Genomic DNA, 116,443 nt, shown 5'->3' with positions numbered 1-116,443 from the left:
GAAAATTTATTATCAAGAGAATTAGAGAATTATGGAAATTCAGGTTCTTTGCCCCAACCTCCCTAATAAGAGGGTATTTCAGCCTGGAGGCCTTATTGTTCCTGATGTTGAAGATAATATTTGGTATCAATTTAACATCTAAACAATTAATGGAGTATAGTGTTTAGGGGTGGGCACAGGATTTGAACTCAGACCTGCCAGCTCCTATAGTTGCATTCCTAGTAAGAGCAATGGAAGGCTTTTGGTTCCTAGCCCTGGAACTCTCACTGGTCTGGATGATGACTTGGTTTGTATATTGTCAATAGAGAGTTTGCTGGCTATTGCCTGCCAGTTTTATTGTGGAAATTGTCATGATGGGTGAACATGCTATGCTGTTCCTATGGTCTCATAGTAATAGCTAGTGTTCTTGTGCTACCTGCCATTTTTACTTTGTAACTGAGTTGGTATGGTGCTGCTGGCTTACGGGGCAATCCTAACCCCTTATGCCAGTGCTTTCCAGCACTGGCATAGCGGTGCCAATGGGACATGTGCTGCATCCTGCAGTTAGATGTCACTCACAGAGGCCTCCTCAAAGTAAGGGAATGTTTGTTTCCTTACTTCAGAGCGGCATTGCCCTTATGTCAGTGGTGGAAAGTACTGAATAAGGGGTTAGGATTGCGCCCTTAGTATAGTTGGTGTAGCACACACACGTGTAGGCCTTCCCTATGTATAGAGCAAAATGTGCTCCATTAATCACCTTAGGGCACAATACTAACCCCTTATGTCACTGCTTTCCAGCACGGACATAAGGGCAATGCAGCTCTGAGGGAAGGGAACAAACATTCCCTTACTTTGAGGAAGACTCCGTGAGTGACGCCCAACTGCAGGACGCAGCACATGTCCCAGTGGCACTGCTATGCCAGTGCTGGAAAGCACAGATATAAGGGGTCAGGATTGCGCCCTGAGTGTTTTATCTGCCCAGAAGCCTCTGCACACCTGCCTTGGAAACTCTGTATATTACAGAGGATTGTGGAGTATTTTTTATAGTGCATTGTCAGTTCATGCAGCTGGATGTATCGTGGTAAATTTAAAGTGCAGTAGCTGATACCACCCTCCCATAGCCAAACCTCATTAGGAGAATAACAAAACAATAATCAACTTTAAATATCTTAATTAGTGTTTTGTTCTCCTGCCACTTATTTTCTTCCCAAACTCTTGGGGCGAGTTGCAGTAGTTTAAAGCAAATGTCTAAAAATTGAAAAATGGGATCAGAAAATATCCCAAATATTAGAGTGCTCACCTATGCATGTTCGCTCAGAAGTAAGTCCTCTTGTGTTCAGCAGGCCTAGCTTCCAGGGACATCTGCATAGGATTACAGCCTGTAACATGAACTATGTACAACTCTTGGGAAAGACAATAACCTAGGCCAGTGGTTCCCAAACTGGTGGGTTGTGACCCACAAGCCAGGGAAGCACTTGTCCCTTCCCCTTTAAGGGGTGGGGAGGGGCTGTGGCAGCAACACAATCCCAAGGATTGCACTGTTACTGGGGATGGGAGGATACTTTTTTTATTTACCAGTAGCCAAGGCGGGAGTCCTGGGAATCTGGGGAGCCATCCAAATATCTCAAACTGTTTCTCAAACTGTGGGTCGGGACCCACTAGGTGGGTCATGAGTCAATTTCAAGTGGGTCCCCATTCATTTCAATATTTTATTTTTAAGACTTGATGCTATCATGGTATGTGACTGCATTTGGGAAAATCTTACAGACCTGTACTTCTAACAAGCTACTATGTATATGCTTTTAACAATGATAATAAATGGGACTTATGCCTGGGTAAGTGTGGGCAGGATTGCAGCCTAGGATTGTTTTTAAAAAAATATTTCCTGCTTGATGATGTCACTTCCAGTCATGACATCACTTCCGGTGGGTCCCGACAGATTCTCATTCTAAAAAGTGGGTCTTGGTGCTAAATGTTTGAGAATCACTGCTATGGGCTATTTGCACTTACAGAGCTAGTGTTCCAACAGCACTGGCTGCTGAAAAGCAGCTATAAAGCATGTTCCAGCAGTGCATCAAGTAGTGCACTGTCAGAGCATCGGCAGAAAGGCCTGAGCCTTCCTGAGCATGCTGCTGGACTGCTGGTCTCCTGCTGCAGCAGATAAGCCACCAGGGGAGGCGGGAGGGGTGGGGCATGATGGAATGGGAGAGGGGGCGAAACAGGGCAGGGAGGGGGAGGAACAGGGGGCAGAGAGGCTGTGGGAAGGGGTGGATCCAGCTGCAATGGTGGTCACCAGATCCTATCCCCTCTGGCAGCTGCCTACCCACCCCTTTTTCTCAGATATGCATTAGCAAAATCACTGGCATAGGTCAGAGGAGACTCCATTCCCCGCCCCCCTCTGCTGGATACAGGAGGTGCCTTTTCAGTGTGGCTGCACCAATGGGGGGGGCAATAGGATTGGGCTGTCAGTTTGCCTCATGCTGTGACTGGTTCTTCTTAGCTAAGGTTCTTATGAAAAATGTTTCAAAGTGCAGTGTTTCAAAGTACTTGAGCCCTCATGCTCATGACATCCCTGCTCCTGCAGTAGAAGGAGTCCCAGAGCACCACTCCCCCTTGACTGTGCCCCTGCATTTAGCCCACAAAGCCTGTTTGGTCTTGCTCTTCTCCTGTGTATATTTACAACACAGCACATCCTAGAAAGCCCACAGCAATCTCTTGAGCCTGCATATTGCAGGAGAAGACCAGTAATGATGAGTAAGCCATATTCCTGATAAGTTTCTGAGAACCTCTGGAGTTCCTGACAACAGAGTTTGAACATCACTGCATTTATAGTGATCCCATACAGTATATATTTACGGAGGTCACGCTGATTTTTTTAAAGGCATTATTCCCAATTATATGTGCATCACTTTACAACCTTAGACAGTCAGATATAACCAGATGCCTGTTTTACGTGATTTGTATTTGTATTTATGTATTTATTGCAATAATGTAAAAGACCTTAAAATACATGCAATCTATTTAAATCCTCCACACTTTTAAGAACAGAAGATAAACAAAGAAGATACTGGTGCTTAGAACGAAGACTTATTTATTTTTCCCCCCATCTGGAGAAAAGCACATATTCCCGAAGGTTGGTTAAAAACCACAGCTGCAGAAACTGTGCCAGCCCTGAATTAATAAGGTTTCAAGCCTCACTGACAAGCAGCAAAATGTGTGATGGGTAAGAAGCAGCCCCTGTCACTCCAGAAAGCTGATTTGCAAGCGTATCATGCAGAGTGTGTGAGCTGCCTTTGAAACGGGAACTAGACATAAATCAGAGACTTTCTTTGGAAAGATGGCAAAAGAGAACGCAAAGCCACTCTTCACACAGAGCAGTGCATTGCATGGAAGCTGTAATTATGAGGATATGTGAAGGAAAGGAAAGCTTGCCATATGCAAGCTTTGATGGTGTCAGGGGGGGAAAAAAACAGTCCCAAGAACTCAGTTTTTCCTTTCATCCATTGAGGAGAATGATTATTTTATTTTATTTTTGGTAATTAACTCTAAACTGAAATCCCATGTCAGAGATGAAATAGAAATCAATGATCAGTTGCAGGTAGGTGACCATGATAGGCTAATACCTCATTATCATTTTCCTACATGTGTGAAGGAATGAGATTGACTACTCCAGCGGCTGGGTGCACTTGTCCTGATTCTGGCATTCCCTGAACAACCATGCATAGACAGAACATTCAAACAAGGGCACACCCACACACAAAGGCCTGAACAGCACAATGAAAAACTTACATAAATTGGGGAATTCACAATGTGATTTGGACCTATGTGCATTGGATTTTGAGTGCATACATTCTATTCAAATATTACATCCATGTTTTATGTCTGGGGTTGTTGAAAACAGAACCTCACACCCAATGGACAGAGTAGGAACATCCAACCTTTTCTCCACCATAACCTGAAGACAAATAGGAGGTAAGTAAAAAAAAATTTTTCTTTCTTTCCAATTATTTTCCTTCTGTACATGTGTTTGTGTCTGTATATGGTGGGCAATGTTCTTTTTTTATCTTTTTCATAAAGTCAAAAATAAAGTTTTAAAAAAAATTACTTACCTGCACACCTATGGATCTCCTCAGAAATATGCCACCTATTTTGCTTGAGGAGAGAAAGGGGGTGGAGAGGTTTCCAAAAGAGAAGTGATGTGTGTCATTGTCACCAGATCCAACCCTTCGCACCTCCTCCCTGCTCCCAGTTCCTTCCTCAAACACCTGGTTCCACCTCCTCCCTGCCCACAATCTATCCCCCTGGCTTACCTGCTGTGGAGCAGGTTGCCAGCTGGTGGCAGTGGGCAGCCACCAGTGTGTCACAAACTTAGGGGGGTTTGTGGTGCTCAGCGTTCTTGGTTCTCGAACCCTAAAGCCCTCAAGGCCCCTTGTTCAGTACTACTGCCTCCAGCCTGTATGTGCCAGTGTCTCAGTCCAGGGATACTGAGACCCTCTTGGCTTAAATCTGTAGGCACTGAATGCTTTCTCCAATTAAAGCTTCAGTCCTCAAGTTACTAGACCTCAATGAGCACTTGGTAGCTTGCTGAACAGCTAGGCAGGATTCTGAACCTTTGTCCCCAACAGACAATGAAACAACTTGGTAAAATAGATTTTAGTTTATTAAGTACATAAGGTTACATAAAGTTATATAAGGCAGCAAATACTAGAGACATAAACATCTAGGAAACATATCAGCATTAAAATAACAAAGCTAGCTGGCTATCTCTATTATTCCTTAACTCTCACCTGGGTCAGCTTCTTCGTAGATCTTTTAGCTCCAGGCTACCTGTGAGGCTAGTTGCCCACGGTGGACAAACTCACAGCGTGCAGGATGTTGCACCCAAAACTTCTGTCCCACAGGCCCCCTTGGGTCTCCTTTTTTATACTTCTTATGCTAATAGTACTGAGGTGACTTTGGGCTGTCCAATCAGGGACTTTTGGGGACAGAACTTTCCCAAAGCAGGTCTGGTTGCTAGCCCTCCTAGTTCTTACTCCCCTTACGGGGATCCACATTTGCCCTTTGTCAGCTTGATAAGCCCTGCTCTGTCTGCAAAGGTGTTACATTCTTACCTTCCATTGATTTGTAAATCTGGTTGGCTGTTGTTTACTCACATCCTTGCAGCTAGGAACTGCAAGCAACTTTTCTGAAGGAAATAATCAGGGGACCTTACCCAGACCTTACCCTTTGTGCTTACGTGACAAAAGCCAGTGAGCACACTCACCCCCTCGGGGCACACTCCGGGGTGACGCCTGGGTCACAGGGCAGACTGGGTGAGGTCTGGGTCAGGAAGCAGACTAGGTGATGCCCGAGCTCCGGGCTGGGTGATGCCTGAGTTCAGAAGCAGACTGAGAAACAGGCTGAATCCACAAAGTGCCAAATCCCTTGAGGAACTTGCATTGTTCCCCAACTGACTAGGCTAGAATGTAGCTGAGGAACAGTGTGTACCTAATGAACTTTGTACTGGGCTGAGAGGGAGGTGAATAAAAGAAGGTGAGGAGGCTGGCTGTGTGTGTGAGTGCAACTCCCTTGTGTGAGCGCTCTCTCCCTGAAGCCTGCCAGTCTGTCTTGCTCCCTTCATGAACCCTAAACATGTGAGTGTGTCTTGATTGCTTCATTGCTTCATTTTCTGTTACTGTTTGTGACACCAGCTCCAAAGTGGCTGCCAGCTGTACTCTTGTGTGTGCAGCCATATGCCCTGTTACAACAGCAGAATTCAGTTCCGCTATTGTAACCCCCTCCTGGTGTGGGAGGCCTGCGCATCACCCCATGCAGTGGGCGGGGCAACGCCCCAGGTGGTGGGCGTGGTGATGTACCATCGCCCTGCCCCCACTGGTTTTTTGGATGTACCTTTTGTTAGAACACAGATATTTCAATGTGGTTTGTTTCATTGCATTCTGCATGAAATTACACATTGATTGACTTATAACATATTATTCCTCCAAATTCTGATTTTAGTTATTTTGAAAACTTGTAGAGTCAGTCTCTCTCTCTCTCTCTCTCTCTCACACACACACACACACACACACACACACACACCCCCACCCCCACCCCCGTGTCAACTTACTAACAACTTATTGCAGCAGTTCTCAAACTTTTAGCACTGGGACCCACTTTTTAGAATGACAATCTGTCCAGGACCCATTGGAAGTGATGTCATGGCCAGAAGTGACATCATCAAGCAAATTAAAATAAATAATTATAAATAATTAAATTAAAATGAAAGAAATAATTAAATATGGGGAGCCAGTCCTATTCCACCAAGTGAATCTACTCTGAAGTAAGTCCTATTGTGGTCAATGGGGCTTACTCTCAGGAAAGTGTGGGTAGGATTGCAGCCTTTGGACCCAATCCTATGCATGTCTACTCCCATAGTGGTCAATGGGGAGTAAGCCATTGAAGAGAAGTGATGTGTGTCATTGTCACCAGATCCAACCCTTCGCACCTCCTCCCTGCTCCCATTTCCTTCCTCAAACACCTGGTTCCACCTCCTCCCTGCCCACAATCTATCCCCCTGACTTACCTGCTGTGGAGCAGGTTGCCAGCTGGTGGCAGACTCTGTAGTCTGCCTGCAACAGCAACCCCCCCAAAAAAGAATCAGTGAGATCTTCAGCCCTCCCACTGCCCAGTTTAAAGTTCTTCTATTTCAGGCATATCAAGATAAAGACCCACCTGGCTTCACAAGTGCAAAATAGAAAACTTTCCCCTTACCAGCTGAAGCCTCTTTTTTGTCCTTTTTAGTGGGAGGGGGGGAGAGAGAGGCTGCCTTCTGGAGCATCTCCAGCTCCATCTGATGGGGCCATTTTGGTGTCCTCACATTCCCCTTTCCCCAGCCTGACCACCAGCCAAGTCTCGTCTGCCTACTCACAAGTAAACGCGACATGAGGCTGCTTGCTTTCCATAGGGTTCAATAGATTGCAGCTGGGAGGGAGGGAGGGACCTCCTTCTCCCTTTTGTGTTTTTGGGGACTGAATTCATTGGATCAGGACCATTCTGACGTCCTTGGAGTCTTCTCAGCTGCCCATTCTGAAGGACTACTTGCGAGTAAACGTGGCCATGTGGCTTCCTTTCCACTCAGACTCGCAGCTGGGAAGGATGGGACCTTCTCCGGTGTTTTTGGGAGGCTGCATTAATTGGATTGGGACCATTCTGGTGTCGTTGGATTCCTCTCAGCCTGCCATTTCTGACGGACTATGGCAAGTACACATCACCTGGTGTGGCCCGCACCCCCTGCACCCCCCCTAGTGATGCCAGTGGCTGTATTGCAGCTGCATTGATGCTGGAAAGTTGATAGGATTGGGCCCTTAGCCTGTTACCTTCTGACGCTAGCTTGTCTGCTAAGATCCCACAATTCTTTCTCAATCTGAACATCATTAAAGAAACACATCTTCAAAGATGCCAGAACTTTCCAGCGCTAGCTCTACCTTGCAAAAGCTGCCCAGAACTTATCTTGGATCAGCGGAGGAGGGGGAAGGAAAAAGACACTATGCTGAAATTTTCTGAAGAGGTCCATGTTTCAGGCAAGCTGCTCAGTATTCAGACTTCATATTCCACACACAATGTTTCCCCCATGCTCAGGAAGAAAAAGAATGGAATTGTCTGGCCCTGCACAATCCCAATATATTAACTGATTGGTTCAATGTACTCATTGTTCTTGTCTTGCTCAATAGTCCTTATACAGATGCAACAAAATCCCCAAAATCTTATTATTCAGTAATGGAGCTGAGTCTCCCTTAAGGTCAATGTAATAACTGTAAACACTGCAATAAGATAATCAACTAAAGGTTTTTAAAGGAATTGGATAGCCAAGTTCTTTTGGCAATCCAACCTTAATGCAGGTCCTTGCTCATTGCTTATTCTTTCCCCTCTTCCATTTTGTGAACATTTACAAATTAGGAACCATTTTGCCAATAGCTGTAGCAACAATGCGAGTTCAGTTCTAAGCAAGTTTTACCAAAGCCCCCACCCCAAATCCCTGGAACCTAGAAATTCAAATGTAGGTGCTCTCTTAATCTGACCTCTCTTCTTAGAAGACAATACTTCTATTAGCATCTCCTTCCAATACTAATGAACTTCCCACAGATCATTTTCAATTCCTTGCATAACATGGAAAATCAGGTTTGGCTGTGCAAACACTCACAGCCCAATCCTAAACTGCGCTGGCACAGCCAGGTCATACGGCCTGCCTGCATCCAATGCAGCTTAGGAGCAGGCTGGAGGTCTCCTTGAGGTAGGGGGGATATATTTTCATTTATCCCAAGTAAAGCCCCAGCCACCCCTATGGGGCTTCTTGAATCCACCACAGCTATTTAGCTAGTGCAGATCAGGGAAGCCTGGGTAATGCCAGGCAGGCTGGGAGGGAAGTTAAGATACAGTGTGCACCACCATTTCGGATCCTACCCTCCTCCCGGGCCTGATCTTCCCTGTGTTCTGCCTTCCCCCACCAAAAAACGCCCCCTCCCCGCCTCCACACTGCCCTCCCACCACCCTTCCCATGCCCAGCACAATCATCAGGATCCAGTCCTTCTGGCTCACAAGTAACTGCAAACGCGGCTTACATTATGATATTGATGGATTTTTTTTTTTTAGTTCAGGGCAACTGGCTGGCCACTGTGGGAACCGGTTGCTGGATTGAATATGTCTTTTGCCTGCTCCAGTAGGCTCCTCTTTCCTTATACGCATTTCTTAATTTTTTTTATCTTAGCGGTATTCAGCCCTTTAATAAATGTTACATTTATCACCTGCAGATTAATAAGAAAGGAGGTTGTTGCACCACAATAGGCTTCTCTAGCCTCTACCTTCTCTAGGCATTTGAGGGATGGGATGGGATTTCTATGGGATTATCTGCATCTTGATGCATTTTGATGGACTATTCCTGTTCTTTGTCGAAGGTGTTATGGAATCTTCCAGCTATGGCTTGATATATCTGTTTTCTTTGAGTTCCTTATCTGAGGAGACGAACTGATGCTCTTATCTGTAAAGACTGACTTTTGTATGCTGTGTGTGTAATGTTGCTTATTAAAACCTGAGGGAGCTTTGAGAGATGGCGGGGAGAAAATGTGTTGCAGACTTGAGAAACACTGAACAACATGAAATGCAGCCAGAGCGTATAGCTGCCAACAGCCTTTATTAATGAATGAAGCAAAGCAAGCCAAACAAATCTTCTGAGCACTGTGTAAAAGAAATTCCTAAGTGATCAGACTAGGTAAAAATAAAAAAATAAAAACCCCAAGTTCTGAGGGCTAAGTAGCTGCAGAGACTGACCGTATACTCAGCCTTGCTTTTTTATTTACAGAAACTTGCCAAGGGCAAAAGTACATCTAAATTTCATATTGCACTGGCAAGACAGGTCCTAGAAGCATTGTCTTCTGGATGGCAGAAAGATCAGGAATGGATAAGGCCTCTGTTAGAAAAGCAGTAAGGCCAAACTACATGCTATGTTGTCTGTCATTAAAACTGGGCTTAAAATCAGAAGGGTCTCTTCAATGAAAGCAGCCATGAAGGGATCTGATGTGGGTTGGGACTCGGCCAAGGTGTATATGTGTTTAACCTCACTCACTCACTCACTCACTCACACACACACACACACACACACACACACACACACACACACACACACACAAAGTATTTTCTTTCCTACTGAAAATCCCCCCAAGTACCTTTTTGCTTCCAAAGCACTTAATTGCTGCAAATAGCTGTTTGGGGGGGAGAGGTGGTTGTCAGGAAAGCATAGCAAGAGAAAGTGTTCCAAGCACTCTGTAGAATACATAGTGTGTCAAACAGCCAAGGAGTAAAGAAGCAGATCAGAGCTCAACTATTCTTTCTCTCTCTGCTGACTTTTCTGTATAACATACAGGTCAAATAATTTTTACTTTTATCACCGCCAGGCAAAAATGCTTGAATAAAGGAATCTGGTAACAGCAATGTGTTGTTATTGCCACCTACTGTTGAATGTTGGACAGCAACAGCATTGCAATAAATATTATAAGAAATCTGGCCTATATTTTTAGCAGGTGTCTAAAATTAAGTTGGATAGGGTCATTTCACACATGATAATTTTATGTGTACACCTAGAATTTGTAAGGGTACAGCTAAAAATATAGTGTGTGACTGCACACTATACTGCTGTATAGGGAGTTGTGATTTCTTATAGCTTCTTGTGATTTGCCTTTGCCTGAACTGTTAATGAAATGGCCCAGACAGAAACGGTGGATGAGGAGAGGGAAGGGACATTAAAAACAAGTTTCTGCAACTTATCCTTCTTCCCTGTTTTTACTTTGCATAATATCCTGATGGAGAGTTCTGGAGAACTCAAACGTTTGCTGCTCATGACTTTCAGCCCAATCCTAACCAGTGCAGCACCGATTGACTGATCAATTCATCAGTGGAGCTGGGGGGGGTGTGGCATGGTAAGTAGGGCATGCTCCGCAACACGCTGTACAAGTGGTGCCTCCCCCTCGGCATCAGAGTCATTCAGGGCAGCGACGGTATGTTTCCATTGCTGTATCAAATGGCTCTGATGCCAAGGGGGGGCCGCTTACATGGCGCATTGCAGAGTGTACTGTACTTACCGTGCCACCCCCTCTACTCTGCTTCAGAGTTAGAGCACGTTATGTTTCATTATACATATTATACATATACATAAATATGTAATATATTTATACAATAAGTAACGCCATTAAATATCATTATATTTAATAACCTTACCTCCTCCCTGCACCTTTATTAACAGTTGATCATGCCCGTTGGTATCACTAGGGTTTGTGTCACCTGCTTTTGGAGGCCAGCATGCCATCCCTAAGATGGACTTCCTCCCATGCAGTGCTTGGGGCAACACCCCAGGTGGTGGGCATGGAGATGTACCATTGCCCCACCCCTGCTGGTTTTTTTGGCTATAGCATTTGATAGAATGGAGATGCTTCAACGCAGTTTGTTTTAATGCATTCTGCATGGAATTACACATCAATCGATATATAACATGATGGTATTATTTGAAAATACCTGTGAGGCCTCCCTGTGGGGGAGGGGAGGGCCCACCCAGCCTTTCCAAAGGGGACCCCCTTGTGGAGGCCTCAGACTTGTTCCCCACAAGAAGGGGGGGTTGCATCACCCAGTTCCCCTTCTTTGGGTTAGCAGTATTCATTAGTCAGGAGCAGGGGCTGCTAGCAGCAGATCCTCCTGCCTGCTCTTCTAACTCCCAACTGACTTGTCATCCCTGGCCTCCAGGTTTATGTAGGGCAGACCCCTCCCCTTTGGCCCCTCCCCTTCCCTCACAGGGATGGTACAAAAAGGGCCTGTCTCTGGGCCTGTCCTTTCCTGGGCTTACCACAACTCCTCCCCTTCCTCTCTCTGTTTCCCTCCCACCTCCTCTCACCTGGAGTTGCCAGGGTTGTTCCTGAGAGGGCTGGGAAGGCTGCTGCCTCTGCTCTGGTTCAGAAGCCTCCTCCCTGGGTAAGCTGGGGACTCGGGGGAGGAGGGGAACCCTGACAATACCAATTAAAATTTTTTGGCCAGTAGTAGTGTCACCTACCCCAGTGCATGTTGCCCGGTACAGCCCGCACCCCCCTAGCAACACCATGCCACTGGGAGCTAGATAAGAAATTCTGGCTGGAATAGATCAAAGGTCTCTCATTCTGTTTTGCTCAGTGGCCTGCCATTTATCTCTGGGAAGTCCACAAGCAGAAGAAAAAGGCAAACTTTCCCTCTACCAGTGCTCCCTGCAGCTGGCACTCAGAGAGTTATGGTGTGGGTTCTGAAGCTGGGTTTTTCTCACTGTGTCTGTTTCAAATTATGTTAGGATTCTGGATATTCTTCCCGTTGTGCAGGCATACAAACACAAACCTTTGTTACATTTTCCTGCAATGCATCTGGCAGGTGCTAATTATAGGGCCACCTACAGGAGCAGCCTTCTGAACAAAAGATCTGAGCATTACTCATCTCTACCTTAGGATGCTCGAGGTTTTATATAACACATTCAGCCACTACATTAAAAGGTGCAGAGTTGTCATGTTTTTGACATGGGGGGAGCATCTCATCACATTATTGCAGGTATTCAGCAAAGATTATAGTCCCAAAAGACTTTACAAGGAGAAGTGACTAACTAGCGCCTAAAAGACTCTTCACACATTAACTTTAGGGTCACCAGAGGGTGTTTCTTTAAAATCACCAGCAAAACAGATAGCTAAATAGCCACAGCTTCTCTCTCCTGGGCCATCCTTGCTACTTTCACCTGCTGGTTTACCTGTCTGCTTTGGGAAGCAGGATAGGCCAGTTGTGTTGCACATCAGGTAAATGAGGGAGTAGAAGATAGGACTGGTGAAGAGACAAGAGAGAAAAGTCACACACGCTTTATCTCCTGCTTCATAATTTTAAAGTGAAGGTATAAATCTGTGGGGTTACAACATGTCAATCCTCCCTTTTTCATGAACATCTAAAAGCATGATGTGTGCATGACAATTACTTGTTTTGAATCCTGTGTGCAATATTTTTGTTGAAAATAATTTTTTGAAAAGCACATACTGTAATAGTCTTAATAATGATATTACTTTTTGTTTATTTTAAAATATTTCACTCCCACCTTTCCTCCCAAACAAGCAGGATGCCCAAGGCAGCACACAACAAGAACAGAAAGAACATAATCACACATTAAAATAAAAGATATAATCAATGTGTGCCAAAAGGCACTGGCTGTGCATAGTGTTAAGGTCAGCCCTTTCAGGGACCAGTGCAGGCATCAGATAAAACCCAGAACAAAAGGGCACCTGTGAATTGGGTAAAGTTTTAATATTGTTTGTAATGTAATCATTTAATTATCTTTCAATTAATGTGTAGGTGTGGGTACATGTTCCTGGTGCCTCCTTCTCCAAATCTGAGTCTGACTGAAATATGTGCAAGGGGCATGGAACTCCCACAGCCTGACATTCCATCATGGATCTGGCTTGTTTTACTCTGTGCTGGAGTACTGACTTCTATTCAGGGCTGGCTTATCCATGAGGTCACCTGAAGCTGTTGCTAAAATGTGAGGGGGAAAGAATGGTGTGCCTAGAGCACCGGAGAGTGGGAGAAGCAGAGGCTGGCACATCATTGGGTAAAGAGAGGCAGCATTTGGCATGTCCCCTCAGGTGTCAGGAGGTCTGTTTCTATAATGAGGTAAATGTTGCACCCTATGTTTTGAGAGGTAGATGTTAAAAAACACCCTATACAGGTACTTTCCTACTCTTTTTACTGCCCTTAAACACTGTGGTGTGTTTCCACAGGAATAAAACATTCAGCTCAGACCCATCCAGCAATTGAGTCTGTTAGCAAGGACAGTTTGTCAACAGCTGTCACCATGCTGACTTACGTCTTAAACAAGCTTGAGCTAGGGGAGTTTAACAAATTCTGGGCTGATCACGGCACAGAGCTTTCTTAAAAGGAAGCGGGTGACTAAGCAATGCAGGCAATTTTTTTATGTGAAATAGGGAGGCAGTTTGGATACCAGTGTGGATCACACCCGTTACATAAAGTGTTGTAGAGAAGAAATGGAAAAACATAGCATAAAATGAAGCAAAACAAAAGATTACTTAGGCTGATGCATTTCTTTGTTTGGGTGTAATTCAGAGGCATTGTTTACAACTTAGGGTCCACAGCCTTTCTTCGAGTCATGCAAAGGAGTTCAAAATAACACTGGCCGCATGATTCCACCCCTGACCTGGAGCAACTCTGGTCAAGGTCTTGCTCTCTTATAGCACAGCAAAGAGAGAAGGAGAGGATTTTTTTAAAATAACCTGTTCCATCTCCATATATACCTCAGTATTAAATACAAATCCTCTGATCAGGGTCATCCGTGAAGGAGACAACATGGCTTGCATTGAGCGTGGGTGGTAGAAGGATCACCTTCTGTCTGGGTGCCCCTTATCCCAAGTCTGCTGCTGCTTCCCATCAGCCAGTACAGACCATTGAACCATTTCTTTACCTTGCTCCTTCCTCGTGGAGTTCTTTTCCAGAAACAGGACAAGTCTCTTTTATTGAAGGAGTGAGATGTTTTCTTCTTTTATTGATTTTGTTCTTAGCGGATTTGAGTTATTTATTCATATTTATATGAATAAGGTATCCAAGACAGAAATTTTAATTTATTGTTATTTCTGCATGACTTGACAGCTTTTGCCATTGCCTCCCTGTTCATTGGGCCACCCTTGCTGACCTACCCTAATGCCTTCTACTAGCAGAAAGCTCCACCCCATCTCACCAGGTTCCACCTTATAGGCTGTGAAGCCTATTGCAGAGTCTTTGCAACTAAGGCTGTGTGTGTGTGAAAATTAGAAAGATCCTTATACCCCCTCCCAAAAAAACTTTTAGCTATTTTCTCTCTCCCATCTTGTTCACTCCTTCCCCAGATGAAGCCAATCAACAGAGCATCTCACCTGCTGTGAACAACCTTTTGGACAGCCCATACCACCTGCAGTTGCTTGTTAATGACCTAATCAAATCACATTACACCCCCCCCCCCATTTTAAACTCCCTTGATTGTTACCTGGCATTGTTGAAAACTATAATAATTCCCTCAAGGGTTACTATGGCAATATACCAAGTGAAGGTTCTCATGGAAGATGCACTACCTGAAGTTGAGGATCACAAAGGACAAGTACCTCCTTAAAAAAAATGGCTAAATAAATTCTTGCTTTTCAGTTCTCACTATTACACAGGGAGAGTTGCCCGTTCTTGGGGCCTCACCTGGAGTTTCATTGTTTCTCAGGGCCTTCAAGGGAATTAGTAAAATGATCTCAGGATGGGGGGCCAGGAGCAAGCAGTATACCATTTTCTATGTGGCTTGAGAGCTTCTGCTATTCACTCCAGCCACCAAATTCTTCAGGTTCTGTCCTTGAAGCATCAGGCACAGCCAGTCTAGGCCACCTGACCCAACAGGGTGCCATCTGCCTCCACTAGGCTATGTTCCATCTCACAGATTCTTCTCCCTAACCTATGAGTTGCCCCTTTGCTCTGTCCCTTAGTCTCAGGAGACCTGGCAACCCTCAGAGGTCATTCCCATGAATTGTGTCCTGCGTTTTGTCTAGTGTGGCCCCAAAAGTGCATACTCAAGATTGCTTACCATAGATTAGTTATATGTCTTTTTTTACTGACTTTATGTATTAAATGTATGTGCTGCTTATTATGTGATATGAGCACACACTACTGAAGTGTAAATTTTAAAAACATCTGACCACAGAGATTCACTGAAAAATGTAGACCATGCCAGACTGAAGTCAGACCACTGCTGTCTTATATTAGTGCACCCAAACATATTCTGGTGGCAAACTGTGAGTCTGCTAGAAATGTTTCTGGCTCTACACCCTCCATTTCTGGCAGCTGACCAAAAGGATTACATTCTGGCCTGGGTTGTAAAATTCTATACAGTCAGCAAGTTTCCAACAAAATAGATGCAGTTTTACTTATTTTAAAAAATTGAGAAGATGAGAACCATAACAGTGAATAATTTCTGAATGATAGCCCATAATATGTTTCTTGCTTTAGTATGTGTTACCTCAAGGGGCAGGATATCTAGAAAACATGCCCTCTGGCTGGGTGGATGCCTTGTTGGCAGTGCTGCAAGCCATAAGTTCCGGCCCTGAGCAGGGCTGCGTTCCAGAACAGAGGGCAAATTTTGGAAAACCTGCCAAGCTGTAGAAGCATGGAGTGTGCCTTTGCATTGCAGATGGACAGAGCAGCAAGGCGCCTGGCTTCTGAGTCACATAGAAGGACTTCAGTAGACAAGCCAAATTGTCTTGTCTCTGCCTCTCCCTACCTACTCACCAAAATTCAAGGTACGGTGTAGGCCATGTTCCGATTACCTTTTATTTCTACACACAACAACAACAGTATTTATATACCGCTTTTCAACAGAAAGTTCACAAAGCAGTTTACAGAGACGATCAAACAAAACTAATGGCTCCCTGTCCCAAAAGGGCTCCCAATCTAAAAGATGCAAAACACCAGCAGACAGCCACTAGAAAAGACACTGCTGGGGTGAGGGCCAGTTACTCTCCCCCTGCTAAATAAAAGAAGCACACCCACTTCAGGGGAGGATCTCTAGTGCCAGCTGGTGGTTAACAGGTTTACACTCATAAAATCCTTGGGTTGGTATGCACTTCAGTGGAGGGTGGCAAATATTCAGGTATGAGCTGATTTTTAAAAAACCTGCAGTAAAGAGCTTGAGAGCATTGTGCAAATTCTGTGTTAACACCACTTGTCAAAAATATTCACTGATGAGGATTCTTCATAGTCCAAATATTAATTGTAACAAATAACCTGAAGAATTACTAGCAGCTAATTGAATAACAAGCTTACAATCTCCCCGAAGTTCACTCTCTACAGAAAAATCAAAAGTGATGTTCCTTCAAAACCCTCTTTCAAAGTGCAGTTTTCTTGATTCATGAAGTAACTGAGGTCCCTACTGTGTTCACAGGCTGGCACTGAACTCTTGTTCAAAGTCATCTGGGGAAAGTAACATTAATTTAAACAGAGAATCAAAGTGATATTTTAATGGTATGTATCACAGGGTCACCACTGGTTTTCTTCTGGTCTTGTTCCTGTAAATGTAAGAGCAGCACAACACATAGAAACATAGCAGGTGATTTCCTTGGATGGAAATCAGGGTAAAAGATGGCAGGGACATGTAAGCCTCTCTTGAAACACTTTCTTAAAATTAGCATAGTGACTAAGTGTCTGGAAAGCACAGACATAAGGGGTTAGGATTGCACCCTAAGGACCTAGTCCTATCCAACTTTCCAGCACTGATACAGCCTTGATGCAGTCCCAAGGTGAGGGAACAAACACCCCCTTACATTGAGGAGGCCTCTGTGACTGCCCCCCCCCACTGTAGAATGCAGCACATGCTTTGTTGGCATAGCTGCATCAGTGCTGGAAAGTTGGATAGGTTTGGGTCCTAAGAGTCTGGGCTGTGAATCAGGATTTTCCCAGTTCAGATCTTACCTATGCTGTGAATTCTCACTAGGTGGCCTTAGGCAAGTCACTCCTCAGCCTCAAGTTTCTTATCCCATTTGCAATATAGGGATAATAATACATACTCAGGAGGGTGTAGTGGTCCCAGAGCACTACTCCCTGGGTTTTTAGGTGGGAGAGTGTTTTGCCAGATTCCAAGGCCAAGCTCTGCCTGAAGCTCTGCCCACTTTAAGCAAATTAGCTCCCCTTCTTTTCCCCAACAAATGACCCTGGTTCTGCCCTGCAGTCCTGCTGGACCCCACCTCCAGGGTAGCTCACCTGTTCAACCTGCAGAGGTCCTCTCTCCTGTCAGCAGCCACCCACCACTACAGCAGCTCCTTGGTCCTCAGCAGGTCTTGGGCACAGCAGCCACACACCAAACTCCAGTGACTCCAGCAGTCTGTTCGAGTAGTCCATTAGTCACAAAGTCAGTCAGAGTATCCAGGGCAAAGTCAATAAGCCAAGTCACAGTCCGAGGTCAGATTCCCAAGTCAGTAAGCCCAGTCAGTCTTGTCTCGTGTCTCCAACCTGCACTCCTTCTACAACCCACACCCCCTTCTCGCCTCAGGTGCTCCTTATATCCCTGAGGGCCCTATTGTCTTCAAGTGGCTGCAGCTGTGCAGCACACTCTGCTGGATGCCCAGGTCTTACCCTTAAAGGGGCCACTGCTGACACCACATCTACCTCCTCGCCAGATCTTCCACGATTCCAATACAGAGTGTTGGCATCATCAAAGTATTCCCCCTCCAACCCAGACACCTTCCAACTTTTTGAATATACAAAGGATGGAAGAAGACAGAGCAGTAGAAGGAGATGGAAGAAGGAGAGCAGTAGAGACCAGAGTGGTGGGTGGTCTTGACCCTCACTCTAGTCCCTCCTACTCTTCCCCAGTGCTTCCTACCCCTGCTTCCTTCCCCTGCCTGCCTCCTCCTTTTCAAAAGGCATGGAGTCAGGGAGAAGATAGAGCAGCCATCACTCACTGAGGCAATGTTCCCACTATGGAAGTGGAAGAAAGAGCCAGTCCTGGAGTGGAGAGAGTAAAAGAGAGCCAGCCGCAGGGGAAGGGAGACAAAGAAGGAAACCGAGAAACAAAACACCCTTTGGAATGGATACAAAAACAGTAACAAGAAAAAAAGAATAGAGACCACACATGCACAACCCCTCTCTACCCCCTCAAACAAACACCAGCAGCATTTTAAAAGCCTTGGAGAAAAATACTCAGTCGCAATGGAGCCAAAGGGAGAAATGATTGAGCTATGAATCATCAAGAAATTCCAGGATTGAATCTTGCCTCCAACATGAACTCACTAGATGACCTCAGACAAATCACAGCCTCTCTCAACCCCCAGCACAATATGTTGAATACAGTAATAATATAATAATAATAATAATATAATATTGACCTACCCTACATGGTGATTGTTGGAATTATGACAAAAGAATGAATACAGTACATGTGTGCGTTGTTTAACAACCTGCTTAACGACAGACTGCATATAAGATGGTGGCCAAAGTGCAATAAAGAGGCTCTTAATGAGGCAGTCAGGTCTCCTATAGTCTGCAGCATCATGTCTACTTACACAACAAAGAGGCTGCTATTGTAGAAGAGGCCATCTATCTCCAGTAGCCTATGCAGCCAGCTAGTGTCTGGCAGGGCGTGTCTGTTTACACAACAAAGGCCCTAGATCGGGCTGAATGTTCGCTTAACAACCTAATCGCATAACAATGGGAATAGGAGAATGTATTGCTAAGTGGCACACACTTGTATATATATTGTCATGATCATATACATAGCCATCTGTGCATCATACTTGCTGTAACCACCATTTAACTATGGTGGACAGAGGGATCAGTTCCCAACTTTCTGTATTATGCCGATCACGCAATATAAGCAGCAGATCGGGACTTTGTTTGGCACAACCAGGAACACATGAGTCTCCTCCCCTGAAAGGGGATTGGGGGGGGGGCTGGGAGCTGAGCGGGCCCAGAGGGTTCTTAGGGTATCAGCACCCAGCCCTCTTCCTCCTTTGCATTTGGACACTGTGCTGATACCCACCCGCCCGTCCCTAAAGCAGTCTGAGTTTTACTGTTCGCCATTTGGGGCCCGATAGGAATTTTTTGCTGTCTGCCAGGATTACCTGGTGGCAGGCAGTTTTTTCGCCTACCCCATACTGCCGGGGTTGAGGGGTTCCTTTTTCCTGCTATCCTAGGTCACTTTATGGCAGGTGGTGCGGGGTAGAAGGCGTGAACTGGACTTTGGGGTGCACCTTCAGACAGCATAGGCAGGGTGGAACCCACTTCATGTCCTCAGTGGCCCAGCAGCATGAGGGCAGGGACGGGGCCCTGGCCAGGATTGCAGGGCCACCTCAGAGGCTTTGTGGTTCGAGGTGGCATTGCCCGCAATTTGGCTGCCTCACCCCTTCACGGGGTGAAGACCTGGATAAGCTGCGCCGCCTGTAATGGGGCCAGGCGTGGAGTCGGGTGCACACCCAGCACAGGGGACAGGTACGATTCTGGTGCCTTCCAAGGGTCCAGCCTCCACACCACTGGTGCTTCGCTGCCACAGCATCTGCAGGTCTCTCTGCCTCTCCTTCTATACTATCTTACTTGTTAATAAAGTGGCCCTTTCTCCCAGCTCAGTTGTCTCGAGTGTTCATTGGGGGGGGGGGTGCACGAACAATGATGTTATCCTTAATTCTTCATTTGAATTGGGTTTAGTGTATTTACTTTATGCAATTTTGAGATTGCTTTGTCGTCGTCATGAGAGCTTGCTTTCATTTTTATTTGGAATTGGTTTAGTGTAACGACTTTATGTGGTTTTAATTTTGTTAGCTGTCTTGAGCATACTAATGAAAAGGTAGACTATAAATGGAACAAATAAATAAATAAGAGACAGCAGATTCATGGGGCAGGTGACCTTCTACAACCCCAGCCACTTTGCCAGCCCACTGAACTTGTCAAGCGTACTCCCTTTTTCACATGGATGCTGTCAGTTGTTTGCTGATTTGTTTGTTTACCACTCCCCCAAAAAATGGAGAGGAGGAATTTTATATGCACAAGAAATACAGGAAGATCAGTATTCTGGCCATAAAACATGTGTAAGTAACAGTCCAATTCTGGCACTGTAAGCCCACGTAGCTTCTGCTGCATCCAGGGCAGCTCAGGAGAGATATCCATGTTGGCAACCTTCAGTCTCAAAAGACTATGGTATCGCGCTCTGAATGGTGGTTCTGGAACAGCGTCTAGTGTGGCTGAAAAGGCGGATTTGGGAGTGACAATCCCTTCCATACTGGGAGCAAGTGCAGTCTGTCCCTGGTCTGTCTCCCTGGCTGTGGGCCTTCCTTCTTTGCCTCTTTGCCTCAGACTGTTGGCCAAGTGTCTCTTCAAACTGGGAGAGGCCATGCTGCACAGCCTGCCTCCAAGTGGGCCGCTCAGAGGCCACGGTTTCCGACCTGTTGAGGTCCACTCCTAGGGCCTTCAGATCCCCCTTGCAGATGTCCTTTTATCGCAGCTGTGCTGTGGTCTACCTGTAGGGCGCTTTCCTTGCACGAGTTCTCCATAGAGGAGATCCTTTGGGATCCGGCCATCATCCATTCTCACGACATGACCGAGCCAACGCAGGCATCTCTGTTTCAGCAGTGCATACATGCTAGGGATTCCAGCTCGTTCCAGGACTGTGTGGTATAGCCCTTGTGGTAAGGAGATATATTTCCCCTTATCCTGAGTAAAGTCCCAGTAACTCCTATGGGGCTTCATGGATCTGTGCCAGCTATATAGGGCTTCTGTGCCTTAGGTTAGTGTGTAGAAGAAAGAATTTGGCCAGGTGCTAATTGAGAGTTAGTATAGCATAGTGACTGGCTATGAGTTGTGAACAATATCACCCCAAAGCAGAAAGAGAAGTGGTCCGTGCTTGGGCACAAACCCCTAATAGGGAATATAAATTGTGAGTCTGGAAATGTTTGCTTCAGGCTGTGCCTGTTTCACAGGTAAGGGGTAAATTTTCCTCAATTATATTTCAAAAATGGTGAGGCTCATGTGGAGTATTGCCAAAAAAAAAAAAAAATGCTTTCGGAGTAGCTACCATGTACTTTGCTTCACTATCTATTTTGAATTACACTTTTTTCAGATGAAGTCTTTCATGTCAATAGGTCGAGGAAACATGATGGGATGGAATGCCAATGAAAATTCCAGTTGCTCAGCTTTCTGCAACAACATAGTCCAGATTTTGTGAAAAGTATGACTGGGATTAAATTTTTACATGTGTTTTGCATACAGGGAAACTATGTGGGGTAGGATAAGGACCGTAAAGCTGAATGGGAGGAGGTCCAGAGGTAGGGAACCTAAGGGGTAAAGAAATCAGAAGTGGGGAACCTGAAGGAAAGAAGGAGTACCAGTGGCAGAACTAATAACCTCTTGTGTAACCTGGTGCCGAGCGCAAAAATGATGCCCCAGAAGTGATGTCACAACTTGTAGTCGCGCCCGGGCTTTTAAAAAAGTGAAAATCAAAGAAAAACCTGCCTCCTCCCCCCAGCAGCACACCACCCACTTGCTTTGCCTCCTCACCCTAGCCAGTGGCATAGCTAAGGTATTTATCTGCTACCTGGGGTCAAAGAAGATTTTGTAGCCCTCCTCCACAACAAAATCAAATTTAATTACATAAGTAAATAAATAAAAAGCGTGCCCCTTATTTGTTAGAGACACTGTGCTGGGGTGAAGAGAGACAGTTATTCTCCCTGTGCAACAAATAAGAAAAGCACCACTTGAAAAAGTGCCTCTTTACCCAGTTAGCAGGGGTAACTGTATTTGGAAATGAGAGCTGACTTATATTAACACCTTCTTGGTTTTCCTGCTGTATTATAACAACATCTCATTGGCTCGCAGAACAATCAGTCTTATAGGTCAGTTCTGAGTTTAAAAAATCTACTTTTTGTTCCATAAGGCAGTTGCATTTTCATTTTCTCGTTAATTGGCCATAGCTTTTGTTAGAATACGGATATTCCAATGTGGGTTGTTTCATTGCATTCTGCATTAGATTACCTTTGCAATGATATATAACAAGATTTGTACATACCAAAGTTTTCAGAATTTTGGCCACTAGTATCAATCTCATCTTGATGCCTGGTGCAATTGCTACCCCTGCACCTTCTTAGCTATGCCACTGAGTAGTACAAGCAGTGGCATTATATACATAAACTGAAAGAAAGGCAAGTTGGAAAGACAGAGATCTGAGGATAAAGCTTGGAAGGCAAGAGGGGGTGTAGGGCTATGTCTGCTCCCACTGAGTGCCTCAGTAGCATCAGGGGTTGGCCAAGCCAAGAACTGGCCACAAGCCCTGGCTTATCAGAGGGCCCACCCAGCCAGAACCTCCCAGTATCAATCAGCCACCACAAATTCACCATCCATTCATGGATGAGGAGGATGGAAGCAGTCACTACTTACTGCCACTTCCACTTATTACCCATTGCTGGTAAGCTGGAAGGGTGTCCAGTATAGAGCTTTGCCCCCAGGACATCAAATAATATGGCACAACATTGCCAATGGCCTTCCACCAACAATATCTGTTCTGCCAGCAGCAAGAGATTGCAGTAAAAATCGTTTTCTTATCATCTAAACTGAAATAAGCTAAAGGAAAACATAAGTCAGTCATTTTCAACAACTGTGCTATGGCACACTGGTGTGCCATGGATGGTGTGCAGGTGTGCCGCAAGAGTTTGGGGAAGAGGGATTTGTTAGGTGTGAGCCCCTGCTGTCAATGAGGTGCGCCTTGTCAATTGTCAAAAAACTGGTGGTGTGCCTTGGCAATTTTAGTACCTTGTCAGTGTGCCATTAGATGGAAAAGGTTGAAAATCACTGGCATAAGTGAATGGCTGGGAAAGGGCAGCTTTCTGCCTGCTGTGCTGCTAGATTTATTTTAGTAAATGACCTTCCTTTCTTACATAAAACTACACAACTGATCAAACAGGATCCAATTTCAAGCATGCACACCTCTTGTGGTGTTAAAATTGGAAGAGGAACAGGCTGCGGCAGGTCTGCTTGAAAACATTTGCTTGTTGAAGGAAGAGATGAAAAGCACTTGCTTATCTTCTGCCTGGGATTCTGAATATCTGACAGCTGCCTGTGTATCACGAGTTTTACATTAATCATCACTTCTGCTTCAAAAGCATGAACAGAGAAACCAGGCAATTATCTCTTACTGGAGGTTTTTGGGGACAAGTCTCTAAGCCGATGTATGTCTATATTGATACACAGTACTCAGTTCACTCAACAGATAAATTATTCTTTTCTGCCAGCTCCATGACCATAGAGTATGGATGTATTCAGACAACTAGAAACTTTGGGGAAGTTATTTACAAGCAGAACATAAAGCTCCATGGAACTGTCATCCCTTATAGCAGTGGTTCCCAAACTGTGAGCCATGGCTCCCTGGGGAGCCATGGAAACCAGGAAGGGGAGCCACGGAATCCTTGCAAAAAACCTGCTGCCCTATTCAATGTATAGTACTGTAGCCCTAATGTGGAGCTGTAGCCAATGGCCAGTAGGTCAAGGGAACCACCAGCTGAACAAGTTTGGAAACAATTGCTCTATGGCCTCTAAGCACAATTAGGCATTGCTACTTCATCAGCACATTGATGAGACCAAACCCCAAATGCTCAGATGACCTCTCCCAACAGCTTCATGTGGGCAACAAGATAGAACCCTTTGGAACTTCACACACCAAAGACAGGGTACTGAACAAGTGTCCCCAATAACACTTCCTGGGATGTGTTGTCTTCACATGATCTCAGGGGACAGGTTAGAAGCAGAGTCTCTCAGGTACCCTTGTCCCAGGCTATATAGCTTTCTAGCATCACAAAAGATGCGTGCGCTGGTGGACCTGCGAGCACCTGTCAACAACAGTGAATCAAGGGCAGAGAGGGCAGAATGGGGTGGAACAGGGGAGAGTTGGAGGCATGTCAGGAGGCTGGAGGGAGTGGCACCCAGCATTGCTTACTTGCACCAGGATGCTATTCCCTTCCTTGCCTTACAACATACCTCCTTTCTTGCTTCAAGCTTGTGCTAGCTAAAGAGCAGGTGCAGGTCCAAGGAGACCCATTGGTAAGCAGGAGGCTTGCAGGAAGGTAAGGGAACATAATATATTCCCTTCCCCCTCTCAAGCATCCCAGTCTACCCCTCCCCACCATAGCACGCAGGACAGCCCATTTTTGTGTGGCTGCATGCTATGACAGGCTATTAATATGCTTTCATCTGTTTTTAAATTATGTTTTTAATCTGTTTTAACCTTGTTGTAAGCCGCCTTGAGTCCCTCCGGGGAGAAAGGCGGGGTAGAAATAAAGTTAATAATAATAATAATAATAACAACGATGACAGGGGAAAGGTAGGTTTGGACTGTTTCTAGTTTCCCATAAAATTTAAATTATTTTGATACTGTCCTGATAGCACTAATTCTGGTAATAAGTCATGAATATGCCATTTTAATCCACTTTCTACACCCATTCTCAGTTCCAAATCAACCTGGGCAAGAAGGAGACAAGAGAGGCCAACCAATTCTGTTTCAATCAGTCCTGGATTACCGTGGTACCCTGCTGCTTCTCTCTCTCAACGCTCTCTTCAGGACCACTGCTGAGATTCCTTGCAGCAGCAGCTCTGGAAGAAGAAGTGGCTTGCTTACTGTCCTCCTTACACTCCTTCTCACTGACAAAGAAGAGAATTGGAACACACAGTGAAGCAGCTGGGCGAGCAGCAGGCCAGAGGAGCCACCCGGCAGGAGCAGGGAGTGGGGCACCCCTCACCAATTCACTGTTTGCTTCAGTCTGCCACTCAAAACTGCCACTTCAGTCTGCTTCATGGCTGGGCTGACCCTGGGCCTTTATTACTTTTTAGACTCATAGGGCACAATCCTAACCAGGTCTACTCAGAAGTAAGTCCTATTTTGGGCAGGAGGTCTGGTCTAGAGGGTAGAGCCTCCGTCTGCCTGAAGATAACATCCACAAGGTCGCCAGTTTGAGGCCACCGGCACCGTGCGACCTTGGAGCAGCTGACAAGCTGAAGCCGAGCAATTCCGTCTGCTCTGAGCTTGGGAGGATGGAGGCCAGAATGTGAAGCCAGATCAGAATGAAACACCTTGAATGTAGTCGTTCTTGAAAGAAAGAACCTTCTTTGAAATTGTAAAAATCCCTATTTAAATAGGGATTTAGATGAAGCCTGCCTATGTAAACCGCCTTGAATAAAGTCTTGAATAAAGACCAAGAAAGGCGGTATATAAATACCTGTTATTGTTGTTGTTGTTGTTGTTGTTGTTGTTCAATGGGGCTTACTCTCAGGAAAGTGTGGTTAGGATTGCACCCATCATCACTTATTTTACTTCTTCCACAGTAACCTGAGCGGGTCAATAAATTACATCTCCCCCTTTCAAATTGTTATACATTTTGTTTTCTCAAAAATTTTCCAATCTGGTTTCCAGGTGTGTTATCTGAAATATAAACTGTTTTGCAGAATTTTACAAATTCCTCCACTGTATCTTTTTGGTATTACTGCTGCTTAATCATTTCCTGTTTTCCATGGTGGAATAAGGTTTGAGCTATAGCCCTGTTCAGTTGTTATGTTTCTGGATACACCATACCTGGGTAGAAGTCACATTTGAGTGCCCCCAGCTAGGCATGCCCCTCCGTGCTGATGTGGTGTTTCCAGCAGAGAGTCTCCTATCTCCCAGGCTATGCAATGCAGTGATGCAGAACATCAACCCCCAAGTCATTGCATCGCCCCGCCCTGCACTGGATATGCCTCCTGCTTCTGGAATGGCTCAATTTCAGAGCTGTTTGGACCCAAGGGAGGGTTGGTGAGCCCAAATCAAGGCACTCACCACTTCCAGTGACAAGCTCTGTGCACCCCCCTGTGACGAGCCTGGGAAAGAGCCAGAGCAGGGGGGAGTGCACAGTGGGGAGTGCATCAGCCCCTGACATCCCCCATGGCCTGGCAACCTAGGGCCCAGACCCGCCTGGCCACTCCTTTCATCCACTACTTCACATCTCTTGCCCTCCCTTCACTCAATGTTTGTCTGCTGTGGCAAATGCTGAACCTGGGAAATATTCTGCTTGTAACTTGAAGGGCTCAGTGGCAAGAGTTACAGAAACCAGGGAATAAGTCTTCCCTTGTTCAATACTTGCCTCTGAATGCAAGAAGAGCAAGGGTGTTACAGAGCATGCTGGTACTTGGCTGTGCTCCCATTCGTCCTCTACCCAGGTGCACTGAAACCGACTGAAGAGAGCTCATGCCTCTTCTAAAATGTATTTAGTAGGATTATATCTGACTAATTACCTTTGTCAAACATTTTCTGTCCCAGGTATCTCAACAATTTCTCCATCCAGATATCATTCAATAAATTTAACTATTTTGTAATTGCTTCTAGATTCCTATGTACCCCTTGCGAGCAGGTCTTTCTGTACTTTCTCCAGAATCTGAATCTGCAGAGTTGCCACTTTTCACTTCTTCACTTCCTCATATTCCCTACCTTTTTAAAAATAAAAAGTCCTTTTGTATTAATATACCCTTCATAACTGCTTTTGAAGCCTCACATTGATGTTCAAAATCTAATCAGGATTAGATTTTAAATTAAAATATCCTTTCAACACATCATCAACACTCAAATTATTGCTAATTACAGGTCGTCCCTCGCTGGGGTTCCATTCCAGAACCCTTAGTAGATTAAAAAAAAAAATCAGTGGATAAAAAAACAGTGGAAAAACAAAGACCCACTTTCAGGTTTCTTGCTCCTCCATTGCTCTTAATGGAATAAGGTCGTGCCTTGACATCCGCAGGGGTTTGATTCTGGGATTCCCTGCTGATACCATAAAATGTGTTAAATGAAAGCAGTTTAAAAAAATTAAAAAGTGCGTCCCTTTACAATTGTGGTTTAAAAACAACTTTTCTTACTGTTGTAGAGAGGCAGTCAGCAATCGGAAATGCAGTGGACCCCCTGTCTTTGCCTGGCTCAGCTGAAGAATGGAATGATCGCTTGCATGACTGTCTCTCTACAACAGTAAGAAAAGCAGTTTTTTTAAACTGTGATTTAAAAAAGATGCATTTTTTCCCTTCTCCAGGGACCAGTACAATCCTTCTCATTTGCAGTGGCCATTCCTGTTGAGTCAAATCTGTGTATTAAAAATTCCTGTATATAAAGGTTCGAACTGTATTCCCACAGTACGTTTGTTTTGTTTGCCACTTTCAGCGTAGCCTCTCTTGTCCTTCTCTGCTGAAACACACAGCTGTGCCATTGGCCACTACACAGAATTTCAACACACAAATTAATTTTCCACCATATGTGTATGTTAGGTGTATTTAAAAGCACACCTGGTAACAGATGGTGCACAGGCTAACCCATACAGATGCTTCTCAAGTCACAAGCTCAAGAAGTATTGCAAGCTCAAGAACTGACACAGTGATTCAAAAATGTTGTCTGTACATTGTGGGCAGCAATGCTTCTGTTATAGGTCTTTCAACTACTCTTAAAAGTTACGGTTTTCCCCAGCTTGCTTCCTCTTTCATCTCCCCTTACACATATGGGGGGGGGGGCGGAGAGAGAGAGAGAGAGAGAGAGAGAGATGTGGGTACTACTCATGAAACCCAGCTTGGATAAGAGCATGACCCACTTTGGGGTCAGTTGATGACCATGATCTGTATGATGGAATAAAACTCTTACCAGGAAACCACCTGAAAGTAATTCACCTGTAGTTTTTTGCATACTAACAAGAAATGCTTGTTAGCACTCTGACACACAGATCTCTGTTTCTGGCATCTCATTATGTTCAATTTTCTGCTATTACCATAAATTTCCCTTCACAGTATCAATGTGCTCTTTCTTAGTATCTGCCAACTGCACTTAACAGGTCTGAGGAACATCAGGAAAGATACCATTGCTTGTAATCTCAAAGTCTATTTCATGCTTGGTCTGTTTGCCCTTTTACAGTAACTTAATGGAGAAAGAGAAAGGTAGTAGGTGCTGAAGTGGAGCTGGAAAATGATATGTTATAATAAGTAGTAAGGATAACTAGAAGAAGCCTGTAGCCAAAGACTTGGTTGACCAGTTAAAATCTATGTGTAATTCAGTACTGCAACCCACTACTTTATCCCCAATGCCCCTTTAAAGGTTGCTATGGCACATGCTGCAGTGGTATTAGCAGTAACAGAATTCTTCCTTTGATCCAGATCTTAAGAGCACAGGATCCCTGTCTTGGATCCACACCCTTTTTGATACCCTAGTACCTAGTCCATGAACCCAACCCAAGTCCTTTCCTCAGTCTATCTCTCCCATCTTCCCTTCTCTCAAGTTCACAAGACCCACTCCACTGCTTGCTCTGTTCCTCTTTCATATGCTGAGTCTCAGCCCCTTGAGTTGCTTACCTTCTGGGACTTTGCTCAGTCAGCTTCCCAAACTTTAGCCTTTCCCACATAGCATCTCTTTCCATAGGACCTAAATGAGGTCCCAGCTGAACTTGTGTGTTAATCCCAGACAAATTAACTCTTTTCGTAGAATCTGAGAATACAGTTCTGCAGAGAGCTTTGATCCTAGAAAGTTGGACTGTTCATGAACATTCTATGCCATCACACTATGTCAGCCAATCTGTGTCAGAGATTTTTCTGCCACAAGCAGAGTACTTTAATACTGCATTCATTTTTTCAGCTAGAAAACAGCCAGAAGTAATGGCGCTAGCATGCCTCTAGTATGCTTCTAGTGTGCTTCAAAAACAAATGACGAATGACAATGTCATCTAATTTGAAAGTATATAGGATTTTTACTGTAGAGATGCAGTGGCAGCACCATCCTGACCCCAGAACCATTACAGTGGAGGCAGCCATGTATTCTAGCCTTGAACTTGAAGAAAAGATTGCTAGCTTGGCAAGTGTGCTAGAACCTCAAAAATGAATGTGACCCGAGTGTGCTAGATGGAGATAAACAACAGATCTCTAGCACGTCTAGCGTTGGAAACTGAAAAACAAATGTAGACTAAGTGGGGACCTGCAATAAAATGTTACAATGCATCTCCATTCTGGAAATGTTACTGTTAAGGGCTTCAGTCTTCTTGAACTATTAGCTGGTGGGGGTGTGATCTGGAGAGTGGGAGAGGAAAAGCATTTCCATTTTCTTTCCTCCCCCTCCTGAAACCTCGCCATATTGAATGGGGCCAGTCTGGGTAAAGAAAAAGTATTGAACTAGCCTCTGATGATTACAAGAAGCTCTTTCTCTATGACTTCAATATCAAATAGACATTTAAAAACCATTTCGAGTGCTAGTTCTTTAAAGTGATTTCAAATTCTTTTTTCCCCTTTTCTTTGAACAGGTACTTGTTCTAAAAAGATCGAAGACCCCGTTTGGTCTCATTGTGTGATTCATGTTGGCAATGGTCTCATTAGAGGCTGTCCCTAGAGAAATGGTGGCTGGCAGAGAAAAATGTGTGTTGGTGCGCTTATGAAATGCTTCTTTCTACACATTCTCTCTATTTCTTCTCCACGATCATTAAAAGAACAGGCAGTTCCCCAAAGGACTCTGAGAGGAGAGCAGAGGAGCCCTATGAATACACTCATCCCCAATAAATTGTCAGTGAGGGGTTCTCAATAAATAAGCTTTTGTGAAAGCAGGACTCTGTCCAAGCTGGCACTGTTCACTTTGAAACAATAGCCTCCTCTCCACTACATTGATCTTGTGATTTTGCAGTTTTAAAGTCCTTCCTGTCACTGTGCCATTGTCACTGTGGACTCAGTCCCCCAGGAGGATAGGCTTTGTTTCACTGCCTATTCTGTCCCTGTATGATCAAGCAGTTCTTACGAAGCTCTCATTCTCATTCTTTTTGCTTCTCATACACCTATACACATAGGCAATGGTAAGACAATGGCACCAGCTTGATAGGGTCCTTCATTGGAACTGGGGCAGGTGCGGGCAGGATTGGAGGAGCTCTGCTCTGGCATATCCTGAACTCCGTGTCAGGCCGGAAGGCCCAACATGGAGTATCTCAAGTCTGCACCAGCAAATAGCTGGTGCAAACTTGAGAAGCCCTATTGCTGGGCATGGGGCTTTCCCTGGGGGAAGGGACGAAAGTCCTTTCTGCCAAGGAAACCTTCGGCTGCTTCCTGGTGCCTGCTGGATACAGTGGTAGCTACTTTGCTACCACTCAGGATTGGGCTGCCTGTCTGGTTTTCCTGGGCAAAGATCAGGAGAAAAGGAAAAGGAGGGAGGAGGGAAAAGCTATGTGGTCTCAGTCTTAGGAGGCTGATTTCAGTCTGCATAAAAACTGCCTAAATTTAATATTTTGATGGGGATAGTTGAGGAATCTACAAAATGTCTCCTCTGTTTTTTTGCTTCCTATCTAGCTATGAAGAATCCTATAGGACAGGAGTTCTTAACCTATCATTCATGGGCTTCAAGTAGTCCATGAACAGGGTCCAAAAAAGATTTTGTGTTTACGTGCTTATGTACACTTTCCTGGGGATGGAATCTATAGCTTCCCTCAAAGGGGACTGTGACCCAACAAAGGTTAAAATCACTGCAGTAGGAATTGAGAACTTGCTGTTCCGTACCCTGTTACTTTTTTGGTTAGCCGTAACATCACCCTGTCAGATTGTGGATATTTATTTATTTCATGACAGCCTGCTTTCAAGGATTTCAAAACAGTGCGCATAGCTTCCCCCTCTCCCCTTGCAACATTCCTGTGGGGTGGGTTCGGCTGAGAGATGGTGATTCGCACAAGCCTATTAGGGTCCAATCCTATCCAACTTTCCAGCACCGGTGCAGCCGCAATGTAGCCCCAAGGTATGGGAACAAATGTTCCCATACCTTGGGAAGGCCTCTGTGACTGCCTCCACACCACAGGATGCAGCACACACCCCATTGGTACAGTTACACCAGCACTGGAAAATTGGATAGGATTGGGCCCTGAGTCCCTCACAACACGCCTGCAATGAAAATTTTTTTATTTTAAAAGACTATTCACTATATGTATTTGCATTCCACTAAAAAAAGCAAAAAAAAAAAAATTAAAAAATTTTTTTTACACAAAAAAGGATCCAAGTGAGGAAGAGTCTATCTCAGCGATTTCCAACCAGTGCACCATGGCACACAGGTGTGCCGCGAAGGGTCTGCAGGTGTGCCACGGGAGTTGGGGAGGGCCTTTGGGGGGTGCGAGCCCCCCATCAGCAGCATGGTGTGCAGTCACTTGCCAAAGAACTGATGGTGTGCCTGGACATAAGAACAGCCCCACTGGATCAGGCCATAGGCCCATCTAGTCCAGCTTCCTGTATCTCACAGCGGCTCACCAAATGCCCCAGGGAGCACAACAAATAACAAGAGACCTCATCCTGGTGCCCTCCCTTGCATCTGGCATTCTGACATAACCCATTTCTAAAATCAGGAGGTTGCGCATACACATCATGGCTTGTACCCCATAATGGATTTTCCCTCCAGAAACTTGTCCAATCCCCTTTTAAAGGCGTCTAGGCTAGACACCAGCACCACATCCTGTGGCAAGGAGTTCCACAGACCGACCACACGCTGAGTAAAGAAATATTTTCTTTTGTCTGTCCTAACCCTCCCAACACTCAATTTTAGTGGATGTCCCCTGGTTCTGGTGTTATGTGAGAGTGTAAAGAGCATCTCCCTATCCACTCTGTCCATCCCCTGCATAATTTTGTGTGTCTCAATCATGTCCCCCCTCAGGCGTCTCTTTTCTAGGCTGAAGAGGCCCAAACGCCGTAGCCTTTCCTCATAAGGAAGGTGCCCCAGCCCCGTAATCATCTTAGTCGCTCTCTTTTGCACCTTTTCCATTTCCACTATGTCTTTTTTGAGATGCGACCAGAACTGGACACAATACTCCAGGTGTGGCCTTACCATAGATTTGTACAACGGCATTATAATACTAGCCGTTTTGTTCTCAATACCCTTCCTAATGATCCCAAGCATAGAATTGGCCTTCTTCACTGCTGCCGCACATTGGGTCGACACTTTCATCAACTTGTCCACCACCACCCCAAGATCTCTCTCCTGATCTGTCACAGACAGCTCAGAACCCATCAGCCTATATCTAAAGTTTTGATTTTTTGCCCCAATGTGCATGACTTTACACTTACTGACATTGAAGCGCATCTGCCATTTTGCTGCCCGTTCTGCCAGTCTGGAGAGATCCTTCTGGAGCTCCTCACAATCACTTCTGGTCTTCACCACTTGAAAAAGTTTGGTGTCGTCCGCAAACTTTGCAAACTCACTGCTCAGCCCTGTCTCCAGGTCATTTATGAAGAGGTTGAAAAGCACCAGTCCCAGGACAGATCCTTGGGGCACACTGCTTTTCACCTCTCTCCATTGTGAAAATTGCCCATTGACACCCACTCTCTGCTTCCTGGCCTCCAACCAGTTCTCAATCCATGAGAGGATCTGTCCTCTAATTCCCTGACTGTGGAGTTTTTTCAGTAGCCTTTGGTGAGGGACTGTGTTGAACGCCTTCTGAAAGTCCAGATATATAATGTCCACGGGTTCTCCCACATCCACATGCCTGTTGACCTTTTCAAAGAATTCTATAAGGTTTGTGAGGCAAGACTTACCCTTACAGAAGCCATGCTGACTCTCCCTCAGCAAGGCCTGTTCATCTATGTGTTTTGAGATCCTATCTTTGATGAGGCATTCCACCATCTTACCCGGTATGGATGTTAGGCTGACCGGCCTATAGTTTCCTGGGTCCCCCCTCTTTCCCTTTTTAAAAATAGGCGTGACATTTGCTATCCTCCAATCTTCTGGCACCGTGGTCGTTTTGAGGGACAAGTTGCATACCTTAGTCAAGAGATCTGCAACTTCATTCTTCAATTCCTTAATAACTCTTGGGTGGATACCATCAGGGCCTGGTGACTTATTGATCTTTAATTTATCAATGAGGTCTGAAACATCTTCTCTTTTAACCTCTATCTGACTTAACTCCTCGGTCAGGAGGGGCCGTTCGGGCAGCGGTATCTGCCCGAGGTCTTCTGCCGTGAAGACAGATGCAAAGAACTCATTTAATTTCTCTGCTATCTCTAAGTCTCCTTTTATCTCCCCTTTCCCTCCCTCACCATCCAGAGGGCCAACTGCTTCTCTGGTGGGTTTCCTGCTTCTAACATATTTGAAGAAGCTTTTATTATTCCCCTTAATGCTGCTGGCCATGCGTTCCTCATAGTCTTGCTTGGCCTCCCGTATCACCTTCTTACATTTCTTTTGCCACAGTTTATGTTCCTTTTTATTCTCCTCATTAGGGAACGACTTCCATTTACGGAAGGAAGCTTCCTTGCCCTTCACAGCCTCTCTAACTTGGCTGGTTAGCCATGCGGGGACCCTCCTGGATTTAGTGGAACCCTTCTTTCTTTGCGGTATACACCTCTGCTGAGCCTCTATTACTGTTGTTTTAAGCAGCCTCCATGCACTCTGGAGAGATTGGACTCTTTTTACCCTCCCTTTCAACCTCCTTCTAACCAGCCTCCTCATTTGGGGGAAGTCTGCCCGTCGGAAGTCAAGGGTTTTTGTTAGAGATTTGCCCGGTATTCTTCCCCCAATGTGCACGTCAAAACGGATCGCAGCATGATCACTGTTCCCCAATGGCTCAGTAACGTTTACATCTCTAACCAGGTCCTGCATACCGCACAATATTAAACCCAGAGTCACCTGTCCTCTGGTGGGCTCCGGGACTAGCTGCTCTAAGCCACAGTCATTTAGCACGTCAAGAAATCCAATTTCCTTATCGTGACCAGAACACAAATTGACCCAGTCAATATGAGGATAATTGAAGTCCCCCATGATTACAACCCTGTCCCTCCTTGTCACCTCCCTGATCTGTTTCCTCATTTCAAGGTCCCCATCCGATTTCTGGTCTGGAGGATGATAGCACGCCCCCAGTATTAGATTCTAGGGTGGAGTCGGACCCATCTTCAATCTCTACTTTGCTGAATTCTATCCCTTCCTTAACATAAATGGCCACCCCACCTCCAACACGCCCCTGCCTGTCCCTCCTGTAGAGTTTATAGCTCAGGATTGCAGAATCTCACTGATTCTCCGCATTCCACCAGGTTTCCGTTATGCCCACTATGTCAATGTTTTCCCTTGTCACCAGACATTCCAGTTCTCCCACCTTTGCTCGAAGACTTCGGGCATTCGCATAAAAGCATTTGTACAGGGAATGCCCCAAGATGGGCTGCTTATTCGCTCCTTTGTCCCCGCATCCTCTCATTGTGCCAAACCGTCTATCACATCCCATCACGCTACCTTTCCCAATTTCATCTCCTACTCTGCCTTTGTCTTGTTGTTCTCTAACCTCCCCATCATCATCCCATAGGGACTATTCAAGCACCTTGCCAGTGTGCCCTGAGATGAAAAAGATGGACTGGCACCGCAGCAGGTAACATGCTGAGACTTAGTGAGAGCAACACTGACGTCTCTGCTTTGTACAGGGACTAGCCACTTCGCACCGCCTCAGCCAATCAGAATCGTCGCTCAACGTTCTATGGCTCCGTTCTAAGGCCACTCAGCGTTCTGTATGGCTCCACCCCGCGCCCGCCATCTTGGAAGAGGGCAAGCCACCACAGCGGAGGTCTGTCGCGGAAGGCCGCGCGTAGGACGCGCTTCACTAACAAGGCTCGACTCCTCCTTCCCTCTGAGTCGTGGCGGCGCTGCTAGCGCCATCTTGGTTAAGGGCAGGCTGCCGCTGAGGTGTCCTTCTCGGCGCGGGTGTGGCTTTGGAGACGGGCCGGAGACGGTGCAGTGTTGAGCCTGCGAGGTAAGAAATGGGGAACGGGGGAAGCCGGAGTTGTGGAGTGTTGAGGAGCCGGGGAGTCGGCGGCAGAGGAGGGGGATTTGGTGTGTGTGATCTGGCACCGCTGTGGGGGGAGCGCGGGGCGGCGTTGAGCACCGCCCGCACCTGGGGCCTAGTCCTGACCGCTGTAGGCAGTCTGCGTTGGGTTGGATGCCCCTCCGTGCTCACCCTCGCATCAGGTCCCTACACGTAGAAAGCGAGCCCTCCTCCAGCCCTCTCCCTGACAACTAGCTTTCTACGCCTGGGGATGTCTTGTGTGGAGGACTCTTCAGACATGTATGTGAATGCCTCACCTGCTCTGTGCCACCTCCATTGCATTGGCACAGGGCAGGAACACAGGTTGGTCACCTCAAAGAGGACTGGCACATAGAAAGCTAGCCTTCTGAGAGAAGCAAGTAGCCTTCTCCCTGTCAACTAGCTTTCTACCCCTGGGGATGTCTTGTGTGGAGGACTCTCAGAAATGTGAATGCTCCACCTGCTCTGTACCACCTCTACTGCATTGGCACAGGTTGGGCACCACAAGGAGGACTAAGCTTTTGTGCTGATACTGAGAGAAGAGGTGGATTTTTTTTTCTTTCCCTTGTTCCTCCTATAATGCTGATACTCAGAGTTTTGCAATGAATGAGTTGCGGCAGGTTCAAGACAGGCAAATGCAAGCTCTTCATGACCACATGATATGTAATTAGCTTATAGAATTTGCTTCCTTGAGCTGTGGTGAATGGCCAGTTGTCTGCATCTTTTAGTTTGGCATCCTGGAGATAATGTCTATCAGTGGCTAAATGGAGCCTTGGTGTTCAGTGTGCCTTTGTTTCCAAATGCTGGGGAAGGCAGCTGCTGAAGGCTGCTTGGCTTCGTTCTGTGCCTGTGAGCTTCTTAGAGGCATCTGACTAGTTGCTGATACTCAGGATTAGGAGTCAGTTACCGGTAATTTTGGTCTGATCTAGCCTGATACAGTTTCCTGGTTTGTTGTCCAACTTAATCTCAGTAGGAGTATGTGATCCCTTGTAGAGATGAGCATCAGAAGCCACCAACCAGCTTACTTTAGTAGATCAGCATCAGGTGCTATTTTGAACTATTTCACATCAAAGCCACTGAATTCTTTAAATAGATATGGCTTAATTAGTGCCAATGCAACAAATGAGAAGTAAGCTACAATGATTGTTGGAATCTTTGTCTCAAATTGTTGAAAATGCTCAAGTGTATACATTCCAGACTCGAATGCTCTGTGCTTGTGACTGACAATACTCTCTCAATGTATGTAACCGTGTTTTGGGATCTCGTGTTCTCTACCCAGTCATTTTTCTGCTTGTAAAATTGAAACATTCTCTAATAAAAAGTTAATTTGTCTTTGCAGAAACATTCCAATTCTATGGCGACTTACCTGGAATTCATTCAGCAAAATGAAGAGCGTGATGGCGTGCGTTTCAGCTGGAATGTCTGGCCCTCTAGTAGACTGGAGGCCACAAGAATGGTTGTGCCACTGGCCTGTCTCCTGACTCCCATTAAAGAAAGATTAGACTTGCCACCTGTCCAGTATGAACCAGTCCTGTGCAGTAGACCAACTTGCAAAACTGTACTCAATCCACTTTGGTATGAATCTGTTTAGTATCTCTTAATTTATAGAGGAGAACTGTGGACACTGGGCCAGTTTTTAAAGCTTTATGGAATTATTCCCCAACTAAAGAGAGACCTAATTTGGACCGTGTTAGTTAAAACAGATGGTAGAATTTTCCATTCCCATATATTTCTGACAGACAAACCTGTGCGATATACAAATAGGTTCAAATCCCCAGTCAGTCATAAAGTTTTGTGGATGACCTTGGGCCAGTCACTATCTCTCAGTCTACCTCACAGGGCTGTTGTGAGGACAAAAGGAGGCAAGGAACCATGTACGCCACCTTGAGCTCCTTTGAAGAAGGGCAGTATTAAAGTGTGACAAATAAAATAATAAAAATATGCCCTTATTGTCATTTATACTGAAATATACCTTACTCATAATGCTGGAATGACTAAAGTGCATCAAAGGAATATATTTCAGAATGACACCCAAAGTATTCAAATAAAGTATGACAGAAAGATCAAAAATTGAAACTTGACAACCAATCTCGAGACAAAATAATTGTACCTATTATTATAGGTGTTTGTTTCCAGTGAGTGAGATAGGATTGTAGCCCAAGTCTTATTGAACACAATGGGTTTACTTCTGAGTAAGGTAAATAACACTATTTTCAAACACTTCTATATATTTGGACAATTGTGTTGCAGTTGGAGCTCCAGATTAAATATATGCTGTGCCATGAAACTGAGGGCATTCACCAGTTGTAGACCTGGCTGCTGTGCCACCCTGGGGCACAGGACACACTGCCTCCCCTCCTCAGGGGCTACTTTCCTATCCTACAGAGCCTCGCACAATGTTCCTGGACATTCCAAAAACCTTCTGAGGCCTCCAGAGTGCAATTAAACAATACTTCCAGTTTTCCAACAAAAACCAGAAGTACTGTTTCAGGGTGTTCCAGAGGCCTCTCAGAAGGCTTTCAGAGTACCTGCGGATGCAGCATGGGGCTTTGTTTGCCCCTGGAATGGACAGAGAGTGGGTGGGTGACAGCAGCAGGCACAGCGGTGTCGCCCCCACAGGGCCCACAGACCTGGGGCTTTTGCCTCCCCCAAGCCCCCCACCAGGACTGCCGCTGGCATTGGCCAACTTGCAGAGTATCTCACAAGCATATTGTATGCTGAAAAATACTGTAAAATGATTCTTGTTTGGCTCAGTTATGGGGAACTTTGTTCTTACGGCTTGCAGGCTCTTATTAAAATCCTGATAACACAGTGTCCAAAGACTGGCTTGGGATCACCAGATGCTGTAGCATTACCAAAGCTAGGCGGGGTGGAACTGCTCCCCAATGTGGATATAAGATCACTGGGGGTCCCATGTAAGAGCAGGGGACACAGATGGATGGATTAAAAAAAAAACAAAAAACTGAGAGCCCCAGCCTTCTCATTGTCAGGGAAGGATGTGGGACTGAGAAATCTGCTAGACACAAATTTTGGGAAGTGACTCTCAAAATCTGTTGGATCACAAAAAACTTGTGAACCTATGTAGAAATAGGTAGGGATAGAATAAACATATGAGAGGAGAGTGGATGCACAATCTGTGACCCCCCCCCTCGTCCTCTATCTATACTCTTATCAATTGTATGTCTAGGTCCTTAAGTCATAGAAGTATTATTTTTTCTTAATAACCCATTTCTGCCCAGCCCACAGGTGTACACATTTTGTCCTTATTGCATATATGTAATGTTGGGCAGAAGTGGCAAAACAAATATGAAACAACTCATCTGACAGGGCTTCTTTCCCCCCCCCCCCATTTTGCGCCAGTAGCTCAGTGAAAAAGCAAAGGCTGAGACTGTAAAGGGTGTTGAGCACAAAGAATCCAGTCAGGTCCTTCAGCTTACCAGAACTCAGTCCCAAGTTGTTGTTGTTGTTGTTGTTGTTGTTGTTATTATTATTAGCAGTATTTATATACTGCTTTTCAACTAAAAGTTCATAAAGCGGTTTACAGAGAAAAATCAAATAACTAAATGGCTCCCTGTCCCAAAAGGGCTCACAATCTAAAAAGATGCAAATGAATACCAGCAGACTGCCACTAGAACAGACAGTGCTGGGGTGAGGTGGGCCAGTTACTCTCCCCCTGCTAAAAAAAGGAGCACCCACTTGAAAAAGTGCCTCTTACCCAATTAGCAGGGGTTAGACTCCTTTTTTGTCACTTGGTGTATCCTGGCCGACCAGGTGTAGCTAGATCCTTCTATTAGTGATGTTAACTGTGGAAATTGAACTGAACTTTAATGAGGCAAAGCCAGTAGTAGTAATTTTCTTTTAGTATCATAAGAGTTCTGTTCATGTTGTACACTTTTCATGCAGTATATATATCAAACACTTAATGCCAAATCTTTTGAAAAGAAATGGAGCACTGTGACTTCTGTTTCCTTAAAATGCAGGCTGTGCCGTGCATTTATGAATTATGGAGCCATCTTCTGATCTTATATAAATTTTGAATTTTATTTGTATATTGTTTTGATGTATATGTATATGCCAATAAAGGTTACAACAACAACAAAATGCAGGCTTTGACATTTGCAAATTGGATTTTAACAGCTTTTATATATTCCTTTCTCATAGTCAGATTGATTACCGAGCCAAGCTTTGGGCCTGTAACTTCTGCTTTCAACGAAACCAGGTGGGTGTGAAAAATTCTAGGTAATAATGTTTTTGTCTTGTTACCGTTCTGTACTGAGGTCTAAAGGTAGCCAGTTAATATATGCAGCCAGTCAATATATAATGTGAATGAGCAAATATACCATGGCTGCATCCGTGCATCCAGTTCTCAGTTAAATTACCTGGTAGCATTGCCACGATAGAAGCTTAAAGGTTACTGATATGATAATCTTTGGGTTGTTGTCTATCTTTGCTGTGCATATGGTTGTTTTTAACAGAGCAGATGGATTATCATGCACTCCTCTTAATAGTCAGAAAACAGTGATTCAGTTCAAGCACCTTGATAAACTATGGTTTGTATCAACTGTAGTTTAGAAAACAAACTGGTTTGAGCTTCAAGGTATATCAAAGGCAAACTGTGGTCTAAAGCTGTTTTCCTACTCAACTGTCTTAGTGCAATGACTTCTGGAGGTGAGGTAACAACTGTAACTATCAACTTATATTTTGCACCAAAAATATGTCTGTCAACTTATATTTTGCACCAAACCAGAGTTGGCATTAACCATGATTCTCAAATTCACTTCAAGCATTGTTTTCTGCTTTGCTGACCAATTGCCAACTATTGTTTGTCATTCAGACATCACACGAAATCAGAATTAAATTTATTTATTCATGGGTTCAGCATAATGTCTGAATTGAGGGTGCATGAGATGGTACAAATTTGGGATAAGGAGCTGGTTTGCAGTAACCTGACTTCTAGTTCAACCAGAAATTGTGCATGACCATGCACCATTTTTAGGAAAATGAATTGAAACTATAATACTCATGTTTTTCTGAACTTGTAATACTTGTCAGGGTTGCATTATAGATAAATAATGGCATTTTTGGTGTGTGTCTTAATCTTTCATATGTTTCTCCAGTTTCCTCCAGCATATGCAGGCATTTCTGAAGTGAATCAACCAGCAGAGCTTATGCCACAGTTTTCCACAATTGAATATATTGTCCAGGTAATTCTTTTATGTCATTTTTGAAACTCTATTATACTTGGGATCAAACTAATGTGATCTCAAGTTCAGATTTAACTAGTTAGGCTAGGGTGGGCCCTCGCCTCTGTCCCCTTAAGGGCAGTCAGGAGGCAGGGAGGAGACAGCGGTGGGATCCCCAGAATTGCGCCACTCAGGGGGGCTGTAGGGTCTTGGGTACACATACCTGAGTCTCCTGCAGCTTCCCAGGGGTGCGGGGAGCCCTGTGCGACCGTCTGCAGGGCTCCCCGAAGCTTTGAAAGCGAAAGTGGAGCGATCGTGCCCCGCCTCCGCTAAAGCGGAAGTGGAGCGCAATCACTCCACTTTCACTTCTGAAGCTACAGAAGCTGCAGCTGCCCCCCTGAGTGGCGCGATCCTGGGGATCATGCCGCTGCCTTCCCCCGCCCCACTGCCTCTCCCCGCCCTCACAAGAACTTAGAGCGGTTCTAACTCTCCCTGAGAGCCTGAAAACCACTCGGCTAGGGCTTAAATATACTTCCACATATGGTCACCTGAAGCTGTGATTTGAATGGAAATTGTATGTGGAGGTAGAGGTGGTTAACTCTTGCCTTCCAACCCATTTTTGCACCAAAAATCCTTCCTTGTAGTAGCTATTTAAAGTGCTATTTGTTACAAATCTTCTCTGGCAACCATACTTTTTCAGTATCTTTGTGGCCTTAAAATGGTCTAACCACAGTGTTCTGTGGAAGACTTAGGGGAAATGAGGATCTTCTATTGTATGTGCTTTCATTTGATAAATGTACTTTTTTCCCCCCCACATAAGCGTGGTCCGCAGACACCGCTGATCTTTCTTTATGTCGTGGATACATGTTTGGAAGAAGAGGATTTGCAGGCTTTGAAGGAGTCATTGCAGATGTCTCTGAGTTTGCTGCCTCCTAATGCTCTTGTAGGGTTGATCACTTTTGGCAGAATGGTCCAGGTTCATGAACTGAGCTGTGAAGGAATCTCTAAAAGTTATGTTTTCAGAGGCACTAAGGATCTAACAGCAAAGCAAATACAGGTATGTTTTGCTTCACCTTTTACAAAAAGTTTCATTAGCCCTCCAGCTTTCTGTCTCTCCCTCCAAAATGATTTTAAAGCGCATTTTTCTAGGCCTCTCCGATTCTGATGTATGTTTTGATTGTCAGGATATGTTGGGACTTTCAAAGCCTGCTGCTCCTGTTCAGCAAGGAAGACCTCTTCAACCTCAGGAACAGCCTATTATTTCAAGCAGGTACGTACATGGAACTCTCAAAAGAATGTAGCAGACTGATTTGCATGGAACTCTAAAACCCTGCCTCTGTACATATTTTCTAAAGGGGACTTGCTTTCTGTAAACTGAATGTGTCCATTTTGGGCTGTTTGACGTGATTTTTTCCCCTTATTTTTAGGAATTACATTTTGAATAGCAGTCCCTGTTTGATTAAAGTATCTTTTACAAATATCCAATCTGCTCCTTCCATCTTTTGAATGGAAGACCAGCATTTGAAATCCTGTTATTAAAATGGAAGAATTAATTGATAGGGCTGTCTTGATTGCAATCACCAGATTATGGGACTTCCTCCTCCTAGAGGCCTTATTGGACCCCTTCATTGTTAGTTTTCTGTTACCTGGTTTAAAACACTGTTATTTACACAGGCATTTAGCTGAGTTTTGCCTACAGGTTGTTTAATTTTCCTGGCCTTGCAACATTTTAGCTCTTTGTTTCTTGCTTGTTCTTGTTTTGTTATGTTTTTAGAAATATTGTATTGATTTTATTGAATTATTGCATTTTTAAATATGTTGTAGGCTACTTTTTTGTACATTGTGAAGTGAGGGCTTCTCTGTGAGTGGGAGCAAAGGGTAGAAGTCTCCTGAAAATATATTTAATAGTTAGAATTCAAGCAACCTGAGAATGTTGCAGGTTGAGTTGGTTCTGTGAAGCACAATGAGGTTAAACTGTATATTTTTCTTCTGAACTCCTATAGATTTCTGCAGCCTGTTCACAAAATTGACATGAACTTGACAGATCTCCTAGGGGAACTGCAAAGGGACCCATGGCCAGTCACTCAGGGAAAAAGACCCCTTCGATCGACTGGAGTAGCTTTATCGATTGCTGTTGGGTTACTGGAGGTAACTTGGGTTTTGCTGACTATTTATGGTGGTGGAAATTTAGTCAGAATTGGAACAATCTGTTGCTATGTCCCTGAACTTTTAAATATACCATCTAGTATCTCCTAAATATGAATTATTTTGGAAGTGAATGCTCATTGTGGTGTTTTCCAAAAATGAAAATTTTCCTGTGTATGTCATGCTTCTCTACCACTATAGATGAAGTCTCAGCATGACAAGTGGTGTTAAAATGGGAGTCTGATATGAAAGATGTGAAGTGTTGTGTGTAGAACTGAACTGACCTGTGATGGTGCCTTTTTCTCCATTGAAGCAATCAGAGCTCCCAGTGTGATGGATGTGGTGTACATCTGACCTCTAATGCCGCTTAGGAATTGATGGATCTATTTTTGTGTTGTTTTTTCTCTCCCCCTGCCCTCCCAGGGAACATTTCCAAATACTGGGGCCAGAATAATGTTGTTCACAGGAGGTCCACCAACTCAAGGGCCAGGCATGGTGGTAGGAGATGAGCTGAAAACTCCTATTCGTTCTTGGAATGACATTGAGAAAGACAATGCACGGTTTATGAAGAAGGCTATGAAGGTAAGCATTGGTCACTATTTTAGATTCTCTTTGTGAGAGGGTAAATAATTCTCACAGATTCTACTGTGCTTTGGCTTTCTTAAAAAAATGTTTTCTTTCAGGCTCTTTTGAAGTTGATGCAGGATGGGAAATGTTTGCCTTTGATTCAGACAGTTTAGATAAGTGTCTGCTTCTCCCTGAAGAAATACTTTTAGTGCTAGATAAAGTGGCCAAAATCTGGTGTACGGTCTGTGGCTGGAAACTTCAAGTTTCTGTTTTACCCATTTGTGGGCCATAGCTGTTGTTTTTCCTCTCTCTAGTTTTTGGCTAAGTGTGTCTTGTTTTCATTCCTCCCTTCTGGATTATGTCTCAGATTCACATTCCTTAATGCTTTGGTATGTAAGCAGTTAATTCAATATTCATGTAACATTGTGGCGGCCTGCTAGTTCCCCTTCCATGTTTGCACTTCTATGCTATAGATTAGCGGTGTTAAACATAAGGCCCGTGGGCCAGATAGGGCCTACAGAAGCTCTTTATCCATTTGGTGATTGGGCTCTCTCATGCCACCCTTTCAGCAGCACAACTTCTGCCAAGGCTCTGGGAGGGAGGGATAGGAGGAGACCTTGGAAGGCAAGGAACGCTATTGGAGAAGGGGCAGACTCAGAGGGAGATGCTGCAGAGGCACTGAGAAAGCCCAGTTGATACACAGGCTGTCTTTTCAGGAGTGCTGCTTCTGCCAAGGCATCACTTTGCAGAGCACCTCTCGGGTGTTGAGCTGCAAAGTGACACATTTATTTCAGTGTTCATGTAATCTGAATGGGCAGAAGCAGTGCTGCTGAAAGGGTGGCCTTTGTGATAGATGGGCTCTCCCATACCTTGTAAATATTATCAAGATCTGCATATTTGCTCTTCAATCACTTGCAACTAATGAGTTCCCACTTAAGAACAAAGTGTTTATTTCTAGCCATCATCTGCTTATTGACCTCACTTCCTACTTAATGATGGCACTTGCAGTCCTTAGCAGGTGCAATGAAAGCTGTTTGGCTCTCTGACACTCTTGGTCTAGACTCTGTGCTCAAGTGTCTGTGTGCTAGCTAACCTCAGTATTTCTAATCACATGGCTTCTCAAGGCATTGTACGCTTTGAAAGCCAAGAAAGTCATGCTTCTGTTGGCAACTGATGCCTCAGGTTGCATGGCTGCAGCACTCTGGGATGAATTTGCCAGTTGCCAATGATAAATAAAAATTCACCCAAGATAGCTAGATGATTTGCATGTCAGGCTTTCTTCTTTCTTGCAGAGAGCCTATCCTCACTCCCTTTGTGACTGTGAAAGAGGCATGGAGGGAGAGAGAAATGCAGAATCCTTTTAAGCAGCAGGAGATTACTATTTAAAATATTTCTTTACTGATTTTCTATCCCATTAATCAAAGTATCTTACTCAATACAATTTTAAAACAAATAATGCTCCTCTTACAGTTCATTAAAACAATTCAGTTAGAATAATGAGTAAAAACAGACCAGCAACCCAAGCAAGCAAAACAGAAAAACAGTATGACTATTAGAGGGGGTGCCTATGTTCCAGCATCTTTGAAAGCATTTAATGCCAAAGTTGTTCGTATGATTTTTATATGGCGTTCCAGTTTGGATTAATACAATGAATCGTCATTTAGAACAAATTCAAGCTGCTTTTTTAAGGAAAATCTTAGGGTTGCCATGGTGTGTTACATACACTCCCAATGTTTAGAGTTGGGACAGCTCCTAATTGAGACAAGGGGCTGATTAAGAGCCTTTAAATTTTGGCTCAGAGTGTATTATAATTCAAACCTGAATAGCCTTATATACAGTCTCCTAGAAGACTCGATTAGCCCGGGGGGGGGGGGGGCTCTGTGGTGGTCTTCCATAAAATCAGAACAGTTGGTATTAACATGGAGGTGTTGGGTTTGTTGCCCTTTACAGCAGCATACCAACTTATCGAAAAATGATACCTGGACATTCAAGCACAGAATTTACATAGAATTTACAACGGTTTTTATTCTGGGAGTTTCTTTACCTTTTATGGAGCTGTGATTATTGTTTTTTGTTTTATGTCTTTTCTGTGTGTGTGTCTGTCTATGTCATATGCCTATAAAGATTCTGATTGACTGACTATGATTATTAATAGGTGGCCAACAGAAGGGCCAAAACCATCTTCTTGAGTTCTTGTTATAAGGGTGCAATTAGATGTGACAGTGGTATGACCCAAGTCAGAGCCTGTCGTTTCCCTATAAAACAATATGTTCTGTAACAGCACAGCCCTTTTGCTAAAGCTCCAAGTTAACCAATGTTTAGCTTTTATATTTATTGATTAGTGTAATGTAATAGCCTGCCATTCCTGCAGGAGGGGAAGACACCGTGTAAAGAGTTCCCAGATGGTTTCCCATCCAGGCATTTACCAGGACCTGCTTAGCTCTCAGCAAGTTTGCTGCATCATGTGCTTTCAGACTATGCCAGTGGGATGATTATCAGCATTGTAATAAAAGATATCTTCAAGTTGTCTGTTCCTATGTTTCCACAGCACTATGAGACATTGGCTAATCGCGCAGCTGCCAATGGTCACTGCATTGATATTTATGCGTGTGCTCTTGATCAGACTGGTCTTCTGGAGATGAAATGTTGTACAAATCTAACTGGGTATGTTCTCAGTAAGAGTTTGTCCTTCTCTCCCCTCCTGAAAGTGGTTTCCTGATTAGTGCATCACTCTTAAACTGTATCCTTTCCAGAACTAGGAGAGAACATTTTCAATAGGAGTCTGTGTATTCAGTGTTGGGGTGGAGGGGGATTGAACTCTTTGTCATATTTTACTTTATAGTCATATCACCAGGTGTATGTAGAAGCCAACTTGTAGATTCCTTCTCCTTATTGCAATCTAACATTGAGGACTCTAGTAATAGTCTTGTGAACACTTACTTGGGTGTAAGTTCCACTGAACTCTGCAGGAGTTGTTCCAAGTAAATATGCCAAGGACCAGATTGTCAGAAGTGGAACTCAAGAAAAGGAGTGTAGACAGGAGTCTTCCTGAAACTGGGTGGCCTGACCTTCCTTAAGAGGAACTCTGGGGTGAGGGGAGACAGGGTGAGATGCTATGTTATTTTCTGGGCCCCTGCACATGGGCTTCCTCTTTGCTCACAGCAGATGGTGTAAGTTGTGTTCATGCTTATTTGGCTTCCCCTTTCTTCTACTGAGTTAATTCACGCTTTCACTTCTTAGCAGAAATATTTTCAAACCAGACTCCCCTAGTGTTTTGCAGTTCAGGGAGAGTGAGAAAGATAAGTAGTTCACTGTGACATTTTCTTTTCTTAGGGGTCACATGATGATGGGGGACTCCTTCAACACTTCTCTTTTCAAGCAGACTTTCCAGAGAGTGTTTAGCAAAGATCACAATGGAGAATTCCGATTGGCTTTTGGAGCCACTTTAGAAGTGAAGGTAAGTGTGACAGATACCAACTGTAGTGGGAGAAGTTTGAAGGCAATCACTATATTCTTCTATCCTAGAAGGAATCGCTAACATATATCAGTTTTTATAGTTCGCAGTTTCAAATAAAGTTTACTTTTTGAGCAAGACTCCTTACTCCCTCAAATTGGCATGTTGTACAACTTACCTATCCACGAAAGGATAACAGAGTTTCTCAACAGAAGCACTCGTAGATTTAAGAGAATATGAACAATATAATAACCTATTGTCAAGTTACTTCAACGTGTGACTATTTTTGTCTATTCTTTAGGGCTCACAGTATTAAAACAAGGAGTCCTGATGGGAAGGATTTCTGTCAGGCTGTGATTAGGGGACCCGGTGGGCAGTGGGTCTGGCTTTGGGTTGATTTTGAACTCTTCTAACTTTAGACCTCTAGAGAGCTGAAGATTTCTGGAGCTATTGGACCATGCATATCCCTAAATGCGAAAGGGCCATGTGTTTCTGAAAATGTAAGTTTTTGTGTATGTATGTTAGTTGATTTTGTTTTCACAGTTCAGCAACTTCAGATGTATGTTGGGTTATGACAGGGTATTAGTGCCATAAGCAAAGGATTGCTTAATGAGCCTCATAGTCTGTCTACTTGGTTTTCTGTAGATAATTATATATGGATGTGCTAGTAAACGAAGACTATAGGTGCAATCATACACTGCGCTGGAACAGGCAAACCAGGGGGCTTGCGCTGTATCCAGCACAGGATAGGGACCAAAAGCGGCTCAGCCAAAGGTAAGAGGAAACTTTTCCCCTTACCTCTGGGAAAGGCGTCCTTTCCCGAATAGCTCTCCTCGGACTTGCGCCACCTCTTGAGGTGGCGCAAGTCCAATTAGAATGGAGTGGCTTGAAGCCATTCTGTTCTCCCCAGGAACGGGGGTTGGGATCTGGCATAACTGCTGCCTCCCCACCCCCACCTGCCCACCCCTGGGGCCGCCTGCCCTCCCCCTGCCCATAGGTAGCATTTTGAGTATTTTGCAAATTATATGCTCCACAATTTTACCTGTGAACTTCAACATTTATTTGTGGGAGTTAGAGTTGATGAAGAAGGCAATAAAAGGGGTATGATTCTGTAATGGTGAGGCAATTGCCAAAAGTAAGCCCATGCATTCTGGCTGGAGCAGAGATGAACATCTTCACAGTAGTAGTCATAATGTAGCTGATGCCAGGTGGTAGAGGTTGGATTGTACTTCCACTCCCACCTATAGCTGCTAGGCGTCTGGTGGGTACAAGGGACTTTATTCAGGTGTGTGTGTTTGTGTGAGAGAGTGGGGGGGGGGAGAAGGAGAGTCGGTATTGTTGTGCTGTGAAGGATATCTTGCAGCAATTATGTAAATAGACGTAACTGGTTGTGCTGTCAGAATAATCTGCATGTCTTGGCTCTCTCATAGGAACTTGGGATTGGTGGCACATGCCAATGGAAAATTTGTAGCCTTGATCCCACCACGACTCTTGCCATATATTTTGAAGTAGTAAATCAGGTGAGCCTCCTTCCTTTCCTTGCCTGCATGTACAAACACTTATAATTGTGTCTGCATACTCCTTGGTCATGTAAATTACCCATCCCGAAGTTAGCAGTGGTTGTGATATGTGTTGTTTTTAAGAGCAACGTTTCATGCTTAGAGAATATGATTTGTGGAGATTGTTCCTAGACATGTTTCTATCCCACTGTTCATATTTTAAATTATGTATTCAGATGTTATTTGGTCTGATTGTGATTACTAAGGCACTACAAAACAGTACTTGTGTATTTTTTTTTTTTTTGGTGTCTCAAAAAGCTGATTTATTAACTGCTAAGTAGAAATACTTCTTTGGTTTTTTTCAGTTATATGACTCTGCAGGATGATTTCATGCAGCCTTTAAACTGTAACTTCTGTCCTGAAGGGCAGCCTTTAAAATGTAACTTCTGTCCTGAAATCAACTTCTCTCTGTCTTATTTTAGCACAATGCACCAATACCTCAGGGTGGCAGAGGAGCTATCCAGTTTGTTACACATTATCAGCATTCCAGCACACAGAGGCGCATTCGTGTGACCACGGTTGCTAGAAAGTGAGACCAGATTACAATAATTAAGCTGTGTTCTGTTGACTTTATGTTCCTATTGCCTAGAGTGTATGTTTGTGCGTCATAAAGTGAGCACAAGCTTCTGGAAAGAATTGGGAGCGAGCTCTGTGCTGTATTAACTGACTTGAATGTTCAAAAATACAAATTATATTTTTCTATTATTATTAGCTGGGCAGATGCACAGAGTCAGCTACAGCACATTGAAGCTGCATTTGATCAAGAAGCAGCTGCTGTTCTAATGGCCCGACTGGGTGTCTACAGAGCTGAATCAGAAGAAGGGCCTGATGTGTTACGGTGGCTGGATAGGCAGCTAATCAGACTTGTAAGTATGTTCGGTTGTGCAAGCTTAGGACTTGCTTAAGTAGATTTGACTGCTTCTCTGTATATTTTACAGCTATGAAAGTGATCCTGGCTCATTTTGAGAATGTAATCTTTTTTAACAACATGGATTCTAATTCTTTGACACAACCACAATCTTCTTACCCAAATAAATATATGTTGGGTTATTGCTGGCCATGAAAACCTACGAACAATTATAATGTAACATTTGTTTTTGTGCCTAAGTGAAATTTGGAATAAGTTTTGAATAGCCCGGTTCCTATTCCTGTGCTAAAACTGAAACTTCAGACAACGCGGTGTAAATATTTCATCAAAGATTTAATTAAACTATGTACTCATTGCAAACTATAATTTTCATACGCTTGTGAGAGACAACATCACCCAAACACATAGATTGTTAATGCCAACACTGCTCAATTTAAACTGCAAAATAAAAGCTGTTTTGAAAAATATATTGGCTAATCCTGGAATGAAGGGCTACTATACTCTTATTTAGGTTTTTTGTGTTTCTTTAAACTTCCTACCAGTTAAGTATCCTGTCCTGGTTCAATTAAGTCATGGTTTGGCAGTTGTGAGCACCTTCATGAGCTTGCTTGCTTCTGCTTTCCCTTCCCTACTCTCTTCTTGTGCACAGGTTCTGTCTTCCACTTCCTGGTTTTGGTTGCTGTGACATTGATTACTCACTTGCCTCCTAATCAGAATTTGAAATTGTGGTTTGAAGTAGGTTTGAAACTATAATTTGGAGATTGGTGCTAGCCGTAATCTTCACTGCAAACACTGTTTTTAGGGAAAGCCACAAAGTGAGAATCAAGGAAGAAGGGTGGGGAACCCATAGGGATGCTCCCAAATGCTAAACTAGGATTTGGTGTCGTGTCTGGATTGAGGTATACCAAGGATACTTAATTGAAAGAAACCCTTGTGGTCAGTTACCAAACATATAATATCTAGTTGCAATGATCTCGGACGTAGAGCAACAGTCATAACTATGTTTTGCCAATTAGGACATCAAGCCAAACCACAGCTGACACAAGACTGTGGGTTGCAATTCATGTCAAAGTACGATTCTTGATCCTAGTTTGCCAACCGTTTGCAAGCTATGGTATGTCATTTCAGAACATGCATTGAACTGTGAGTGTTTTTTACATTTTTCGATTATATATTTTTAAGGGATTGTTAGTATTTTTATTTTTATATTTTATGTTTATATTGAGCTTTTGTAAGCCACTTTGAATGTCCACTTGGTGATAAAGTGGGAAATAAATAAATAAATGTAGCCCAGAGCTGTAAAACGCATTTCATACAGCAGCCAAATAGCATCCATGACACCTGCTGTGGGCCAGTTGTGATGCCGTTAAGCAAGAAGTGATGTCATTAAACAGGGAATGACCTGAAATAAGTACTTTGTTTTCACCTAGTAACTCAATAGCTGTGAATGACAGAAGATTTGCATATTTTCAAAATATGGAAGAGCCCAATTATCACACAGGCTGCCCTTTGAACGGCGCCAGTTCTGCTGAGGAATCACTTAGCAACTCAGCAGCTGAATGCAGCTGATGGTGGTGCTGGGAGTGTCCAGTTATTACACGGGCTAGATAAAGAGCTTTTGTGGGCTGTACCCGGCCCACGGGCCTCTTGTATGACATCCCGATGTAGGCTATATGTTGTGTTGCTGCAGAATGCTTGACCATTTTGCAACCTCATAGAACAGTGTCAAACGTAAGGCCCAGGGGGCAGGATGCGGCCCATGGACGTTTTTTATTTGGCCCTTGGGAACTCAGCTGCTGAGCTGTCTCTGCTGAAAAAGCGACCTGCATGATAACTGGGCTCTCCCATATCATGAAATATGATCAAGACTTGCATATTTTCTCCTCTGTCATTTGCAGCTAATGAGTTCCGAAATGAGAAAATGTTGCTTATCTCTGTTCATGATCTGTTTAATGACATCACTTCCTGCCTAATGACATCACTTCTGGCCCTCAGCAGGCATCTTGAATGCTATTTGGTCTGCTGTATGAAATGAGTTTGACAATCCTGTCATAGAGAAAAGCATGGTGTAGATTGCAGTGTAATAGATAATAAATCACACAATGATCTTGTAAGCAATTTTTCCCTTTTTATTAAATTTTCTCTGTGTTGCAATTGTGATTCTCTTCCATTGTACAGTTAACTTGCATTTTTTCCTTCTGCTTGGTAATGTCACTAAAGGTCGTCTTTTCATCATCCTTCCTTCTGTGTTGTTTTTTTTTTTTAAATCCAATTTGGAGTTCACTTTATGATAGAAAGGTGGTGTACAAATATCTATAAAATAAGATGCTTACAGTTTTTGAAGAATTATTAAGACTTACGTATTGCTCTTACAGTGTCAGAAGTTTGGACAATACAACAAAGATGATCCAAATTCTTTTAGACTATCTGATTCATTCTCACTGTATCCCCAGGTAAGATGATTATGCTCGGACGTTTTTAAAAATTTGAAACAGTTGGAAGGAGGTAGCAATGGAGTTCCAAAGTACTTCTGATATTATCAGACAAATGCCTGCAACAGTGAAACTTTCTGTGTATAATTTGATGCACATCATCCTCTTTGAGTCACAGAGCTGAATACAGTTATGTGCCGCTTAATGACAGGGATCAGGATCGAGATCCCCGTCATCAAGCGGGGCTTGAAGCAATCAGGTCCCGCAGCAGGGAAGGGGGTGCTCTGCTCCCCTCCCCTCCAGAGGGTCATCTGAGCTTCCCAGAGGCAGTGCACATCCGCATGCTGCCTCTGCAAGTCTCAGACTGCGGGAAATCACAGTCTCTTGCATGACTTCCAGTTTCATGGAAGAACCAGGAAATTGCACAAGAGACACCATTTTCCTCAATCTGAGCCTTGCAGAGGCAACATGCAGATATGCCCTGCCTCTGGAAGGCTCAGGCAACCCTCTGGAGAGGAGGGGAGCAGAGCTCCCCTTGCTTTCAGAGGGTTGGTATGTGCACCCTCAATGACCACGTGACCACACATGGTAGTTGGTTATGCAATCCCAGCGGAAACCAGAAGGTCGCAGAGTGGTGCACACCTGTACAGTGAAATATAACAAGAAGGAAATGTTTTGGCAATTGGTTTGATCAGTAATAATGACGTCTGTCTACTGTTTTCTGTGCTCTGTGTAGTTCATGTTCCATTTGCGACGGTCTCCATTCCTTCAAGTGTTCAATAACAGTCCAGATGAATCTTCCTACTACCGCCATCACTTTGCCAGGCAGGACCTGACCCAGTCTCTCATTATGATCCAACCTATACTCTATTCCTATTCGTTTCATGGACCACCTGAGGTGAGTCACTTTCCTTAAGAGACAAGGTCTTGAAAATATTCTTGTAATCCTTTACAAGAATACTAGGATGGGGTAATTATCCGAAATAATGAATATCAAAAATCTGATGTTAGTTTTATTCATTTGTATTGGATCACCACCCCCACAAATTAATATCCACATTTTGGTGAAACCTTGCTGAGCAGTGGTTTCTACAAGTGGGGTCAGGGGAAGGAGCCTTTTTAGTTGTTGGAAAAACTAAAATCTTTCAGAAACACAGTTGTTGAAGAAGAAAGTTTAATAAAAATCCATTGGACAACAATTTGGAGGAATGGAAGAGGGTGGGTATTGAGCAATATCAAATTTGTTGCTTTTACCTGTGCGGGAGATGCCAGTGCATTTATTAACATATTAATAAATGATATCAGTAGATAATTATTTAAATTGCCTTAAAACATTATTTCCCCTTTGATTAGGGCAAACCTACTGGGGTGACGGCACTCCTGCAGTGTGTTCTTCCCAGCTCATCCAGGTGCTGCCATCTTGGATTTCATGAGATACAAGATGGTGGTGCCCAAATCTGATACCCAAGATGCTGGTGCCCAGGAGAGCCAGTAGGAGGGGTAACCAGGGACATCCCACAGTGCCCTTGTGAATGTGCCACCGTGTCCTAAAGCTGCAGCATACTGTTTGGGAACCATTGAATTAGAGTATTGCTTGCATCTGGCAAGTTTTTTGTGTGAGAACCAGCCTGATTTGGGGGGTTTTCGTTTTCCATTTCATTTGTTGCTATTTTGCAGATGAGCTCTGAGGAAAGCTACTGTATACTATACTATTCCTTTTGTAAGGCAGTCTTTTTGAGTAGTGGTTAATTCTTCCCTTTTCTGCCTCTTTTAGCCTGTGCTTTTGGACAGCAGCAGCATTCTTGCTGACAGAATACTGCTTATGGATTCTTTCTTCCAGATTGTCATCTACTTTGGTGAGGTAATGTGCAACTGATGTTTTTTCCAGGTTGAATTCTGCCTGAGTTGTGGTAATGTGGAAGTTGCTCCTTGAGGAATCTTGTGTGGTCTATTGCCTTTCACAGGTTGTGCCTTTCTCTGACACTTCCCAGTGCCTGTGTGTTAGAGCCAGAAAGGGCAGTATTGGGGTTTTTACAAATGACACAGAATCCTATTCAACCTCAACTTTCTTATAGTTGGAAGTGTTTGAAAACGGTGTATTATTCAGAAGTAAGCCCATTGTGTTCAGTAAGACTTGGGCAGTAATCCTATCTTACTCACCAGAAACAGATTATTGTGCAATTTATGCATGTCTACTCAGAAGTAAGCTCAATTAAATTCAGTGGCGCTTAGTTCTAAAGTATAGGATTGCAGCCTAGTTTTCTTGAGGATTATTGTCCAGGCCTTGAAAGCTTATGAAAAGGAATATAGTTTCCATTGGGCAAGAGACTGTTTTGTCTTTTGAACTGTCATCTGAACTGAACTAGACTGCAAATTAGTATTATTGATGAGCATCCAAGAACTCATCCTCTGATCTATGTCAATTTTGCTTCTGTTGTTGTACCTACTATGTTAATGCATAATGTGAGCACTCTGTTGTCTGTCTTCAGAAAAGTGTCTCTCCGTGTGTACTGAGATGTGTTTTAAAGAGTGACATTTTATGTATTTCAATCTAATTGGAAAGGAAATGTATTTATTGTGTAGGTTTCAGGTATTATGGACATGCAGGCATCCGTAGTTTTCGCTTTTTGTATTCTAGATCTATAAAAATTATCTGTCAGAGGATACTTGCTTGTGACATTTGCCTGTCTGCTTCCCCCCTCCCACTTCCTGTGTATTGTATGGCCCAGATTTCTCTTGTCTTTTTGAAGTCAGCTGCAGCTAGTTATACTCACTGCCATAAAATATTTTCCGAGCATGGTGTGCTTTGATCTCAGCTTTTGTCCTCACACAATATTGATCATAGATGCTAGGAATGTTTGAGAGTGGGGGAGCGGGGGTGGGTGGAGACTTCCTCAGGGCAACGTGTCACATCCACACTAACTGTTTTCTCCAATACTTACACCCTTTGCTTATCCATTTATTCTTGAAGATTCAGACAATGTTCATTCCAAATTACTGCATTCCTGCATGTTCCCATTGTTGTCTTGTTTCTTTCCCATGCTGATTTACTTCAGGTTTTTTTTAACTTCCACCCCAATTGCAGCACAGTCCTTTTGGTGTGAATTGACTATCATGCTATGGTTTCACCTGTTGTGGAGGAGTGGTTATTTGATATTGTTAGTGCATAATTCGTCTTTCTAGTCTCCCCCCCCATAACATCTGCATTTTGTGGTTTCCTGTATACTTTAAAAAATTGTTATTAATCATGATGGCAGGGGAAAGGCTGGAACTGGAAAGGGCTACTTTTTGTTCCAAAGAGCTTGCTTCCCATTGTGTGGCGGCTTGGTAGTGCATAGTCGTTACTGAACAGACCCGCCACAAAATAGCATTAATTTAAAAACACACACTTCTCGTCTGGAAGCCCCCACAGTAATTGAATGTAAATTTTCTCTCTCATTCTCTCTCTTAACCAACAATTGCTTTTGTTTTAATCAAGCAGTTTGACAGCCTTACTCGCCTCCATCGATTTCTTTGAGATTTGTGGACTGTATCAAAGATGAGGATTTTGTACACTCATACAAATTAGAAATCGATTAAGTAGTAAACCTGTAGGCTTGTTTGCCAGTTCCCAATAATAAAAGTAGAATAGTCTTGTAACAGAGAGTTATAAAGTGTGAAGTACTGAGGAAATGCCTTGATTGATTTCTCTCTCTCTCCCTCCCCTTCCATAATAAGACTATTGCACAATGGCGTAAAGCTGGCTATCAGGATATGCAGGAATATGAAAACTTCAAGCATTTACTGCAGGCTCCTGTGGATGATGCTCAAGAAATTCTGCAGACAAGATTCCCAATGCCACGTTACATTAACGCGGAGCATGGGGCCAGTCAGGTGAGGCACAGCTTTACAAGGGGGGATATGTGAAGAAGCTCACAATAAAAGTGTATTTGGAAGTAGATTTTGAATTTGTTCTGAACCTTGTATGCCAAGGCTTTGTTTTCAGACCCTAAATATTTAGCTTTACTGCCAGGTACCATTTAGTAATGGTGTGTCACACTCATGCATATAATATATTGTATAATCCTTAATTAAGAATATTCCACTGGTCACTGCTTAAGATACCATCTTGATGTCCGTTCTCAAGGTGTTGAATCACAGTGCAATCTTGTACATGTTTATTTGGAAAATTCAACTGTGTTCACTGGGGTGTACTCACAAATAGTACTCACGAAAGAAAAGGGCTCTCAGCATCTGCAGGCTGCTTCAGAGCCGTAGTTCCTAGTAGTTAGCATGCTCACTCCCTTTCCGCTCTCCTTTCCCCCCCATGTTTGGTCATGAAGCTGAATGGGGAACAGCTCTGTAGAATGCATTCACTGTCACCAGCCCACACAAAAAATACAATTAAATTTGTAATAATTAGAGATTATTTATTAGAGATTTATTATTTATAGAGAATATTTCTGGATTGCAGATTTTGTTGCCAGCCGTGGCTGCAGGTGGTCTGTTCTCTGCTGGTCCTTGGGAAGCATCTCCCAAGCGAGTGCCTCTCCCATGGACTACTAGAGATGGTGGAGAATGGACTGCCTACAGCTGCAGCTGACACTTCATTGACAGCTACAGACAGTCTGTTCTCCACCCTTTATAGTGGTCTGTGGGGGAGTGCTTGCTCAACAAGAAACCTGAAATGATCAAAGGTGACCTTTTTTCTGAGATCTCATGGACCACTTCTCAGGGTCTCAAGGACCACCTGTGGTCCCTGAACCACAGGTTGGGAACCAGTGCTCTAGAGCCTGTTATTTTAAAATATGTTCTGCCTTCCCTTCATCCTTCTAAGATAAAAATCTCTTCTTCCTCTGTGTTTCCTATTTCTTTAAACTGAGCTTCAGTAGGGAATATCTATGGATAACATGATGGATTCATGTGGCCATTTAGAATATGTTGATAAGTTTAAGATTTCTTGTATTTACATCTAAGCTACTTCTTTATTTTGGTTTTTATAGGCACGGTTTCTCTTATCTAAAGTGAATCCATCTCAGACGCATAACAATCTCTATGCATGGGGACAAGTAAGTAATAAAGTACCCACTCTGTTTGAAGTTTTGGGTTCTCTCATTGTTCATGCATTCAGTTTAAATTATAACATTAAGCTACTTGAGGGAACAGGGATATGCCACTCACATTTTGTTATAGAGGAAACCTGATTTTCACCTACTGTGAAACTTCCTCTGACCCTCCAAAGACTGTGAGATAGTTAATTATGCTGTAAAGAGCATGAATCAAAACTACCCAGATTGACAAGAAGAGTCCCGCTGGATGAGGCTAAAGGCCCATCTAGTTCAGCTTCCTTTATCTTACAGTGGCCCACCAGATGCCTCGGGGAGCACACAAGTCAACAGGATATCTGCATTCTGAGGTGGAATGAATGTCCTGAAAATGCTTATAAAGAGAACATCAAATAAATTAAGCAAAATGGGCTTAAAAATAGATATGAGAGTATAAGACCTGGCAATTGTTTGAGAAAAAAAATTTGTAACATGGGCCAATAGCACAGTTGGATTTGCTTGCTTCACATTTCACAGTGGGTTAGGCTTAATTTGTCTAGTTTTTTTCACTAATTTTGTCAGCTCTGGTGTTGGTGCTGAAACTGTAACTTTTTATTTCAGGAATCTGGTGCCCCAATCCTAACAGATGATGTTAGTCTACAGGTATTCATGGACCATCTGAAGAAGCTGGCTGTGTCAAGTGCATCATAATTTTGACATAAAGGAAATCCTGAGGGGAAAAATCAATGAACTAACAATTATGTGCCAAGAAGCTGATAACATTCCTCCCCTTTTCTAAATCAATTTTTTTAATGATACTTCATAACTAAGATTTAAGAGAAATTTTTGTATTTTAGGTTTAACTTATTGGTATACCTTTTTGTTTGTGTTTTTCCATGCTTTTTCATTCATCTAAGTATTATTCTAAGAACATGATTTATCTCACTTATAATATTCTCTGTAATTCATTTGTCTTTCTGCATCTGAACCATCAACAAATAAAAATTAAAATCCTGTTAATGATTAGTACTGTAGCCAGCTTGACCCTTTCTGTCATAAAGAGGGTTTCATGTTGCCAGTCTTAATTAGCTTACATCAGGGGTGCCCAAACCCCGGCCCTGGGGCCACTTGCAGCCCTTGAGGCCTCTCAATGCGGCCCTCAGGGAGCCCACAGTCTCCAATGAGACTCTGGCCCTCCGGAAATTTGTTGGAGCCCACACTGGCCGGACACAACTGCTCTCAGCATGAGTGTGACTGTTTGACCTCTCACGTGAGCTGTGGGATGAGGGCTCCTTCCACTGCTTCTTGTTTCACGTCTGTGATGTAGTAGCAGCAGCAAAGGTCAACCTTGCTTTGTGCAAGGCCTTTTATAGACCTTGAGCTGTTGCAAGACCTTCATTCATTAATATAAGTTCATCTTTAATATATTCACTTATGTAAACTTATGTAAATCTATTCAAATTTTAAGTGTAAATTAATTCTTTTTTCCCCTGGCCCCCGACACAGTGTCAGAGAGATGATGTGGCCCTCCTGCCAAAAACTTTGGACACCCCTGGCTTAGTTAGATGCGAAGCCGTCAGTGTGCATGTTAAACTAAAGCTGAATCGAAGTTGTAAATGGTTCTAGGAAAGTAATCCCAATGAGTGTCTGTTTTTATGAGCAGTCAGTGAAGTTTAAAGTATAGCTAGTTATTGGTTCTTCTGGGAAAACCTAGATTTTAAAAATGTTTAGAATGTCTCTTAACTATAACAATATTGCTAAACTTCACTAGTCACTGAGACTAACAATTGTTTTTTGGTGGGGCAGGGCATACATGGATTCTTAAGGATATAAAGGAGCTATTTTATCCCAGGAAAGATAATTCATCTGTCTAATTTAGTGTTGTCTACTGTGACTTGTAATAGCGTTTAGAGTCTCAGACAGAGATCTTTCTCTGTGCTACCAGCAGTGTCAGTTTTTTAGTCTAGTCTCCTGTATGTGTGCTGCCGCTGGGCTATGTCACCATTGCATAAAGGGATTTTCTACACTAATTTTTCTACGCTGGTGGTCTTCAACTTTTTTTGTGCCATGACCCCAATAAATAATGAGACTGGGGACCTACCTCAAATCTCACTCCCCCAGGAGCCAATCCACTCAGTTTTGATAAGGCAGTACCATTATTTGATTGGAACCAAGTCCTCTCTTGCACAGGCTTTGAAAGGTTGCCACAGCCCCCCAAAAGAGGCTTTGCAACCCCATTGGTTTTTGAATAACATTGTTCTGTACCCTTTGGTAGTAATGGAGGGACTAGTTCAGCCTTTCTGGCTTGTGGAGTGGCCAGAGAGTCCTAGGAAAACCTTGACCTGTGATGGTGATAGGTACTGTCAGTTCCTCTATTGGCTAGTGGGGAGGAGGGTAAAAGGGAAGAAAAGATGTTTATAAGGAAACATCAATGCTCAACCTTCTTATTTTTCTGATCTTGCGTTTACTTGAGTTTTTTTGAACATTTTTCATATATCACAGCAGCATAAAACCTAATAAACAAAACAGGGCTTGCAGAAAGATGAATGGGGATCATTGTAGTTTTTCTTGAGATTGTGGGACAGAACCTGAAGATCAAACCATCACACAAACACATACTAAATATATATTCCAAAAATCTCTGGAACCCATGAAATGCATAACACACATGGGGAATTGTCACACTGCAAAATAAGTTGCTTACTAGTGCTACTGTAGTCTCAGTTTTAAGCCATGCATATTGTATGTTCCATTAATGCAGGATAGAATACAGAAAAAAAACTAAATGCATTCTTACCAGTATAGATCTGTGACCTACAATATGCATTTATTTATTTCAAATACTTACATCCTGCCTTCCTTCCCACTACTACTGAAATGCCCAGGGCACCTTACAAAACTTTAAAAAGAACAAAAAAACAATAGCTATAATAGTACTCAATCATAAAAGCAGCAACCATAAAGAATTTAAGGCTGGCAGTAAAACAATATACGAAGGAGTGCAATTATAAAAGGCTAACAAGAACAGTAAAAAACACAATCTAAAAGACAGAGGGAAAACTATAATAAAAAAGGGCCCTGCAGAACTGGAAGCAGCATTAGTTTTTCTAGACTCCCACATTATGTTGCTTCCTGTTAGCCTAAACTCCCTTGCAAATCTAGTGGTGGGAAAAACAATACAGTAATAATCATGTTCTATGTACAATATAAAATTGTAAAACTTTCCATTTCACTTGAGTAAGGCAGTGATCTTCAAAACTATTCCAAGGAATCTTCAGCAACTTGGATGAGAAGTTTGGCAAGGGTAGAGAAAGTGTCTGACCGACCAATCTTCCACTGCAACTTTCAGTTCAGCATACTCTCAGTTGATCTGGGGAAACAACTAGCCAGGCTGCAGGTCTGGCCAACATCTCGTACAAACTGAGCATAAATCCCTTAGGCTCAGCCTTCCCTGTAAGTTGCATGCTTGTGCAGCTTTAATTGAAGCCCCACACAGCTGCCCTGTGGATGCTTCTGAGCTCTGTGATGATGCTGTGGTTCAAATCCTGCTCCTAAAGAGAGATTTATGCCTGGTGCTGTTAAGACAAAACACAACAGTGTGAGAGTTTAGACACTTATTGCTTTGGAATGCAGTGGCATGAGGGGGAAGCGCCAAAGCCATCAAGCAAGTAATATCTCTCTGCCCACCCCCCACATGGACAGGTGCAACATTTATACGGTATTTAGGCAGAACGTTACCATATGACAGGGTGGTCCAACTTCTAGCAGCTGGTGCAACCAACCCCAACTGCAGACCTGGAAGTAATTGGTGGTGAGGTGATGTCACCGCCAATTACAAGTCACTTGGCACATTCAGGTGGCAGTGGGTACAGTGGGGCTTTTCAATCTTTGCCACACCCATCCTGGCTTCTCAAGGAAAAGCTTTTGAAAAGATGTGGCAGGGAGATTTAAAAAACTTGATGAAGTGGGAGGGGGGCTGTAGCAGGGATTTCAGAGGGTGACAAAAAGGGTGTCCCAGGCCACACATAGCCCACGGGCTGTGTGTTAGACCATCATGATATAAGACTTTTCTGGTAACTTTCACTAACAGAATGGTTCAAGTTGTTTTATTCTGTTTTAGTCTCTCATGGGTTCTACTTGAGCTGGTTCCTTATGATGTAATAGCCAGCACTGTCTGCCTCTCTCCTCATCACTGTGTAGTCTGCTGAATAAATTTACGGGGGTGGGGGGTGTGAACTCCTTAGGACCAGCCTTCCTTGTAAGCTGCTCTCCCCATTTCTGTGCAGCTGCTGAATAAGTTCACCTGAGGGAATGGACACCCCATGATCTGTTCTCTGTGTAACCAACTGAATAAATTCATTTGTTGGGATAAACAGGTTGCTTCCCACTCCATGATGTCCCCTTCTCTTCCTTCCCCATCTCTGTTTGGACAGGGATGCAATTTCAGTGTCTGCCATGGGCACCATTTTCTCTAGATCAGTGGTTCTCACACGTTTAGCACCGGGACCCACTTTTTAGAATGAGATTTTTGTCAGGACCCACCGGAAGTGATGTCATGACCAGAAGTGATATCATCAAGCAGGAAAATTTTTAACAATCCTAGACTGAATCCTATCCACACTTACCCAGGAGCAAGTGCCATTGACTATCATTGTTAAAAGAAGATATATAGTAGCTTGTTAAAAGAACAGGTCTGCAACATTTCCCCAAATGCAGTCACATACCATGGTAGCATCAAATCTAATAGATTAAAATAAAATATTGAAATGAGTGGGGACCCACTTGAAATTGGCTCACAACCTATCTAGTGGGTCCTGACCCACAGTTTGGTAAACACTGCTCTAGATACATCAGTGGGTGTGATTAACCCTTTACTTGCAAGAAAGAAATTGACTCCCCCAAGCTGATTTCATGGGGCGAGGAATGCTAGGTCTAAAATAATCAAAAGGGTTAATCATCCCCTTTGTACTACAACTGTAGTCAACTTTGTCAGCCCTCCCTGCTGGATTTCTTTTGATTTTTGTACATTATTCTCAGTCTTGGTCATACTCTTAACCTAACAGTGAACTACACTGCAGTGTTGTCAAGCCATTCTAAGCCACCCCCACCTGAATAGTGTATGCCTTCCTGATTGGTGAGAGATGCTGATGCCCATCTCAGTACCTCCTCCTTAACTTTGACAAGAGGGCAACAGAGCAGATGAAGTGTGGTGCAGAGGAGTGATGGACTAGTATTGGGAGGAGTGGTAGTGACAGCTCTGCACTGCTAGGTAAGGGGGTGGGTGAGTTACACAGCATTTGGTATGTGATCAGAGGCTCCAGGAGGGCTAGCCCTGCTCCAAGGCTACCATATGGGAACAATGATGTGATGCTTATATTTAGGGCAATTTTTGCCATAAAAATGTTTGTGGTTTTTAAATGAAGCAGTGCAGCCTGAAGTAACGTTACTCAGAGGTAAATTCTAGTGAGTTTTAAAGGGGCTTACTCCCTAGTGAGGGCCCAGTTCTATCCAATTTTCCAGTGCTGGTGCAGCTGTGCCAATGGGGTGTGCACTGCTTTTTGTGGTAGGGAGGCAGTCACAGAGGCCTCCTCAAGGTATGGGAACTTTTGTTCCCTTGCCCTGAGGCTGCATTGCCGCTGCACTGGTGCTGAAAATTTGGAATAGGATTGGGCCCTGAGTCTCTTTAGGATTACAGCATAGAACTTGCATTGGAAAGCGCATCAATTCCTTTCTTTGCTTCTGTATTTTGAAAGGGAAGGAAGAACACCTTGCTCAATCGCAAAGACATCAAAATCTTAAGAACATAAGAAGAGCACTGCTGGATCAGGCCATAGGCCCACCTAGCCCAGCTTCCTGTGTCTCACAGTGGCCCAGCAAATGCCTCAGGTTGCACACAAGACAACAGGAGACCTGTAACCTGGTGCCCTCCCTTGCGTCTGGCATTCTGACGTAGCCCATTTCTAAAATCAGGAGGTTGCACATTACACATCATGGTTTGTAACCTGTGATGGACTTTTCCTCCAGATATTTGTCTAATCCCCTTTTAAAGACATCTGGCCAGATGTTATCACCACATCCTGTGGCAAGGAGTTCCACAGATTAACTACACTCTGAGTAAAAAAAATTTCTTTGGTCTGTCCTAACTCTCCCAACACTGTAAAAATTATCATTAATAATAGTGACATTATGTCATTATTTCTTGTAGTCAACTCCTGCTTTTGCCCAAGGGAGGCCAACAGGAGAGGGAGAGAATATGGAAAACCCACAATCTAACCACGAGCTTGTGAGTCTCGTAGATTTTTGGTCTTTGTGAGGCAGAGCGGGCTTCGAGAACGGCCAATGAAAAGAGACGTGAAGGTGAAGGAGCAGCAGAACGAGGCCACCCAATAAGGGAGCAGGAACAGTTCGGAGGCGGGGCCTGTGTGTCTTCCTCCTGTGTCCTGGGAGCAGCGGAGGGCCCGGCAGGCAGCATGAAGAACGCGAGTTCCTGGAAGCGGCGGACCGCCCTGCTGTACACGGTGGGGTCCTGGACTGTCTTCGGCTTCCTGGGCATCCAGTCCTATCGCCTCATGGGGAAAGGGAAGGATGAAGACGAGGACGGGCAGGAGCAGCCCAGCAAGGCAGCAGAGGAGGTCCCAGGTGGGTCCAGAGGTCTGTGGGGACGGGGGGGGGGACCCCTGGCCGAGGGAGGCTCTCCAGCCTTAGGCTCCCCTCCCCAACATCCCGCTGCTAGGAGCCCAGTACCTCTGAGTATCTTCTTTCCAGGGCCACAGAAAGTCTTTCCTCTGAGCATGTGCAGAGTGCTTTGTGAAGGGGCACTCTTTTCATGCTCAGCCCCTAGTTCTTGGGGGCACTTCTGAGATATATGATCAGCAGTGGTTCCCAAATGGTGGGTCGGGACCCACTGGTGGGTCGCCAAGGGTGATAGAAAGATCAGATGACTAATTGCCTCAAGCCCTGAGGCTATTCAAAAAATCAGATACTGTAGCTGGTAATTACCCTGCAAAGAGCTCAGCTCCTGCAGTTTGCAAGCAAATGTCAATATAAGGTAATAAATATTTCAGGGTCATTTTTCTGGTCCGTCTCTCTCTCTCTCTCTCTCTCTCTCTCTCTCTCTATGAATTAATGGGTCTAATGTATAATAGGTTATATTATTATATATATAATAGGTCTAATGTACGTATATTGTTTATATATATTTAAATTCTTTATTATTATTATATATTGTGTATATATATAATTATATATGAATAATAAAGAATGGTTGTAGTAATAAATATTAATATTTATAAATATTAATTTATTAAAATTAAAAATTTTCCTGCTTGATTATGTCACTTCTGGTCATGACATCACTTCTGGTGGGTCCTGACATATTCTCATTCGAAAAAATGGGTCCCAGTGCTACACATGTGAGAACCACTGTACTAGAGTGTCATTTGAAGCCATTTCTGTCTAGCGTTGCATATACGCAACAGAGACCAAATGTGTACACCTGTGAGCTGGACAAAAATGGGTTAAAAAGTGGGTCCTGATGCTAAAAAAGTTTGGGAGCCACTGATATATCTTATTTTTTCTCTTTGTTTCTCTATAAAATGTATTCTGAAAAGGATGAGATTAGCCTATTTTGATCATGTTGCCGGTACTGTGATGAAACTGCTTTTCAACTGTGCGCTCCCAAATCTGCTTAATAAAGGACATCAGCAATCCTAGAACTGTGCTGTTATGGCTAACTTTTTAAAAAATGATTCCTTAATATTTAAAGAGGGGACACAGTGGCATGGCGGATAAAACCGCTGAGCTGACGTTGACCACAATATTGGCAGTTGGAATCCACGCAACAGGGTGAGTTCCTGTTGCTTGTCCCCACTTCTGCCAACCAAGCTGTTTGAAAGCATGTAAATGCGAGTTGATAAATAGGTACCATTTTGGTGGGAAGGTAACATAGTTCCATGCACTTAAGTGTGTAGTCATGCCAGCCACATGACCTTGGAAAGTATCTACAGAAAAACGCTCTTCGGCTTAGAAACAGAGATAAGCACCATCCCTAAAGTTGGACAGGACTAGGCTTAACGCTGGGGGGAACCTTTACCTTTAATATTTAAAAGAGGTTGTGTTTGATCCGTTGTATTTGGGAAGAATGTTGAACTGTTTCATAACCCCTCTTGTAGCGATTTTCTAAGCATGTCAGGAACACAGATTCCAACTTCCATGTACTATGGATTTTAACTTCATTTTTACATTTTAGATGGAATCGCCAAAACCATTTCAGAAGACAGACTGACAGAAACTATTACGTACAGGATACCAGGGAAAAGCTTTTATGTCACATCAACAGTGTCTTATAAACCAAACTTTGTGCCATGTACAACTCGTTTATATAATTATGTGCAATCAACTAGTTTGTATAATTATGTACAGTCACTTTTTGAGGACACTGCTGGGAAAGAAAAGTAAATAACTCTAGGAATAGGAACTCTGGAATCTGTATTGAACAATGAAATTCTCTATCCTTCATTGAACAAGACTCAAGTCTGGAATAACAAGGTTTTTTTTCCTGACTTCTTTTTGAAACCAGTGACTATCTTGGACTGCCTTACCAAGTGTGTTCATGAACTAAAAATGTGTTGTGATTTATTAAAACCTGATTTGCGTTGGGTTATTTTTCCTTGTAGTTCTGAGAGTGTGTTAAATTTTTTTTTTTTTACTGCATAGTCTCCAAAGGACAGGAGGTGGATTATAAATACTTTCATGCAGTAACCTAATGATCTTGTTAGCCCAGTTTGATTGGGCCCTGCCAGAGATGATGATATTAGTTCCCAGGTTCAAACTGCATTTTCTTTTAATCAGGTTTAATATAAACAGTTCCCATAGTTTTGCCATGATGAAACTCAATTGAAATGTGTATTATTCTTTCTATTTCAATACTGAAAATGGGGTTTTAGGAGTAAGTGATTCCAGGACTGCTGGCAGAAGCAGCCCATAAGTAAAAGACTCTCCTTTTGAGTTGGACTGCTTCTTTCATCCAGTCCTTGTGTCACTTACTTCTTACCTTTGTGTCATACACACTTAACTCTTGCAAAAAGACTTAATATTTATATACTGTGTTTTAAACAAAAATGTTACATAGCAAAGTAAATGGAAAGATGCTTCCCTGTCCAAGAGGGCTCACAATTAAAAAAAAAAATGCAGAAGAGACCAAACTGGAAAAAAGATGCTCTGCTGGGATAAATAGACTGTTGCTGTTCTTCAAACTGTAAGTATAAGATAATCACTCTTAAAAGATGCTGCTTAGTGCAGTAAGGGCGCAATCCAAACCCCTTATGTCAGTGCTTTCTAGCACTGGCATAGCGGTGCCAATGGGACATGTGCTGCCTCCTGCAGTTGGGTGTCACTCACAGAGGCCTCCTCAAAGTAAGGGAATGTTTGTTCCCTTCCCTCAGAGCTGCATTGCCCTTATGTCAGTGGTGGAAAGCACTGACATAAGGGGTTAGGGTTGCGCCCTTACTCAACAATTCTGAGCCAGTTAACCTACTTGGATACAGGCAAGTATCTGGTGGATGCTGACTTAAAAAAAAAATGATCACAGAATAACAAATGAGCTAATGGATCTTTACTTTATCCTTGCTTTGAAATTGGGACACCTGCACCTAAGACAAGCTTGTATACAATCTACGTATATTAAACAGTCTGATTATGCTATTTGGCTACTTGAATTTTCAGCGTGGCAGATGGGAAAGTAATCATTGGAGCATAGTCTGAAATCAGTTGGGGATTGGATGAGGCCCAATACGTTGAAATTAAATTCGGAAAAGACAGAGGTCCTCCTAGATAGGAATCATCAGTGCAGGGACTGAATCATCCATCCATTCAGAACGGGGTAGCACTCCTCCTGCATGAACAAATACACAGCTTGAGAATGCATCTGTTTACAGCTCTACCTGGAGAGCAAGGTGGAGGCTGTGGACGGGTGTGTTTCCCCATCTTCTACTGCTGCACCAGCTGTGGCCATACCTGAGTTAGTCAGGCCTGACCACAGTGGTCCATGCCTTAGTGACATCTCAATTTGATTACTGTAATCCAATTAGTATGGAAATGCCCTTGAAGGTAGTCCAGAAGTTGCAACTAGTACAGAATGTGACAGCCTATGTAGTTACAGGAGCTTGACAGTATGAATGTATTGGAACACTGCTCCAGCTGCTATATGGGTTGCCCATTCAGTTTTGGGCCCAATTCAAGGTGCTTTAGCGCCCTTCATAGTTTTGGACCAGGTTATCTGGGGACCTCCACCTCCTTTATATTCCGGCTCACTGTCTTTCATCTGCTGAGGGAGCTTTCCTGCAAGTGCTGCCTCTGACTCAGGGGGAATGGCTGCTTGAGGGTGATCCTTCTCACAATCATGGAATTCTCTCCCAGGGAATTTAAGAATGATCCCTTTGACAGCATTTTGGTGACAGCTAAAATCATTTTTATTTTCTTTATCTTTTAACAGATGGATATGTTGAGCCTCTTGTAACTGCCTTTTGGATACTATGCACTATCTTTGATTTTCTGCAGGTCGTATTACAGATTGAGCACCCCTTATCCGGAATTCTGAAATATATTCTTAAATAGTCTGAACCTTTTTGAATGCCAGCATGACTTTTTTTTACCTTTTTTGTCTTAAGAAATAAAATCACAATTTGTGCTTAATGCGCAAACCTTGTTTTATGCCCAAAATTATTTAAAATATTGTATAACATTACCTTCAGGCTATGTATATAAATGACTTTTGTTATTTTGGCTTGGGCCCCTTGCCCATGATCTCTCATTATGCATATTCAAGTATTCCAAAATACCGAAAAATCCAAAATGCTTCTGGTCCCAAGTATTTCGGATAAGGAATGTCCAACCCATACTGTATCTCGCTTTACTCCTAGTTACATTTTCTTCAGACCCCTATTTGTTTATCACATGTATTATATATTAAGTTTATGTATTTTATCTTGTACACATTTTTGTAAGCCACTTTGGGCATTTGTCTTGGCAAGGAAAAGGTGGGGCAATTTTTTGAAAAAAAATAACTCTTCCTGTTGTACTTCATGGGGACTATGATGAGATCTAGGGAAATAACCTACCAAGTTTCAGGAGAAGCAGCTGCAGCGCTCTGATGAAAGGAGTACTTTGGCATCCTTCTCAGCTTGCATGTTGCAGCTCTTTTCCTTACCTTGTCTTAAAACCAAGGAAGTAAGTTTGTCTGCAACATTTTCATTGCATCTTCTCCATAGATTTTATTGCATCTTCTCTGTGCCTCTTTAAGCAGCTTAAGTACATGAGTATGTAATTTAAAACCTAACAAAGAAAGTCTAAAAATCCAACTGGCAGTCAAATCTTGATTATCAAAAGTAACAGATCCACTGCAGATTTGTTGTCAAAAGCTTGTTTTGCCTTATAGCGCAATAATCTCCCACTTGTCTTCATAGGGCAGATCAGATGGGACAGAACTTTTGAGTTCTACAGGCTCCAATCTGCAAATGGCTTTTAAAACCTACCACCTTTTAATAGACCCTGGAAGCCAGCAGTCAGTGCAACAGCTACCACACTTCTTGCAGCTGTTCCTTCTTTTCTGTTGCAGATGGAAAGCAGGCTTGCAGTATTCTGAACCATCTTTAGTGGTAGCCCCATGTGAAGAGCATTACTGCAATCCATCTTAGAGGCTACAAAAGCATGGATAATGGTAACTAAATCCTTCTCTATGTAATTGATAAAGTATTTCTGGTAATAGCTCCTTTTTCAGGATCAAATTATCCTTGAACATCACCAAAAACGATTGCAAAATCAATGACATGTTTTTACCTCGGAAGGATGGAAGTAATTTGCTAATGTTTGTTTAGGAAATCACTAACCTGCACATGATTTAATATAGCATGTGAAAGCACGTGCTGCAGAAGTAGTTGAAAGGAGAAAACTACGAAGTGTGCCTATGTATGCACTAATAGCCTGCAGAATTTTCCATCTGAGAAATCGCAGGTAACACTGGTTCAAATCTTTTCTTATCTGGACCAGCTACCCCTCACTATCGAATTTGCTTCCTGCACAAAAAAGCCAAACTTTGCAAACAAAATAATGTATATAGAGTGGGTATGAGCATAGACAATTTAGGTTTTTAGATATTGTATGGCCATTAGTATTCTCCATTGTTTAATGAGCTCTGTGTGACCTGCATTATTTCCTGGATGTGGAAAGGACCTCTGAATTGGTGAACTGAAGTCAGCTGCGAACATGGAGAGGAAGTTGGGATTGGAACTTGGCTGCCCATTTGCCTCTTGCCGATCTGTATGGCCATATTGTCATATGCATTACTGCTGTTTGCTCACTGAGGACTGCTGGTAACATGTTGGTAGGGACCCTGGGGCAAAGCTCTGCGCTGTTCCCCATGGTGCTCACTACCCACTCCCTGATGGCACAGTGGATGCTACTGGGACTGAAGGTTCAGGAATCAGCCTGGTTAGGCAGGCCCTCTGATGGAGGTGGCCCCACAGCCAGTGCTTGGCCCCTGACACCAGTCTGACTCATACGCATTTTCTAGTTTATAAGAGTCAAACTGGAAATTATTTTTTGGAAAGTTGTGATTGGGTAATTTACTTGCAATGGCTGGGGACCACCTGTGCCTTCTGATAATACTCATGTCTCGACTTCCTTCTGCAAAAGGAAAAATATGACGTCCTTATCTTACAGCGGTGACCAAACTGGCTCACAAGCCACATGCAGCTGTTTGACATATACTGTACGGCTCATGGAAATATGTTAGCTGAGCTCCTTTTTTGCATCACAATTAATAAAAAAGGTAAATAATTCCCCCCCCCCCAAAAAAACTTTATAATTATTTACCAGGTATAAACTGGTTTTTTAAACTAATACAAACTAACAGTTTAAGCCAGACTCATTTTGTACAGTGGGCCAAATAGCATTCATGATGCCTGCTGGGGACCGGAAGTGATGTCATTAAACAGGTCAAAACCAGAAATAAGCACTCTGTTCTCACCTGGGAATTCATTAGCTGTAAATGACAGAAGAGAAAACACACAAATCTTGATCATATTTCAAGATATTGGAGAGCCCAATTATCATTTGGGCCACCCTTTCAGCAGTGACACCTCAGAATTGCTCAGCAGCTGAGAGCCAGATTATAAACTTCTAGGGGCTGTGTCCAGCACCCAGGCCTTACATTTGACACCCCTGGTTTAAGCCATTTCTGCCCAACGCTGCATATATACAACAGGGATCAAATGTGTACACCTGTGGGCTGGGCAGAAAGGGGTTTAAAACTACATATATGAATACCTATTGTTACCTGCCTGTGTGTCTTAATATTTACGTACAATTTTTATAACAAAATGCAACAATCAAAACGTTTGTGTAATATTTTTTCATGTCTGGTGGCTCCTAAACATCTGAAGTTTATTGTATGAGGCTCTTGGGTTAAGAAAGTTTGGCCACCCCTGTTTTATTAAGAACTGGGCTACAACCACCCCAAAGAAGCCTGGTCACTGGCAAAAAATCCTAATAAAAGCTGCCTTCACTGTAGCCACCCTACACCTCTCAGTCCTGTTCCTTTGTGTTAGCCACACAATAGGTGTGCGCACGCATCCGTGAGAATAAGTAAGTGGAACTTCTCCATTGTCCTCTGTGGGGACAAGTGCATGTGTCTAACAGCACATGCCTGTATGTACTACTCAGAAGTAAGTCCCCCTGTGTTGAATGGGGCTTCCCTCCCCAGTCAGCGTGCACAGGAGCGCAGCCGTACTACCCTGCAGCTGTTAGAGTGGCCATTTTCAACCACTGCCGTGGCACACTGGCGCGCCGTGAATGGTCCAGAGGTGTGCTGTGGGTGTTTGGGGGAGGGTCCTTTATTAGCAGGGCCCCTGGGGGATGTGACCCCCCCCCCCACAGCAGGGTGTGCCTTGTCAATTGTCAAAACACTGATGGTGTGCCTTGACACGGTGTTTCTCAAACGGTGGGTCGGGACCCACCAGGTGGGTCGCGAGCCAATTTCAGGTGGGTCCTCCTGAGTGCCTTGCCAGTGTGCCTTGAGATGAAAAGGGCTGGAGATCTCCACTGAGAGGTGCCTGAGGAGTGCCTGCAGTTCCCCCCGCTCGCCCTCCAGAGGGCGCCCGTGTCCTGGATCGTTCCATCCCAGCAGGCTGCGACAGGCGTTGGTGACCGTTAGTCTACTCAGGCTCAGCGGCAGCTTCCGCTTCCGGCCCGCGGCGGAAGCTCCCGGCAGTCATTCAAGCGGGGGGGGTGTCTTCTTGCTTCACCGGCTTTCCTGCCGGCTGAGCGGCAGTTGGGGCCGGCGTCATGAAGGCCATCATCCAGCGCGTCACCCGGGCCAGCGTGACAGGTGCGCGAGTGCCGCTCCCCTCCCCCTCCCCTTGGCCGGGCTGCCTTCGGTGCCCGCCCGCTCGCCCGCCCCAGGCCTCGCAGCCCCACTCGTTGAGCCCCCCGACCCTGTGAGAGCCCCCCAGGCAGCGCCGCCATTTTGTGGGTGGACGCCCCAGTGGGACTCCAAGCGGGGCTGCAGAGCCTCTCAGAGCGCTACCTGTGGCTGCACTCCTGGCCGCACGTTCCTGGGAGTAAGCCCCATTGACACTAATGGGGCTTACTTCTGAGTAGACACGCGTAGGACTGGGCTCTAAGGCTACAATCCTGTCCACGCTTTCCTGGGAGTAAGCTCCACTGACTCTAATGGGGCTTACTTCTGAGTAGACCTGCATAGAGTAGACCTGAGTAGACCTGGGAGGAAGCCCCACTGACTCTAATGGGACTTACTTCTGAGTAGGCAGGCACAGGATGGGGCTCTCAGGCTGCACTCCTGTCCACACTTTCCTGGGAGGAAGCCCCACTGACTGTAATAGGGCTTACTTCTGAGTAGGCAGGCATAGGCTTGGGCTCTGTGTTAAGTTTGACCTGCAGATTATCATTTACTACTATCGTATTTACATTTTACAGATTTTTTTTTTAAATGGAGAAAAAGAACAAAATGCTTCTCAAAGAAGCCTGTTTAGGCAACCCAATAACACTTCCACATTGTTTCAAATGGGACAATTTGGGTTCATATTTACATTTTAAAAATAAGGAAAATAAGCATATGCACCAAAGCACTGCACCAACTTGAGTTTTCCTGCCCCCTTCTGCTTCCTCTATCCCAGTTGTTCGGGCACAACCAGTGTTATTTGAGGTGGTGTCTGGTGGTGCTTGTGGGACCTCTGCTGCCTGGCAGCAAGACCAGGAATGCAACATAACCAACAGCGGTAGGAGGCTTGGCTCAGTGGGCAGAGCTCCGAAGCATGCTGTTCCATGCTCAAAAAAGCCTTCCTGTTCACCCTGAGTCTTACTGGTGTTTGTCATGCTGCATCTGGCCTCCCAACTCAGAAGTAACTGGTGATGATGTCATCACCAGTTACTTCTGGTGGTACTTTGAATAGGTGGACCGTATGAAGTGGCACAGCAGAGGACAAGTGTTGAGAAACACTGCTCTATCCTGTCTCCCTGCAGTCCTGGTCCTTCTCACTCTCTCTTCCCCTTCATTGGTATTTGGACTAGCTGCCCAGAAGTCTAACAGGAATAGGCGCAGTCCAGGAGTTAGTTTCATTTCCCACCAAGACATCTTGGCTCATAGATCCTATTTGACGCACACTCAATGTGCATATGTGTCCTACATTTCAAGGTGTAAGATAAAAATTAACAAGGTCCAGTAGAAAGATTACCAAAATAAGAATAGACAAAATTAAGTCACTCAAATTTAGAGGCTTTTGGGGGGAGGGCATTAACAAAGATACTGTTTTTGCTTCAAGTGGCTGGCAAGTACTATTTAAAAGATGGTAGGAAATGAGAAAAGAGCACTAATGAAGGGTCTGTAGGGATCTCTCCAAGAAATGACTTGATATTTGTCACAGTGGTTACACACACTACCAATTATGCATGGGACTGTTTCTTACTAAAGCAGCTTCTGTTTTGCTTGCTACATGTATATGTACTTTTCCAGGCAGCTTCACCCCCCCCCCCCCATGGCTGTTATTATTTGTGTGCAAGTAGAGAAGGTTACCACTGCTGTTGGCTGGGAGATGAGGCAAGTACCATGCTTGCACAGATAAATAGCCCTTGAATTAGATCTTTGTCACAGTGATTACACACCTTACCAATCACACATGGGGCTGTTTGCCTTTGTGTGCCTGTACACCTTGTGGCTGGCTGATTCACTTCCCCTTCCATGGCTCTTGCTAATAGCCACTTGGCCAATTTTTGTGTGTAAGCTTCTCCTCCAGCCCTTCTCGGCTCCTTGAAAAACCAGGAGACGCTCACTGGGATTGTTGCATTGCATAAGCCAAGTCTCACAAAACTCTGTGGTGGTGTGCTGGTTGCATGGTTTTTTGTGGTTTCCTGGAGCAGGGTGGCTACAGGTCAGCACTGTGTGCCACAACATTTTTGCATGCCACCTTGGGCACTTATGCTATGGGTTCACCATGCCTGACTAAGGCCCAATCCTATCCAACTTTGCATCACCGGTGCAACTGCAATGCAGCCCCGAGGTAAGTAAACAAATGTTCCCTACCTTGAGGAGGCCTCTGTGACTGCATCCCCAACACAGGAAACAGCGCATACCCCCTAGGTACAGCAGCACTGGCACTGGAAAATTGGATAGGATTGGGCCCTTAGAGTCCTCCTAAACATGTGATGTGGAAGTACAATAGGTGTTGAAACGTGTATTTTGAAGGTAAACTCATCAGAGCTGGGGTTCACTGTAGCTCCCTGCAGTTGTGTGAAATAACCCTGACTTAGTGTATCCTTTGGACACAGCAGATGTGAAGTGCTTGAGAAAGGTGATTTTATCATAACAGTGATAAACCTGGGTTTGCTATTAAGTGTATTCTAAATTGGAAGTCACAGCAAATTCCATCTTGCTGATGAGTGCACCTTTAAGATGTCCATGTTTGCAAATAGCTGTTTATGTTTTAAGCGCTTTTTGTTCAGGTGTTCAGCTTAAAAAAAATCAAACCAACAACAACAACATTGTGAAGAAGTCCCAAACTGCTTGATGCATGTTTCTTGTCTAATATGTGGATGCCTCAGGTGACTTTTAAAAGTGAGGGAGCTGATACTATTATGTTTGTTTGCTTGGAAGATGCACCTCTACCTGGTTAATCAGAGATGTGTGGCAGTTAGGTTTGCTTGCCTGTTAGCATTGGCCTTGATCTCCAGGTGAGTGCTGCAGGCCATCCTGGAAATTTTTACAGGCCCTTTTAGTTTAATAACATCATGTCAGATTGGAGAAAAAAATAACTAGGGATAGCCTCTGTCAAAGTTGGCAGCTCTGGTGGTAGTACTTGAGCTGCGCTGCCTCAGAGTTATGGTTCACTGCACAATCATTCTATTCTACTGTTACTGTATGTTTCTCCAGAGCTTAGCCCTAGTGCTGAAAATAGGTTCTTACAGGAAACCCAGTTGCTCTTTGAATAGAAAGCATGAGAATTGTGGGACTTATGAGCAGTGACTGAAGCAAAGAGACTCACATTAAAGTATAAAAGCTGCTTTTATGTTCACTGCAGCACTGGGTGTAATGGAGGGAGTAAGGCCAATACTGTATAAACTTTCTTTCTCTTATTACTGCATGGCCAACGAAGACAACACATTCATTCAGAGCTCTGGCTTCATTTGAACCTACTCAGGGTTTTGGTGAAGGGACATATTGAGTAACATAATGACATCCAAGGTTTGAAAGAAGCCACATCTTCACACCACTCACATACATGACTGCTTGGCACATCTTTGGCCATATGATGCTTCTTGACTTTTGTTGTTTTCTTTTGCTAAAAAGATAGAACATAAAAAGAGCCTTGCTAGAATAGACCATGGATCCATCTAGTCCAGTATCATGTTTCCAACAGTAGCCAGCCAGATGTTTCCTACAAGCAGGGTATGAAGGCAGACTCAAACGGTCTTCAAGGTCTCTTGAACATCAAGGCTCCATTTGCTGATAGCTATTGTTAGGCCTGTCCTCCATTAGTTTGTCTATTAAGTGTGGAAGATTCCATGCAGACATAACCTGAGAGAATTTGTCAGTCTTGCCTCTGATTGTGTGTGCCCTTTCTTCGACAACAGGGATCTTGTGTGGAATTAAGTCCCATTGTAGTACTCTCAGATTAGGGTTGCAATCCTTTACACACCTGAAAGTAAGACCCATTAAACACAGTTGAACTTCTGAGTAAACATGTATAGGATTGCACTTTAAGTGTGTTTAGGATTGCAGAATGGGTGCCAACAGGTTCTCATTCTTAAAAGTGGGTCCTGATGCTAAATGTGCGAGAACCACTGCTTTACAGTAATATTTTTGAAATGTTGAGGTAAGTTAAAGAGAGTGACCTTCCAAAATCATGCTGCATTAGTAAACTGCTTGAGTTAAAGGTAAAGGGTAGGCATATTCATTAACTAGGATTGTCGGGTGGATTCAGGATGGCATTGGACCAGGCCCTCGTATATTGAATAGTTTGCGGAGAAGGAGAATTTTACCAGTTGCGTTTTGTCCTGCTATCATAGCACTGTGAAGAAGCTTAACCTGGCACCTCTCTTCTTTCTAGCTGTAAGATTTCAGTTCTGTAATGAAATGGACAGTGCTTGGCTTTCACAGAGTCTGCTTGGTAGTGACTGTGGACTAAGACAGCAATTTTAAACACACTTCTTAGGGAGTAAGCCTCGTTGGACACAGTGGAACTTACCAGTACTTCTAAATATACACAGGGTCGTACTGCAAAACAGTCACACCCAAGAATAAGTATTTTGCATCTTGATGGCATTTGTGAGCTTGCTATTTTGTTTATGCTAGGGGAGGTGAGAAGACCATCTCTTCCTGATCTAGGAAGAAATAATTTAAAAAATGATTGAGAAAACTCTTCTTTCAGAAATAGAATTGGTGCATAGAGCCAACAAGCTCTGGGCAGTTAATTGGCTTCTTAAGTCATGTCTGCCCAATGTTACATATATGCAACAGGGACCAAACAGGGACCTGGCCAGGCAGAAATGAGTTAATTCAGGAGCAAAGACACTTTTAAAGCTTCATTTGTCATTGCAGCATACTAGGGCATATATGTGCTGTGACATAAAGGAGAAATGTTGAGAATTCTTACATTTTTCCTACAGTTGGTGAAGAACAAATCAGTTCTATTGGCCGAGGCATTTGTGTCCTGTTGGGTCTCTCTGTGGAAGACACTCAGAAAGAGCTTGAACACATGTAAGTCAGTACAAAGAATCACACTATTTTGCATTAAAATGTTAACTTTTCTTGTACAAATATTTTTTCATCTTTAGTGGTAGGATTATCAGCATGTGAAATCTTCAGGATCTATATGTTGATGTCCCTTTTATTTTTATTTTCTGGTTGTGTCCTTTTTTCATTTTTTTGCAGAACTTTAAGAATCCTTTCTTTTCCAGAAAACATTCCATGCCTTCTGCTTTTTCACTTAGGGTTCGGAAGATTTTAAACCTGCGAGTCTTTGAAGATGAAAGTGGGAAACAATGGTCGAAAAGTGTAATGGACAAGCAGTATGAGGTCTTGTGTGTTAGCCAGTTTACTCTTCAATGTATCCTGAAAGGAAACAAGCCAGACTATCATATGGCAATGCCGACAGACCAAGCTGAGTCTTTCTATAATAGTTTCCTGGAACAGCTCCGCAAAACCTACAAGCCAGAGCTCATCCAGGGTAAGGCAAAATTTTGATTGTTAGATTAATGGAGTTTCTATATTATTGTTCTGGTGTCATCTGTATACATGGCATTTTATTAGTACCGACGAGACATCGCCATCCCAGTTTTAAAATATCTAAATGGAGACAGCTTGGGAAGGAAAGTAGGGATAAACTGGGAATGAAGAGTCCTAATAGTTGTTGAAGTTGTCCTCCTCCCTTACCAATGTCAGTCACAGCTCTTGTGGCTTCCACCTCACAGTTCTTTTTTTAGGCATCGCTTGTCTCAGTGGCAACTAGAATCCTAGTAAGATGAATGATCTCTCAGTGATTAGTCTAGGTGTGCAATAAAATATTTTGGAAATCTTTATATCTCCTTTTGTCAGTCAATGCAATAATTATATCTTTGTTCTTTTAAATATGTTGGTAAAGCTTAGTGGTTTCAGAACAAAACCAAACAACAATGTTGGTATATTAAAACTAAATTCACAGAGATACTAAAATATCACTTGCTCTATTAGGAAAATGGTCTACTTTTGTGCTGGAAAGAAAAATGAGCAGAGTGACAGGGCAGTAGTATATGACTCAATACAGATTGGGAAATTGTAGAGATACGCAGAAGACTGAACATACATAGGCATATACAAACTCAGATTTTATGAACACACGTGGCCAGTTAATTCAAAGCTATTGCATTGCAGAGACCTTTCTCTCGGTTTCTGATGTGAACTGATATACTGGTTTTTGAAGTATATGACTTGGCTTTCAAGGCACATATTAAAATTGCATTACATATAAGTGCGCATTCAGGAAACAAGCGAACAGTTCAGAGAACCATGATTAACAAATAATCTTGATCAACTGGCATACTTTCAGCACACAGATTCTAGGATGACAATTTAATTTTTGAAATTATAGTACCTTTAAAAAAAAACAGTTCTAACTAATTCTATCTGTAGCAAGTGCAGTGGTTTCCCATTGCTCCATTTTCTTAACCAGCAATTTTGCCACCTAAGTTAGAAAAATTTTGTTCCTGGAAGCCATAGGATACTCTTTTTACAAATCATCTTTCAAACGTAATGAATTACGAGTACAAGTACTGATTATAACTCATGTAAAATTCCAGCATACTTTAAGCCTTTCAGCATATAGTAACTATAAACAGATGTATTTAGGAAGTTATAGGCTTTTTTAACATACATATCTCACCTTTATGCATGATGGTTCCCAGGCAGTCTCCAACCCCAGTAGTCACCAGACCTGTTCAGTGTCAGTAAGCTTGTTGCTTCATGTATCTTCAATCCATGTCATAGGAATGTATGGTAAAAGGATATAAATCCAGGTCCATGCTCATACACAATGTACTGTTGAGATCTGCTTAGTCAAGAGACTGAAAATCTGCCTGAAACTGTTCTGTAAGCCATCATTTTGTAATCACGGCTAGATCTTCCAGGCCTAAATAATCCCTCCCTTAGAATTTTTGTATTGTAGTAAGTTCATCAATCACTTTTGCAGAGAGTTGCATACAGCTATCATATCTGAGAGCACTGTGCTCATTACAGTAATGATTGGGCACCTTCCACGTGCGTAGCCTTCCCCATTCATTTTCATGGCAAGGCAGCTCTGCACTCACAATCCTTTGTGAATATGGGATAACCCTCATTGGGAGGTCCCTGCTAAGGAATGAAATGTCTGTCCAGCTTTGAAGCCACTCATGGCTATTGTGCATTGAGAAGAAAAACAAACAGAAAAAGGAATCAAGCAGATGCACAAAATATGTCATTTAGGCCTAACTAGATAGCTAGTTTTATGCATTTCCTAAACTTGCTACCCTACAAACCCAGTTGATACAGGAGGAAAGCATCACATGAACCTTCAGCTGGGTTGTCCTTACTTTTTTGTGTCACAACGATGGAACAATGTGTAATTATTTAAAGATGTCATATTTAATCTAAATATTCTGCTTGTATGGGAGAAATAAAATACAGTAGAACCTCTTTAAGTTGACCACCCAAGGGACTGGAGGACATTGGTCAACATAGGGAGGTGATCAACATAAGGAAAAAAGGCATTTAAGTATTATCATGTTTAGCTCCCAGGACAACAAATGCAAGGCCAAGTTATTATTTAGATTGGATTTCTAAAACGTTTTATTGCAAATATCAATGAGAATTGATCCTCTTGTGATGCTTACTAGTTATATCATCTATATCTATATCAAGAGACAGAGAATAAACAGGCCACAATCGGTGTTTAAAAAAAACCCCTGAAAATTCATAAGCTTAAAAAAAATTGTCAATTAAAAAAAATACTTGGTTTCATAACAGTCAGGCAGACCAGTGCTATCCCAGACAGGCAGACCAGTGCAAGCCCATAACATGTAGCATGTTACATAGCCCCAACAGCAAAAAAAACCCCACACATTTTACTTAGGCTGCCTGGCCTCCACTGGGTCTCCTCAGATTCACTAAATGCCAGAAGGTGTTTGATATGGTCCCTCACTAAAAGCTGTTGAGAAAACTCCACAGTCAGGGAATAAGAGGACAGGTCCTCTCATGGATTGGGAACTGGTTGAGGACCAGGAAACAGAGTGGGTGTAATGGGCAATTGACAAAAAAAGTGGTGAAAAGTGGAGTGCCTCAAGGATCTGTCCTGGGACTGGTGCTTTTCAACATCTTCATAGTTGTTAGCTGGCATCCTTCAGTCTCGAAAGACTATGGTGTCACGCTCTGAATAGTGGTTTTGGAACAGTGTCCTCTCCAGTGCACGAAGCCTGGATAAGGTAGATATGGAGGATAGACTGTTACCCATGCAGCAAATCCCCCCTCTCCACGTTGCTGAAATGGTCCAATGGTAAGGCAGAAGCCAGTACGGTTGGTTCCAGTGGCGTCGCAGGAGTTGCCAGAACGTGACTGTGTTCAGCCATGAACTGCCTTAGGGACTCCGGCTCTGGATTTTGCCTTGAAGTTGACTCCTGAAGCCTTTTCCATAACTGGATGTAGCCACAAGGCAATGGAGGTTTGGGATCAGAGTTTTCCTTCTCTCAGATGAGCTGCCTTCCCAGGCTAACGAGTCCTATCTACCCGGTGGCTGTTTAGTCGCCTCTTACGACGAGTACAGCCAAACTGAGGGCCTATTCTTATCCCCAACCCCCAGGGGACATCTTCATCTTCATAAATGACCTGGAAACAGGGATAAGCAGGGAGGTGGACAAATTTGTGGATAACACTAAACTTTTCTGAGTGGTGAAGACCAGAAGGGATTGTGAAGTGCTCCAGAAGGATCTCTCCAAATCGGGAGAATAGGCAGCAAAATAGCAGTTGTGTTTCAATATAAGTGTAAAGTAATGCACTGGTGATGGGAACCAAAGTGAAAGGACAGTGACTTCACTACGCACAAGCAACCTCATGTCCCTCACAACTTGGCACATGTCCAGGTACAACCGGCAGTCAGCACAGGTCTGTCGGCTATGTGCAGTGTGCCCACCTAGAAAAACCCTTTTGCACACGTGCTAGCAGGCGTAGGGGAGGGATTGTCATGTGGCTTCTTGCTTTTCCAAGATGGGACAAACCAGACAAAACACAGGCCTACAGTATCGCGTTCAGTGGGCAACTTATGGAGGGTAAATTAATACTCTGTGCAATGGTCAGAGTGGTCAAGATACAACTTACGGAGGTGGTCAGTATAGAGAGGTTGATCTCTCATAGTGTATATGCAGAGTCTGTCCATACTGTGAAAATTAGGTCAACTTAAGGAGGTGGTCATTAGAGAGGTGGTCAACTTTGGAGGTTCTACTGTAGGTGATATGGAGAGATTTTAAGAAGTAAGATTCTGATTGACATTACGAAGATACGATCACTTCCACTGTTTTGCAATAGCACCTGATAGTGCTTAAATCCATTTATAAAATGTCAGTTGTTTCAGAGCAACTTGGTTTATGGTGGTAGTTATGGAGATAATGATTTACTGAATGTCTTTTTACCACTCAACATGATAAAGAACTGATACTGTAAATGCAAAGCCTGAAATCGCAGCAATGAATCAAATTTTCCTTATCCTCTCTGACCAGTGTTGAAATTAAGAGCTTGTCTTTCAAGACTCAGTGTCTGGTTCCTTTGGAAAACTTAAAACCTGAGTTGATTTGCCAAGATATTTGCAATCAAAAGGATAAAATAGCATTCCTCACATACAGTGCAGCTTGCATTGGCTTCAAAGTGAAAGAAACAAAGCTATGAAAAACCAACAGTCCCCCTAGAATAAATGTCATCTACCTGCCTTCCCCTTAATTTTTCAGATGGCAAATTTGGCGCATACATGCAGGTACATATCCAGAACGATGGCCCTGTGACCATAGAACTGGAATCCCCTGCAGCACCCACTGACTCTAAGCAGGTAAGTTACATCAGGTGCTTTCCTTTGCTTGGCCTATGCTGAGATTGCACAGGACATACTGCTATGGCGACCAATGCTTCTATCCACTTCAGTGCAGTCAGTCCTTGTGGTCAGATCTCAAAATTGTTAAGCGTTTTCTGAGCGATCATGATTCTTGGTTTCTATTGTAAAGAATAAATTTTCTTTCTGGTGATCCTGAAAAAATTATTACCAAAAAAACAGCTGTGTGTTTAGCAGCTGCTGCAAAGATTCAGAGAAATTTTCCAAGGACGCAAGCTGTAACTTATTCTGGCAATAAAACATGACTCAGATCCTGTTGCATCTTTGTGACTGTGGTCCTTTTTCAAATGCTGTTTTGTATGATATGGCTTTGTTATAAAACAAAATTTTACAGTTTTATGATTCAAAAGACATTTTATGCGCTTGGCAAGGTCCTTGATGTTTTTGTATGTATGGAATGCCCTTGCTAGTACATGAGCTGCATAAGAGGATAATTGGAAATGGCAGGGGAAAGCCTGTTCGTTTGGAGGAGCTCATGCCATCAAACTCCCAGGTTGCCATGGAGCTGCTAGCTAATAAACGTACCTGGTATGTCATGGATGTCCATAGCATCTGCATCAGCTCCTGACTGCTAAAGTGGCAACTGGGGATGTTTCTAGAAATGAGTGCTGTATTTGTGGCATACCTCAGAAAAGAGATGAGACATGGCAGGAGCAGGAATCTTTTGTAGGGTTCTTATCTCACCTATTTTCCAGGTCTCAGTGCTATAAATATTTCTGAAGGCTCTGTGTCTGAGCGTGTCATACTTTTCCAAATAAAATATTTATTTCAGTAAAAGATCTGAGTTATTCCGATTACTGTAGGTGTCAATACAGTTTTCTTGCCATAGCTTTCCCGTTTTTGCCTGCTTTTAGGGCCTGTTATACCTCTTTCATGTTAGGATATATCTGTACCAAAGTCTCAGTTTCCATTTGTTCTGATTTGTTTCTCATTTTCTACTGTGTGTTCCTATGCTGCTCTCTGCATGGTTGCACTGCATGCCCACAGAGATCAGCAAAGGAATTGTATATACCTAGTGAAGGACTAATGTACTGTACTGAATAGCAAGTGGCTTGCAAATTAAAAGGTTTTCCTCTTGTTATCAACTCTGTGCACTTGGAATGGAGAGGGCTGTAAATCTAATGAATACATTTGTTCCAGCTTAATGCATTAACTTTGCACTTACTGAAGTGCTGCCACAATTTGTGAGTGCATCAGGGTACTAGCTCAAAGATGTGTCCAACAACTGCCTAATATGGTTTCTTTCATATTTCAACAAGAATATTATTGTCACAAATAGATGTTGTTGAATGAAAGCACTTTCCAGTGCCTACTCCTTTCACCTGCCAGCTCAGAATTCGGAGATGAATGAGCACTATGCATTCAGGTCAGACATCGCTTTAGCGATCAATTAAGTCAGTGGTCGGGGAACAGGGGTAAATTACCCCAAATGGGGTAAAAGTGAAAATCTGGGGGTAATAAGGTTGCCTTACCTAACTGTGTGCGGGCGCCGGGCGGGGAGGTAGCGGAGGGAGTCAGCGCACCCGCTCTCCACCCGCTCCAGGGGGCCGGCAGCGGGCTGGTGCGCTGTGTGCACACCGCCCGCTGCCCTGCTCCCTTCCGCTCACCTTCAGATGCGGTGAGCGGAAGGGAGCAGGCGATACACTCAGGCTGTATCGCAGCCGCCCGCTCTCTCCGCTCTGTGCGGGAGACTGGAGCTGCCCGGCGCTGTAGTGATGATGTCATCACACAGCGCCGGGCCGTCAGTGTCTCCCGCCGAGCGGACAGAGCGGGAGGAAGAAGAAAAGCCGCGCCGACCGACGTGGGATCGAGGTAAGGTGAGTATTGTTTATTTATTTTATTGTTTATTTATTTTATTTCCTTACTTTCAAATCAAGGGGGTAACGTCTGCGTTTATAAATTTTTTGGGGGGTAAGAGGTAAAAAAGTTCCCTGACCCCTGAATTAAGTAGATCAGGATTCTCCAGTCTCCTGCCCGTGGGCTGGATCTGGTGCCCTTCCTCAGCCCTTCCCCCGTGTGAAGTGCATTTACCGGTCCACAGGGAGCCTCTGAAAAGCGCCTCCATTTGCCCCTATTCTTCACTTCTGATGCTCGGGTAGACTTTGTGCTCGGATTTTTGGGCAGAAGCAGCTGAAAGCGGCATAGAATGGGGGCGTACTGAGGCGCTTTGAGGAGGCTCCCTGCGGAACGGTAAGCGCCATCCATGTTGGGGAAGTGCTGGGGAAGCTGAAGTTGATAATTGGGAATGTACTGTGGGCTTGTGAGCTACCTCCTTCATCTCCCCTGTTGTGCACTAATTCCCCATCTGTTTCCTGCTTAACACTACTTATGGTTTGTTGCAGCTTCGAGATTGGAGGAACAATGGCCATCACAAACCAGAATTGCCTATAGGCCATGATTCAAAAACCTACTTCGAACTGTGTTTTTTGATTCTGGCTTTGAAACAAGTCTTGACTTATATTAATGACCATAGTTTGTGATATACGAATGTGGCAAACTATAATTCTAAACAGAAATAGAGCAGACAACTATTTTTTTAACACGGGGTGTTTATCTGGGTTGTAGAAGCTAAACATGTGATAATTGAACTCTCCCAGTGCTGCTCTTTCAGCAGTGCTGCTTCTATGAAGGCGCTGGGAGGGAGAGATGGAAGGCGATGAATGCTATGAGGGTAGAGGCAGACCAAGAGGGGTAAGAGAGGGAGAGCCCATTATATGAGCCAGCCTTGCAGCAGCACTGCTTCTGCAGAGGCGTCACTTTGCAGACCACCTCTCAGCTGCTGAGCAGTGACACCTTGAGAGAAGCAGTGCTGCTGAAAGAGTGGCCTGCATGATAATTGGTTCTCCCATATCTTGAAAATATGATCAAGATTTGCATGTTTTCTCATTTGCAGCTAATAGGCTTCAGTATGAGAACCAAGTGCTTATTTCTGGCCATCACCTGCTTGATGATGTTACTTCCTGCTTATTGATGTCACTTCTGGCTCATAGCAGGCATCATGAATGCTGTTTGGTCCACTGTATGAAATGAGTTTGGCATCTCTGGTTTATCAAATCAGGCATCATGCCAAACACAGTTTGCGAACCTACTTCAAACTGAAGTTTCTGATTCTGGTTTGCTGCCTATTTTGCAAAACATTGTTTTTCCTTTCTGATATCATGCCAAATTAGAGTAAAATTTCCTTGACGATGGTTCAGCATGATGTCTGAATTGAGCTACAGAGTTTCTTTGCTTTTCAACTTGACACAATGCCATCTAACATACAGCTGATTTTATTGCACATGCAGAAGGGATGATGCCTGGCTGGAACTATAGTAAACTTGGCAGTCAGTACTATATAGTGTGAGTGTTGTAATTTAAAAAAATTAACTGCCTATGACTGCAATTCTATTTGTACATATTTGTGGTTAAATGTTGTTGAACTCAGAGAGATTGATGTCTGCGTAAACATGCCTAGAATTGGGCTAAGTTCCTAACCTAAACCAGAGAAAAATCATCTTTCAGTTTTGTGGGAAAGAAATTAGATGCAGAGGACTGCTGCGGGATGAAAAGCTGGCCTCTCTTTACAAGAGATCCATCATGAATAAGCATATTAAACTAATTGAAGGTTAATTATGATGTACTCTACCTTGGTAACTGTTGCTATGGGAACTATAGAACACACGTTGCAGAGCTATTTTTCATGTTTCAGAAGTTTTGGAAGCCTTAAGTTCCCTTTTCAAAATTCCCACACTCTCTTACTCTGAGGTGGCTCTTTGAATCAGTTGTTCTCTTCATAATGTGCCCATAATGTGCTTCTCTCAGAAGTACATGCTAGTCAGGTAAAATCTTGATGTTTCTTCTGCAGGACTTAATCTGTGACCTGAAACCACCTCAGTTTATTATGAAGAGCAAATGTGAAAACCTGACATAGTGCTACATGGTGGTGGTGGGGAATTTAAAAGGACTGCATGTACTGGAAGTGTACCATACTCTTTATAGCCCTACTAGAAAAAGAATATTAGTTTTAATTTTTAATGTCCACTCTGTAATAGAAGTCAGGAATTGATCCCGTTTAGTTACTGTCAAAAGGAAATCAGTTATGTACTATTTTAGAAGTGGACACTGTGACATGACGAAGCAAGCAAATGAATGATCTTTAAAAAATAATTTAAGATGTTACTCGAGTCTTTAAGCTATGGATTAAAACACATTGTAGGATCTAGTCCCAACGTTTTACTTTCAACTGTGGAAAGCGTCTTCGGGGATTACAAAGAATTTGTATCCTCTCATCTGTTAGTTGGCTACTGGCTTAACTGCCAGCTCCTGCTTGAATTGTTAAAGGCATACTGACACTCTTTTGTCTGTTCATCATTACAGCAATTTCTTATATAAGTTTCTCCTCAAAGTTTTTTATTCTAGTATATTTGAATGCTGGAAGCCAGGCATTACTTATACTGAGAATCTCTTCTTTTTTTTATATTGTTTTTATGTTTTTGAATTTCAGTGGCCTTTCTATAGATTCTAGTATGGTATTGTTGCGTTATAGAAAGAATTTATTTGGTGGCCAGTTTTCACAGCGTGCCCTGCCACTGCTAATTTTTCACTTTGCTCTAAGTGCCTGCGGCATTTGTGTTCCTTTACTGTAGTAAGCACACTCCTATTTGTGACCCTGTGTAGACTTTCCCACACTCGCAAGGAATACGATATACACCAGCCAGTGTTGGTCTTTAATCCTTCACAGACCACCCTGAGATCTTTTTGGTAGGTCTGTAGATGGGTATGAGGTTGGCTTTCTCCACTATCCTCCCAATCTTACTCATGATGTTCCAGATATAAGGCAAAAATACTTGGGTTCTGTTGTCATTCTCTTGTGCAGTCACTTTTTGTCTGATTCACAACGCTTTATTAATTTCTTAGTCTGTGCATCCTTTTTGTTGTAAGGTTCTGGATACATGTGCGTATTCTCCATGTAAATGAATAATCTCTTCACAGGTCCATTGTGAAATAATGCACATCCCTTATGCTTCTATATAAGTAGTACCATCATTTGAATGATGTTGTGCCAGTTAGCTGTGTTTTGAGCAGGGGTATGTATACAAGTCCAGTACTTAAAAGTCAGGGTTCATTGATTTACATTTCCAGTCACAGGAGGATCTTAATTAGAGCAAGTCATTAAGTAAGCAACAATCACTTTTACTCTCTTGATATAACACCTGGTATAGATTTCTTTGCTGAGAATAGAGATGCAACATCATGAAATAATGACTGTGTCAATTGCCTGTCAAGCTAATTGAGATCCTTTTATGTCGATGTATCTGAGACATCCAGGTTCTTTTAAGGATACAAGCTGTATAGTAGTTCTGTTGTTCCAAGGAGATATGTTAAAACACTGTGATGCCAAAACTATCATTCCTTTGTTTGAGCCAGTCAATATGCTTATATTTTTCTATTTATACCTTTCTGACCTTTCTGTTAGAGGTCAGCTATATTGGCTCTCCACTAGTCTGAAAGAATATTGCTGGGAAACTGCCTGTTGGCAATATCAGACATATGAAGAGAAGTAAATTAGTGCTGGAAATATAGTGGATCAGGAGCTGTCTTGGTAGACTTTTAGAAAGAATTGTTCTTTTTAGAAAGTAGTTTTGAACATAATGCAGAACTTGATTTTTCTCACTTAGCAGAAGTTCAGCAGATATGATAACTTGGCTTTAAAACCCATTTACATGGAAGTTTTATAGAAGAACAGGCCTATTGTATCAAATAGGCAATATTTGTGTTGTAGGGGAACACATTAATACCAAAGATTAATGGCGATATAAAGTTCTTGCTTCAATCCCTAGCAACTTCATAAAGGATCATAGGTAGTATGACTGGGAGAAATTTCTGCTCTAAGACCTTGAAAGCCAGCTACCAATAGAATACAAAGGGCCCATCCTATCCAATATTCCAACACTGATACATCCTTGCCAGTGGCGTGTGTGCTGCATCCAGAGGGGGTAGTATGGAGGCTTCTTCAAGGTAAGGGAACATTTGTTTCATTACCTTGGGGCTGCTTAGCGTTGTGTTGTTTTCAGCCCTCCAATCTGCTTCTCAATAGTGTTTGCAGACAACACAGAGACAGCAAGACACAGGAAACCGCGACAGGAGGGCTGCAATCAGAGCCAGATAAGTCATTTGCTCGATGGGGGAAATTTGTGAATCACAGATAAGTGAAACCATGGGACCCATAATTGGGACCCATGGATACGGGAGTGGGGTTGATACCACTACTGGCCAGAATTGTGAAAATCTTGGTATTTTTGAATAATACCATCATGATAAGTAATATCATTTGATGGGTAATTTAATGCCGAACACATTGAAACAAATCATGTTTAAATATGTATATTATATCAAAAGTCTAGCCAAATAACCAGAAAAGGAAAACACAACTGCCTTGTGTAACAGAAAGTGGCTTTTCTTAACTCAAAACTGACCAATGAGACTGATTGTTCTGAGAGCCAATGAGGTATTATGATAGAGCAGGGAACTAATAAGGTGTTAGCATGAGCCGGCTCTCATTCCTGTGTATCAGAGCTAATACTAGAATTCTTATTAAGTTCTGTGATTGTCATCAAATTGACCACTGGTTTTTTTGTTGGTTACAGATTTGTTGGGTGATCTGTACTGTGGTATATTAAAATAAATAAAGTTATTGGGGGTAACCCCACTGACTCCACTGCATTGGAGCTGATATTGTGATTTATTCTGTATGGTCTGGTCCATCATTGGGGTGATACAGTGAGCTCTTGCACCGCATGACACAAACCCTAGTGGTGCCTCTGGGGGATTGGCAGCAGAGGCGGCTGCCTGGTATAAATTTCTGCATTGATGTGAAGAGGCTGCAGGATGGAACAGCATGGCACTACTGTGCCCGAATCAAAAATTTCAGTGCACTGCAGGCCAGTTTGGAGACCGCTGTTTTAAGTGAATGCAAATGCTAATAAAGAAGCATTATGCATCTGTCTTTTATGTAGCTTTGGCAAAACTCCAAAAGTAGATAGTGGTGTGTGATATTCTCAGCTGAAAAAAATTAGAACCTTCCTAAGAGATTGTTGTGCTCCTCTGAAGACCCTGATGTTAAGATTCATGTACCAGAGAACTGTTGTCAAAAGCAGATGTAGTAGTCAGCTGGACATGTGTACCAGTTTCCAGCTTTGTATGAGAGATTTCACATTTAGGAGATTGTCAGTGCTGCACCACTTGAGCTGAGCCTTCATTTATGACACTGTTTTCCTTTGCAAACAGCTGGCAAAGCTTGAGAAACAACAACAGAGGAAAGAGAAGACGAGAATGAAGGTGCCCTCTGAATCGAGCAGAGAAAGAAATGTTCCTCGAAGTAAAAATGATCCCAGCGCAAGTAGCGGGGCTGAGGGCGACGTGTCTTCAGAAAGGGAACCTTAGCTTATCAAGATACGGTTCAGGTATGGGCTCCTGTTTTCCATCTAATAACTTGAACTCAGCATGCTTCAGTACTGTTTGAGATGGAATTCATAAATGCACACTTCCTAGCCCCCGTCTTTCTTTGCCTGTTACTAAAATGCATGTCCGTACTATGATCAGCTTTTGTTTAATCCAGGGGTGGATAAAAGGTAGGTTGGTGTTCTGTTGAAAGTCTCCTGGTTGCTGGAGTTCTTGCAAAAGCTGCTTGATCAGGTGGACCTCCAGTGAATCCAGTAAGGTAAGGTTTGTTTATTCTTGAGAATAGCATATTCAGAATAATTTAACACTTATTTGTAGTGTTATGAAAATTTGGGCATGTACTGTTGCTTTATGAATTTAAAATGAGTCATTGGACAGTGGCAGTTTTCTGAAGGTGGGGGAATATTGACCTTGCAAAACTAGTCCCACCCTGGCCCAATCAATTTCAACTGCTTCAAGCTGGCTTTCCCTCCTGCCACATCCCTCTATGCCTTTACTAAATTTTCTCTGCTGCAGATGAGAGCATCAGTCTCTGCATTTCTCCCCATGAGTCCACATCCACTTCAAGCTTCCAGTTCTTTTAATGCATTCTGCTTCCATTTGATTAAAACTCCTTTCTCATCTCTCCTTAGCATATCCCTTTTTCCTCTCTCATCACAATCTCCTATACTAGCTGCTTCTCTCTCTCCCCTTTTTCAGTGGCTTTTGCTGTGGGCCTTCTTCCTATGCATTTTACAGCTTTCCCCTCTCTAATAATCAGGCCATTTCCTTCTTTTCTGAACCACCCTGGGCACACCTCCATAGCTTCTTAACTCCCTTGTAGCCCTCTTCCAGAACACTGAGAGGTGAGATGGTTGACTAAATAATGTTTTCTGGAATCTTACCTACTCTTGAGAGTGTTGCATCATCCAAAATGTGTTGGGGTTTTTATAGACAAAAAAACAATGTTTTATGAAGGTCAGAGTGATGAATGTCACTCAGTACTAAATACTTGGTTCCTTATCATTACTCTGGCATACCATGCTGTTTTCTGTGAACAATGATTGTCATCTTTCCCGTAATAGATGTTTGTTCTGGACCTTCAACTTTTCCTTATATGACAGAACAAGCAAGACTTTATTTCAGTGTATGATAAACTCTATTTTTGGTCTTCTGTCTCAATGCCAGAATGTCTATGCAGATTTAATTTTTTTATTAAGAAAAGTGGTCATACTGTGGCACTAGTGTGGTACAGTGGCTAAGAAACTATGGAGGTCCTTGGTTCAATTCTCAGCTAGGCTGTGAAGTCACCAGGTGGTCTTAGGCAAATCATTTAACACATCCACCTCTCTATAAAGCATGGATAATACTGCCTATTTTTAGAGAATTGCAAGGATGACTGAGAATGTCTTGATTCTGATAATCCTCTGAACCATGGTTGGAAACAAACTGTGCTTTCATGCAGTCTCTACTCCCCTCTGGTGTCTGGCTTCTCTTTCAGTCTTGTTTACAATATACCAGTGGTTCGCAAACTGTGAGCCATGGCTCCCCAAGGAGCCGTGGAAACCAGCAAGGGGAGCCATGGAATCCTCGCAAAAAACCTGCTGCCCTTTACAGTGTATAGGATTATAGCCCAAATGGGGAGCCATAGCCAATAACCCAGTAGGTCAAGGGAGCTGCTAGTCAAAAAAGTTTGGGAAGCACTGCCATATACTGTAGTTTACATCTGAATTTGCTGCTGCTACTGCTAACATTGCTACCACTTGACAACAATGGTTAGTAGTTGCCCTTAAACCAGCTATCATGATGAACTGGTTGCTGCTAAACAAGAAGCCCAAAGGGGACCACACAGTAAAAGGGAGTAGGGAACACTTGAGCTAGTCTTTCTCCAATCGTGTTCAGGAGGACCATCTGAATTGAGCTACAAGATATTGAAAGCACTTTGAACAATCAAAAATACTTTAGAAGGGCTAATCTATATCTTAATTATTTGGTAGTTACTTGAACGGTTAGTTAATTCACATGACCAAAAACCAGCCCTAGTGCATGACAAGTTCACTGTGTATTACTACTGTCCATGCAGCAAGGCTGTCATCAGTATTCTGCCCACAAGGACATTAACTTCTTCCATGCATCACTTGAGACCAAAAAAATTGATTCAGTCACCCAGTAGAGTGGTTATTCAGCCTGAGTTGATGCATGGAAGAAGTTAACATTCTTGTAGGGAGAATATTGATCTTGCCACATGATGGAGCAGTTGGACAACACTCCGTTGCCTGTTGAATTTGCAGCATGGCCCGAGTATTTTTGGTTCTATCCGGGGGTGAGGCTGCCCTCTCACAGGAGAACATTGTGAACAATTTTCCCAGCTGAGTTCAATGATGGTTTCATAAAATTCAGTAGGGAGGCCATTCGATCAAGCAGCTTTTTGTGCTTTCTTTTTGAAAATTACTTTGGTTCTCTTACCTCCCACCAGGGAGGCATTTGAGCCTAACCTGCTGGGCAGCTGTAATGTCATGCCTCCAGAAAATTTATTTTAAGCCACGCAATGGAAGTCAGTATCTGCTGTGGTACAAAGGAAGGAAAAGAACAAAAGCAGGTGCTCATCTAGCAAATGGGAAAGAAAAGAGGCTTACTTGGAAATGTTGAGGGAAAAGTACTCAAACATCATATAGATTTTGGAATGTGTACAATGTGCTCTTCGAAGTGATTATGTTAAAAATTTATCTACAAGAAAATAGCAGAGGTGAATCTGATGATAGTCATAAAACCACCATCATGGTATAGTAATAATTTGTGTTGTAAGTGGGAGAGAAGGCTAACCAAAAAGTGCTTGCTTAGTCCCAACTGTGCCTTCCCTTTGCACCTGTGGTCTTCCCTACTGCCATGAACACATGCTTCAGAATAAGCTTTGCTTTTGATCCAGCCACTTTGACCTGTCCTCAGTAGAGTGGGATTGGCTATTAAGCATTACATTGAACATACAATGGGAAAACCTCAAAACCAAAGCAAATGAACAAGAATAAATGTATACTAGAGATTTGGAAAGAGGTTTCAATAAGTGAACCCTGTATCCATGGAGGATCAGTTCCAGGTACCCACTGTGGATATGGGTGAACTCTTGTTTTTTCAAGCATTCAGGCTTCCGGCAGCCTGCCTGTGGGTCGCTATATGCTTGAATGGTTATAGCAACCTGTAGAAGCAAAAACATTTTCACCCTGGTAAGTCTCTAAACCAGTGTTTCTCAAACTGTGGGTTGGGACCCACTAGGTGGGTTGCAAGCCAATTTCAGGTGGGTGCCCATTCATTTCAATATTTTATTTTTCATGCTACCATGGTATGTGACTGCATTTGGGGAAATATTACAGACCTGTACTTTTAACAAGTTACTGTGTATATTCTTTTAACAATGTTAGTAAATGGGACTTACTGCTGGGTAAGTGTGGATAAGATAGCAGGCTAGGATTGTTAAAAATGTTCCTGCTTGATGATGTCAATTCCAGTCATGACATCACTTCTGGTGGGTCCCGAAAAAATTCTCATTCTAAAAAGTAGGTCTCAATGTTAAATATGTGAGAATCACTGCTCTAAACAATGTTGATGGGCGGCGTCCAGTCTGGGCCCCTGAATCTGCTGATATGGGAGCCTGACTGTATATACAAGGGAAAACCATTTTCAAGTATTTAAAAAAAATAAGAACATATGAGATAAATGCATCCATCTTATCCTTTCCAACTAGACTTGTTCTCTATTGTGAGCCGGTTCCTTACCAAAGTAATATTCATATGCATTCCAGCTTTCAGTTCTGCTTCTTGCCCAGCTTCAGTTATTTTCCTTTGTAACAGCTCCAGTGACCTGGTTTCTTGTTTCCAAGCAGTTTTTGTTCTCTGGTTCAGTCTATCTTATATAAGAAGGAACTGATCCTTTCTCATTGGTTTTCCCTAATTGGGTGGCCAGTTTTAAGTTTAAAAGTCATCTAAGCCAGTGACCAACAACATTCAGTCTTCCCACCAGTGGCATCACTACGGTTGGTGTCACCCATCTGGTAACTCATGGTGTCCCCCTTATCTATCATCTCTCACAGTGTCTCTATGTGTGTTGGAACCCACCAGGAAGGTCGCGAGCCAATTTCAGGTGGGTCCCCATTCACTTCAAAATTTTATTTTTAATATAAGAACATAAGAACAAACCCACTGGATCAGGCCATAGGCCCATCTAGTCCAGCTTCCTGTATCTCACAGTGGCCCACCAAATGCCCCAGGGAGCACACCAGATAACAAGAGACCTGCATCCTGGTGCCCTCCCTTGCATCTGGCATTCTGACATAACCCATTTCTAAAATCAGGAGGTTGCACATACACATCATGGCTTGTAATCTGTAATGGATTTTTCCTCCAGAAACTTGTCCAATCCCCTTTTAAAAGCGTCCAGGCCAGATGCCGTCATCACATCCTGTGGCAAGGAGTTCCACAGACCGACCACACGCTGAGTAAAGAAATATTTTCTTTTGTCTGTCCTAACCCTCCTAACACTCAATTTGAGTGGATGTCCCCTGATTCTGGTGTTATGTGAGAGTGTAAAGAGCATCTCTATCGACTTTATCCTTCCCAAGTATAATTTTGTATGTCCAATCATGTCCCCCCTCAGGCGTCTCTTTTCTAGGCTAAAGAGGCCCAAACGCCGTAGCCTTTCCTCATAAGGAAGGTGCCCCAGCCTAGTAATCATCTTAGTTGCTCTCTTTTGCACCTTTTCCATTTCCACTATGTCCTTTTTGAAATGTGGTGACCAGAACTGGACACAGTACTCCAAATGTGGCCTTCCCATTGATTTGTACAACGGTATTATAATATTAGCTGTTTTGTTTGATGATAGATCCTATCATCAAAGATAGGATCTCAAAACACATAGAAGAACAGGCCTTGCTGAGGGAGAGTCAGCATGGCTTCTGAAATGGTAAGTATTGCCTCACGAACCTTATAGAATTCTTTGAAAAGGTCAACAGGCATGTGGATGCGGGAGAACCCGTGGACATTATATATCTGGACTTTCAGAAGGCGTTTGACACGGTCCCTCACCAAAGACTACTGAAAAAACTCCACAGTCAGGGAATTAGAGGACAGGTCCTCTCGTGGATTGAGAACTGGTTGGAGGCCCGGAAGCAGAGAGTGGGTGTCAATGGGCAATTTTCACAATGGAGAGAGGTGAAAAGCGGTGTGCCCCAAGGATCTGTCCTGGGACCGGTGCTTTTCAACCTCTTCATAAATGACCTGGAGACAGGGTTGAGCAGTGAAGTGGCTAAGTTTGCGGACGACACCAAACTTTTCCGAGTGGTGAAGACCAGAAGTGATTGTGAGGAGCTCCAGAAGGATCTCTCCAGACTGGCAGAATGGGCAGCAAAATGGCAGATGTGCTTCAATGTCAGTAAGTGTAAAGTCATGCCCATTGGGGCAAAAAATCAAAACTTTAGATATAGGCTGATGGGTTCTGAGCTGTCTGTGAGAGATCAGGAGAGAGATCTTGGGGTGGTGGTGGACAGGTCGATGAAAGTTTCGACCCAATGTGCGGCGGCAGTGAAGAAGGCCAATTCTATGCTTGGGATCATTAGAAAGGGTATTGAGAACAAAACGGCTAGTATTATAATGCCGTTGTACAAATCTATGGTAAGGCCACACCTGGAGTATTGTGTCCAGTTCTGGTCGCCGCATCTCAAAAAAGACATAGTGGAAATGGAAAAGGTGCAAAAGAGAGCGACTAAGATGATTACGGGGCTGGGGCACCTTCCTTATGAGGAAAGGCTACGGCGTTTGGGCCTCTTCAGCCTAGAAAAGAGACGCCTGAGGGGGGACATGATTGAGACATACAAAATTATGCAGGGGATGGACAGAGTGGATAGGGAGATGCTCTTTACACTCTCACATAATACCAGAACCAGGGGACATCCACTAAAATTGAGTGTTGGGCGGGTTAGGACAGACAAAAGAAAATATTTCTTTACTCAGCGTGTGGTCGGTCTGTGGAACTCCTTGCCACAGGATGTGATGGCGTCTAGCCTAGACGCCTTTAAAAGGGGATTGGAAAGTTTCTGGAGGAAAAATCCATTATTGGGTACAAGCCATGATGTGTATGCGCAACCTCCTGATTTTAGAAATGGGTTATGTCAGAATGCCAGATGCAAGGGAGGGCACCAGGATGAGGTCTCTTGTTATCTGGTGTGCTCCCTGGGGCATTTGGTGGGCCGCTGTGAGATACAGGAAGCTGGACTAGATGGGCCTATGGCCTGATCCAGTGGGGCTGTTCTTAAGTTCTTATGTTCTCAATACCTTTTCTAATGATCCCAAGCATAGAATTGGCCCTTTACTGCCACCGCACAGTGGGTCAACACTTTCATCGACCTGTCCACCACCACCCCAAGATATCTCTCCTGATCTCTCACAGACAGCTCAGAACCCATCAGCCTATATGTGAAGTTTTGATTTTTTGCCCCAATGTGCATGACTTTACACTTACTGACATTGAAGCGCATCTGCCATTTTGCTGCCCATACTGCCAGTTTGGAGAGATCCTTCTGGAGCTCCTCACAATCATGTCTGGTCTTCACCACTCGGAAAAGTTTGGTGTCATCTGCAAACTTAGCCACCTCGCTGCTCAGCCCTGTCTCCAGGTCATTTATGAAGAGGTTGAAAAGCACCGGTCCCAGGACAGATCCTTGGGGCACACCGCTTTTCACCTCTCTCCATTGTGAAAATTGCCCATTGACACCCACTCTCTGTTTCCTGGTCTTCAACCAGGTCTCAATCCATGAGAGGACCTACCCTCTAATTCCCTGACTGGAGTTTTTTCAGTAGCCTTTGGTGAGGGACCCTGTCGAACACCTTCTGAAAGTCCAGATATATAATGTCCACGGGTTCTCCTGCATCCACATGCCTGTTGACCCTTTCAAAGAATTCTAAAAGTTTTGTGAGGCAAGGCTTAACCCTACAGAAGCCATGGTGTTTCTCCCTCAGCAAGGCCTGTTCTTCTATGTGTTTTGAGATTCTATCTTTGATGAGGCATTCCACCATCTTACCCGGTATAGATGTTAGGCTAACTGGCCTATAGTTTCCCGGGTCCCCCCTCTTTCTCTTTTTGAAGATTGGTATGACATTTGCTATCCTCCAACCCTCTGGCACCGTGGCCGTTTTGAGGGACAAGTTGCATATTTTAGTCAAGAGCTCAGCAACTTCATTCGTTAATTCCTTAATAACTCTTGGGTGGATGCCATCCAGGCCCGGTGACTTATTGATCTTTAATTTATCAATGAGGTCAGAAACATCTTCTCTTTCAACCTCTATCTGACTTAATTCCTTGGTCAGGAGGGGCCGTTTGGGCAGCGGTATTTGCAGAGACAAATACTCATTTAATCTGAAAGATGCAAAGAACTCATTTAATTTTTCTGCCATTTCTAAGTCTCCTTTTATCTCCCCTTTCCCTCCCTCACCATCCAGAGGGCCAACCGCTTCTCTGGCGGGTTTCCTGCTTCTAACATATTTGAAGAAGCTTTTATTATTCCCCTTAATGTTGCTGGCCATGCGTTCCTCATAGTCTCGCTTGGCCTCCCGTATCACCTTCTTACGTTTCTTTTGCCACAGCTTATGTTCCTTTTTATTCTCTTCATTAGGGCAAGACTTCCAAAATAGACTTGATGCTGCCATGGTATATGACTACATTTGGGAAATGTTACAGATCTATACTTTTAACAGGCTATTTTGTGTATGCTTTTAACAATGATAGTAATGGGACTTACTCCTGGGTAAGTTTGGGTAGGACTGCAGCCCAAATTGTTAAAAATTTTCTTGCTTGATGATGAAACTTTTGGTCATGACATCACTTGCGGTAGGTCCTCCTGACAGATTCTCATTCTAAAAAGTGGGTCCTGGTGCTACTAGTTTGAAAACCACTGATCTTCTAAGTGAATCATTGGGGTGTAATTATTCTGACCCATCTCTAGGTGGAGATAGATGACTAAGGCCACAAATGCATTCTTAGTACTATGCTCAAGTTGAAAGCCAGGCTGGCAAGAGTCCGGAAAGCTGATGGAATCCAGGTGTGCCTGATATAGTAGGACTATTCCTTACTCTTCAAACTTCCCCACAAAGGGAACATTTGGAGAATCTACATCTTTGTTTGTGTTTGCTTTCTCTGGGGCTGGAACTGAGCAGCCTCAGATTTAAAGCAATAAGAATGCAATCAGCAAAGGACTCTCATCTTGACTTGTTTTTGAGCTTAGATGAGCATGGGTGGATGCTGAAGTTTTTAAAGTGGATGCTGAAAATAACTGGGAGTCAAGCAGAGAAAGAGTTGCAACATTTCTTTGTAAAGTGGCAAAAATAATCTTTCAGTGGCTGACTGTAAAATACAGGGCTCCAACTCAGCAAACTTTATGCTTATTAAGCTGCTATTATGTACACAGCACTTAAAATTGAAGTTTTCTGCCCCAGTTTCCACCTTCTTTTCATACTCGACATCCCTCAGTCCTGTCCTCCTTCATTAAGTATTTATAGAGGTGGCCGCTCTTGTGTCCTCATCAAAACCCTTCCTATATCCCTCAGTCTTTTCCCTTCCCAACTCCTGTGTACAATCTCCCCTGCTATTACCCCTCCTTCTGCATGATGTCATTAACCTCTCTTTCTGTTTTCCAGGTCCTTTCTTGCAACCCTGCACCGTCTCTACATTTAAACATAAAACCCCCTAACGCTCCCTTAACCCTTCCTCATCCTCTAACTACCAGCAAATCTCCCTTCCTTTCACCTCAAAACTCTTGGAGTGTTCTGTTCACTTCCAGTGTTTTAACTTTCTCTCTTCCAACTCTCTTATAATCCAGCTTTTGCAACCCCCTTTCTAAATTACCCTTTCTAAAATGACTGATGACCACTTTGTTGCCAAATCCAAAGTGTGCTACTCTGCTGTCTTTGTTGCCTTTGATACAAGTGACCATCTTTTCCTGCTTGACTCTCTCTATACCTTAGGTTTCCACAACTGTGTTTTAGCTGGTTTTCCCCCTTCCCAATTGATTAGTGTTTCTCAGCTGGTACTGTGTGTACCACCAGTGGTACCTGAGCTGCCGTCCAGTGGTATGTGAAGCTGATCCTCCTTGTGAAGCTCTGCCTTCACTACCCAAGCTGATTTTGGCTAGAGGATCAGCTTCTGTCTCACAAAGGCTCCCATTTACCAGCTGATTGCCAGCAACGCTGCTAACAAATGACTAGTGAGCTGCCAGCTGGTAAGAGCATGAGTTTCCCACCTTCCTGCTGGGTAAGTGTGGGTAGGATTGCAGCCTATGATTGTTAAAAATTTTCTTGCTTGATGATGTCACTTCTGGTCATGACATCACTTCCAATGGGTCCAGACAGATTCTTATTCTAAAAAGTGGACCCTGGTGCTAAAAGTTTGAGAACCTCTGAGATAGACCTTGCAAAGTGGTATATGGCGAGGGGGAACAAAGGTTGAGAAACACTGCATTAGATGACTGAGGGTGCAGTCCTAGCCAGTTTTTCAGCACCAGTGCAGCCACAGTACAGCCGCATTGTAAGGGAACAAATGTTCCCATACCTTGAGGAGGCGTCTCTGACTGCCTCCCCACCATAGGATGCAGTGCAAGTCCCATTGGCACAGCTGCACTGGCACTAGAAAATTGGATAGGATTTGGCCCTCATTTATTACCACTGGTGGAACTCCTCCTTAGCTTTTCTATCCTCTTTTGGGAACCCTAAGGCTTGTATTTTGGTCCCCTTCTATTTTTTTTTCTCTTATTGCCATCCCAGACACAACATATTCAAGACCAAACTGCTTATCTTTCCTCCCAAGAAAACCCTTCTCTTCTCAGTCTACATTCATTGACATTAACATATACCCTGTTAATCTGGCATGTAGCCTTGATGTTGCATAAGATTCTTCCCCCCTTTTTGTTCGCTTCTCACATTCAGTTTGTTGCCAAAGTGTGTGGTTTCTCCTTATACAGCATTGCAAAAATCTGCCCATTTCTCTGTATCTCCTCATGGCCTGGTTGTCTCCTTTCTTGACTATAGCAATCTTGTGCTGTGACGGAAGATGCACAGGACTCCAGGTTCAGTTGTGCAGCTTAGATGGAAGGCTGGTGGTGACATTAACTGAGATATCATGCAAAGAGGACACTCACTCATTGTTCTAGGAGCCAATTAATAAAATATTGATGTATCTTTATGACTTTAAGAATGAAATCTGACTCTAAGTTTTAATCCAGGAAGGTCTGTGGTATCAGGAATTGGAAAAATTCTGGGATACTCGTTTTTTGAGAAATACAGAACAGTTTCAAAAGGTCTACAGTTTTAAAGTGACATTCAAAATGAAGCTGTTCCCTTGGATTTTTAAAAATAGAAGAAACTGGTAACCAAAATCAGTGTCAGTTTGAAATGATTGTATGTTTTGAGGAAATGTGAACTTTTTTTCTAGGTCATGTGATTATTCACTCTCCTTGTATTTTGACAGAAAAGTTCCAGAAGAAGCTGTTGGTGACTCTCATTAAAGGATGACACTCAGCTCCTATATAAAAAGATTTGAGGCAGAAAGATAAATTGGAAGAGAGAAGAAAGAAGTTAAGGATCTGCATCATGCTGTATTCAAAAACAACCAAAGGAATGTTACCTGTATCCATTGCTAATACGTTTAAAAGTGAAAGTGGTAAAGCACATTTTTCTGTTTCTTAGATTCCATTCTTATGTTACTGCAGCAGCATAGTTGCCACTTCTGTGTAGTCAGGCTCCACATCTTTGGAAAGCAACCTCTCCCATCCCAAATGGTTCCTGGCAGAGAATCACCAATGCACTCACCATGGTGAGCAGCTCATGGTGAGTTTTGGAAATGGGGAAAGAGGCAGGGGAGGGTCTCTGATCTTGAGCTACGCTTTGGAGGCAATTGGAACACCTCTGAAAGTCAGCATACTGCCAGCAACAGAACCTCGCCCTCCCCCAATTGAGGGGGGCCAGGACCTAGCAACCACATATTTTGGTTGCCTACTGAGGCTATTCAAAACATGTAGCTCCTTGATTCCTGGGTTAGAGAGATTATTAGCATGGTGTGGGGCCTAACCTTGTGTGGATGGCAGTGGTGCCACAACTCTTATGTAAGTCTTTGCTTTCATGCAGGCTCTCTTCTTACATTATTCTAGAAGCATGGGAGCCATTGCAGCTTAACTTCTTTCCACGCTACCAGGGGAATGTGAGGGTGACCCAGGCTCTCAGGTATATGAAGGATTCATGCTGCACACTCCTCAAGGAAATTGGAGCAGCATCTATTGTGGAGGGGAGCTGCAGCATAGGGCCCTTCTCTGTGACACAAGCCTGCCTGCATTACTCTGATGTCAGGGGCCTGCATAAGCTCCTACCTCACCAGTATAATGTAAGAAGGGGACAGTAGTTACTGACTAAAGAGTGGTTGTTTTTCTATGCAGATTGTAGCAGCACTATTCTAACGGATCATATGGATCCATTTTGATAAAATCAAATTTTCCTTACATTTTCACTTGAACTCTAAAGAGCAAGCTTATATTTTGATTCTGTTGGCGTGATGTTATCTGGTGTCTCTTTTCATAGCCCTGTACAAAATGTGTGCACATTCATTAAGTATTGTGTGTGTGTGTCTGACTGTGCAATCTTTGTGGACAATATTGTATTTAAACAAGACTGATCTGCCAGTTATTTATCCTGTGAACTCTGTGTGCGTGTGTGTCTTTTAAACTTTTTTCAGAGGAGAAAAAATGTTATTAATAAAGTGTGCCACCTGAGTATCTCTGAGTTGGATGCCTATTGGTGTTCTAGAAAACTCATTTGGTTTTATCAGCACAAATAACATGGCATATCAAAATGACTTAGAAGGAAAGTATCCAGACTATGTAGCAATCACCCTCCTGAAAAGTTTGCAATTCTTCGCCACGTTTCTTTCATGTGGCAAGTTCGGTTTCAGCATGTTGTGCTACTGACACTTAAATCACACATTACTCACAAATGAGTGTAATTGTAGCCCACTGAGCCCTCCAGTAGCTTGTCTGCATTTAAAACCCTGTAAGGGGGAAAAAAATCTCCTTGGGGTAGGTGTCTGAGTGCACATGTATGTGGGGGGCAGGTGTGAGTGTGTGTAGAGAGTAACATGTAGACAAGAATTTATAATGTTCCTGTTTGTATTGTGTGTCTGCTCATATTTCTGTCAGGGACAGCAAAGACAGCCTTGGTCTTACCAGGAAGTCATTGTATATTTAAAAAAAAGGAAGAAGAGGCAGCAGTTTGCAAATAACTGCTGTCATATTGGAGAGCCACAGAATTTCAGTCCTCTACAGAGGAAAAATTAGTTAGGCCTTGACTGCTTGGCAGATGTGGTTGTATGTTGCTCTCTTTACCAAATGCACAATTCTATACTGCTCAAAGTGAGAGTCTGTTCATTTTTAATATTGGTGCCTGGCTCATAATGCCCAGAATTCTAAGAAAAGATGAGCCCATTTTTAAATTCCATGACCATTTCAGTGGCCAGGCAGGTGTATCAGGAGCTGAATTTGGTTGGGGTGTGTGTGAGCATGCACACTGATGTTTATATTCTAATTTCTGTTTTTCCTGTCCTGAGCTTTCAGGCTGGGTGAGGCTAGAAATCTGAATAAATAGCATTCTGAAGAATTTGGTGCCTTGGGAATTTGGTCATAATTCAGACTTGCTGATGAGGACCACTAGAAATACTTAAGTTTGTAGGTGCGCACCTCAAAATATAGACCATGAATGAGACAAATATGAGAGGTAATACAATTTAGGGATTAGCTATAAATCAAAAATTAACAAGTTATTGCATCTACCCAAGGTCTTATAGAAATGTGAAATTGTTGATCTTCTAACAAAAAGTAGGAACTGTAGCCTGTCCCTAAAAATCAGCCACTGTATCAGAGGAAAGTCAGCAATGTAATTTTTTTTTTTAAAGTAATCATAATTACAGGTCAGTTTCAAAGATTGTTGAAAGTTGAAGTACACATATACATTTACCAAAGACTCCTGAGCAAATGCAACAGTCCTAGAATAACACCTGCTTAATTATTATCTGTGAGGTTTTCATACTATGTTCTGTATGATGACCATACAGTAAGTATTTGAGCCACATGGCTTGTTTTTCAGAAAGTAGCCTCAACACTACCCTGCAAGCTGCTTTTGAAGATTGTTCTCTTGAAAAGGTTCTCTGACCGGTACACATGATATGTGCATTACTTGTCAGCATTTTTCAGTGTGCTATTCAGAGAGTACAGCACATTCTAAATCTAGCCATGGGAAGCTTGTTCCCCTGTGAATTCATTCTGGACTGGAACCTGGATTATGCTGGGTACTGGCCCAGCCTGAAATGGTTCTCAGCATCACCATGGTGCCCATGAATGCATCAGACTGCATGGTGCTTCCCTGAATGCATCAGACACACCCAGCACCATCCAGTGCCCTTGCTACAGTCTTCATTGTTGCACATGGGTGTTACGTGAAAATCCCTTTTTCCTTTTAAGTTGTGATTTTTATACTGGTTATGTATTATGGACGAAAACTCATGTAGGCCAAACCTCAAAACACAGGACACACTTCCCCCAGCACACTTTTCCAAAACCCAGGTAAAGGTCACAAGTTTACACAACCTCTAGCAATGCAAAAGTGCCTCCTGATCCAATCACTGTTATGCAAACCCATTAGACCTCAACACACAGGACAATCAAGTCAAGTCAAGCTCACAGTGAGGGTGATGACAAGGAGTCTGGCATAGCTAATCATTGTTTAAATGTTTCCTGTTGTTGTAGCTTAATCACCGTATGCAGATTTGAACAGCCAGCTACCCCCCACAGGAGGCCAGCCTTTGCTGATAGCTGACTCCTTGATCATCCTGTTTTTTTCTTGCATGTGTCCCAGTGTGTGTAGGAAGCATGCGCATCCAGGAGGCCACATCCGGGTCATTCAGGTCAGCAAAAACCCTTTTAAGAGAAGGCTGGCACATGCTAGCTCTCTCTCTGACTGCCCTCCAAGGCAGAGGTCCTCCATAGGACTCTTCCCCCCTCCTATCCAACTGCTCCTCAGGACAGGTAACTATATCTTGCGTCTGGAATCTTTTCCCTTCTTCCCCCCTTTTTTTCTCCCCTTCTCTCCCCATCTTAGTTAGCAACTGGGTTAGGCAGATTAGGGACCCCTAAAATCCTTCCCTACAACCTATCCTTTTCTAATTTCTTCGGATGCACTAAGTACACGGCACATGCAACCACCATAAAGCTAGGTACACAGGATCCAAGTACTAGGAACCAAGAAACATATACTTACCATTTTCCATGTGCATTATGTTTACCTGTGTGTTTTTGCAATAAAAATATTGAAAATTATCTTTCTCCCAGTCTCTTTTCAAGCTAAAAAGGAATTTCTTTGCATTACGCTGTTTTGTTATCTAGCCTACGATCCTGAAGTTTCCAAAAGGGTAATATAATAATTCCCCTTAAAACATAACAGCCCTTTTTGGTAACATGGGCATCTGTTCATCCAAATGTATCACCCAATTCAGACGGAACTCAATTTATATTTTCTGAATTAATTTTGTTCGTGTTATGTCCGTAGCAGATTTGGGGGAGGGGAGAGTCTATCCATCCAATATGAGGTTGATGTGGCAACAGCTGTTTCACTGCAGGCTGACAAACAACTCAGCCATTAATAACTACAAACCATGACTATCATTTTTGGCATAAGAAACCCTAGATACCATTGGGGAGCACATTTGCCAATGAGATTACAGCATGCAAATTAACTGGCTGCTGCTGACTGGCTGCTGTATCTGATTTCACAATGTAGCCACCTAACAATGATTCCCACTTCATTTTATTAATGGAAATACTGCCTCTGGCACCAAATCAGTCATTCAGGTACACAAGGAGGCATTGTACCACACAGCTGTTTCATCTGCAGTGAGAGAGATCAAGAAAGGTACTTATCCTCTGCTTTTCTAGATAACGGATGATCGTTTTCCAAAGCCTATAAATGAAGACGTGGAAAGAAAAAAAGAAAACTGGTCTCCAGACTAATATCGCAGCACCTGATGAACCTACTAACTCAGACTTGTACATGGCTCTTATGTCAGCCTCTGAAAAGACTTCAGTAAAAGCTGCCAGTCTTCAAAGTGACCTGATATTTGAAGAAATAGGCCACCGCATCAAAGAGGTTGGCAGTCAACTTGTAAAAAAGATGGGCGCCATCTTTCAGTGGGACATCATGATAGGAGGGAAGAGAGTGGCGCAATGGACACTTGATCTGAAGACGGGTTCTGGCGAGATCTACCAAGGAACTGCCTGCAAGCCTCCAGACACCGTGTTCACTCTATCCGATCATGACTTCATGGAACTTGTTCTGGGCAAGTTAAAGCCACAGAGAGCTTTCTTGGTTGGCAAGGTTAAGGTGAAGGGCAACATCATGCTTGGTCACAAGCTGGAGACAATTCTCAAAGAGTACGTTAAATTCTGAGTCGCTTGTCAGCAAGAAAACAGATGGAATGTTACTCCCTTTAGTCAAGATGTTGAGGAGAATGAAATTAAAATGCAGAGTATTTTATTGGAAATACTTGCTGTTCAAATTTGCATCTGCTTCAAAGCTACTGTGTGTCTCATTTATTACTACTGTTGTCTATTGTGTCTGATTGATTGGTAATCCTGCCTACTGTGTGTATGTCTTACAAGTTCACTTGGTCATTATGCATGTCTGCCATCACTTCAGCAGCAGGGACTATTCAGAGTGCCTGAAATGTGTGTGAGGTGGCAGGATGAAAAGAAAATCCCCAAATGTTTCCCCTACCAAAAATTCCTATTGGAGGAATGGGTGTGGCTATGAAAATGTACAGCTTTATATTCACAGTATGAGCAAAGCATGAAGGAATTACAGTGGAAAAAAGTTCTAAAGCAAAATTCTCTCCTGAGAAAGTCTAGTTATAGAAAAGCTCCTTTCAGTGAAGGAGACACTCTGAATACACCATTCTATGGACATCTTCAAGAATGCCTTCACAAGAAGGCAAGACCAAAACAAAAATGCCTTGAGGCAGAGTGCATTATTGAGTCAGGGAAGTGTAAAATCCATTGACACCCCTGGACTAGTCTAACATAAAGCTCATGGATCAGATACAGTCTGTGGAAGTTCTTTATGCAGCTCATGTGATAATTGGACTCTCCCAGCACTGCCATCAGCTGCTCTCAGATGTGAAGTGATGCATCAGCAGAAATGGTGCTGCTGAAAGAGTGGCACTGGGAGAGCCCAATCACCATGCAGGCTGCCCTTTCAGCAGCCCAATTTCTGCTGAGGTGTCGCTGCAGCCAGTGTGAGCGTTAGGCTCTTCCATATCTTGTAAATATGATCAAGATTCACATATTTTCTGTCATTTGCAGCTGAGTTCTTAAATGAGAAAAAGTGCTTGTTGTCACCTGTTTAATGATGTCACTTCCTGTGTAATGACATCACTTTCAACCCTCAGCAGGCACCAAGAATGCTATTCAACCTGCTGTATAAATGAGTTTGACACCCCTGTCCTAATCCTTTATAAACAATAGACAGAAGACCTTGAGTGTTTAGAAGATCATCTGTTTAGAAGACAGAAGATCTTGACTATTAAGCCTTCCCCTGAGAGTGGTCTTGTCATGCAACCTTCTGTATTTGTATACAGTCAGCCAGTTACCAAACATATGTACGCTATATCTGTTGTGAAAGACACCCATGATTATTGGTTAATTGCTGGGCTCTTCAGAAACTAATAGAAGACTTTGGAACTAAATGGTTGTCTGTGAGTGTGCTTGCCCAAAGCAATGGCCACTAAAAACATCACCCCAGTCCACAGCTGCCACTTGGGCTGTGAGAAGGGCCAATGGCAACCCTGCAAGGACAAGCTGCGTATGTTATGCTGGCTCCACCAAGCGCTCCTATTGTCATGACAACAAGGATGTCTCATCCAGGGAGCAGGGAGGGAAAAGGACATAAGGGAGGCGGAAGATATGGCGCAGCTGGGCTTAAAAGTCCATTTGCAGTCCCACGCTGAACCAGGTGGATTCAGTCAGGTACAGCAGCGGATGACAATTGGCTGCAGGTGATATGAAACCAAGGCGCCCCACTCATGCCCAGGGATGTGAAGGAAGCCATGCCCAGGGATGTTAAGGAATCCCCTGCTTTGGAGAAGGATCCAGGTATTGCACAACCCCCTTCCCACACACCCTCTGAAGCCTTGAGAAAGGCAAGGCAACCATAGGCATCCCTTTTGGGGTACTGTGCGCTTCACCCAGGGAACTCCCCCCCTTCCTGCACTACCACCACAATAGTCCTTTTCTTGGTACCGCATCTAAGCATTTTAAAAAGTTACAAGCAGAAAATACCATACAAACTTTCCCCCTTCAAAGTAGATCTCGCATACCTTCATTTTGTAAGTGAGTGTCTGCACCCAACTGGTGTGAGAAACTATCCTAGATTTCCAAGATGCTTCAAGGCATCTGGCTGTTATCCTGGAATGCTAATCCAGAAAAACACATTATCCTGACCAGAACAGAAAAACAATCTTGCCAATACATCAAGTGACTGTTAAAGGTGCATAACAGAAATCAGCTGGTGAAGGTTTTCACAGCCAGCAGATAAACATGAGCCCCAGCTTATGCTTGCTTCACTCATCAAACTGCTCTTGAAGGCATACATAGCTACAGAGATTGCCTTAAAAGCTGGGAGCCCAATCACACCTTTATCCCCACAACTATCACCTTCTTAAGCAGAAAGGAGATGTACTCCAACCTAAATGCTCAGTGGGATCAAGCAACCTTAGCTCTTGGCAGCTAGACTGTGCCTAGTTATGTTGCAGAGAAGAGAAACTGGATCAACATGAGATCTGATCTTAAGTTCTGATCTCCAAGTAACTGCACGCTTCAGGTAATGGGTTTATGTTTGCTTTTCTTTTAAATGGAATAAATCGTATGGTCAGCCTGTTTTCATCTTCTATATATCTGTATTGACTTTTTTCTTCTTGACAAAGAATACTCAGTCCTTTTTGAGGTGGCCCCAGTATCGTATGGGTAAGGATCACAGGGCAAGGCTCCTTATCGCAAATCAGACAATTGGTCCATCTTGCCCAACATTGTCTACTGCTATGGACAGCAGCACTCCCAGATCTCAAGCAGAAAGAAGTAATTTTGTAGCCCTGCTCAAGATTTGGAGATTGAAGCAGGGACCTTCTTCATGGAAAAGATCAGGAGATTCTCTGGTCTCTCTAAACTCTTTCCACATGTGAAACACTTCCAGCCCGCCCACAAAGCAGAATGGTTATTTCAAAGGAGCACCATTTTGCTGGAGCTGAGGAGATGGAGGAACACACACAGATAGCCACTGTTATGCTCTTTCATTCCCTGTATAGAAGAAACCCCAGGGGACAAAAAATAACGATGTGGCCAACCATTAGCAGGGCAAGAAGGTGGGAATTTGATGTACCAATAAGCTATTGCAGTACAATGTTGACTTTATTGAACTGACTCATCATAATGAATCATGGTCATTGGCATCATAAAGGTTCATTGTGACCTATAGATCTTCAACCTTACTTGCCCATTTCCATTAGGGTTTTAATTAAAAACAAACAAACAAAAGAAATTAGTCTTGCTGCTTTTCCTTCAACAGCAGGTAAGCTTTCCCCCCTTCATTTTTTCAACACAAGGAAATGCTTTGACTCCTAAATTTCTTGGTGCCAGGTTGCTTGAAGGGGGCAGGAATGTGGCAGCCTTCATTTCCACTCCAGACGGAACAATCACTGCACACAGAAACAAATCAGTTCTGTTAAATGGGCACAAGGCCTAGTTAGCAGAATCCTAATGATGATTCATAAGAGAGTTCTATTGGAACTGGACACATTCTTAGAATTGTAAATACATTACAGAGGGGTCGCCATAATAAGTCATTGCAGCACCAGCAGCAGTATCTTGTGTTGCCTAAAAAGCTAACATTTATTGTTGCAGAAGCTTTCATGGCCTAAGGCCCACTTTGTCACAGGCATGAAGTGGTAGCCCCAGTTTTATGTTCTCTCTCTCTCTCTCACACACACACACACACACACACACACACACCTGCAAGAGATCTACTGAATTTGCATCCCATGGCCAATTGAGTCCATGTCTACTTTTAAAGCTCTGTCTCAATCCAAATCTGCCAACAAGTGTAACACTCCTTGCTTCTAACACATTGGATGAAATCCAACAAAGCTTATGCCACTATAAGCCTTAAATAAAATGCTCTAGACCAGTCCAAGGATGGAGTACAGCTGTGAGGACCGTTTACACGCTTTGAAGAGAAGGTTAGAGAATATGTGGCTTTCAACTCTTTGGGAACAAGGTATTTCAACAAATATCACATTTTGCTCACTGTGTGATTTTGTCACTTTTTCAGAGGCACCAGCTGGTGTCTTTGGCTTCCGTTTCTTTGTTGAGATTCAAAGTTAATAATATTTCATCAGCAAGGCTGACAACGGTTAACACATTTCTGGGTCTATTATTGCATGCAGCATTTGAGATTGTTCAGGAGAAAGCTCGATCAGTCTGTTTCTCTAAATGTAGCATTTGAACATATGGTACATCAAAACCAGAAGGTGTATTAATATAAGGCAGACAGATGAACAGTCTGCAAAATGAAGGAAAGTAGTGAATGAAGGGAAATGAGACCTTATGTGGCACTGAAACCAATTTTGCATGGGTGGCTTATCTATGATGATATTAAAAATGAAGTTAATGCCTTCAAGCCCTACTGATTTCTCTCTCATAAATATTCAGTCTAATGCCCCACTCCAGGAAACCAGAGAGAGAGAGAGAGAGAGCAGTCCTAAATGTACTGCACAAATGCACAGTGTAAAGGCAATGCTTCTCTATAAAAAGCTCAAATGAGGTTGCTGAACTTGTCTAGTGTGCTCTCTGGGGCATCTGGCAAACCACTATGAGATACAGGAAGCTGGACTAGTTACAGGAAGCTGGACTAGATGGGCCTCCAGCAGGGTTCTTAGGAAATTCCAGTGCAACCTTCAAAACTGTCAGTACCACACAAGTAGGCTAAGCGGCTAACTGGGACAGCTGCTGAAGTGCCTCTTCGAAGGTGCTGAACTAGCAAAGAAGCTTCTGGGGAATTAGAAGTGTCCAAAAATGTGGGAAATGGTGTATATCTTGGTGGCAGGCAACAACATTCTCTAGCTGTTGAGGCTTCCAAGGCTGCAATCCTATGCACAATTTTCTTGGAATAAGCTCTATTGAACACAACGGGGTTTAGTTTTAAGAACATAAGAACGGCCTGGCTGGATCAGGCCATAAGCCCATCTAGTCCAGCTTCCTGTATCTCACAGTGGCCCACCAAATGCCCCAGGGAACACACAAGACAACAAGAGACCTGCATCCTGGTGCCCTCTCTTGCATCTGGCATTCTGACATAGCCCATTTCTAAAATCAGGAGGTTGCACATACACATCATGGCTTATAACCCATAATGGATTTTTCCTCCAGAAACTTGTCCAATCCCCTTTTAAAGGCATCTAGGCCAGCTGCCATCACCACATGCTGTGCAAGGAGTTCTACAGACCAACCACACACTGAGTAAAGAAATATTTTCTTTTGTCTGTCCTAACTCTCCCAACACTCAATTTAAGTAGATGATTCTGGTGTTGTGTGAGAGTGTAAAGAGCATCTCTCTATCCACTCTGTCCATTCCCTGCATAATTTTGTATGTCTCAATCATGTCCCCCCTCAGGCATCTCTTTTCTAGGCTGAAGAGGCCCAAACGCCGTAGCCTTTCCTCATAAGGAAGGTGCCCCAGCCCCGTAATCATCTTAGTCGCTCTTTTTTGCACCTTTTCCATTTCCACTATGTCCTTTTTGAGATGTGGCAACTAGAACTGGACGCAATACTCCAGGTGTGGCCTTCCCATTGATTTGTACAATGGCATTATAATATTAGCCATTTTGTTCTCAATGCCTTTCCTAATGATCCCAAGCATAGAATTGGCCTTCTCCACTGCCGCCGCACATTGGGTCGACACTTTCATTGAGTTGTCTACCTGCACCACAAGATCTCTCTCCTGATCTGTCACAGACAGCTCAGAACCCATCAGCCTATATGTGAAGTTTTGATTTTTTGCCCCAGTGTGCATGACTTTACACTTACTTACAATGAAACACATCTGCCATTTTGCTGCCCATTCTGCCAGTTTGGAGAGATCCTTCTAGAGCGCCTCTCAATCGCTTCTGGTCCACCACTCAGAAAAATTGGGTGCCGTCTGCAAACTTAGTCACCTCACTGTTCAACCCTGTCTCTAAGTCATTTATGAACAGATTGAAAAGCACTGGTCCCAGGACAGATCCTTGGGGCACACTGCTTTTCACCTTTCTCCATTGTGAAAATTGCCCATTGACACCCACTCTCTATTTCCTGGTCTTCAACCAGTTCTCAATCCATGAGAGGATCTGCCCTCTAATTCCCTGACTGTGGAGTTTCTTCAGTAGCCTTTGGTGAGGGACCGTGTTGAACGCCTTCTGAAAGTCCAGATATATAATGTTAATGGGTTCTCCAGCATTCACATGCCTGTTGACCTTTTCAAATAATTCTAAAAGGTTTGTAAGGCAATACTTACCCTTTCAGAAGCCATGTTGATTCTCCCTCAGCAACTCTTGTTTGTCTATGTGTTGTCTATTTTGAGCAGACATGCACAGGCTTGCATTGCAAGTCATCTTCAAGGGCAGCCCCACATACAACACAGTACAGTAATCAAGCATGGAAATTATAGTTCTGCATAGCAAGGTCTGATTCCCTCAGCTCAGCAGAGCCTGTCAGTCAGCCCCTAGAGCAAAACTTAATTTTGTAAAGGCTTTACTACAACAGGAAAACTGCAGGCATAGTTATGGAGGCAGAAGAGGAAAACCAAGAACCAACCCCTGCTAATTGGGTAAGAGGCACTTTTTCAAGTGGGTGCTCCTTTTTTCAGCAGGGGGTGAGTAACTAGCCCACCTCACCCCAGCACTGTCTGTTCTAGTGGCTGTCTGCTGGTATTCCTTGGCATCTTTTTAGATGGTGAGCCCTTTTGGGACAGGGAGCCATTTAGTTATTTGATTTTTCTCTGTAAACTGCTTTGTGAACTTTTAGTTGAAAAGTGGTATATAAATACTGTTAATAATAATAATAATAATAATAATAATAATAATACACAGAAGGTTAATCAAAATATATGAAGCAAAACAAGCTGTAATCAACTAATATGATAACTTACAGCTCCCCCTATTGTTGGAAGCACCCATTTACACCCTTTGTGACTGCTAGCTTAGCTCTGCTCTAATGCTGCCACTTCCCCAACACAGATCTGTCCAGAAGTAAAAAAAAAAAAAAAAAGCTTCTTTAGCAACAAATGAAAGAAGGTACCCTGGTCCAGGAGCTCCCCCAAGGTGTAACCTGTAGCCCAATCCTACCCACACTTTCCTGGGAGTAGGTCCCATTGACTGCAATGGGACTTACTTCTGTGTAGACATGCAAAGGATTGGGCTCCTGGTCAGTTAGGACAACAGACACCCCATCAATTTCTGGTAAGCCAATCCAAGCTCAATCATTTTCTACCAAACTCACCTGTCTTTAGTACTGGCTTGCCTTCCAGCAAGTGCATATGATCATGTTTATCTCCTTGTTGTTAAAGGTACTACCTGCTAACTACTGGTCAGACTACAGTTAAAGACACAGCAGTAGAAACCACTTGTAATTCTGGAACCCTCCTCTAGCCTGACCCACCCCACATAGATATGTAGAGAAACACTCCTGTCTTAGCCATCATCACAGCTGGAGGTAGTACCCTTTTGACTTCAGTCATGTGTGAGCACCTCAGAACTTCTTCTGCAGTAGAGAGGTCAGTAAACGCTATAGGTCCACTATAGGTGTCAGTGGACACCTGTAAAGTTCAATTATTACTGTGGATTACTAGGTTGCTAATAACCATTGAGTGATGGTCGCCAAATATTGAACTTGGTTTGTAGCTGTATCTTTAATAGCATCTAACCCATCAGTCATGTTTATCGCTGTCTTGTAAAAAGCTCTTCATGTGATCTTTGAAGGCTGAGTTGCTGCTAAAGGCAGAAAGGCAGAGCAGGCTGTTTTTTTTAGTTGGTTGGCAACCATCTTTGGAAGAGAAAGCCAGAATGGTGAGTAGGTGTATGTGAGAGGTATCACTTCAGAGCTTCCATCTACTAATATAACTATGTTAATTTGATGCACATGTGCATGGAAAAACTAGGTTGTGTGTGTGCATGGGCTTCAGTAGCCACAGCTAGTTTCTGCAAAGGAAAAGCCCTTATCTGAAGCATTAGCTGATGAAGAATGAAGGCATAGTGGCTCAGGGCTTGCTCTTGTAACCACTTTGCTGGCTCTCACACAGTCTTGAGTCTGTGCATGTATACTCAGTAGTAAATGAACTGAGTTCTGTGGGGCTTCAGTGGGACAGTTCAAGTTAATTGCACATATGATTGCAGCCTTATAATTGTGAAGCCAGACTGAAACTTTATTTGCACTTGACTTCATAAGATCTGTATCTGGACCTGGGGAGTTGCCTTATGTCACCTATGCTGGCTTCCACTGAAGCCCTGGGATTGAAATGAAGTTTCATGACACATCAGGACTCAATTCACCCTTTTGAGCTGGAAGGAATGTCAAAGCACCATGTTCTGCAAGAGCCGTTTAACATCCAAGTCTCAAGATGTTCCAGGACTTCCTGGCATGTGCAGGGCTCTATGTAGCCATATAGACAGAAGGCCATAAACTGCTCCTCTAATACAGGGGTTGGCAACCTTTTCGGACAAAGGGGTGGATGTTTAGTCATGATGTCACCACGATCATTGCATGTCTGGGTTGCTGAGCTCCTGGAAGCGGCTATTAGGAGCTCAGCTTGGGAAGCAAAGCCTCCTGCCTAATTTGTTGCGTGCTGGATAGGGAGTGGCAGAACCACCTGCCCAGGGTGGTTCCAGAGAACCACTCTGCAAGCCTGGACAGGTGGTGCTGCCATTTCTTGCCTGGTGTGCAGCAAACTGGGCAGGACGTTTTGCCTTCCAAGCTGAGCTTTGCGTGGGTCAGATGACTTTTGGTGGCAGACTGGATCTGGCCCATGGGTCATAGGTTGCCAACCCATGCGCTAGTAACTTGTTGATATGGATCATAAACTTTCCACTCTTTAGTGAGTTCCTAGCTATTTGCAAGTGTTAATGAAACATGACTTTAATTACACGCCTGGGTTTTAGCTTTATAAATATTGTGTTTTACAGAGGCATAGCAAGCTGATATTTTTAGGAGTACTTTAAAAACATCTGTGATTAGCCAAGTCATAGGTTTGGGTGCCTGTTTGTTTTAAGATGTGGAAGAATTTCTCCTAAGAGATGTTTAAGATGTTACAAAAGGGGGAGAAAAGCATCCTTGTGCTAATGGAATTCATTGGCTTTAAAACCCATTTTTGCCCAGCCCACAGATGTACACATTTGGTCTGAGTTGCGTATATGCAGCCTTGGGTAGAAATGGCTTAATGCAGGGGTGTCAAACTCGTTTCATACTGAGGGTCAAATAGTATTCATTATGCCTGCTGAGGGCCAGAGGTGATGTCATAAGGCAGGAAATGATGTCATTAAACACATCATAACCAAAAATAAGCACTTCTTCTCACTTAGGAACTCATTAGCTGCAAATGACAGAAGAGAAAATATGCAAATCTTGATCATATTTCAAGTTAAGGGAGAGCACAATTTTCATGTGGGCTGCCCTTTCAGCAGTAACACCTCAGCACTACTCAGTAGCTGAGAGTCTGAGGCTCAGACAGAAAGATTCCGTGGCCGTATTCGGCCCCCAGACCTTATGTTTGACACTCCTGGCTTAATGAGTTTTCAGTGCACACAGTACTGTTTCAGTGGGGCACAATCCAGTGGACCAGAGATCGATTGGTTATGGTATTTATATACAGCCTTTCTCAAAGACTCAAGGTGGTTTACATAGACAGGTTGAACATAAACCCCGTTTTACAATGGGATTTTTACAACTATTATTCCAGGAGAAAATCTCATAGAACTTCCATTTCTCCAAATGTTTCTCGTGGCTGGCCTTATGACCGTAATAAAGATTTACTACTACTACAAATGTTTCTCTTCATAGTGCAGTCATCATCCTGGCTGCCAACTCTTGCACTTTCCAAGCTCTTACAGGCACCAAGCTTTGAACTGTTTTCTCAAAGTTGTTATCAGTTTCATTTTATTTTTGCCAGTGGACTCCTCCACAGAGATATGCCAGGGGCCTGTCAGTCTCTCAATCTCCTAGTTTTGGTCTCCCATCTAAATAACTAATCCTGTTTAGCTTTTTCAAGCAAGGAGACAGTTCAACCTCCAGATCACACCTCCTGCCAGCTTACAAACTGTCAGATATATTTTATCTGGCTGCTGGTGGCAATTCTTGTTTTCACGTTCTTAGAAGGAGAGATGCCACAGTTTCGTGTTTCATCTCTCTTTCAATGCAATAGATACATTTGCGAACTCACATGCTCCATAATATCAGAGAGTTATAAACTCTCTGTTACTGCAAGATGGCACCAACCTTACTTATGGGGCTACCTGTTCCTGGCCCCGGGTTGCCCTATGGAGAATAAAATGGCCCTTGAGAAGCTGGCCAGCCCTGCAGTGGGCAAGTCTCCTGAGCGTGCCCCTTTGAAATGTATGAGAATGCCCATGCTGGAAAACTGGCTGATGTTTGCACCCTGCCATCTAGGAAGAGCCTCTTGGCAAGGGGAGGAGACTAGCCTGGCAGCCCACATTTGCCACAGAAGGAGCAGCACCTCCCTGGCAGAAAGTACCCTACTCTGATCCAACAGACTGTTGCCTAGGGGGCAGCAGGCACTCTTGCCTCTGTCATTAGCTGGAGAATGTGCACATGTGCATGCAGCCCTCCTTGTATATTGTTATTCTCTTGTTGCAATCTACAGTGAGTCACCTTCAGGATCATTTCATAGAAAGGAGGGGTATAAATATTTGACATATAGAATGTTGTTCCGTGCTTTTTGTATGCAGAGCCAACTGCTTGCTAAGGAGTCGTTATGGTAGTCTATCAATGGTACCCTATGCTTATGTCTGGGTGCATAGATCGCTTAGGGCCCAATTCTATCCAACTTCCCAGCACCGGTGCAAACACAATGCAGCCTCCAGGTAAGGGAACAAGTGTTCCCATACCTTGAGGAGGCCTCTGTGACTGCCTCCCCACCACAGGATGCAGTGCATGCCCCATGGGTATGGCTGCATTGGCACTGGAAAATTGGATAGGATTGGGTCCTTATATAGTAACAGAAAAATTCATTCAGGTGGGTGGATGTGGTTGACTGCATCAGAACCAGTGAGGTGAAGTGGATCGCATATTGGACTTGAACCAGAAAGACCTGGATTCAAATTTGTCCTTGACTACAAAGCTTACAGGGGGTCCTTGATCCAATCAGTGTCTCTCGCTGACCTTACAGGATAGTTGCAAGGATAAATGCTAGGATAGGTAGGGTGGGATAAAAATAAAATTTTAGAAGACTGTTTACTTACTGTGTGTTTATGGCACCCTCTATGCAGGGAGCACTGTCACTGAGCCCCGCACCGGATAGATGCTGCCCTGAAGAAGGGAAGAGCTCCGGGCAGTGGTAAGGTATGTGGGGAGGGGCAGGGGGAGGAACTGGGATGGGAGGGGGTGGGATCAGTAGAGCTCTGCTCTGCTGTATCCTATCTTCCTTTTTTTTAAGTTAAAAACAAATACAAAAAATTAAAGACATTGCAAGTTGTGTGGCAAGTGCGGAGATCTCGAACTACATTTCTTTGTTCTACTACAGAATCATACCAAAAATTAATTATCAAATCTTAAACAGGCTACGCATATTAAAGAATATGTTTTCCACACACAATGAGAAAAACATAAAAGTTAACTCCCCTATCTGCTCATCAAATCCATAGGTCATTTGGTCCATTTTCCCCTTGATGCACAGGAAGTCCTTGAATGGTTTCCAGTTGTCCCATAAAATTTTTTACTGACTTGTCTTTAAGAAGGATTGTAAGTTTATCCATTGTCCATCAAAACCTCCTCCTCCTAACACTGGTCCTGTTGCACATCTTCTGATCTTCCCTCTTTTCCTCCTAAGTCCTCCTGTTCTTCTTTAAACTTCTGCATAAAATCTCTTGCCTTTTGAACCATATCCAGCCGGTAGATTCTTTGTTGAACACTGTATCCTATATTCCATGTTGGGCTGCAAAGTCCGACATGGAGGCTCTCAAGTCTGCGCTGGCAAAATACTTGAGCAGCAAACTTGAGAAACCCCATTGTATGGCTTGGGGCTTTCCCTGGGGGAAGGGGACAAAAGTCCCTTTCCCCCAAGGAGACCTCTGTTGGCCCTGGCAGTGCCACAGGATGCAGCGGTAGCCGTGACAGTGGCGCTGTCACTGTTAGGATTGGGCTGCCCCTTCCTTCCTTCCTTCCTGGTCCAATCCATTCCACTTTTCCAGTGCTGATGCAGCCATGCCAATGGATCATGTGCTGCATCCTGTGGTGGGGGGTAGCTAGGAAGGCCTCCTCAAGGTAAGGGAATGTTTGTTCCCTTACATCAGGGCTTGGGTTGCGGATGCATCGGCACTGCGAAGTTAAATAGAATTGGGCCCTTACTAGATTTATATCCCTCCTTTCTCTTTGAAAGCAAGGCAGCTAAACAACCATCTTCCATTACTGAACAAGGTAATCAACATTTTATTTCACCTATAAAGTCCTTTTTGGTTCAGTGATGGGAAAGACACTTTGTTCCTCAATAGTTAATAACTGAAGTTCATTCCTGCTTTATGGTTACAATAGAAAGGTAACACTTCCCCCTTAAAACTGTGCATCTTTCTTAAGAGAACATAATTTAATTTCCTTGTGGGAAAGTTTAATGTTTCCTTACTGTTGTCTGCTACAGCTTTCTAGGAAGTGGTTTTAATTTTGTCAGAAAGCAAAACGTTGTCATGAAGAGGGGAAGATAATTGTTGGAGATAATATGTCTGCTCCTCAGAACTGCAAATGCCTTGCATTTTGATCCAGAGTCTGAGAATCCTTATCTCCCCAGTGCCAAGGAATGAGAGTTTTTAGTAATGGGATTTCCTGGCAATGTTTCCATCCCATTAAAGGAAAAGGATCCAGTTCCTTCCCCTTAGGGCAGAAGTTGCATCATGCCAGATGCAGTTCTTTTTGTGGGAGAAAGACTCCGTCAGGATTCAGTGGCTGATTTGCTGTGAGGAGAGAGCTCCGCTTGCTACCAGTACCTTGACACCATCCTCCTACTCAATGCTGTTCAGAATAATAGCCCTGGGGAAACAAACCGCATTGAATTCACTGTTTGTTTTGCTTTCCATGAGACCCATAACTATTTATTATTTGAGAGAAACCTGCTGCAGTGACTAATTCCAGGAGAGAGATCTGTACAGCTTTTGACCCATTAAGCTGAACACAACCCATCAGCCATGCATTGAGCCTGCCAGGAGCATGCCAGGAACGGTTAGTGCCCTGTAGTTGGAACATTGCGGCACTGGTGCAGGATTTGGAGGCCAGGACTCTCCAAAATCTATACCCTCTGACACTGAAGCAAGCACACATCTGATTGGTGGAGACAGTGCTGGTGCCAGGTTGCTAGGCAAAGCCCTGCACTGGGCTCCTCAAGATGCCCCTTGCCCACCCCCAATGTCACATTAGTGGCCCAATTCTA

At 43.4% G+C, this 116,443-nt stretch overlaps 3 protein-coding genes across 3 annotated transcripts; all 3 read left to right on the top strand.

The window, feature by feature from the left end:
• Positions 1 to 34,691: 34,691 nt before the first annotated feature.
• SEC23B (SEC23 homolog B, COPII coat complex component) lies at positions 34,692 to 57,039 on the top strand. The gene is made up of 20 exons (XM_066622884.1): positions 34,692 to 34,772; positions 36,163 to 36,398; positions 38,985 to 39,042; positions 39,941 to 40,027; positions 40,827 to 41,063; positions 41,191 to 41,276; positions 42,010 to 42,154; positions 42,575 to 42,733; positions 45,267 to 45,382; positions 46,052 to 46,175; positions 46,592 to 46,672; positions 47,603 to 47,692; positions 48,154 to 48,260; positions 48,444 to 48,597; positions 50,975 to 51,052; positions 51,768 to 51,929; positions 52,806 to 52,892; positions 54,749 to 54,904; positions 56,014 to 56,079; positions 56,677 to 57,039. The coding sequence occupies exons 2-20, from the start codon at positions 36,178 to 36,180 to the stop codon at positions 56,764 to 56,766; spliced, it is 2,304 nt and encodes a 767-aa protein (XP_066478981.1). The 5' UTR covers positions 34,692 to 34,772; positions 36,163 to 36,177; the 3' UTR covers positions 56,767 to 57,039.
• Positions 57,040 to 70,307: 13,268 nt separating this feature from the next.
• On the top strand, positions 70,308 to 99,466 carry DTD1 (D-aminoacyl-tRNA deacylase 1). The gene is made up of 6 exons (XM_066625030.1): positions 70,308 to 70,438; positions 75,232 to 75,322; positions 75,556 to 75,791; positions 80,068 to 80,165; positions 87,495 to 87,670; positions 98,151 to 99,466. The coding sequence occupies exons 1-5, from the start codon at positions 70,396 to 70,398 to the stop codon at positions 87,648 to 87,650; spliced, it is 624 nt and encodes a 207-aa protein (XP_066481127.1). The 5' UTR covers positions 70,308 to 70,395; the 3' UTR covers positions 87,651 to 87,670; positions 98,151 to 99,466.
• Positions 99,467 to 102,685: 3,219 nt separating this feature from the next.
• SCP2D1 (SCP2 sterol binding domain containing 1) lies at positions 102,686 to 103,165 on the top strand. The gene has a single exon (XM_066624480.1). The coding sequence runs from the start codon at positions 102,686 to 102,688 to the stop codon at positions 103,163 to 103,165; it is 480 nt and encodes a 159-aa protein (XP_066480577.1).
• The last annotated feature ends 13,278 nt before the right edge of the window (positions 103,166 to 116,443 follow it).

This window comes from Tiliqua scincoides, chromosome 4, assembly GCF_035046505.1.
Source record: "Tiliqua scincoides isolate rTilSci1 chromosome 4, rTilSci1.hap2, whole genome shotgun sequence".
NCBI lineage: Eukaryota > Metazoa > Chordata > Lepidosauria > Squamata > Scincidae > Tiliqua > Tiliqua scincoides.
The sequence above is the reverse complement of the archived record's forward strand: the minus strand, read 5'-3'. Positions and strand labels throughout refer to the sequence as shown.

Coding starts and splice junctions, on each gene's coding strand:
- SEC23B (XM_066622884.1), top strand. CDS start 36,178: ATGGCGACTTACCTGGAATTCATTCAGCAAAATGAAGAGCGTGATGGC. Junction 51,053..51,767: donor CATTCTCACTGTATCCCCAG/GTAAGATGATTA, acceptor TGCTCTGTGTAG/TTCATGTTCCATTTGCGACG. Junction 56,080..56,676: donor ATCTCTATGCATGGGGACAA/GTAAGTAATAAA, acceptor TTTTTATTTCAG/GAATCTGGTGCCCCAATCCT.
- SCP2D1 (XM_066624480.1), top strand. CDS start 102,686: ATGAAGACGTGGAAAGAAAAAAAGAAAACTGGTCTCCAGACTAATATC.
- DTD1 (XM_066625030.1), top strand. CDS start 70,396: ATGAAGGCCATCATCCAGCGCGTCACCCGGGCCAGCGTGACAG. Junction 70,439..75,231: donor CACCCGGGCCAGCGTGACAG/GTGCGCGAGTGC, acceptor TTTTTCCTACAG/TTGGTGAAGAACAAATCAGT. Junction 75,792..80,067: donor CAAGCCAGAGCTCATCCAGG/GTAAGGCAAAAT, acceptor TTAATTTTTCAG/ATGGCAAATTTGGCGCATAC.